This window comes from Rhipicephalus sanguineus, chromosome 1 (genome assembly GCF_013339695.2).
Source record: "Rhipicephalus sanguineus isolate Rsan-2018 chromosome 1, BIME_Rsan_1.4, whole genome shotgun sequence".
In the NCBI taxonomy this organism is placed as follows: Eukaryota; Metazoa; Arthropoda; class Arachnida; order Ixodida; family Ixodidae; genus Rhipicephalus; species Rhipicephalus sanguineus.
Genome location: NC_051176.1, coordinates 33,134,464 through 33,278,642, shown reverse-complemented (window position 1 = coordinate 33,278,642; position 144,179 = coordinate 33,134,464). Strand labels below are relative to the sequence as shown.

Sequence of the window (144,179 nt, the reverse complement as noted above, 5' to 3'; positions counted from 1 at the left end):
TACGACCTGAAGTGCCAGAATCACAGACAGAGGAACGATGTTTACAGCGGAGATTACCCAAGCGAGTAAACAGTACAGTCAGACTAGTCAAAGGAAAGTAACTGCCTAGCACCCGCAGACGAATGGTCTTGCGGAACGGCTAAAAGAGACCCTGGCCGGCATGCTAGCCACGTACGTCGACGTCAAGCATAAGACGCGGGACGCTATCCGCCTGTACGTAACCTTTGCTTACAACGTAGCTGTAAAGGAAACGACATAAATAACGCCTTTCAAGCTGCTTTACGGGAGGAACCCGGCAACGACGTTTGACGCCGTGCTACGACCAACGAAGAAAACCTTGACGTGGCCACATATCTGCAGAACGCCGAAGAAACCAGATGGCATGCCCACCTATATGTATCAAGACCCATCAGAAGACCGACAGCTGTCACTACGATCTTTGATGACGCCATATAGAATACCAACCCGGTGACCGGGAGGGGGTCTGTACGCCGATACGCCGGCGTGGACTCAGTGAAAAACTTCTATCACGATGCTTCGGGCCGTGAAAGATACTTCCACGACTCGGCGCATTAAGGCCGAACCACATGCAGCGTTTTTGCGGGCGCTTCTCCGGCGTTTCGTTCTTCGGCGTCCCTCGGCGTCGACGCTGCCGGTGACACGTCCCCTTCAGGACGTCCCAGACATCGGCAGCGTTGGCGTCGACGCCAGAAGCAGTTCGATTGGCTCAGAACCAATCAGCGCGTGGCTGGCAGCGACTGCCACCTACGTGATGGCGTCGTCGCTGCTGCCAAAATGGCTACCGCACGCCTCAGATCAACGTTCTATAAACGTTGTCAGATCTATTAAAGGAGCACTGACACAAAAATTTTGCACCTTGTTTTTTTTGTTGCAATAGGTAGCTTATGATCCACTTATCACGGCTGCAAACCTCGTTTGCGCGAGTGCGCGACGGTTATTTACTTAGAGACGTTTTTAGAGCGCCCAGTCGCAGTTTCGGTTTCAAAGCACCGAGCTGGGCAGCACTACTTCCGGAGGACGGGTAGCCACAGCTGGCCACGTGAACACGCAAAATTGTGACGTAGGCGACGCGCGAGCGTGAGTGCGGTGGGCGCCGAACCAGGTGAAGTGGCGCCAGCTATGGAGGATTAGAAACAACTAACAAACGCGTAATCTATGTCCTCCGAGCATTCGGAAGCGCCCATCTCGACTCACTAAGCTTACAGCATCGATTATTTGACTATGGCTCTCAAAAACGGCGCCGAATCGGGACGAATACATTGCTGTCGAAGCTTAAGGACATGAATCTAAAGCAAATGGAAGCATCAGTTCGGAACTTACACGTTACAGAGCGCACGGCGGCCACTTGATAGATTCGAAGTGGACGACAACCGCTTTTGGCAGTGCTGCCATGTTTTTCCGAAGCGCGAATGCCTCGCCGGCGAAGCTTGCAGTGCAAGTTGGACAGCTCTCGCGCGTGCGGCGACGGCCGACGTTCTGCGGCACCGTGCCGTTGCGGCAGGCTTGCCGCTAGCGTGAGCGGGCCATAGGCCTGACTGGCTGCCCAGGCGGCGCTGCGAAAACGGTGCTAAAAAGCGCCTCCTACGATAAGTTCTTTGGTTTCGAGTAGTCAGACTGGCGGCCGCATGCAGCCCTAAGCTCAGATGCGCAATGGAGCCGCCGCTGTCGGTTGTGCTGCGCTTTGGATCTCGGCCAATTTCTGGCGTGGCTGAGTTCTTCAGGCCAAGCAATCTGCGTAAACGCAAGAAGCTCGTCAACGTCAAGTATGTTTACGACGTGCAGGAGATTGAAGGAACCATTTCGGCGCGCTGCAACTCGCAAGTGCAGCGAATCTCATACGACGTTGAACTCGAGTTAAGTTTTACGAGGCATGCTCGCGCGATTAACGACAGTGCAATAAACGAAAATATTACTGTTAAGAAAGCCGAAATGATTTGCATTACACGACGACACGGAATCAAGAAAGGTCCAGTGACGAAGGCTAGCCGTCGGCGGCCCGAATGAGCGCATTCGCGCCGTCTGCCGTTTTCTGCCGCATTCAGTCGCAAACACACTTTTTTCCCATGCACGGTCGTAATTTTCAACATTTGCTTCTAGGGAATTCGCCAAATTCTGTCAGCGTGCGGTGGCGGTCGAGAAGCGACGGCGCGCAATGTTTACAGCCGGCCGCTGGAAGCAGCCGGCTGTAAGCTGCCGGAAAAATCGTAGGCACATAAGCAGGGTGACTCATGGCATCGTTTTTCTCGTTTCCCACGAAATGCCGGCTACATATCCTCGTGATCGCCGTCGGCAGCCACGGCGTGTCGTCTGGACTGCACACAAGGAATATATACATATATCCCGTACAAAAAGTAATCAGCACGTTGCGTTGCAAACCACGTTTTGCTCGCGTACTCACTTCACGCGTCGGACGGCACGTATCCAGCGGTTCCGTCGCTCCACTTCGTACGGCTTTCAGGGGAACCAGTAAAACCGCACATCAGGATCCTTACCCCCACAGTTTCGAGGCAATTAACCACGCAATAACAGCGGCGACCGCGCTTCGGGACCGCGCGCTGCTCAGAGCCGTCGCCCGGACCACCTGCTTTCGGCACGGTTTGTTGAAGCAGGGATCGCTCGTCAAACATGTCAGACCCTGCAGGCATAGCGGACAAGTTCCTGCGTACGTTTTAAGCTCTTTTCGAGCCTGAAAACTAGGCGCAAAATTAAGTAAAAGGCTCAAAGCAACTGAGAACTGCGTAACTCGCCGGTCGGCGTCCATTTTTGACTACCCAAGCAACTTCGGCGCACGCCACCAGGCTCCGCCACAGTACTCAAATCTCCAGCGCGTCAGCCCTATAACATCTGCCAACGGGCACGACGAGCGAACAGCGGAAGAGAACACAACTAGAACACGCCAAGCCGCAGGCACGGAGGAAGAAATGGCAGGTAGCACGGCACAAGCGCAAGGGCACAACCAGCCACCAGCCAACACAAACTCGTGACGTAGGTTTGCTTACACACCCCCCGCGTTGATGTCGGCGTCGCGAAGCGCTCGCATCTCGCTCAGTCGTGCGGCATGCACTTTAAAATTGATTTTAAATATGTTCTAGGCTATATTGGCCCTTGATATTTCGTAGACGTTGTGTACGGCTCCGCTTACATCTATTTAACTCATTATCTCGCCTTCGAAATTTTGTGTCAGTGCTCCTTTAAATCATCGCCGTGCACTTTGTGGCCCGCAAGTTCTCAATAGATGCTTGTATTTGACTTAGCTTGTTCCCTAGCTTCGACAGCAAATCACTCGCGATATCGTTGAACTGTTTGCGAGAGCCATGCGGAAGTTCATCGGTAGGCTTAGCAGGAATGTGTGAGCTCAGAGGCCATATATTACGAGTTTGTGGTTCTTCTTAATTTCAATAGCTGGCGCTACAAGTAAAATAAAGGAAGAAATAGACCTTTCGCCGGCACTGTGACTCGTTTCTAGCACTAGAAAACTTCAAATGAGACATAAAAGCTATAATCAGACATATTTCTTGTTGGTTCATTGACGGAAACTGCATACTGCTTTGCGAGGTTTCAGGTTCATTTCTTCTGGTCACAATGTGCAACGCTGGGCTGGCACTCTTGCGGCCGCCCTCTCTGGCGGCGTGTATGTGACGACGCCGAGAGACGCAACGGCAAAAAACGCCAGCAAAAACGGTGCATGTGGTTCGGCCTTTAGAGTGCGAGGTTATCCCCGACGGCATGAAGAACTCCCAAAGGCGCCGTGCACTACTTGAAGTTGTTCATGTCGTGCGCCTTTATTCGCGTTAACGAACCTGAGGACTGGATTTTTTTGCCATATAATGTCCCGATACTTTTCCAGAGGGGGGCACTGCCACGCATGCTTATTTCTTGATTGCCATGTTACCGTTACACATGCTACCGTAGCGTGTATAGGAAGCTTCCGGACTTTTGTAGAAGTGTGCTGGTAATATTGAGGGCACGAGGCAAGCAGTTGAGTTATTTTCTCGAAATAAAGGTCGCTGGAAGGTTCAATGACGTGTGTATAAAGCCGACGCGTTTCACGGACGATCTGATGACCGACGATTGTGCTCAACGCAGTCGTTGCACTGAGTATGTCCTTTCTTTTTCTGGGCAAAGTTCGCCCAATAAAGTGTTTCATCTTTGCCTGTTTGAGTTCGTGTTCCTCACGGTCGCTACCACGTGACACTATGTATACATGGCCTTCGCTTCGTGAATAAAGGTGCTAGAAGTCAGCGGTACGTGTCCTTAGTTCGCCGCTGTTTCTAGAACTGTTTTTAGTTTTAAATGCATTACGGGAACACACCCACGACTCAACGCTCGATAGCCGGAGTCAGTTGAGCACCAATAAACATGATTTAGCATGTGCCTCATGGCAAAATTTTCTAGGGCGTTCCACGTCTCTTAGCATCATATTTAGTTCTCTTAATTTGCTAAATTTACTAAGAAGAGCCTTGATCTACCTAATTTTTATGGAACTAGATTGTAGAAAACATTGTCGCCAGTAATCAAATCAACTACGCAGTCTGGAAGACACATCTCGCAAGTGAATGTTGAGATCTTTGAAGTACCAGGAGTGTATCAGAGAATCGATTTATTACAAAATATTTGGCGTGCCAAAACGTCCTGCGCTTGAGCTTTCTTGGGGCATGTAGACACCTTGCATTGGCTTTCAGGCCGTCATGGAACCGCATCGAGAGGTGCTGTCGTCGGACGTGTTGTCCTTTCCCTGCGTCAAATGGAAATAGCAACGCTATAGAAGTCCCCACACGTGTCAACAATATTTATAGAAAACAGGTAGTCTAGGGCACTTAGCTAATCGCCGACGCAAATGTTGCGTCAATTGGTATTCGCACATAAAAAAAAAACTCAATTCGCAATCTTATGTGGTAATTGTATAGGCGACGCAGAAGCGTAGTTCTATTGCAGGAAACTCATTGGTTGCGGGCTTCCCTAGTTGGGGTGGTTGAAAGCACTTATTGACAAAAGAGGGGTGCGGCGGCTCCTTAGAGGTCCCTACAGACTAGGTGGAGGGTCTATTCCGGGACTCCACTGGTTGAAGCCACCGCCTGGCTCTCTAGACCAAGGCCTGCTGGTCTTGAAGGTCGGAGCAGCCGAGCAGGCCCGCCTACCAGACCTCTCGGGTAGGGTTTGGGTGAGGAGTAAGGGCTCTGTCTTTTGAAAGGTTCACGCCATATGATAGCTGCCCCCCTCCCCCCCCAACGCCCCCACAGTGCTGCCACTGCCTTATGACCATAGGGTCAAAATGTTTTTATTATTGCAGGACGTGGCATCGTATTGGTTTGGAGTCCTAAAGCGACCGACAACTGGATAGAACGCATGATAAGATCCTGGAAAAGAGCACGAAATATAGTGACAGATTCCAGCATCCTTTTTGAGTTGTGAGTGAGATATATATTTTTTAATCGTGTTTAATAGTAACAATAAACCGGTATGGCGCGTAGCCTAGCGGAAGGGCCTTGAAGCTGAATTATGGAGCCGATCACCTTGATGTACGTAGTCACGTATAGTATGCTGTCATGCGCGCCATTATTAGTCCTCAAAATTAGCGTACGTATGTACGCTAATTTTGAGGACTAATCCATCCCCGCTATATTCTGTGCTGCTTACGAGGTAAAAGGAGTTGCACGGTGAGAAGCAGCGCTGCCTTCGCGGCAGCCAGTGGAACATGTCGAGCCGCGGCGCATGCGCGCAGAGTGCACGCATACGCAGTAAAGCGCCGCGCTGGAACACGAACCGCTCTCGCTCTCACTGTTTGCAGCATGTATTGTCACGTGTGTATAAGACTTCATATTCACCGCAGATAGAAAAATTGTGATTACAAACGTTTCACGGCGTTTTCCACGATACGATTCCGTGATTAGACGCTCTGACCGGTAAGCTTTCCGTTCCGCTAAAGAAAATAGGTACTCTAAAAATTGGTTGTCGGTCTCTTTATTATGATGCGCTCGTCTTCGCTAGGGGCGCAATTTAGTTTCAGAGTATGTATTGTGCCACATATTTCATCTTGACTGCATGGTGATAAAAATGAAGATTTGGAATATGCTTCCGTCATGAAATTCACAGGATTACTCGCGGTACGTGCAGTTAAAAAGTCACAGTTTCGCCGAAAGAGCGAAGCAATGAATGCGATAGCAAAAAATGAGATAATAATAATTGTTGGGGTTTAACGTCCCAAAACCACGATTTCATCATGAGGGACGCCGTAGTGGAGAGCTGCGGAAATTTCGACCACCCGGGGCTCTTTAACGTGCACCGAAATCTAAGTACACGGGCCTGCGAACACGGGCATGCGAACAAGCGTCATAATTAACGTCGGTACGGAAGCACCCACGGACATGGAAGACATTGTTGAGAACTACCAGAACATGCTGACTGACCTTGTAATCGGCGTCGCTAGGGGAACGTTGAAACTGTGCAGCCGAAAAGCATATGTAACTGCGGCTAACTTGTGCAATCAATATAGCTAGCTTAACAAGGGCACAAAAATCACATCCACAAACGAATTTGCCGCAATTAGCAATAAATTTCTCCTCTCGGATTCCAATGAACCAGCAACGACAACTCAACTTCCTGAAGTAGCCTTCCTTATTAACCCAAGTTGTCCCAGGCGTAAACAAGAGCAGCTCCGAGGTCTCCTTCAGCGATACAAGAATTGTTTTTCGTGTCCTTCAAGGTTCCGACAAACACTGATTGTTCAACATCGGGTAATAAAGGAAATTTGCGCCAAAGCAGTTCGTCAAAGCCCGTACCGAGTTTCAACACGAAAGCTAGAAGCTACAAAATAGCGAGTCGACGAAAGGCTGAGCGGCGATCTCATCAAGCCGTCCATGAGTCTGTGGGTGTCTCCACTAGCATTAGTAAAAAAAAAAAAACGACGGAAACAGACGGCGTCTAGGTCATGCCGTTCGGTCTTTGTTCGGCACCAGCGACGTTTCAACGCGTCATGGACACGCTGCTGGCTGGCTTGAAGCGCAAAACTTGTCTATTTTGATGACGTTAGCCTCAAACTTCGAGGAACACCTCCGATGCCTTGGAACGGCACTTCAGGGAATCAGGCCATCAGGGCTCATACTCAAGCCATAAAAGTGCCGTTTCGCTTACGAAGAGCTACTCTTCCTGGGACACACCATCTGCAAGTCTGGAGTTCACCCCCAACCCACAGAAGACAGCTGTCATCACAAACTTGCCCATACCGCTGACAAGAAAGCAGTATGTTGATTTCTCAGTCTGTGCGCCGATTACAGGCGGTTTGTCAAGGACTTTCGCGTATCGCCGGGTCACTGACTTGTCTAACTAAATCGGACGTCGCGTTCAAGTGGGACCACAGGTAAAGCACTTCAAGAACTTGAACAACGCTTGCAGACGCCGCCGATTCTGGCACACTTCAGCGAAGACGCCGCCACGAAGATCGACGCGAGCAGCGCGGGTATCGGCGCCATGCCCATGCAGACGACAGACTGAAAAGAAAGAAAGTTTGACAAAGTGGCTTTTGGACTAGTTGGTTAAATGCATCGAAAGGTATCATAGCCCTAGGAGACATGCATGGGAAAGACACAGCGGGACCAACGCTAACTTTCAAATGAATGTTATCAGAAACAATATATGTAGCTCCGCACACGAAAAAGGCCCAACAGACGCACGTGGGTGCGCGTCTAGCAAGGCGAATAGGGTATGGATGGATGGATGGATGCTGTGAGCGTCCCCTTTATAACGGGGCGGTGACAAGTGTGCCGCCAGGCTCGACAAAAAAATCTCTCTACTCTTCTTTTTCTTAGTGTTGGCCTAGTGTCTCTACTTCAATTAAATCTAGCTTACTGCAGAAAAAAAAAACTTAAATTCTCAGCCCAGCCCATTCAAAATGTACAGCGCCAAATGTCGACAAGCCCGTAAGATAGATCCGCCATGTACTGTACATAGCCCGCATGCCGCGTCTGCACTTCGCTTTACACGCCCTTACCCCCCCCCCCCCTTTATTTTTTTTATTTTGCTTTGTTCAGTCGGCGTGCGCTGCGAACACGCTGGAGCTCAGAGTTACGAAGCCCATACAGTCGATGGAACTGTTTGTTCGGTAGATCCGCCGATCGTGGGCCCTCGTATGCTGCCGCACACGGTAATGCAACGCCGCCGTGGGATGTCAAAGCAAAGAGTGCAATATTAAAAAAAAAAGATATGTCAAGGAAAGCAAACGTATATATAGCTTTCAAGAAAACCAGAACGACAATAATAAATCCGCGCGATAGATTATGACCACAACGCATTATAAACAACCAGTGTGCAGTAAAACGGCATAACGTATTCGGGCTGCTGTGTTTTTCGCGATGACTATTTTTGTTTGATTTGTGGCGCATCGTTCACGCTCATGTACATGCCTTGTTTATTTCGAAAGAACTACGAGACACGCTACTGTGGAGCGTGTAGAGATACTTGTGGCGAAAGAAATGGGCCGAGGAAAGCAGCACAGCGTTGCACAGGCTGCAGAAACAACGTGGTTTCTATATCTCACGCTTGTTTATGACGCGTGTATAAAATCACACACAGTGGGAAATACAGTGGATGTGTATTGCATTGCAAGGTTATCTTAGAAGCTTGACAGTCACATCTACTCTGCAATGAACACTTTTCTTGAACGCCTACCTCACATCGGAAGCGCACGAGAACAGCAGTTCGGCTTAGCGAAGCGGTGCGCCTCTTGCAAATGTCCTCCTGATGAGTTTTTAAGCGCGCAAAGCTCCGATATTGTGTTCTCGTCGATTTGTGGCGGCACAGTGAGGTCTTCTGACCGTTCGGCGCTGATAGTCGAAAGAAACAGCCGCATTTTCCTGGTCCGAAAGCTCCGCCAACGATTGCTGCTCAGCCTCTCCGTGGCCAGTGGCGTACCAACTTGTTCGCGAGTGGGGGGGGGGGCACGGGGCACGCCACCCTCATTCCGTCGCCTGCATATTTATTTTTATTTAATTTTTTTATGTCGTACAATACTGCAGTAACATTATAGAAAAAGTCCAGTCAGTATTACAAGCAAAATTCCGTACATTAACCACACAACTTCATCCATGAATACAATTGTCGATGGCGGCCTTCCCAGTAGTATAGATTTGTATCGTTTAATGAATAATTGTGTTTTTTTAATGCAGGTAGCAACGGCTGCACTTTTTCTTTTTCGTAATAAGTACTGCACTTTCTTGCCCATATTCAGGTTTGCGTACATTATATTTCGCCTTGTTTGCTCGTAGTCGAAATAGTGTTTCTAGCGCGTAGTTATTATTATTATTATTATTATTATTATTATTATTATTATTATTATTATTATTATTATTATTATTATTATTATTATTATTATTATTATTATTGCTAACTTGTAAACCCCAAGTTTTTTTTAATTAAGAATTTGTAGTGTTATAGGCGTATTACATTGCTTATACTCATTCATATTTACAACATTGCTTGGAGGACCCTGCGGCACCTCCAATTAGAGGTGTGCACGGGCTCCGGGTAGCCCGGAAGCCCGAGCCCGACCCGGCCCGCGGGCCGGGCTCGGGCGGCCCGACGTATTTTCACCTCGGGCCCGGGCCGGGCTCGGGCTACTTGGAGTTTTATCGGGCAGGGCTCGGGCCCGGCGCAAAGCCCGACTCAAGCCCGAAATATAGAGAATGAGCGGGAATTGTTTTCCAGCACGCATACAGCGCCTTTTCCACGACCGCCCTTTACCGCTTTTCCTTTCCATTCGCTACTTTAAACAAAATGGGAGCAGGTAAAGCACTGCCTCTGTTGCACTCCGACAAACAGAGAAGTAACACCACCTGAGCTAGTGACGGTGCCACGCGATATGAGTGAAAATGCACGCGACAGCGACGAGCGACCCGATGTAGATCGCATTCGTGCAAGCTGACGCTTGCATGGGCATACCCCATACACGTGACGGCTTTGGCGAGCGAACTCTATTGTTGCTGGCATGAGGCCGTCTACTTGTATAACAAAAGTGCCGCGAACGATCTCTATTAGAGACTGTTCGTCGTGTGTCGTTTGATCATATTCGATATGCTCAATAAAATGCCAAATTACCGGAAAACGATGCTTCGTTTTCGCAGCGAACCTTCAAAAAGCCGGGCCGGGCCGGGCCCGGGATTGCGTTTTCGTACATCGGGCCGGGCCGGGCGGGCTCGCAGCCCTTTGCCGTCGGGCTCGGGCGGTCCTTCGACAAAGACAGCGGGCCCGGGCCGGGCTCGGGCTCGGAAATACAGCCCGTGCACAACTCTACCTCCAATTAAATATGCCAATGTAAACGGTGTAACCACAAATATTTTCTGGGGGAAAAAATGTGGGCGATTATAACCCTCAACTACCACACATTGTTTCCTTCCGCATTGGTCTATAGCTGCTTATGATTGGTCGGGATTTTCTGAATCATGCACGCAGCACCCGTTTGAAACGCGACGCCAGAAATGACGCGAAAACGATCCATCGCGGAATGACCACTCATGCACGATTACGTAATACATAAGAGAATAAACGATCGTCAATGTGGCTTATATTGCTGGCCATTGGTTCTTCAGCATTCGTCACACATATTCCGTGTGCCATAAAATCGCCTGCTCTTACTCGACGTCACAAATCTGTGAAATCTCGTGGGGTTAAAGTGACTTGAGTGCACTAAACAGCGCATAACTATGCTGAAAAATATCTAAAAATTTTTGGAATAGTCCGGCAGTGTCTCATACTGAACGTAATTCAAGAAGGCTGTTCGCCGATCCCATTGGCGGCGGCTACTAGTAGCAGCTGGCGAGGAGGATTCATTTGAGTGTAATAAATATTTTCAATTGTAGTATAACGCTGTTGAGTTGTTTGTGCGCGTATACAGCTTTGAACTCACACTTGCTGAGAGAGAGGGAGAGAGAGAGAAATAAGCACCGCTGCGCATGTGTGCTTCTTTGGCATACGGGTTGTACTTTGCGCAGTAATCAATTCAAGATGAATCAAGACCAACTGGCCCGGCTGTTAATTCAGTCTCCTTAGTCCAGAAAACCGTGGACCTTGACCCCCACCCAGGGCGGGTAGATCAAGTTGCAGGGCAAGCTTGAAAGCTGGGCTTCCCAATGTGCTCCATTGCCTGCTTCGTCGTCTTGTTGCAAGCTGCCGCGATCGCTGCAAGCTATACACTCTTAGAAAAAGGTTACTAACTGATTAGTAAATGCTTGCATTTACTAGTTTCGAGCGTATTTTACTACCTTCGCGAAATCTGTTTACTAGCCAGCAGTTAGTAAAGGTCGTAAATTGTTGCCTTCACTAGCCAGAAAGTTTACTTGGTGTTTTTAACTAAGTAACTACTAGCCACCCACGTTGCCAGATCTTTCGTAGATGAGCAGTATACTTTGTCGTAATCGTGACGGTCTTGAGCAAAATTTAAACAAACTTTAATTTTATTGATTACCTTGGAATTAAAGTTTCGTGCTACGTGATGGCACGCATATAAGCAAATATAAGGGCACACGATAATGTGTAGAAATCATCAATTATTCTTCTAAATTCTATGGTTGCTAACCAGTACACGATGTGCTATCCCAAAGTAGGAGCATAAATAGTTGTCAAGCCGCTGCTAGAGTAGATATCGGCTACGTAAAAGTTTTGCTATTCTGTGTGTCCGCTTGCGTGTGTGTTCTCATTAGTAATCAATTCATGCATCTGTGTATGTTGCTGTGATGCGTACTTACCATGGTAATTACATGAATTAATCAGCGGCCATTAGTTAATGTACGAGGACAATGCCACTTCGTTTTTTTTTATTCTTTTAGTACTTTTGTAATAGAATCATCTTGATATGTCAATGCACACGCACATATACACAAAATAGGCGTAAACCTCTAATTGGCTAAATGTAGTAGAGTTAATACGGTTAGTAAGTTGCTAGAGCGGTTACTAACAACTTAGTAATGGACTAGACATTCCAGTTAGTACTATTCACTCACTAACTAGGTAGCAAGTTCCACTAACCTGCATTTTACTACCTTCACTTACTAAGAGGCTAGTGTATTTTGTGACAAGTAAACGGTTAGTATTTAGTTAGTGAATATGCCGACATATGCAAGGCTAAGCAGCTTGATCGCAGATTAAAGCGGATACCCTTTGAGCGCTTCCAGTTTGGCTAAAGCACTCAATACTTCTGCACACTTATCGGCTCTCAGCGCCTTGGACATGCAGTAGCGGAGATGCTATTCATTTTCGCTGAAAGATAATTAATTTCCTGAAAGAGGAAGAGGTTTGATCGGTCCACAAAGCGTTTACTGGTTCTCTCCCGTAATTGCGTCATCGATGATTGAAATGTCAGACCAGGCAGAGCAGAATAAAAGCACGAAAGAGTGATCTAACCTTATAGAGCCCCTGCTCAGCGGTAGCCTGCTCTACAATGCTGGATCGCAAGGCACGAAAGCGTCGCATATACGCCGCCTGCACCGCGCCTTGCGACGTAGTGAGACACGAAGGACAATCTTCACAGCAGAAGCGTAGGAGAAATTTCATTATATAATTACGTGATTGCTGTGTTGAAGGAAAAGGTCGCCTCAGTTGTTGGTTTCCCAACCTGCAGCCGACAGTGACCACTGTCGAAAGTGGGGGGCTCCGCCTTCCTAACATTTCTCAGTGGGGGGGCTAACGTCCCCTTTGCCCCACCTTCCCGGTAGATACGCCTATGTGCGTGGCTTCTCCATATGGAGCCGCTAGCAGACGATTCCGCAAGTGTACACAGCAAAAAAAAAATGGCGCACGTGCCAAGTGTTGCCGGAGCACCAAGCATTATGAATATGCGGAAAAGTTTACATTGGCCAGGTGCATAGGGAGAGAGAAAATAAGCAGAAAGTGAGCCGTTATCGGGATGGTCACGTGCCAGGGTTGCCAATGGTGGCTACTTTTCGCCAAATTGGCGAATTTGAGAGGCCCGTGGCGACCTAAAATTATGAATGGCGACATGGCGAATTTTTGGCGATTTTCAGCTTAGGTCTCCACTGAGTTATGTATCCTAAGCTCAGTGCCTTCCCAACGAATGAGCGGCACTATTCTCTGTATTTTTCTGGGTTTTGAGGTGCACGTTACGCGCCGTTCTGTATGTCCGTCCTGTAACTCGTGTGTATCTCCTCAATTCATCTAGATGCTTCTAACTCAATTCATCTAGATTCATCTATATGCTTCAGAGCTTCGCTAAAGTTTCGCTTCTGAAGGGGCTAGATGACGGGTTGGTCGTGTGTTCCGGCCATTTGTTCCACCAAAGCTCCAACTATTCTGAATAGCTTGGCGACCTATTCACCGCTGCAGTATCCCCTAATTGAGCTCGTATAGCGAAGATGGGCGGATACGCGGGTGTTCGTGCAATAAAAAATTATTTATTCAGGCATTTTCTACTGTTCTCGGTGAGCGTGTGCAATGAAAACAATTGCTATATAACATTTTACAATGTATACCTGTTCAATTATAACGCACTGGATTGACGCGGGTAGATATAAGTGATTATATATGAAAGGGACAGTGGCGTCCGGTATCATATTAGTTCATACTGAAAGGTATAAGACTCACTAATGAATGATACCTGTAAGAATTCTGTATTACTACTTTCAATAAACCTGTTAATCCTTTTTTTTCATATGAGGGGATGTAAAGCTGTCTACAAACAACGCCTTCGCGGCTTTCGCCCAAGGTTTACCACACTTTTACCTTTGAAACGAGCGGACAGGGATGGAAGGATATCATGAGCGTTTTATCCTTTCATACTTGCGCCTCCGCGCACATCATGCGGCTAGTCGGAGAACCGGGTGCACCATGGTGAAGGGGCGATGCGCCTGGCATTGAGAAATGTCAAGATACTTTAAGGGTTTTGAATGGCACTGTATTCTACGGGGCTATACATCAGTGAAAATTCCTATTACTAGGATACGCCGCACACATCTAGAATGGCGACTTTTTTGGCGAAATTTCTAAAAAAAAAGAATGGCGACTTTTGGCGACTTTCTGCTCGTCGTTTGGCGACATTTACTCGAAAGTCAGTGGCAACCCTGTCACGTGCCCTGTAGTGATTGTGGATGCGAAGATTTGTTTAAAGAGTGCACTGTTGTGCGCTCTAGTGCAGACCAAAATACTCGAGAGATTGTTGAAGCCGCCCTGATAGCGAGGGCTGCTGACAGCTGCTCTTCGGTGGCGCTGAATGCAAATGAATACGCCTTTCTGAACGCAGCAGGTTTTCATGTGCGCTGATTGGGCCTTTTTCGTGCACGAATTACATATACTGTTGTTTCTGATAATAACTACTTCTCGTACATGTCTGCTAGCGATATGATACCTTTTGGGACAAGAAAGTGTCGTCGCGTATGCTAGCCGATGGCTGTCGAAGGCTGAAGCTAATTATTCTACGACTGAACAGGAGCGTCTTGTGGTTAACTGGCAATGTCAAAGTTCGTCCCTCACCCATACATTCTGAAATAAATAAATAAGTACGCCGGGACCTTCAAAGCTGTCAGCAACCACTACGCCTTGTGGCTGGCCAAGTTGAAGTCTCAGACTATCAGTCTGAGACTCCATCAAGTCCCTGCTATAGAAGTCTCAGGTATAAAAATATAAGTCTCCAGTGTGGACGAAATCACTCTAATGCGGACTGCTTGTCCCGCACCCCCCTTGAACCGCCGCGACCGGACAACGGCAACGATGACACTTTCTTGGCAACGATAAGCACCGACGCGGCACTGGAACGGGCAGATACCGAACTCAGATGCCTTGTGGAAGGCTAGGCCGATGTTGTTTCTAAGCTATTTCGCCAGCGTCGTTCGTCGTCCTTTATGCATGACGAAACATAAATGACACGATAAACATGCACTGTATTTACTCGCCCGCCCAATACTAACACTGCAGTGTTTGGCCAAGCTGGTAATTGGGTAACCGTGTCTCGTGCGCGGTAATGTTGGCTAACGACTCGCTAGCACTAGCAGTGTGTCGCGAATTCACATCACATGAGCGTTAAAGAACACGCATCGCAGAAATTCCGGTGTCGGCGGCGCAGATGGCATTGTCCGTGAGGGAGAAATTCAGATGGATGCAAGCAAATAAACAATACCAACCTTCGGTTCGCGTGCAAATCGAACCCAAGCATTCTGCGCAGCAATCAGGTGTTTTACCATAAAGCCAGGCCAGTGCTACAAACTGCTTTGCAAAAAACCGTATGCAAGCGTCATGTAGTGAAGGTGTCGTGATATCGCGTGGCAGAAGCGTAGCATTCCACCATGTGAATTGCTCAACGAGTGGGTGGCTTAAGGGCCCACACATTACAATGCGCTCAGGTATAATTAATAATCATCACCAGCAACAGCATCAACGAAGTGTGCATACTGAGTGCATTGCCTTACGGACGCGTAGTGGGTATTTCGCCGATTCACAGTATGAATAATTGATTTATATGGATGGATGCTATGAGCGTCCCCTTTATAACGGGGCGGTGACATGTCTGCCACCAGGCTCGAAGAAAAAAAAAGAAAAACCTTCCTTGTTTCATGTTGGCCTAATACCTTATCTACATTATTAAATCTATGTTATTATACAAAACAAATATAAATTCACGGTCCATCTCTCTGCCTCTTAAGGCAGAATGACCTTATTTTTCCCCATTATTTATTTTTGTACTTTTGTCTCTACTTTTCTGCCACCAATACTCTAACCGTCTCTTACTTATTTCTACCGCGGACGTGTTCAGCTTTCCATTGTTGTCCCTAAAACCCAAGGCTTCATGTAGACTCGTGCACACACGTATACCTGGGTGAATATCGCCACATTCAATCAGTACATGTTCCATCGTTTCATTAGTTCCCCCGCAGCATGTACATTGTTCTTCTTAGTTACTGAATCTCGGTTTATAACTACGCGTTCTAAGGCAGCCCGACCTTGCTTCAAACAGTAAAGCGCTTCCCCTTGAATTATCATAAAACCTTTCCCTCATTATTTCGTTTTTCCCCTTTCGGTAGTTACTCAGCGCCGGCTTCTTTTCCATCGCTGTCATCCAATAAGTCCTCTCCGCCTCTCTGACCTTCCGCTTAATGCTGCTTGTTGCCACATCGCCCGCACTGCTAGCCGTATATTTACTGGTGAGCCTCCTAGTTCTTTTTTTTCCACTGCGTGTAAACGCTTTTTCTATACAAATACCTGAAAACCTTCTCTGCCCATCTACTCTTCTTCATTTTCCTCAGCCTCTCTTCGAATCTCATTTTGCTCTGAGCTTCCCTCACTTCAAAGCCTGTCCATCCCATATCACCCTTTACAGCCTGTCGTCTTCCCGTAAGCGCCCAACGCGAGGCGGCCCACCGTCCTTTGATTTACATCCATTCCTGATTGTACCTCTGACTTCATGCACACCGCTGAGTTCCCAAATGTAAGCCCCGGGACCATCACACCCTTCCACAGCCCTTGAAGCACCTCGTACCTATTGTATCCCCATAAAGCTCTGTGCTTCATAATTGCAGCATTCCTCTTTCCCTTTGCTACCGATGCTTTCTCTTGTACCTCCATATATCTATCCCCCTCATTTACCCATACTCCGAGGTACTTGTACTCGCTTACCCTCGGTATTTTTTTGGCCCTGTATTAAGACCACATGGTCTTCGTGATCATTGAATACCATCAATCCACATTTTGTTGCACTAAATCCTAGTCCTAGAGCCTCACATTCCCTTCCGCATATATCTGCCAGTCGCTGTGTATCATCTTGACTGTCCGCAAATAAGACAATATCATCAGCATAAAATAGACCTGGAAGCTTCTGCTCAACCATCGTGCCGACCTGTTTGTGTGACAAATTAAATCCAATGTTGCTACCTTTCTTGCGCTTTTTCCATCCTCACCATGTACAGCATGAATAACAGCGGGGACAAAGGACATCCCTGTCTCAGCCCCTTGCTAATTTCAACGCTTTCCTTGCTACTTATTCCTTCCCATTCTATACAAACTGTATTTTCTCGGTATATTTCCCTCAAAAGCTGTATACAGTCGTCACCTATGCCCACCTGTTTCAATATATCCCACAAAATTTCCTGATTAACGTTGTCATACGCCCCTGTGATATCTAGATAAGCTACGTATAAGGGCCTGTTTTCTATTTTCGATAGTTCTATACACTGGGTAAGGACAAACAGATTATCGTCTAACCGCCTGTCGATTCGAAATCCATTATGAAGTTCTCCCAAAATATCATTTTGTTCTACCCACGCTTCTATTTTTAATTTCACTGCCTGCATCGCCAACCTGTATAGACCAGAACACAGCGAGTTCCATGCGCATCGCCATATTTGCATCGCGCGTCGCGCCATCTATCGCACACGCGACGAAACAACATGCGCGGGCTGCCACGCCAGCAGACGCTACACAGAGCAAACGTGAAACTCCCGAAACTCAGCCCGTCGGAGAGCGTGTTTCGCGTCTTTTCTAGCCTGGACATTTTCGCTGTTTTTATTAGATCATCAAGAACATCCTGCTCATGCAAGTCCACAATGTATACAGTACGTGCTGAGTGGGCTGCGGAAGCAACCTCGTCAGATACGTACGCTGTTACATTTGTAAAAAAAAAAACGTTCTCGCTGTAGTGCGCGTGAATCGTAATTGCAGTGCAGCTGGCGAAAGAGTGAAACGATGTTTTGTTGCCCCATATTACAAGTGGTGCACAAAGTTTTGTGAAAGGTCATCATTTCAGCATGCATCGCGTAATAATTAGAGTACGCTTTACGAGTAGTTTCGCGGAACGTAATTTTTGTTTCACGAGCGCTCTTACAGTAATGCGTCTTGCTCACAAAAGCGTGCTATCAGAGAGTATAACCTGCAGTATCGTTCAGCGATCCCTTTTGGAAGCTACTTGCGCGATTTTATTCTTGTAACGATGGTGCTTTATAAGCGAAACTGTGCTACTCTTAGTTAAGCCGGTTAGCTACGCCTGCGACGTAAAGGACACTGGCGCAAGTACTGTTTACTTACGTGCCAATATATGTATTATGTGCAGCTGGATGCCTCGTGTCCAAATAAATTTGGGGACATCAAACACTGAAATGAAAGCACGAAATTGTGGCCAGCTGTTGAGGAGCACCGTGCCATTTATGACCTTTTGAAGACGAAATCTCGAAGGCGTGGATGCCATCAAAAGCACTAAAGCTTAATACTACGTTGAAAGTGGCAAAGCATGCTGAATGCTTGTGCTTGAAAGCACTACCTTGCGCTAGATTATCGTCAAAGGAAATGCTCAAAGGTATGAAGTGCACCCCCACGCAAAGCTCGCGCCTGCCTTCAACCCAGCTGCGTGTCACGCAAATTAGGTTCGCAAAATGAAATGGTGGGCATCACACTGCAGAATACCACGCAGTTAGTGTACTTACTCGCGCATTTTCACTCGGCTCCTAGTTTTTTTGCTTGAATCACAGTTATCCACTCGCGGCGAAGCTGAAAACACCCCACCGGCACTATTTCCGTGGCGCGTCGTAATCGTCGCAGACAACGCTATTATCCTCTTGTTGCGCTGCTTGTTTTGGCATCCAAAGACGACGCAGTAGTGCCCAGACGAGCTCTTATACGCTGAAGCGGCGTGAACGGGTACTTTTTTGCACTTTAAAGCTTCAGAACGGTCGCTTGCCCTGTTTACTTGGTGCAGCCCGCGCGCGCCTTGGCAGCCCGGTCAGCCGGGCGTCTGGGTGCGAGAGTATCCGCTCGGCTCGCCAGCAGCCTGGGTGCAAGGCGTGCTCTGGTGTATAGCACCGATGTAATGGTTAGCGGTCTATACGAGCGAATGTTATCCTTTTCTCCCTTGCCTTTATAGATTAAGTTCATTCTACTTTTTCGCCAACTGTCTGGTATTTCCCTCTCCTGTAAGCACTTTTCTACGGCTTTCAGCAGTGCTTCTTTAGTGTTATGTCCGAGTTCGTTAATGAGGCTGACGGGAACCCCATCTAAGCCCGGAGTAGTGCGCTTAGGAATTTTTCCTTCGGCCTTCTTCCAATTGAAATTCTCTAGTACTACATCTTCGTCGGTTGCACTCCTTTGCGTACTTTTACTCACCGGGGGAATCCCCTGGGGGACCTTTTTAAACGAATCGGCTGTTATCTTTCGGATGTAACCTAGCGCTTCATATCCTTCCAATTTATTTCCTCCTTCATCTACCATATGTTGTTTTATTGTGACAGACTTCCTACCCAGCGCTTTTAGATGGCTCCAAAATATCCTAGGCGCGGCCTTCTTTTTTTCGCGAATCTCTGTCATCCAGCGTTCACTTTCACCTTTAATTTTTGCCTCGACTAATTTCTGCACAATGGATTTTTGCTCTAAATATACTTCCCATATTTGGTTGACTTCGTCCTGTGGCCGCTTCTCCTTTTTTGCCTGTCTGTGCTCCCGTGATGCCTGACGTCGCATCTCGATCGCTTCCCGGATTTCTTTGTTCCACCAACTTTTTGGCTTTTTCTTTCCTTTCCAACAAATAGTTTTCTTCTCTATTTCCATTTCCTTCGTGATTACATATAGCAGCTCACTATACTTCCAGTCTTTGCCTCGTAGTTCGTCTACTTTTTCCTCGACTCTTGCGGCTATATTTGTTATTTGTTTGTCATTTAGATACGAGCTGCCAAACTGATTCTACGTTCTTATTTTCAGTTTTATATCCCATTTGTAATATTATGCGTTTATGATCACTACCCAAGCTGTTAATGCCTTCCTCGTCTATTCTCATCTCTCTAAGTTTGTCATATATTCCTTCTGTCATGAGACAATAATCAATGCTCGATTGCCTGTTTCCGACTTCCCACGTGATCTGCCCCTTACACTTAGGCCCCACGTTAACTATCTGAAGACTAGGTTGCTCGCAGAGATCTAGCAATAACTTGCCATTGGTGTCTGAATATCCGTCAAGGTCATGAATGTGAGCGTTCATGTCCCCTAGAAGGATTATTTCGGCATTATGACCAAATTCTTTAAAATCGGTGCTTATGCATTTCACTATCGCCAGATTCTTTTCTCTGCAGTTATTCCCCGTTCACAAGTAAGCTACACCTAGCCACGTTTTCTTTCCACCTACTGTGCCCGAAACCCATATGTTCTCTGAACACGTTTGTTTCACTCTATCCCATTTTGTTCTGCTATGAATTAGCATTCCAACACCCCACCCCTCCTTTCTGATGTGATCCTGTTACATCCTTCCCAAATATAGTTGTCAATATGTGGTGGCTCTTCCAAGTCTCTAAGGTGTGTTTCTGTAACCGCATAAACACCTATCTGTTCTTTGTTTAACTGTCCCGCAATCTCTAACCATTTTGCCTTTTTTCTGCCACCCTGCATGTTTATGTAACTAATTGCGACACGCGCCTTCTCCCTTCTTTTACCTTTTCTCTGGTTTTTCGCTATACTGCCTGTCAAAGAGTCCCCCTGGTTGTTTTCCTCATTACAAGCGACCCTGGGCACCGAAGGGCCCGCGTGCTCCCCAAAAAAGCTACTGCGCGTCCTGCAAGTCACCAACCCACCTCATGACCAAGCCTCCTATCGAAGTGTATTCCGTCTCTTTGAAAACCGCCCCACCTGCGCACCTCTCTGTTTATTTCCACTACCTCGAATTCTTTCTCTTGACTCATCTGCCATATCTCTTTGTTTGCGTCGACAACCGCTCTTTGCAGGTTGACGTCACGCACCGGTACCTCCGGTATTGTGCATACCACTATCTGCACCTGAGGGGAAATGGCGCGCATGTCATCGACCCCTTTCGCCAATGTGGTCGCTAGTTCGGCTGATTCTTCATTCAAGACGTCGTTTAGACCTCCCGCGATTATCACGAGGTTACGTCCATTAGCCTTAGTTGCGAGTTTTGCGCTAGCTTGTCTCATCACTGATCCCAGCCTATGTCCCGGGAACTTCCCTATTAAAGCTCGTTTGTCGCCTCTCACCCTTTCCTTGACTGCTTTCGCGCATCTAACTAAATTCGAGTCCCCGGCGATTATCACGTGCTCTGACTTTTCTGCTGGACTGTCCCGCACCTCGCCACTGCCTCGGTTACTAGCGCGTGCCACTGCTGCTGTTTTGTCCCCTCCCCTTCCCAAAACTACTTCGCGGAAGCTGGGTCCTGTGACCCTCGCACCTGTCTTTTCCAAACCTGTTTCTGCCTTCGCGTCTACCACTGTGGGGGTCGATGCCCCGCTGTTCCCGCTGTCGCTTGCTTCCTTGTTCATCATGACTACCTTTGCTAACCCCTCCTCGGCTGACTTAAGCCTTTCTCCCATAGCCATCGTTTTTTCCCGCTCTGTCGCCAACGCATTCTCCAGCTCGGCGATTCTTACCATGAGCTCATTCTGGGCAGCCATCATTATTTCCATTTTCGCCTCTAACCCGCATTGCTTACACTTGGCGTCAGCTCCCTCTGTCTTCTCATCCGTACAAACCTCTATTTTCCATCCCATTCCGCACCCTGAACACTTTACGGTCTTTTTGACCATGGCTAGATCGTTCACACGGCGGATTAGATACACGTAAAGCCAAATGGTATCACAAAACTCCGCAACTATGCTACACTTCAAAGCACATGTGTACCTTTCAGCCACGTGGTGGCCGAACAAACAAATAATAATAAAAACCCAGGTGACTGTCACACAGGAAACAGTACAAAGTTTTAAGCCCTATTAAGCTTCAATCTAGTGGCTTATGTACTCATATAACTAAAAAAACAAGCTCGAATCATGCAAAAAAAAAAAAAAACTTATCTGACGCTGTCATTCCGGAGCCCACGAAAAACACGTCCGCCCTCTAGCAGAACTCCATCGCCTCTTTCAGCTCGACTGCTGATTTAAGCGCAGGTTAAAGCACCCCTGGTGGTCAGAATTTCCGGAGCCATCAACTACGGCGTCTCTCATAACCATATCGTAGTTTTGACACATTAATCCCCAACATTTATTTGCAATGTGACTAATTATATAGTAGTGGGCAACTGCCCTCGCAGTATGCATGCATTCTATGAGAGCCCCACCGCGGTGGTCTAGTGGTTATGGTGCTCGACTGCTGACCCGAAGGTCGCGGGATCGAATCCTGGTCGCGGCGGCTGCATTTTCGATGGAGGGGAGAATGCTTGAGTCCTGTGTACTTGGATTTAGGTGCACGTTAAAGAACCCCAGGTGGTCGACATTTCCGGAGCCGTTACGGCGTCTCTCATAATCATATCGTGGTTTTGGGACCCCAGATGTTATTATTCTAGGAGAGTTTCAAAGGGCCAATATTACACGCACAGACGTTTCTTGCACACTCTTCGTCCCGTTTTTTGAGCTGTTCTGCCAGACGTTTCTTTCTTCCCGGCACGGTTGACGTGTCCACTAGGGAGTGAAGCCTGGAAAGCGAATAAGGAGATGGTGCGAACGGGATTCGATCACGCTGTGGCTTTGTGCTCTTCAAGGCGAAGTGTCCTCAATTTTTAACACGAAAGTGTTCTATGACAGGGTCCACCAAGACTTTAGTGACGTATTTCCGTCACGGATATGACGTTGATAAAATAGACGCTAACGAATGAGAAACAAAAACTAAGAAAAAGTTCTCCCTCCAAGAATGGAAGCTACAGCTTCTTGGCGCCAGATGCTGTACCGACAAATCTATTGAGGCAGATGCACACCATTCCACAAACGCGCCTTATATTTTTCACACGTTCTCTCTCGCACGGTGCTCTCTGTTGGCTGGGCTAGGCGGTGCGGGCTGGTGCGTAGCGGTGCCGCCGTCTGTGAGAGGGGAAGTGAAGTAATGCAGCATGACACTTACTAGCGCCGATGACAACGATTCGGCGACGGTGTAGGTAAAGCATGGCCTCGGAGATTGCGCGCTGGCGCGGAATCTCGAAGGCCAGGGTTAAAGCGTATCGATGCCAGCGAAAAATACTGGCCGTGATAGCATCGGGGAGTCGCCCAAGGCGCAGTTACATTCTTTGCCTTTCGCTTCGTGTTAGCGTGTGATGGCTCGTTGCCGGAGTAGTGCAGCTTCCACATGCACTAACGGTGTTCCTCCGCCACCGACTGCTTCGAGTGCGATAGCACCGACTAATAAAACTGCTGCAGTAAGCGCTGCAGAAACTCAACGATGTGGACAGTCGAATTTCGTGCATTTGTGGAGCGAGACAGAGGCCTGCGCGACGCGGAACGCCTGCGCGCGTTTGCGGCTCAAGGTACGAACCTCTGCCTCCCGTGTTGCTGAAGCGCAGTGTGGTAGTGTATGCGTGATCACAGGCGTAGGTTACCCTATTACTCGGGAGCGCACACCGCGCTGTTTCTCTCTTTTATTGCATTCTTGAAAACTTTTCAGCGCAAACTGGACGGAGCACAAAGAAGAGGACACAAGACGAGCGCTGTTCCAACTCGCCCACTTCTCTACTTTACTGCAGTTTGTTTCTCCTTTATTGACGACGCTTTGAAAAAGTGAATATCGAGGAGCAGTACTTATTATGTGCTTGCTGATGTCACCTTTGCGCGGGATTCACAATACGCTATGTCCAGGGGTGCTATGCAGGATGGCCCGAGCTTCTCGGGCACACGAGTTTGCTCCAAGCTTGCATTACGGTGGTCCTGACAGGAAGACAGTGCGGAGCACGCGATAGCAGCGTTGATAAAAACGGCTGCAAGAACGAGAATGGCGTCACAAGCGCATATGCGGCATTTGCGGCGGTTTTCAAAGGAACACCGCGTGCGAACGCGTCAGCGCCGCCACTCAGTCAACATTTTGACAGTGCAGCGACGTCAGTGTGATTGTCGCGCTATCTTTTTGCCAACTGATCATCGCGCCTCCCACGGGCGTGTTCGTGGGCGTTTGTCCTCTTTCGGAAAATTCTTTCGTTCCACCTGTAGCATGGAAATTTCCACTCTCGAAGGCAACAAGGGCGCACACGCAGCACTCTGGTGCAGCTCGTTTCGCTTCTCTGGAATATTACAGATAAATAAATGGACAGGTTACTGCTATACTTACATTACACGTCTGAAGATCTTTCTGTAGTAGCGAATCGGTAGAAACAATGTCTCCACAAACAACTAAATAGTAACATTTCTCGCCGCAAATCCCACCAGGGGCGCTTGCTTCATAGCTGTGAGTGGTAGGTCGTGAGAGCGGTGAAATTGAATGCGAGATAATCGTAGCCACGTGATGATATAACCTTTAGTTCTTCGTGCGTGTGTGCATACTCTGTGCGATTAAGCTCATATATGAATCGTGCCGCTCGCTGGCGTTGCGTCGTGAGCACTGTTCTTCGGCAAGAGGAAACGCGGTGGGCGGACCCGCTCTTCGCCGCGGGCGTCTGTCAATCAAACTGATTGACGCGCGAACTCGGGCACAAACTCGTTGATTCTGAAAAGACCCCAGTTCAACTCGTAACTGTCATAGTGCCGGTGTGCTTATCTAGTGTTTTATGCGGTGGACGCTACTCAGCAGCTTCTTTGCATATAAAATAAATTGGTCAGCTTGAACTAGTTGTGCAAGGCTGAGGCTATCGGAGGAGCTTGTGATCACCTCGTTTCTTTTAGCTTTTTACGTGGCTCGTCTACTCAGTATGCTTGGTCTGCTTCGGAGTAATGACCGTGTCAGTTCGGTTTCAATATTGGTGCTATTGATTAGGAAGGTCTTAACTAACATGATATTGAATGTCCTTTCTTAATCGTTAATGCTTTAATTACAACGACATTAATTACCCAGGTCTAATTCGCAAGGTCCTGAATAGCACGGAGGTAATTAGCATAATACTAAATAGCAAGATCCTAATTAACACGACCTCAGTAAGGTCTTCATTATCTTGGTTTTAAGTACACGCTCCTAATTAACGTCGTGTTAATTAGCACTAATTGACGATGTTTCAATTACAGCGGCATTAATGACTCAGGTTTATTTCGCAAGGTCCTGAATAGTACAGAGGTAATTAGCATAATTCTAATGAGCACGATCTTAATTAACACGCTCCTAATTAGCGTCGTGTTAGTTAACATTGATTTTTAGTGCGTTAATTACCACGACATTAATTACTCAGGTTTAATTCGCAAGGTCCTGAATAGTACAGATGTAATTTACATAAGCCTAATTAGCACGACCCTAATTAACACGGTCTCGTTGAGTAAGGCCTTGATTATCTTGGTTTTAATTACATGCTCCTAATAAGCGTCGTGTTAGTTAGCATGATCCTAATTACTTTGTTCCTAGCTTTACACGACTTTATTAGCATGGTCTTAGTAAGACGTGGCTTAGTTACCTCGGCCTTCGCATGATTTGGCCTAATCAGCTTCGTCATAGCACGCCCTCACTTAGCTAGATATACCACCCAGCCAATGAGCTAATCAGCCGGGCGCACGTGCTCTGGGAGCGAGCAGACGATGAAGAAGAGAACGACGAGGGCGCGCCCCGGCCGAGCAACGCGCTAGGATCTACAGGCCGACCATGGTGATTATACACGTGGCCTCGGCGATGAGCTCTAGCCGCCGTGTTATAAGGCGCTCGGTCGGAACTAATCTCAGAGGACACGGTGCTGATTATACTAAAGGATACTCAGTGCAGACATTAAACGCTTGAAAATGAATTCAAACGACCCGCGCACACATAAAAAATATAGTTAGTAGAGCTTTCTGCCACTTTTCTTGCATGGGTGCACTTCTGCACTCAGTGGAACGACAAACAAATGAAAGAAGCTTGACGACACCACCAACCTTCTCGACCGCCTTGATGTGACGGCACGTTCCATCGTAACCAATGGAACTGAGCGCGCACTGAGGGACGGATTTCACCTTCTCATACTATTAGCTCGTTCAAAAGGGGGTGTCGCCAGAGCTCGGAAAGATCCCGAGTTTCGCCAAACTCGGGCCATCCTGCATAGCACCCCAGGTATATGTTAAAAACTTCAGCTACCACAGCGGTTAAATCATGATCATGGGCGTTAGTCGTCGCGATGGAGACATGCCACTAGGCGTCAACGTGGGCGCATCAACGTCAAACGATGCTACAGCTGCCAAACACCAAGAGACGATGTACAAGCTCTCATTTATCTTGCAAGGAAAAAATCTATTCGCGCAAACTATAGACAAGGACGCAGAAGGCACGGACGAGTGCAAACTTTAAATTAACTTTATTTTTCGTCGTCGCAGTCAATATATATCTGCTCATTCACTCACGTGGTAACAACTGTGAACACACTGCCAAGCTCTGCAGATTACAACAGGTCACGCAAGAACCTCATAAACACGCCCGAGCAGTGGGAGGCTATGCCGCTTAGCGCGTGCCCGGATGACCAGTTCTGGGCAGTCCAGCTGGCCGAAGACGCCGCCAAGACCCAAGGTCTGGCCACCTCCTGAGGAAGGGGGGCTCCGGCATGGCTAGTCTTCCGACCCCGCCCCCCTTGAACCCAGCAAGGACAAGAATAAAGTTATATATCTCTCTCATTTCACTTTCCAACAAAGAAATTGAAGTTTGACTAACACAGGCGCCCCCTCTTGTCGAGATATAAAAGGCTTCGATCAGCTCCCGAGCAGTGCTATCATGCCTTTTGCCCAAAATTTTGATGCCTCGGAAGTTCGGAGCACACATGCAATGCTGGACGCGCGCAGGCAAATGCGTATTCTTTTTATTGATTATTGATTATTCATGCTCCCTTGCACGAACGTTGATGCACCGTCCGGTTTGCCCGACATGAGTCTTTCCACACGAAAGCGGAAGCTCATAGACAACGCCAACTGCGCAGGCTACATAAGGCAGCTCGTGCCTTTTTTCGCACCCTCCAGGTTCCTTTTAGCAGAAGATATTTTCGGGTAGAGCCTTGCCAGCTTGCGCGAGGCAGAAAAGACCATCGGCACATTGTTCCTGCTCGCAACCTTCTCAAATTATGAGAAGTGCGGTGCATGTAGGGCAACACTTCAGGGCGGCTCCTAGATTGCGGCCCGACTGTCTCACCGGAACGGGGTGCTTTTGTCTCACGCAGGAGAATCTTCGCGATCGCCGTAACAAACGTGCAAGGGTAGCCGGCTTCCCACACTCGCCGTACTTGACCATTAAAGCTACCCTGCATAGCATGTCGGCATGACTTCCTGAGAGCAGAACTCGAACAAAGCTTAACAATCACCCGCTTGACTAGTTTTGACTGCGCACAGTCATATGCCAACAGTGCCTTCTGCGCTCGGGGCCTGTGTGACCAACACACGTGATCGCTTAAACAAAGCCGTAAGTCTAAAAATAGCAGCGAGTCATTATAAGGAATTTCATGGGTGAAGGTCAATCCCTTCCCACACTGCTGAAACGTGTCAAGAATAAAATCAACAGACTTGTCTAGAGTAAAAACAGTGGGTTTCTTTAAAAGTATAAAAAAAATCGCCTACATATCTAAAAACTTTCATGACATCGGTTTTCTCTAGGATGCTCTACAAACAACGATCCACGTCCGCTAAAAATATGTTGCACAAAGCAGGTGCCACACAGGACCCAGTGCAAATCCCTTGTCGCTGCAGATAAAACCCATTCTCGAAGGCAACAAACGTGGAAGGTAAAATTAAAGTCATGAAATCATTGACCGACATACCAGCAGAATTTTGAAAATCAATGACCCCACCGGCTTCGATGCATTCACGTACAGCATCAAATAACTGCTCATGATGAACAGAATAAAATTAATCCTCAACATCCACAGAGAACATACATTCAATAGAATTCTCCTTCTGCAAAAATCGCAGAACATCGTCTGAACTCCTGGTATCAAAGGGGTCATTCACCTTTAACCCATTCAGTTTCTTTAGCAAGAATTGGCTTACAAGGTGCTGCCAAGATCCCTTTTCACTTATTATTGTACGGAGCGGGACTTCTGCCTTGTGCGTTTTCGCAGTGAAGAAAACACTGAGTGAATTACCTTTACAAACACTAATGCCTCTGGCCAACTTATCAAGCTCAAAATCTTTACACAAATTAGCTGCTTTTGTCTTCACGCAAATAGCACTACTTTTGACCTCATTGAAATTCTTACTGATGGCCTTCCAAGCCTTCTCATTGAAAGCTCCTGCGCTTAAAACCGCAAGCCCACCCTCTTTATCGGCTTGAAGCAGTCGGAGGTCATGCTCCCTAAAATGCTTTACGACTAGATCTGTCGGTGCCCGGCAGTGGCGCAAGTCTTTCTTGTGTACAGTCCTTGACAAGGCATCAACACCTTCAAGAAGGCACCGGATGCGTTGATCTTGAGGTGCTCTATTAGCAACACGCCTATTAAACGCCAACAATTCACGAGGTGGGACCACTGGTTCAAGGCTCAACTTCGGTCCCTTCTTGAGCAGACTGTAGACTTTATCCGGAATTTCCACGTACTCTCCCAGGACCAAAACCTGTGACACCCCTATCTCCTTCTCTTTCTTGTTCAACTGACTAAGAACGTTGGCCAGGTAGGCTGCCCACCAAACTTCCGCCGTACGAGCAGTGCAAGTCTTAATGAGCGGAGCTTCACTTTTACTTTCCAGGGAGGGTCACTATTATAGCACAGAACTCGTAAGTAATCCTAAAAAAGCCTAATCTGCCTCCAAAGTTCAGCACGTAGCAACCGACGCATGCGTCTTGCATGTCCCGGAGACGGCCACGCGAAACCGAACAGCCCAAGAACTTCTGCAGGTACCAGAGACCTTTCCGTAAACAGAAAGCGAGATATTTATTTATTTATTTTATTTATTTATTTATTTTCAATACTGCTGCTCTCAGCTGAGAGCGTAGCAGGAGGGCAATACAGATAGTCAGTACAATATACGAAATGTTTACAGGATAATAAACTATGCACACTAACGTAGAAAAAAAAAGGTTACAATAATATATTACAACAACAAACAGTGGTTACATAAATACATACGATCAACTTGCATACATTGCAGCAGCCCCGCAGGGCTATCGCAGGAGTTGACAAATACATACATAGAAGAGCATAACAAGTGCGCTCAACATAAATGGTTAGTAATATACAATAAGAAGTCATCGAGTGATAAAGATCGAACGTAACCAGGCAAAGCATTGCACAATTCAATAGAATGAACAAAAAAACTATATTTAAACGCCACCGTACGATGGATAAAAGTAGACGTGCTCAACTCATGGTAATCTTGCGCGGCATGTTGCCGTGAATATGTGGCTCACCAAAAGGTTGAAGGTTGACGACGAAGGGGAAGAACAAACACTGAAGAAAGGGCCCGCTGTAGTGGAAATGTGATTCAGTAAAACTTGCTGCTGGGCGAGTTGGTTCATACTTTCAAGGAAAGAATGGATGCGCGCAAACTATAGGCAAGGACGCAGAAGACACGGACGAGCGCGAACGTTCAACTAACGTTTATTTTTCGTCGTCGCAGTCAATATATATATGCTCATTCACTCACGTGGTAACAACGGTGAACACACTGTCACGCTCTGCAGATTACGACAGGTCACGCAAGAACCTCATTGCACTTTCCAATAAAGAAATTAAAGTTTGACTAACACAGGCGTCTCCTCTTGTCGAGATATAAAAGGCTTTTATCAGCTCCCGAGCAGTGCTGTCTTGGCTTTTGCCCAAAATTTTGATGCCTCGGAAATTCAGAGCACACATGCAATGCCAGACGTGCGCAGGCAAATGTGCAATCTCTTCATTGATTAATGATAATTCATGTTCCCTTGCACGAAAGTTGATGCACCGTCCGGTTTTCCTTGCAAGTATGAACCAATTCGCCCAGCAGCAAGTTTTACTGAATCTCATATAGATCACTACACAATAAGCACTGCTTCTGTGAAGTCACGTTTCACTTTCGAGGTATACCGATTTCTATGATGGAGGGATCATGTTTTAAATGCGAAGCATTTCTTAGCGAACCTCTGGCACTTTGAGCGTTTTTATCTACGTATCTATCTATCTATCTATCTATCTATCTATCTATCTATCTATCTATCTATCTAGCCGCCTACGTCTGGGTGCTCTCATGATCGCCTCCTTAACTAGGTGTAGACCAAAATTTGCATGGGAGGGTAAGAGGATTTCACGAATATGATTGCCGGGTCATGACATGAATAACGTTAAAACCCTGTCGCGTACGTCGTCAAACCCTTTCCACTAGACACATATGGCACATACCCGGTTACCATGGGCCGCGGTGTGCGGGTATGCGCCACAGGTGATTGACAGTTTATATCTACCAAGGAACGGCGAGAACAGACATTGGTAACTTAAATGCTAGAGCGTTAAGGAAAACCAACATCGGCAGCGTTGACTCAACGAATGGAAAGAATGAAAATTAGGATCCCAGCAGGAATCGAACCCAAGCATTCTCCGTGGCAATCAGGTATTCTACCACTGAGCCACGCCAGGTCTATAAATTGGTTTGGAAAAACAGCCTACGCAGGCGAAATATCGGTGCAACGTCAGTTGTGGTGCTGGTTAACTAATTTTACAAGAAAGCATTAAACACTACATGATACTCCTACGATGTGTACTCCTACGATACAGGCGTCATATCAGATTAACGTCTGTAGTTCCAGTGTTGGCTCCGCTTTTATAGCAGTCTAATATACATTACCTTTGTATTCCTATGATTCAGCAAGATATATTGAAGCATTGTTCGACCCCGGAAGAATACATTAACGAAAGTTAGATATGATATCCACATCATCGCACCGTAAAGTGCACTTCGTCCACTAGAACGACCCAGTGTCACCTTCATTTCTTACGAGGCTCGGCAATGGCCTCATGCTGACCGAGGACGATGCCAGATTGATAAACAGCCGCTTTGTAGACTAGGCTACGTAGGCCACATACGCCCAGGTAGTCTACGAATACGACAAGCGCCATCCACTGATGTTGGTCTACGTTGCACTATCTAGGCCTACCATCCTCGACGGTCTATACTTCACCAAGGGTGGCTTCAGGTTCCGACATGTCACCGGCTCTGTCGACAGACAATTTGTCGAGGAAATGACCGAGACATCCAAGAATTCCAACAGCTCTACTATACCACATACTTCACTACACACGGACCCCTCGTCACCACGATCACGACCGGATCCTATGACAAGTCCTGACCAGCTGCTGGTGCTCACTGATCTCGGTGATGATGCCCTTGTTCAAGAAGTGTCAAGAACTTCTTCGACACATGCACACAGGTTCGTGAAACGTGCGTGCGTTCTTGGGACACGTATAAGCACTACATATCAACTTACCGCTTCTGGTGTTGGTAATACCCACGTTGCCATTGGCGGCCTTACCCAACCGTAAACAACTGGTTATATAACACATATGCGTCTCTTCAACATATATAGGTGTGCGTATAAAATTTATACTAACATTTAGCGTCATATTGTAACGTGTCGGTCAGTAAAAAAAGTTACGCCGCAGTCACCTACCTGCCACATGCTTCGCATAACATCGACTCCCACGGTACGTGGGATCTGCCGAACTTTCTTGTATCTAGTCCTTCCTCGTAAACGTATCCCCTTTACCACATGAGGACTGTTATATATATATAAGTGTGTGTGTGTGTGTGTGTGTGTGTGTGTGTGTGTGTGTGTGTGTGTGTGTGTGTGTGTGTGTGTGTGTGTGTGTGTGTGTGTGTGTGTGTGTGTGTGTGTGTGTGTGTGTGTGTGTGTGTGTGTGTGTGCGCGCGCGCGTGTGATGAATTTTTTTTCTTATTTTCATTCTATTTTTTCCAGTTTGGTGTTGGTCCTGGCGTTTCCGAAATTTGAGTAGCTCTGTTTCACTTCGTGTCGTGAGGCGAATGTCGTATACGGCAGCGTGCATGGTGTTGATGGAGTGGTACGGGATTGTGGTATATCCCTATTCTATAACATTAGACACGGTCAAATAATGAGCATAGAAAATGTTGTCTTCCAACACAGATGAATGATTTCCACCTGCATATGCACCTGACGACAAGGACGCCACTTTACGTGCCCACCAGACTCGCGCAAACGTAGCTGTGCGGGGCACTTAGCGTCACTTGTATAGGAGTTCAGTGACGCGCTAATAATGCGCGCAGTTAGGGGAATACCCTCTCGTATCGATGTCCCGTCACAGGGCTGACCGATGAGCAATGTCACTGGCATGCAAGCACACACGGGTTGTTAGCGCTGTACTTTCACGCTCATCCACGAAAAATTTTCAAATAAGTTGCAGATGGGTCCCTTTCTCGGTGAAAAATGTGCGTGATTGCAAAGGCGAGCACTCTGGTATGCCAGTTCGGTGCTCTAGTACTGCGCCATCGCTTCTCGTAGCACGCTCCGTCCCTGTACGAACCTTAAAGGAAGTTTCCTGGCCATTTATAAGGTGCTGAAGGGCGTTATTTTATCTTTATTCAAAAAGGAAAACAATAGAACCAGATCACAGAGGAAAAAGGTTTGCCGCGCGTCGATGCAAAAGCAAAGCCTACGCTTTAGATACTAGCATTATTTATATTGACTGTTGTGTAAACTGCGCATCCTGCAGTTTAATTTGACGGAATAGTCTCATGCTGATAACGACAAAAGTAGAGGAGCTATACTATTTTTTTCCCTCTCTGCTATAGAGTTTCATACAATAACCTAGAGAGGAAACTGGCGCTGTGATCGTTGAGCCACCATGGGAGTGAAGGTACAGGCAGCGGCCGTGGTACAGGCTTCGGATCGGATCGCATTAGCTAGCGAACAGTGTACGGAACTTTTTATACATGCTTCTTGGATGTGGGCGCGAAAAGACAAGGACGAAGGGAAGAAGCACACACACACTGGCGCTCGCGCTCAGTGTGTGTGTCTTTCTTCCTTTCGTCCTTGTCTTTTCGCGCCTACATCCAAGAAGCATGACAAACCAACAAGCCCGCATCGCTGCCCTCTTTTTCGACAGTTTCAGTTTCGTTCCTCGCTCAGCATGGGCAGGGGGGTGCGTTTCAAAGCACTCAAGCAGTGCCTTTGTTGTTCAAAGAAGCTGAAGACCACTAGGTTTCTTGGTTTGCTGCCACATTGCAGCTTTACGGATTGTATTTGACAGTTTTGCGAAGCGTTATGCACCCACCACTGCGCATAGATGTAACGTCCCATGCCAGTGCAGGAAAGTGCATAGAGTTCAAGCTTTTTGATAAGCGCGTCTTGCCAAAACTCGTTCAAATCGGCTGCAAAACGACGGCGAAGCTAAGTAGACGCACCATCACGCTCCTCTGACTCGACTTCACAACAAAACGAGAGAGGCGTTGGGGGCAGGCCACATGGACAGACGCACCTGGCGCATCGCAGCAGACGATATGTTAAGCGTTTCTTACTGAATACAGTACTGTTATTTCCATAAATAGATAATGAGTACCTTCGAGGGAAAAAAAGCGTGTTTGTTTCAAGTGTTGTCAAAAACAAATAATTTTATCGTGGTGCCAAATCTGGAACACCATTGCAGAGCAGTGCATACCCTGGTGGTTGAATTTGTCCAGGTTTCACTTCCATCTTAAGGTCTAGCAAACTTTTTGCAATTAGTTTTACGTAGAAAAGAATGAAGCATCTTTTAATTGGACATAATTCGTATCACTTTGTTTTACACTCAGCAAACAAGCGTCGCGAATCTCAAGAACGAAAGCCATCCGAAGCAGATCCGAAGCCTGTACTTCCCATAATTCCTATGGTGGCTCAAGCGCCGCTGAAGGATCCCGCATAGACACTAGCTCCAGATTCCCCTGTAGGTATTATAATAAGAAACTCTATGCTTTCTGCACTTAAAGAAACGGGAGCATTTAGGGTGCTTTTGCGCCACATAACGATAATTGTCACCTGGATGCGCTGGTTACTTTCCAACAAGGAATGCTCTGCCACGCTGATAGCGCGCATGCCGTTCGTGACCTTGAAGTACCGGATGCATGACGATGACGTAAGAAAATGCACGCAAGTCAGATGACGATAATTGTTGTGTGGCACAAAGGTGCCTCGAACGAGCCCTTTCTTTTAGAGTGCGTGCTTCTATTTAGAAGCATGGTGCATGCGGGATGGTTCACCGGCCAGATGTTTACCGCCCTCCCCTTTGCAGAGCAGCATTGCCTTTGTATGTTCTTACGTCGTTGAACATGCGTTCTCCTTATTAGGATATTGTAGCTGCATAATCAGTTGTGGTTTAATTTTGCACACATTATACAATGCACCGCCACTGTGCTCACCCTGTTTATCTTCTCGTCCAGGACCCTAAAAAACTCGACCTGGCTTGATGACCTCTCCCTAGAAAGAGAAATGTACCGTACGGTTAGGACGACAGGTAGCTGGGCCGACATTTTTTTCTCTCTCTAAAAGAGCCAAGTCCACTTTAAATGAAACTGAGAAAAACCCAGTTTTTTGCTACTGACAATATGGTCGGGCCTGCTCCAATTTTTTGCCAGTGTGCTCACGTCACCAAAATATCTATATTTCGGCTGAAATCTATATAGCCCACTATCCTCGGTATTCAGGAGTTAAATTTGGATTTGGCTCTTATAGGTTGGAACATTTCATTTGGGCTTGTATTCGCTCGTAAAAGAAGTCGGAGAGCGCTGTGTGTCGGTGCTCTCTCGAATGCCACGACTGGCAATGAACTGACTATTTTTCAAGACATGCCAGACAGGTCGCAGCATTCCGTGAGAGATCTCTGGCCGTGACAACTGCGCCCGCGATGCTACCAATGAATAATTTCTCTATTGTGTTTCTTGGCTTCTGCACTGCCGTAGGGGTGGGATATTTCAGCAGCGTGCTGCTTCCGCAGCTTTTTTGTGGAGCCGGAGTGAAGCATAATGTTCGGGTACGAGCAAGATATTTTTGTGGTATTGTTAGCAGAGTTTCTTATGGGAAAACCACTAAGGTGTTTGCATGTTGCATACCCTCAAAGCAAAACTAAATAAATTAGAGAACGATAGGAGTGCGTGTAAAAACCGAATTGTTAATACTGATGCTGCAGGGTGCACTATCGGCAACCGCTTTTTCATTTCCGGCATTCAGTACTTTTGGGACAATTGGGAACATTGTAGCCACTTGCATGACAACCGTCGCATTTCATGGTGCAAAGAGCACGAAATGGGCGCAATCTCGAGATGATTGGGGCATCTTTATGTGAGGAATCCTTATTGGTTGTGGTGCGAACTACAATGTTCGAAATGAGTCATGAAATATGATCGCACCTTTGTAAACGTATTTTGCAAGGATATCTAAATATTTTAGGGGTGAAGCTCCTTAAAGCGGCACCCGTTCGTCCCTCGTAGTGCGTAACCAGTCGTAACCCTAGTACCAGATCTTGACCTCCGAGGTGGTGCCGGTGGGAGATTTCTCCTGTGCGTTGTTGAACAATAAAAAAATCGCAGCGTGCGCGTTAGCTAAAAGCTGACTTCTTCTGTCTCTCATTCCCATTAGCAGCCATTGTTTACCTCCAAGGTAGTGCCTGGTGAGATTTCTCCTGTGCGTGATTAAACAATAAAAATTTTGTTCAAAACGCCGTTGATTGATGAAATAAACGAACGAAAGACGCCAGATGTTTTCTAAAAGCAAAACGAAAAGACGCCAGATGTTTCTAAAGCAAAACGAAAAGACGCCAGCTGCTTAACGAAAGACGCCAAATGTTTTATAAAGCAATGGTTTTCTAAACAATGAAAATTCACAGCGTACATGTAAAATTAAAGTGAGCTGCAAGTCGTCATAACTCTCATCGAACCTTTAGTATAAACGCGCCTGATCTCACGTCGGTGATGATGTACTGGGCAGAATTCACGGAAGATTCACGGTTTACCGATGAACCTCCGCAGCTTCGCCCACTCATCATCATTCACTCCGTGGATATGCTGTGATTTTTTTAGAGTTTACAATCTCTCTTTTTACATACAGAGCCCGTAGACCGGACTAGAGTAGCCTTGGAGACTTCGCATGTATTCCTGATAATGGAACCTGACTTATCTTCTCTTTTTTTTTATTGAAATTGAAAATAAATGAAGGGGTTCTTGTCACCATTGCTTGGTGACGGCTACCCCTTTCCACATAGTTGTTAGGATAAAAAATAAGAAACGAAAATAATCTTATTATGTATTTGACCCGAAGGCCGCGGGATGGAATCCCGGCCGCGGCGGTCGTATTACGATGGAAGCAAAAGGCTAGAGGCCCGTGTGCTTAGATTTAAGTGCACGTTAAAGAGCTGCACGTAATTGAAATTTCCGGAGCCCTCCACTGCGGCATCTTTCATAACCATATCGTGCTTTTGCGACGTAAAACGCCAACAAATATTATTATTGTTATTATTATTATTACGTATTCACGGGGACACCAACGATCGTGTCTTAGCAGCTTTTAGTTTTAATGTTTCAATCTTGAAGTCTTCTAATAATGATAAATATACTTAGGACTGCTAAAAGTTAATTTTGAACATATAACGCGAGCACTAACGCAGTTATTCTCATACTGTTCGATAACAATAATTGTTGGGGTTTAACGTCCCAAAACCACGATTGCATTATGAGGGACGTCGTAGTGGAGGGCTGCTGAAATTTCGACCACCCGGGTTTCTCTAACGTGCACCGAAATCTAAGTACTACACGGGTCTCAAACATTCTCGCCTCCATCGAAAATGCCGCCGCTGCGGCCGGGATTCGATCCCGCGACTTTCGGGCCAGTAGCCGAGCCCCATTACCACTAGACCACCGTGGCGGGTAACAACAAATTGGAATGTTATGCGACGTAAGGCTTGCAGCATGCTTCGTGGCGTAGCTGAACGAAGCACTGGCGTAAGAAAACGCCGCTCCTGCAGCGAGCAAAGAGCTTCGTGCTGTCTATGACCCCAACGCAAACATCACGAGGAGAACACAACATGTGCAGGTGAAGCGTGTTCACATCATCCTGCTGTTGGCTCTTTACGCATGCGTGGCGGTGTTCTAGGGAATACCGTCTTTTAATAAACTTTAGTTGTATGTCCAGCCTTGTCCTGTGCGTCTCCTTTCTTCTTGTGCTCGTGTTTGAAACTTGCTGGAACCCTTCAGTTGTCATCATGCACCAAGTGGCCCAGAAAACCGCACTGCTACCATAACGGACAACGTCAGCACCGCATTAACTGCATACGGCCTTCATCACGACAGCAGTCTATTGCTGCTGTCCCAGGGTTGATATTGTCACGTGGTCGTGACATTGATGAAGACAGCAGCTGGCGTGTTGAAGATGAAGCTGTTTATTTGGCCGAACTTGTGGCCGGAAAACTGAAATCAATACACCGGTAGCGGCGAGCAGAGCGTCGACCGTCGATCAACTGACAAGCGGTGAAGCGCGTCGGCATTTATACTTGTGCCGTCGAACATTCCAGTGTTATCGCTGGTTGTCGCGCAAGTTCTAGAATAAGCTCGAGTGTTCGCGTCTTGCGCGCAACCTTAACAAAACGATCTACAATAATCGCGAAGCAACTCGAACAATGAGGCGCGGTTTGCGCTGAGCGTTGCTGACAGTCTTTGTGGGCGAAAAACGAATACAGCAAAAGTGATAATAAGAAACGCACGTGGCAATGCCCCCCTCTGAAAAAGCATCGTCCCGATGCTTAAAACAGAACACAGAACACAGCAAGAAAGTACAATAATAAAGCAAAATGACAGTCCTCAGATTCGCTAACGCGCGTAATATGGTTTGAGGCGCACGACATGGATGACTTCAGGTCGCGCACGGCGCCGCTGAGAGTTCGTAATGCCGTCAGGCACAACCTCGTAGTCGAGTGCGCCGAGGCGTCGAAGTACCCTGTACGGTCCGAAGTATCGTCGAAGAAGCTTCTCACTAAGTCCCCGTCGGCGTATTGGCGTCCATAAACATACACGGTCACCGGGTTGGTATTCCATGTGGCGTCGTCGAAGGTTGTAGCGGTGGCTGTCAGTCGTCTGCTGGTTCTTGATCCGTAGGCGGGCGAGCTGTCGTGCATCTTCGGCGCGCTGTAAGTAAGCGGCGGCGTCGATATTTTCTTCGTCGGTGACGTTGGGTAGCATGGCGTCGAGCGTCGTCGCCGGGCTCCTTCCGTAGACCAACTTGTACGGCGTCATCTGCGTCGTTTCTTGGACGGCCGTGTTGTAAGCGAAGGTCACGTACGGAAGGACGGCGTCCCACGTCTTGTGCTCAAAGTTGACGTACATGGCCAGCATGTCAACGATGGTCTTATTTAGACGCTCGGTGAGGCCATTGGTCTGTGGGTGGTAGGCGGTGGTGCGGCGGTGGCTCGTTTTGCTGTATTTGAAGATCTAGGTCCGCAGTAAAGGCGGTACCTCTGTCGGTGATGAGGACCTCTGGGGCGCCATGACGCAAGACGATGTTCTCCACGAAGAACTTGGCTACCTCGGCGGCACTGCCTTTGGGCAAGGCATTTGTCTCGGCGTAGCGGGTGAGGTAGTCAGTTGCTACGACGATCCGTTGCAAGAAGTTGACGTCGGGAACGGCCCCAGTAGGTCCATCCCGATTTGCTGTAACGGCCGGTGAGGTGGTTCGATTGGCTGCAGAAGTCCCGCTTGTCGTATGCTGGAGCACGAAAGAAAGCGACTCTCCACACGGCTTGCTGGTAACAAAAAGCGTTTATTTCAGAGGCGCCCGGACGCGCCTGCTCTCGGGGTGTAATCCGATCCGCGCACCGGGAGGGCACCGAGATCCATGCAGGCCACTCGGAGGCTTCATCAAACGTAAATGGCTGAGGAGGCTTTAAAGAGAAGCTTGTCGCGGCGTTCGTAGCTGCCGTAGCCGAGTCCGCCATCGTGGTCGTTGGAGACCGTTGAGGACGACGAGAGCAGAGGCTAGAAGAGACGACAGTAGGATCCCACTTCTGCCACCATGTCGTGTGCTCGAGGAGCACGAAAGAAAGCGACTCTCCACACGGCTTGCTGGTAACAAAAAGCGTTTATTTCAGAGGCGCCCGGACGCGCCTGCTCTCGGGGTACGTGTAATCCGATCCGCGCACCGGGAGGGCGCGCTGGGCTGTCCGTCGTTTACACTACGCGGCGCGTGCGTGTTACAGTAGGCGAGGCGCCCTGCCCCACCGCTGGCCTAGTCAGTGGTGTCTTCCGTCGCTGGCAATCTCGGCAAGTCTTAACGTAGTGGGCGATGTCGCCAGGAAGGCATGGCCAGTAGTATTTTTCCTGTATCCTCGCGAGCGTGCGAAAAAAGCCGAGGTGGCCAGCCGTCGGGTCGTCGTGCAGGGCCTGCAGAACTTCTGGTCGCAGTGCCGAAGGTACAACGATAAGGTAGTTGGCCCGGGCCGGAGAGAAGTTCTTCTTTACGAGGACGTTGTTTTTCAAAGAAAATGATGCCAGTCCTCGCCTGAATACTTTTGGGACAACGATGGTCCTGCCCTCCAGGTATTCCACAAGGCCCCTGAGTTCCGGGTCGGCTTGCTGTCGTTCAGTGAAGTCGTCGGCACTTATGGTTCCCAAGAAGCAGTCATCATCGTGGTCGTCCTGCGGCAGTGCGTCGACGGGGGCACGGCGTCGGCGTCGGAGTGTTTTCTTCCGGACTTGTAAACGACGGTAATGTCAAATTCTTCAAGTCTTAGGCTCCACCGTGCGAGGTGACCTGAAGGGTCCTTCAAGTTGGCTAGCCAACACAAGGCGTGGTGGTCACAACTTTGAAGGGCCTGCCGTACAGGTAGGGGCGAAACTTGGACGTCGCCCAGATGATGGCAAGACACTCCTTTTCCGTTGTGGAATAGTTACCTTCTGCTTTGGATAGGGACCGGCTAGCATAGCTGCTGTGTCGGCGGCTGGTGGTCCCAACGAGGAAGGCAGACGAAGACGACCGGCTCGACGAACGCGGCCGGCGGGGACGCCGTCCAGCCCCGAACACGCGGGTTGGCGCGAAGCGCCGAAGAAAAGAAGCACGTCCGCTCCCAACGAGTACTGCTCACACACTCATTTTATTTACAAGTGCGCCGGTAGAATAACGACACCAGAGCGGCGCCCCCTGGCATCTTAACAGGCATTTTCGAAACCGAAACTGAAACACCAACACAACAATAACTGATGACCCTTTCCAGTCCGTCGGTCTTCTGCACGAGGACGGCGCCGAGTCCTACGCTGCTTGTGTCCGTGTGGATTTCCGTATCGGCGTATTCGTCGAAATGTGCAAGTATCGGAGGCGTCTGCAGGCGTCGTTTCAGTTCTTGAAATGCCTCGACTTGCGCCGTTCCCCACTTGAACTCCACGTCGTTCTTCGTGAGGTGAGTCAGTGGCTCGGTGATCCGTGAAAATTCCTTGACGAAGCGTCTGTAATAGGCGCACAAGCCGAGAAATCGGCGCTCGGCCTTCTTGTCGGTGGATGGCGGGAAAGCGGCGATGACAGCTGTTTTCTGCGGGTCTGGGAGCACTCAAGTCTTGCTGATCACGTGAGCCAAAAACAAGAGATCTTCGTACGCGAAGCGGCACTTTTCTGGCTTCAGGGTGAGCCCGGAGTTCTTCATTGCTTGAAGTACGGATTCAAGTCTCCGGAGGTGTTCGTCGAAGTTCGAGGAAAACACAACGACGTCGTCCAAGTAAACAAGGCAAGTCTGCCACTTCAAGCCAGCTAATACAGCATCCATATGGCTCGTTGAAAAGTCGCAGGTGCCGAGCAAAGACCGAAGGGCATGACCTTGAAATCGAACAGGCCGTCCGGTGTTATGAAGGCAGTCTTTTCTCGGTCTCTCTCGTCGACTTCGATTTGCCAGTAGCCGGTCTTGAGGTCCATCGAAGAAAAGTACTTCGCGTTGTGGAGTCAATTCAGGGCGTCGTCTATCCGTGGGAGAGGGTACACGTCCTTGTTTGTGGTTTTGTTCAGGCGACGATAATCGACGCAGAAACGTAGGGTCCCATCCTTCTTCTTCACTGACACCACGGGGGCTGTTGGACGGCTGGATGATGTCGTCGCGTAGCATTTCGTCGACTTGTTTCTTAACGGCCTCCCGTTCCCGCGTCGAAACCCGGTAGGGACTCTGACGGAGTGGTCGTGCATTTTCTCCCGTTATGATACGATGTTTAGCAAGGGGCGTTTGCCGGACCCGCGATGACGACGAGAAACAGTCCTTGTCTTTCTTCAGAAGGCATCGGAGCTGTTGCTGTTGGCGAGCGGGAAGGCTTGGGTTTACGTCGAAGGATGGCTCAGGCATTGGGGTCGTCGTTGTAGTTTCATGAGAATCTAAAAAGGCAAACGCATCGCTGACTGCCAAGATTTCTTCGATGTGCGCAATCGTCGTGCCCCTGCTCAGGTGTCTGTATTCTTGGCTGAAGTTCGTTACCATCACGCTTCCTTTGCCTTCATGTAGCCGAGCAATGTTTCTGGCGAGTAGTTTCTCTCCGCCGGCGTTAACGAACGGCTCGCGAACGCAATCGGTCGGAGGGCACCTCCATGCTCCTGAAGCAAAATTGCTTTTAACCCCAAGTCGCTTGCGTCTGTTTGAATCACAAACTCCCTGTTCAAATCGGGTAGCTGCAGTTCAGCCGTGTTAGCCAGCAACTTAGTGAGGCGACGCAGTGCGGCCTCCTGCTCTTGACACCAAGCCCAACGCTCTCCGTTCCGCAAGAGCTTTGTCAAAGGCGCCTGCACTGCCGCGCAGTCTGGAATGAATTGGCGATAGAAGTTCGCCGTCCCCAGAAAGCGCCTCAGCTCGCCGATATCCTTCGGCGACGGATAGCTGACTATCGCTTCAAGCTTACCCTTATTCGGCAAAATGCGACCCTCGTCAAGCGTGAATCCCAACAATGTTATTCGGGTCGCCGCTATCCGAGCTTTGTTCGGGTTCAGAGTGATGCCCGCAGACCTCAGCCTTTCTAGAACGTCTCTTAAGTGGCGCAAGTGCTCATCGAACGTTTTCGAGTAAACCACTATGTCGTCTAGATATGCGAGTGCGTGCTGCCACTTTGCATCTCCCAGAACTTGGGCCTCTGATAAGTAGCGGGAGCCCCCACCAAGCCAAAAGAAATTCTCCTGAATTGGAAAAGTCCCCTGTGGCATGTGAAAGCTGACTTCGCTCTGTCCCGCTCGTCCATTTCGACCTGAAAATATCCACGACTAGCATCGAGCGTCGTAAAGTACTTCACCCCGCCTAGGTTGGATACCAACGATGAAATGGATGGAAGAGGGTATGCGTCCTTCTTCGTAACCTCATTCACCCTGCGGTAGTCTACACAAAGGCGATAAGTATCTTCCTTCTTTGGAACTAGAACCACCGGAAAATCCTTGGGCTGTTTGACCTTTCCACCACGCCTGTGTCGATGAGTTCGTCCAAGGCGGCGTCAAGTGATTTCCGCTTAGCCAAGCTAATCGGTCGGGGATTGCATTTCCAAGGTCGTGCGTCACCCGTGTCAATTGTGTGCTTGACCAGCGTAGTGAGGCCCGGGCAGTCAGTGAAAATCGTGTCGTACTCGTACAACAGCGACGACAGCTGCACCCTTTCCCTTTCTGGCATGCTGTGTGCCTCTGCCAAAAGCGGGTGCACTGCCCCTCCCTGTAGCGGCACATTGTTCTGGCGGGGTTACTCGCTTACTCCGCGCGCTTTCCTCCTCTCTCACTCGCGCTGCTCCCTGCGATTGGCACGCCGTTGTCAATGCGGGTGCTTTCGAGAAAAGCCTTAGCGAGTCTTCGTCGCGCTCTCGGTAACCCCCTCTTGCAATGTCAATGAGAATACCTGACTTTGCGAGAAAGTCTCGACCCAGGATTAGAGGCATTGACAAACCGGGAAGATGGACGAAGCGTTGTCGCCTCGCGCGTCTTTCCCAGCGGATCACAAGTCTAGCTGCTCCGCTCGATTGCGCTGTGCCCGAAGCAAGGCGGAAGGTGGTGTTGCTTTGTCTCAAGCGGATATTGTTCTCGCAGAGATGGTGCAACACCTCGTCCCCAAATAATGAAGCGCTTGCCCCAGTATCCAAAAGTGCTACAAACTTCTTTCGAGCTATCGTTAACTCGATTAACGGTGCGGGCGAGTCTACGGCATCACCTTCGCGACAGACTGTAGGTGCTAGTGATCCGAGCGCATCGGTAGGACTACTGATCGCCGCGAGGTGCTCGACGTGGTTCACCGGCGGCGTCGTCCGTTTCCCGAACCGCGTGTTTGCTCCTAAACCGGCGTGCGGCCGCATTTGCGGGCGATGTGCGCGTTACCCCTAAACGCCTCTGAACCGACCGCGCCACCGTTCCACGCGCAGCGAGGCTCGAGTGACTGCGCTGCGGGTGGAGGCGGGCGATACGCTCGCGCCGCGAGGATGTCCCCTTGTATGCGCGTCGCCTCGGCGGCGAGCTCTTCTAGGTCTGCGAACTTGCATCCCCTGAAGTGCGCCGCAAAAGTCGGGTGCGCTTGCCGTGTAACGCGCTCGACTTTCTCCGCGTTGGTGGCGAGAGGGTTAGCGAGGCGATAAAGTTCGTCCATCGCCCGTACGTACTCCAGCAAGGATTCGTCCGGATGCTGGGTGCGTAGCTCCAACTCCCTCCTCAAACGCCACTCATAATTCGCCGGAAGGAATTCGTCGCGGAAGCTCTCGCGGAACTCCTCTACCGTGCGGGCGCGATGTCCGGTCAGTCGGAACCATCGGGCCGCTTGCTCTGTCAGCGACACCGGGACCACACGCGCGAGAAGTTCGGCGTCGGGAAGCCCCATTGCCTGCTGATAGTAGAGCAATCGGTCGAGGTACTCATTTGCGCTCCTGCAATCGTGGTAGCCACTGTAGGCATGTCTACCTTGGCTGCGCTGTGTTTTGCAATGCGCTGGCTAAGCTCTGCATAACTGACAGCGCATTCTGCAAGAGTACCTCGCTCGAGGGCACACTACTGCCTGAAGACGCGACCACATCTGCGGCTTGTGCCGAAGCAGCATGTAGCGGCATCTCGCAGTTCGCGTCGCGAGGTGACGGGGCGCCAGGCGTGGCGCTCTCCGTCGTAGGCCTAATCCCTCCCAACGCGGTCGCTGCAACACCTTGGTTGTCCCGCGTGAAAGAACCAAAATTTACGCTGTCGGAAAGTCCAAACAATTCTCCCGCGTTAGCCATAGGATCGACATTCTGCGACGCGACATCAGACAACATGAACAAATCCTGGAATTCAGACATGCCCGTTGTCCTACGTTGACGGAGCGTCGGTAGTCGCTCGCGTCCACAAAACTAGCCGCGTTGCCAAATTCGTTAACGTTGGGCGCCAAACGAAGAGGTCCGCTCTATGTACGGCTGGTGCAGAAGCCTAGCTCCGGTCCCAGCCGCAAATAGTCGTACCGTGTCAACGTCCCCTTCCCGTAGCGCGCGTCATCGCAGCTACGACGGGTTCGGGCGAATAAGGCAACAGGCTAGAACAACAAACAACACTTTATTGCTACGCTAGCAATAACGCGTAAATGTCGCGTAGAGGGATAGTTCGCTCTAGTAGAAAACAAAGGGTAACGCTTACACCTTCAGTCGATGGTCAGCTCGCGGATCTTGGGGCGGCGAGGTGGTACCTGGCAGGTCAGCAGAGCACGAGAGACCGTCTCTCTGCCTGGTCGGCAGTTTTATCCACCTCCCTTCTCCCTCCCCACCGCGAGGGTTGCTTCCCTCACAGGGGCAAGTTCCCTTTCCCGCAAGCAGGGACGCGAGGATCGGCACGAGGAGCGGCGGGAAAGAAGGGGTTGCCCGGAAAGGGGCGACGGTGCTCCTCTCCTAGTAGCTCCTTGGCTCCCGCCGTCAGTTCGCGATCGCGCCAGCGTTAAGGAAAGGAAATGGGCGCGCGTGCTCTCCCACACAGCAAGCAGCAGCAGTTGTAGCAAGCAGCAGTTCCAGCAAGCAGCAGTTGCAGCAAGCAGCAAGCAGCAGCAGCAGCAGCAGCAGCAGCATTTATTTATTTATTTATTTATTTAATTAATTAATTTATTTATTTGCGTTTCGCTCCCATCTGAATATCACCGCCGCAACCGAGCATTGACCCGCCGCAGCGAATTTTTAATCATGCACTGGCTGCTACCATTCAAACATTCGCCATGCCTGGCATTCGCCTCGTATTGAAGAAAATTCGTTTGCAATATTGTTCTATTGCAATATTAGGCAATACTGTGCAACCAAATTTCCAGCCAAGTTTGTCTGCCATTTTATTTACTTAACGAATGAATCGCGAGTCTATTGTAAAACTGCTTTCCTTGTACGTGATTCTCATCAAATTGCGACTGTGCTGAGGTTTTTCACTTGCAGCCGACATTCGAAACAGAGCTTCACTTCAAAGTTTCATGGAGAAGTTCTTCAAGGTCAAAGTCATACTCGGTCAGATGTGCAATGCCCGCATGTATTTCGTGGAGATCGATTAGTATTTCTAAGGAAATCACGCTAAGCTTTCTCTCATAACTGTAGTAAGCTTTTGGTTAAAAGCACTATTAGAAAGCTTCATTAGCAACTTCTCAAAACACTTTCATATTTGTAACTTCTGTGACGCTGTCTACACAAAATTCGACAAGGTGTATAACAGATTGAAAACGTCCATTTACGAGGTAGAATCTTTTGTGTGATGGGCGAAAACACCAGGTGATCTAAGAACATAACGTCGAATGTGTCCTCTTACTTTATTTTCGTCAGGATGACATCAGTGCAACAGAATGAAGTGCAAGAGAATGTGAAACTTTGTGTTGACACGCTTCTAGAGAAAGCCCTTATTTTGTGCTTGACGATGTACTATATTAAGGTCCTCACATACCCAACTGTGTATGGTCAATACTTCGTCTTGTGCAGAGCACAATGAGCCCAGTTGTTTTCCAGGTTTTTTGCCGGCGGGAAGCTACGGAAGACACATTGAACAGATTATAGGTATTCGTTAGGCACCGGAATATATTTGTCCGAAAGACATCCGATAGCATGTTTATCGTTTCCCTCAGCGCTGAGCATTGCTTTTAGCGCTGTTTGTATTTTTTACAATAAATACTTATTTTTGCACGTGAGCAGTAGGTGTTTCTCGCATGCTTATACACGCTAGACACAGCAGGTACTGTTGAACTATGAAGCTGGTATGGTCCGTGTTGACATTCGCAACCAAAATCGTTTCGCTGAATGATACATTTAGGAGAAGCGCGGTGCGTCCATGCTTTAACCACCGCTACTAAAAAAAAGGATGCGCATTTTTATACGCATGTCTAGTCTCACTGCATGCTTATAGTTTCCAAGTTACAGATGATGGTTAATCCAGGTAACCATCATGGGGGAATTGAGCGCTAAGACGCTCCTATGCGATGTAATAGGTTAAAATTTTAAAAAATCCCAAGTGGTTAAAATGAGGCAGTTTTAGAATACGGTACCCTGAGCTTCGTGTGCACAATTTCTTGTGTTTGCTGCCACTGCGCATGTGTTAAAGACTAGACACTGGTACGCACGTTACTTTCCGAATAGAGTATGGCATACATGTCCAGCCAATGCACGTCTGCGTGCACAATTCTAAAAGTCAATTAGCCCACAATAAACCGCTAAACGGCGTGCCATTTCACGTCAAGGGAGTCTGCATTAGGGATGCCGCAACCTGACTGCTTTCGTGCTTCCTGTGTATGCCACACACACACAAATACACAAAAATAGTTATGAGGACTGCGATGCAGGTTTACGGTATTCTAAGTCGTTACTCTGAGACGGAGGCTCAGAGAAAAGAAATGACGAAGCCGGGTTAAAAGGAAAGAAGAAAAGTAAGAAACTTTAAGTAGGAATGGGAATGGAAATGAAGGAATAACAAACTAGAATATCTGTCTTAAAGTACAACCTAAAGCGATCCTTCCACCGTCCCGCTCTAACACTCATAAAGATAAAAAGTCACCGGTGGTGTTGATGGCGGCGATGGCTTGGTAGGCAGGCGTCTGATGAGGCGGCGATGCTGACGATGTCACAGTCGCTGACCGGCACGTCGGAGCTTGACCGAAGACGTGGTAGGCTGCTTGCTCTCGCCAGATCTGTGGCTGCTCCTAGGCTCCACTTGAAGTGTCGCACGGGCCGTTTCCGGCAGGGAACAACCACACAGGAGGTTCTGCCCTCCACGGGCAGTTTGGACCGGGAGTCGAGCTCGAGCACCAAGGACGCGACCTGGACCAGTCAAGGCCGGAACTCCTTGAGACCGCATACCTCCGAGTATACCGTGGGCAGCTGGAGCGTCATGGCCTTGTCGGACTTCTCGCGTCGGGTCCGGAACCCGACTCGCAGTCACGCGACACCAGTGATCCTCGCTCCAGATTGTTCCAACCCTTCTGCCTCGACCCGTCTTCGAACGTTTCTTCTTTTTTCTCCTCTTGCCCGTGCCCTCTTCTCATTGGTCTTCCCCAAGGGCCTTCACCGTGCTTTTTCCAGCGAACTTTCTCTTCGTTCGGCGGGCCTAATTTTCACACGTGAATTTCGCGCGGCCGTCGTCGTCTTCCGTTCGTTGCTTAGTCGTCGCTGCCGTTGCCTCCGAACACGTCTCCCAACACTACGGTGACACCACGTTTCAACACCGCCGCGTCAACGCGTCACTACATTTCACCACAAGGACGCTGGATAGGATCAATGAGGGATTAGTGAAGCGACTTTGTCCTGAAGTGGACATAAAATAGACCAGTAATGGTGAAAAACAAAAGGCTTCCTTGAACAAACGTGCGAATTATATCCGTGAAATGTACATATATAACCTAATGTTCTACTATCAGTAACGGCATGCTGCTGAAATCAAGCGCGGGCGGTAGAGCTTCCACGAGGTGTTCTAGATTCCGTAAAACCGTTCAGCCTTGGCCAGTGCGCCAGTGCCAAGAGCGCACGCCGGTGGATGCACCGCGTAATAACATCGCTGCATCGGCTTAAAAAGTTCAGAAATAGCTAAACACCCTCATGTTCGACAAATGGCCACTCTACGTAAGCTTCATTGCGATAATATGTCATAATTTAGCAGTTTAAATTCCTCGTGATGACTGCCGCACTGAGGTGCAGCCGCTTTGTATGTGCGCATTAAGAAGAAATCCAGCTTACACCAAAAGTTGCATCCTTCATAGACCATACGTTCTCTTTTAGCATCTGCGCATAGCTCTGCAACACTAGAACATATTACTCGATGGTGTCAAATTCATTTTACATTAATGCACCACTATACTACGTTCTGGATTTGTGCTGTACGCAACGCGTCTCAATAACCCTCACAAAACATTCAGGGAGTGTATACGTAAAAAACAGGAGAAGGCTATCCCATGCATTCAACCACAGCAATCTAACCTAACCTACCCTAGTCGCGTGCGCATGCAAATGCAGCTGTGTGGATGTAGCTAGCAAATCTTGCGTGTACAGCCGTATTAATCGCGGCGAACAGTGGCAAAAATTTATCAAAAGGTGAAGCTTGTGTATACAATTAGGCACTGCATGCCCATGAAGGTGCCTTTCGCACCAATACCACTAAGTATATTGCACGGACGCGCGCTTCTAGAAAATGTTCCAGTAAACCTACGTCAAAAATATTGCATCATCCAGTGTGACCTTAGCGCAATGTTGGCTTTGAGACGAGTATCAGGTGATTTAAATTGCGCGGCGGGACCACTATACCAGCGTGAATCGAGATGCTTTCAAAAATATGGCCAGATGGAGTCGTAACAGAACGTCGCAAATATTACTGCGATAAGTACTGCCAGATATAAGACCCAGTCTTTGTTAGCAGCAAATCCCTACCTGCCAGGCCCGTAGCCAGGGGGGGGGGGTGTGTAACTAGCCCCCCCCCCCCAAATTTTGGTGATGTAGGTGTTTTTACCGAAACTAAATACTGAAAATAGGTGTTCTTCTCAAATAGTCAAGGTTTTCAGCAAGTGACCCCCCCTCGCCCTAAAAGAATTCCTGGCTATGGGCCTGCCGCCTGCGCACTGCGTCCCTGAGAACGGCGAACAGCGTGCCGCCGTGTCTGTGCAGCGTGGACAGCCCGCTGCACAAGTAACGACTGTCGCGCGAATGGCGTCCAAAGTAAGCGGCATTTCTACCGGGGCGCTGCGCGCCGAGCGAACGCGAAGCTGCATGCAATCAGCGCCAGCTCCTCGCTTCCATGGTCAACGGAAACGTGGGTCACACTTTCTATTGAAGCAATAGTAATGTGTCCTGGAATAGTGTCAATCATCTGAGGGAAAGCGACGTGCAGTGTCCAACGTTTAGAACCAAGATGAGTTCCTTTACAAGTGAAATTCATCTGCAGTACGTGCACGGCGCACCGCATGTGCTCGGGCGTGTTCGCATATTATATATATGGCCGACAATACCGCGGTTATACGCGCATGCTCATCTTAGTGTGCAATTATTACGGGGAGAGGGTCGAGCCAACAACGGGCGCAACAAGTAAAACATCCTGGCATACGAGCGTGAGTGCTTTGTTCTGAGGCACCGTCGACAACGGCTTCGAAATAAACTGAATAGGCTTAGTCCCAGTAAACCACGAATGTCCATGGTACGTAGCGGTATAATCCAAACATCTAGCACGAAAGAAGATGTCTTATTTGCGTCTGAAAGATGTCCAATTTTTGCTTTGCGCAATGTGGACGTCTAAAAGATATACAAAGACTTATTGTAACGGACGTACAATGCACATGTACGCTGTGGGAACGATGGACGCATTTTGGACGTCAGTGACAGACGGTGCACATTTGTGCTTATTTTTCACAAAACGCCCACCTTCAAGGGATTAGAAATAATCAAAGAATGTTTCAACGACACTAGATCGGCGCATCCACTGAAGTCTGGCATTGATTCCTCGCGTTAGCTCGCAGAAACGGATGCAACAAAAGAGAAAGAAAAAGAACGGAATAAATTGGGCGTTTGCTGATGAAAACATCGCTGTCGTCTGCTCCTCAACGCTGCCAAAGGCACGCGCTGCGTGTTCCCCCACCTCTAAGCGGCTCGCGGTTTTTTTTTCCCCCGTCCCTTTTTGGTTTTCCTTTCTGCGTGGCCTCCGACATTAACCGGCGGTGCACGCGCCTGCTAATCTCGGAGGCCATGCTCCTTGCACCGTGGTTGCGGCTCTGCGCCGCAAGGCGCCGTGTCTGTCGGTACGGTATGAGTTGTGCACACTGTACCATCGGTGCATTTTATTTGTGTTATTTTTGTGATGTTATCTGGCCATCCATGGACGCCCGTTCTAACGGGAGAGTGATATTCGTTGATCCCGGCCCACATCTTGAAGCCTACATTTTAAGTCTCAAAGGCTATGCTTACTTCCGTTTGCAACGCAAAATACGTCATGGCCGCCATGATTTGTACAAAAAATTATTACTTTTGTAAAAACTTAGTACAGTTACTTTTAAATTAAAATGAGCGGCAATATAAAGCATAAATTTGTACATAATCTTTCACTAAGTTGTGACCATGGTTGTGACACGCGTCGACGTCGTCCCCATCACCGCCATCGCCATCACGTTTTCTTTCGCACATGCCCTAGCACATGTACGCACATGGCGCACATGTTTGGACCAGTTGTGGTTTGGTCTTGAGGTTTGGTCCTGCCGGGGCCAACGCTGCCAGCAGCGACGTTAGTCCGCCGCTTTTTATCTGACGTATGTGTACTTACGTTGACCGCTGTTGGGTGTTGTGTGGTAGATGTTCTCTGGCTGTGTCGCGTGCAACAAGAACGGTAGGAGAGTTTCTGAACTCCGGTCGCCTCGGCAGTGGGCCATTGGCCAGCAAAGGTACGTACTGTACATACGTTCTCTTATGCTTTCCTTTAGTGAATAAGGCCGTTTTGCAATGCGTGAATGAAGGTTTTTGTTTCTTTTCGCAGTCGCGTTTTCCTAAGCCCATAGTTCATACCGTGTCGTCTGGCGTGGACGTAGACCACTGTTGGGTGCTGTGTCGCGTACAACAAGAACCGTGGAAGAATTTCTGAACCCTGTCCGCCCCGGCAGTGGGCCATTGGCCAGCAAAGGTACGTTCTCTTATGGTTTCCTGGCGCAGTGATTTATCCACGTCAAGAATAATGGAAGTAGTCATGACGAAATTTCGTTGCCGCGTTAGCTCCCTCAACTTTTATTTACATAGAGCAGGTTTAGCGATTTCCCCACTGTGCCTCTTCTGCAATCAGGAGGAAAAAATCGATAATTTTTTTTTATCCTGTCGACGGTTCACGACATTGAGGAAAAAAATCACAGAACCACCTCTTCGAAAGCTGGGCCTGGAAGTATCGGAGTCGGTTATACTTTCTTTTGGGGCCACCACTCTGGGATACAGCCACAGGGATGTTTTCTTCGCCATTGAGGAATTCATTCGACAGCCTCAAAGAATATCTATCTAAATTCTGCCTGAGTAAATATTTCATTACCAATACTTGAAAGATCAATTCAGTATATTAGTTAATAATAGCTTCTACGAACGACACCCTGAAGATAATTTTAGCAAAATTCACCCTCTACTCGGCCAATCCCCTGCATTGGGTATGAGCTAAGCACAGAGGACAACAACAACAACAAGAAGGCCGTTGTGTAATGCGTGAATAAAGGTTTTTGTTTATTTTCGCAGTCGCGTTTTCCTAAACGCACAGGTCTGTATCGCCGTGCATGCCTCGGTGATATCGACATCATTACTTCTGCTTCGTTTCCTTGATGTAATGGTTTGTAGCTGCCAGAGTAGCCATGACAAGCTTAGTTTAGCGTGCCCTTTTGTAGTACTGTGCATTTGTTACCGTTGTTTTTCGTGGTATGTCGCAGCTGTCGTTCTGTTTTTATTTGTTTAGCTGTGTGCGCTTGCTTGTTGTCTCTTTCCCTAGCATGCCAAAGCTTAGTTGGAATAAGCGCCATGCTCAAATCAGCCAATGGTGGAACTGTGCACAAACACGCTATGATTTGTGGACTAACACATCATTTGTCGAGAGAAGAGGGAGCAATGTTTAGGTGACTTTGAGAATTTATTGTACAATCCAGGGCTCGTGCTGCGCTATAATATTTGGCTTGTGTTTTCTCGGGAGCCTCGACTACCTATTGGCAGCGCTTTCTGTCCCTGCTCAAAAAGTGTTGCGGGGCCCCTGTAAGGTAGTGATACCGGCTAGGTGAACTGAGTAGCTCCTACATTGAGAATTAGAAAAGGGGAAAAGTACAGTTTGCCTTCATAGAATGGGAAAATTCTCTTGCAGTTCATTGCAGTCATTGATCCAGTTCCTTAATTCGCTCCTGAATACTGCTTGATCGCATGCTTATTCAAAGGCTGTTACCTAAACAATCTACACGGACCTCATCGAGGTTGTGTGCAAGCTAGTATTTGGAAATCTGGATATATATATATATATATATATATATATATTGTCTCGCAGAGAAAACGAGCCCTAAAAGTAATCGTCTGTCCTATATATATATATAATACAGCGTTTGTAGCCGTATTTAGTGCATAACACACCTTTCCTTTCATGTTAGCAGTTTTAATAAAAGCAGCGCTTCATTGTTTGCACCTGATTGGGAACTAATGCATCACACACAAGGCTTAGTCGTGTCCAGTATGAATGTTCTCAAGCTTGCAAGAAATGTTCTCCGTCACCATTTAATGATGATGACATCATACTTGACACCCTTGATGGAAGGCTGTTTGTAGCAGGTTTCAGCTTTGTAATTGACTCTTCATTGCAGTTAATGCCCCGACTAATTTTATCCTGGAGAAAAGACATATTACATTGGGTAATAAACTTTCACCTCCTCCAGTTAATTACTTAGCTGTCATGTTTTTTTAAATAATTTAATCTACTTTTCTTGAAGCAGTGCGCCTTCATGTCACATTTTCTGGGGGAAAGACCGACAGTCTCTGCGTATCTTAATGCTTTTTCAATTTACGAGAGTTTTGGGCGCCCTCTCAAAGTCATAGAATTGGGGCTCCATTGATGTGTTTTGCAAGAGAGCCACTTTAAGGCATAAAATAGAAAGAGCAATGCGACAAGTTTCTCTGGTTCAAACAGTTTCACGAACTCTCGAGTCCTTTACTGCACCGGCTTTATTTTTTTTACCTTCCTTTCTACTTGAATCCAGGCACACAGCGATCGGACTGAGCATATCAAGTAGCCCCTCCTGTGACCCACAAGACCACACTAATTCGGCCGAGGAGCCTGTCTGGACTTATGTTGGGACTGCTGGCAGACAGTTTGTTTTTTCTGGACTTATATTGGGACTGCTGTTGGACAGTTTCTGTTTTTTATGGACTTATGCTGGGACTGCTGGCAGACAGTTTCGGTTTTAGTCTTCAGCTGGTGCACAGTTCTTTTATCATACCGCCTCATTTCTTTTGAGTGTATCTGCGTTCTCTAGTCATTTAGCCTGTGTTCTTACACGTTGAGAGTACTCTTAAGGTTTACAGCATTGCTTTGCTCATATAAACTTTTGTGATACTGCCTTGTTGCTTTCGACTCACTTCATTCTCTTGTCATTTCGCCAGTATTGAAACACTCTTATGATTGTATGTGCAGTATTCTTTCAGGGCAATGCATTGTACTCATTGTGTGTAACAAAACATTCCAATAGCCTGAGAAGAGTATTGCACATTTGATGTGTTATCAGATGTGTTATGTGCTATATACCTAAAAGGAACAATGTGAGGTATGCAGCGTGCTCTCCATAGAAGGCAGTACAATACAACTTTTCTTTTATGCCGAGACACCTACACCTACTTCCAAAATCATAAATACTAAAATTTACAAATAGTGATTCGCAACAGTTTCTTTCAGGTTACAACAGTACATATAGCGAGCACTCAAGCGAGCGAAAGGTATTGAGCCTACAGTCTGTCGAGCGTTCGTTTTTGAGAGCCATAATTAGTGCACCTCACAAGCCGCGAGACGTCATGTGGATGCGAGTTTAAGGAATGAACATCTTTTAATATGTACTGATGGGCTAGTTGGTGAGCCATGATTTTCGAATAGGCAGCGCACAAAAGGGCAACAAATACGCACACATAAGACTCAAGCACAAGCGCTGTCAGCGCTTGTGTTTGCGTCTTTTATGTGTGCGTATTTGTTGCCCTTTTGTGTGCTGCCTATTCGAAAAACATCTTTTAAATGTACAGAACATCCAGCCTTAATATCCATACAGCGTTCTGAGAGCGTGATCCGGGTGCATTTTAGATGATCTATAGTACATCCGTGAAATGTCATGTGGAGAATTGTAGATATCCAGAAGATGTACTGAATATCCCGAGACTAGCATTCTATGGATATCTAATGGACATTCATGGTTTACTGGGGTGACGATGATCGGCTACCGGCCCGGTAACCGTCGGCGGTGAAGCGGCCAGCGACGTTACTTAGAACAATGCGATTCTCCGTTGTTCATCGGTTACGTCGCTGTGCGGTTGGCGCGGATGGATTCCGAGCTCACGTTCCACGGCAAGCGAATCTTGACGTTGGAAACTCGTTCAATCAACGAAAGGCGACAGGCATGACGGCTAACATGAATAGAACTCGGGTATTATGCACGCCAGGATTCTTTAAACGTGACTGAGGCGCCAGTGTCAAATATGTGCGTAACAGTTTTATCGTTTGTACCAAGCACGCAAGTTCGCTTCAAGCATGCTCCCAGCAATAACTTGAGTGACCTCTTATATATTTTCACGAATGTCATAAAAAAATATCTCCCTACGTATGAGTGAACGCTGCATGCATAATAACGACCTCCACTGCACTAATACGCCAGAGCGTGTAGCGACCCATTGGTGCATATAAACCACCGTGCTCTTGCAGCCCTTTCCGCGGCGTGATGTGTAGTGGTTATCGTACGCGCTTGCTGATCGAGTGTTCGCGAGTTCGAATCCGCGTGTGTTTGTTGTGAATTTTTCTGTGGTTTACTTCTGAATGTACTATGTGTATATGGGTTATGTATGTGATAAACTATTTCTAAGCCTCCAAATCCCCGATTAGAGCTTGAAAGGTGACCTAAAATCAATTTTTGTTTCGCCGCTTCATACACCGCCTATAGCTAGGACGTGTCGTAGCTGCGACACACCGTAGCTAGGTTAACGCGGAACGGGGGGAGACCTCCATAGCCGGCCTTGTAACTAGCCGGGATTCGAGACAAAATATCTCCGGCTTATATTGAGTCCCGCCTGTGAGAATAGCCGCTCAGAAAACTACTTCGCCGCAGGACGGCTACAGGCGGCGCCGCCTACAGGTTGCACCGGATAAACAAACAGTCTATAGGCGTTAGATTTTTCGTCTCGTTTCCGGGCTATAGACTGCCACTTTAAGCAGGACATGATTAAGAGTGATATGTGTGCCAACTAGGCGTTTCTCGAACCCTCTTGGAACTGTTTGCTGCATAGTTTCTGCTGCATCAATTTTTATACATCTTCATGGGTGGCCGTGAACGACGATATATAAGAGCCCCTGAAAATGCGATGTCAAGGAAAAGTGCGGCGCATCACGATTTGGCACAGGACTGCAAGGACAAAAAGCTAATTTACGTAGCCCAGCCCATCGACAACACTATAACAACCCATGTTAGGTGATGTGGGCTGAAAAAGTGCCACAGCTCAGACAAATTCTGGACCATACATAAATAAAACAACGCGCTGCTGCTAAGCTCCTCGGTGCAAAGAATGCTGTTGTTGACGTGTCAAGACCCTATTGCTTCTCTCGGAGACACTCCACAAAAAGGTTTCAAAGTGTGCACATGTGCCAACTCCCAGCAGTCTCTCATTCCGCTTGGAAAACTGTAGATTATGTATCAGATGTGATGCTTCAGTGCCCAGCATGTATATCTTGCTGCTGGCCCCAGTTGCAAAGTTTGTCTGCACAAATGTGCAGAATCACAGTTTATAATGTGCCACTACAAAGTAATTATGCTTCAGGTGGATAAAACATGGACCACAATAAAAGAACTTAAGAACATTCACCTTGCACAGTTTACATAATGTTAAATACATTTTCATGGGGCTTTCACAGCTTATCTGAATATAGTAGTAATGGTAATCAGCAGATCGTTACTTCCACCTTCAAATGGGACCGGCGACATGGCAGTGGCCCTTATCTCTCTCTTACTGCTTACGCAGGCATGTGTCGTCATCAAACCCTTGAACAAGGATGCTGCAGCTCATTCCATCGACGGCAATGCGTGCGACGTTCAAGACATGGAAACAGTTTTGCGGCAGCTTCTTCCAGCTTCGATGGATCTACAAAAATGCGCGGCACTGACGGAATCGGACTTTTCATCGCTGTTCAACTGCCAACAATGGACGCTGGGCGGTGCCGGTGCGGCTGATGACATTCGGCTACAAATGGACCACGGCGGCACATCTTCGACGGGGCATGGGACCGGCGACATGGCAGTGGCCCTTATCTCTCTCTTACTGCTTACGCAGGCATGTGTCGTCATCAAACCCTTGAACAAGGATGCTGCAGCTCATTCCATCGACGGCAATGCGTGCGACGTTCAAGACATGGAAACAGTTTTGCGGCAGCTTCTTCCAGCTTCGATGGATCTACAAAAATGCGCGGCACTGACGGAATCGGACTTTTCATCGCTGTTCAACTGCCAACAATGGACGCTGGGCGGTGCCGGTGCGGCTGATGACATTCGGCTACAAATGGACCACGGCGGCACATCTTCGACGGGGCATGGGACCGGCGACATGGCAGTGGCCCTTATCTCTCTCTTACTGCTTACGCAGGTTGGTTCTTCAAACCATATTTCTAGTTGGTGTCACTCTGCTGTGCCGGTTCCGCCCCACTGTTCTGTTTTTTCGCCTTTGAAGTGCTCACGTCGCGAGGTGTGCAGAGTGATTCGCAGACGGCAGTTCATGATGTTCCGTAGCGCTGCCTTTTATTTGTTAATTTTATTGCTGTGTGGGGGCGACGTTGAGCGAAACCCGGGGCCGACACAGATGGAACGGCTCCTTGAAGGACAAGCTACGATTCTTCCTAAATTGTCGGCAATCGAGGATAACCAAAGACAGACTAATACTGATATAGCTGAACTGAAAACACGCCTAACTTCGCTAGAAAAAAATATTCCAAACATAGAGGAATTGCGACTAGCAATAGATAACATCAAGGACAAACAGAAAGAAGACCGAGAGGCTATGTCCCTTGTTCTCGGGAAATTAGATGACTTTGAAAATCGGGAAAGGCGTGTGAATTTGGTCTTCTACGGATTAGAGGACTCAGCGGCAAGCGAGACTAGCGCTCAGGTTGAGGAAGTGATTCTCAATTTGTGCCGCACTCAACTTGAACTCACTTCCGTGAATATAGAGCGTGCCCATAGAATAGGGTCATATCATGCAAAAAAAACACGGCCAGTAATCGTCAGATTTGCTTCTTTTAAGATGCGTCAGCAAGTGTTGACGAAAGCATATAAACTAAAAGGTACTGTGTACAGCATATCTGAGGATTTTTCACGTACAATCAGAGAAAAAAGAAAGAAGCTTTGGGCATTTGCAAAAGATAATAGAAAAGAGGGAGTGAAACCTGTCTTAAGATTTGATACTTTATACCTTGGTGATAAGCGATATCGAATTGAAAGTTCTACGGGTGACGTAATTCAAACGTGACCGTTGTCGAAATCAGTGGTGACGCATCAATTAAGATTACTGATCGTCAACTGTAGAAGCCTTAGAAATAAGGTTGATGACTTCCATTTACTATTAAGTTCTGTTGAACCTGCAGTGGTGTTAGGCACTGAGTCTTGGCTCGATGCTACAGTGCATGATAGAGAGTTGTTTCCTATTGGTTATCACTGTTTTAGGCTGGACCGTGAATCTAGGGGAGGAGGCGTATTTCTTCTTGTAAGATCAGACTTACCTTGTGTCCAAGTTGATCCTGGTTTGGAATGTGAATCGGTATTTTGCAAATTGCGTGCTGATAATGGGGAATGTTTTCTCATTGGATCTTTCTATCGACCACCTGGCGCCTCCTGTCAGCCGTTTACTCAAATGACTGCTTTTCTTGAGACTGTTAAAAGCGAACACATTATATTGGGAGGTGATTTCAACCTTCCCGGTATAAACTGGGGGTCGAGTAGCTTGCTGGCAGGCAGTCCAACAGGTGGTCTATACACAGCGTTTTTTGAGTTTATGCAAGAAAATAGCTTGCATCAGTTGGTAAGAGACCCTTCTCGTAATGACGACACTGGCAACGTTCTTGACTTGTTGTTATGCGATGCACCGGACATAATATCAAACATACGTTCTTTGCCTGGCATAAGCGATCATAACGTTATAGTTGCGGACGCTGCCTTTCGGAATGTAAAGGTAACGAAAAAGGCTCCTAGAACTCTGTATGCATATAACAGGGCCAACTATGCTGCACTAAATTTAGCACTTGAATCCTACTTTCCCACTTTTGACACATTGGCGGACGAATTAAACGCGGAGGAGTTGTGGGGGTTACTTAAAAACAAACTTTTTGAACTGCGAGATCGATTTGTTCCCCTTGTAACACTCTCTTCCAAAGTGCGAAAGATAAACCATGGTTTAACAGACAACTACGTTCGTTGTTGCGGAAAATCAGAAGAATCTATAGGCTCAGCAGAACTAAAAAATCGGGCAGTCACTGCATACAGCTAGTTGAGTTAAAACGTAGCTTTAGGGAGCTCGCCAAATCATCCAAGCGCACCTACTTCGCTAACTTGGGCCAGAAGTTGGTGAATGATCCTAAAGAATTTTGGAAATACGTTAAAAAAAACGGTAAAGATGACACTTCCGTACCACCCTTGCACTGGGCCGACAGGATTTTTAATGATGATCCAAGTAAGGTTGAAATTTTTGTTAATTATTTTTCTTCGGTATTCCAGTCTAATCTTACAAATACTAGTGGAGTTAGTGCTGTAAATTCTGTCCAGGTCGACGAAATGTGTCAGGTTGTATTTAGTGCGACGGGAATCAAGAAACTATTGCAAGTCCTGAAACCCACAAAAGCGAGTGGTCCAGATGACATCCCCGCATCGCTTCTTATAAACTGCTCAGGTGTCTTATGTTCTTATTTAAGTCGTTTGTTTCAGATTTCTTTAAATGATAGCACTGTTCCTAATGACTGGAAACTAGCGCGTGTGGTGCCAATTCATAAAAGTGGACAGAGGGATAGAGTTGAGAATTATAGGCCAGTATCTCTAACTAGCATTGTGTGTAAAGTTATGGAACACGTGATTTATAGCAGCATCATGGCTCACCTTGTTAGCAATAACCTTCTTCATCCTAGTCAGCATGGGTTCCGGCAGGGTTTTTCTTGTACGACACAACTGGTGGAATTCACTCATGAGCTTGCTTTAGCTGTCGACAAGAGCCAAATTGTTGACTGTATATTTCTGGATTTTAGAAAAGCCTTTGACGTTGTTACGCATAGTCTCCTGGTTGCTAAACTGCGACACTACAAGTTAGATACCAAGGTTATTGAGTGGATATCTGAGTATCTTCGATCAAGACAGATGTATGTGGCTCTGAACGGTTGTTCCTCTAAATATGTTTCTGTAACCTCTGGTGTACCACAGGGGTCAGTTTTAGGACCCCTTTTGTTTTTGTTATTCATTAACGACATCACTTCGGGTATCATATCATCATTTAGAATGTTTGCAGACGATTGTGTGGTATATAGGGTCATCAGTAGCGATTCGGACAAACAAGCATTGCAAAACGATTTGAATTTGATTGCCACATGGTGTGAAAGATGGAAAATGTCATTAAATGTGAAAAAAAGTGTCCACGTCACCTTTACTAGGAAGCCCTCACATTGCAGCAATCGTTACACAATTAATAATGCCACTCTTCAAGAAGTCATGGAATATAAATATTTAGGTGTATATTTCACTGCTGATCTGAGGTGGAACAGACACTGCACTCATGTCAGGAACAAGGCTATAGGAGCACTGAACTTTCTGAAACGTAACTTCAGTTGCTTGCCACAGAAACTCAGAGAGCAGTTGTATTTTACACATGTCCGCAGTATACTCGACTATGCGTGCGTCTGCTGGGACCCCTATACAAAGGAACTCATTACTAAACTTGAAAGAGTGCAGAATAGAGCAGTCCGTTTTGTCATTGGCAATTATGAAAAAATGCTTAGTATGACGGAAAGCAAAAAAATATTGAATTGGCCTCTTCTGGAACATCGTCGTCGTAACTTCAGATTAAAATTTTTCCATAGTATTTACCATTCTAAAACAGGGATAAACAGGCGATTGTATTTTCAGCCACCCAGCTATGTTTCTCAACGAAGAGACCATCAGCTTAAGATACGTGAGATACCTTTTAAGGGTGACACTTTTTGCTACTCTTTCTTTGTTCGTACGATACGAGACTGGAACACCCTGCCAACTGAAACTGTCTGTATTTATTCAAATGACGTTTTTTTCCATGCTTTATGAATGTATTGTTATGTGCTTATTTATATGTAATGTACCCTCCCTGCTGTAATGCCTCTTGGCGAAGCAGGTACTTAATAAAAAAAAAAAAAATGTGTTCGAAGTCGCCAGCTTCAAGATTAGAGCACACCAGCAGCCCCCTTTTGGCTAAACCATGGTACAGATGCATCAAAAGACACAACTGCACGGTATAGTTACCATACAACATGCAATAAATGCTTTCAGCAGTAATATGAGCCCCATGTAATTGAAGCCCCATGTAAGCTTTACCTACTGCAATATATATGTCCTGGTAAAGTATAGTGCTGCCACTGCAGTATTCTTCTATATAATTAATTCTGCAAAGTAAAGGGAATTCCGGAAAAAGTGCTACATGGCTCCTGGAAAATAAATTCGCATCAAATATTTTTCTCTCAACTATCAAGCGCGGTAAACAGACAGGCTCCTCTGAATAATAAGATAAAATCCTGCTTAAGTCAAATATGTAGTGGTAGTAGGACATTTTTCATACTGGAACTTGACATGATGTAAGATTACATCTGCAGGGCTGAAAAACTTAAAAATTTTTTAGCATTACACGAATAGCAGCAAAATTAGTTGCGCAAGTTCAACTCGCCGATCGCAAAACGATTAGCAGATGTCAGCGTCATCAGGAATCGAATGTGATCTGCGGCGAACAGGCAAAGGACGTCTGTGGACTAGTGCAAGCTGCCGTTGACGTAGAAATGCAAGGCTATCTAGACGTGTACAGGTGCCCAAAAATATTTCGGAGCGCCGGACCAGTGGCCGCTCATCGATGGAGCACACTCTAAGATAAAAAAAGAGTATGTGTGCCTCTTTTCGGAGAGTTCTGACTTGCCACGCATACGACTCACTTTAAAGAGACACGGTGACTCTCTTAGTCGGTCAGAGTCGGCGCGCTCTAGGAGAGTACCCTGACCCTCTAGGAAGAGTGGAAGGACTCTTATCCAAAAGATCACAATACCCCATATGAGGGAGTCAGACGACTCTTGCCGGTAACACTCCTACGGGGGTCAAATGACACACACCGAAGCGTCAAGCGACTCCATAACTATTTCAGGTTACTCAGTTGACCCATGCTCTACTTTTGCGCGACTACTGTTGAAAATAGTGGAGTATTCGATTTAAGCAAGTAGAATAATACTTGCCATTGTGTCCAGCGACTGCAAAAAAGAATAGTTCAATTTTAGCATTATTTTAATGAAAGTCGTCAAAACAACACACCTTTTCCAGCAGAGTAATCTAGAAAGCGCGAAAAGATGGTATGTTATTTCCAATTAAGCAGTTGAGGTATTCCTTATTTACATGCTTGTATGAGTATAGCCAACTAAAATTTGTGACTGTGGCGTGCATAGTGTCATATGGTGCAAAATAAACTGCAGAAATCGACATCATGTTTCCAATTTATTCCTTATGATTATGAGTAAATCAAAAAGTGATGACGGCTGGAGGCATCAGACTTGTGACTTGCTATATTGTCGCTCCTGTTCAGCGCGAGCAGCCATGAAAAATTATATCTGAAAAGCGGAACGTGATATTATGATGAGAAAACGGAACTGCAGTAAGAGTTTGCAAAACCATTCACAATAGGTGATTCACAAAGATATAATCAAGTCTCACAGCATAAAAAGTCACAGTTTCGCCGCAACGGCGAAGCAATGAATGCGATAGCAATAAATTGGAATGTAACGCAAAGAACGGAAAGCAGCTCGAAATTGCCAGCGCGTCGCTCGAGCCCAAAGGACGCACGAAAATGAATGCACACAGGACGAGCGCGAACTATCATGCGTCACAGCTCGACACTTGAAGCGCACTGCTCAAACATAAAGCAGGACGCACGAAACGAACGAACAGGTACACAAAGGACGAGCGCGAACTGTCACAGTTGTTACTTATTTCTGCTTGAACAGCGCGCTCCTTTCTCAAACGCGGCCGCTGCAGCGAGCGAAGTGACCTTCGTATGCTCTGTGAATTCAGCGTGGACATCGCGGGGAAAGCACAAGACATACAACCCCCACTCCCCCGGCCACCCCCTTCTTTCCTCGAGATAAGCGCACGAAGGCGACCACGCCCTGTAGGGCGAAGAGCAGCGGCGTTTGCAGGAGCGGGGCGACAATCTAAAGCGCGCCACGCGCGCACATCGCGCCATCTATGTGGTGACTTGGAAAGCATGCTGAAGTAAATGGTGTATATAAATAGCTCGCCGTTAGCAGGCTGAAAGACGGTACTGCTGGTGGCCTAACCGTCTAACGCCGCGCGCTGCAAAGCGAGAGGTCACCTGTTCGATTCCGCGCGTTGGAAAGCTTTCCTGAACTATTTTTCTTTGTGGCTTTATATATATATATATATATATATATATATATATATATATATATAGTGCGTGACGGCGGAGATGGCGACGGCAAAAATCAGCCGAGTCTGTCCATATAATTGCTAGTACAATAATAACAAATGCAAACAGGCATGGTAGGAACGAAGTTTTTCGCCGTTATCGTGCAAAACACAAATGGCAAAGAGTAGCTTTTGTAACATGTCACTTGGCGACAAACTTGCGGACAAGATGATGTGATCCTCCTTTAAAGAACAAACGAAATTGGTTTAGGCTCCTTTGCGTAGGTGCCACTCACCTCTTCCTACGTCGTGCTGTCCAACCAAAGGAAATGTAGGACCGACTGCCTCGTTGACAGGGTAAACGCCGCTGTTGATTTTCTCATCGCGAGTGGGGAGGCGCCAGACCATAGCGACACCTTCGTTTCCCCGAGTGTGGCTGTCAACTGGAGTGCAGAGGTTGGAGAAGCGATCCGGAATTCTGGGAATAACCAACACACACACACTGAATATTTTTTTAAAACCGACCTCTGTTCAACGCACCGTTACGGTACACTAATATGACACGTGAGTTTCGTTTTAAATAATTTCGTAACAAAAACAAATTTTCACGTAAAAGAAGGCGGGAACCTCGTGTGGCAATAAGCGCTGCCTGTGCACGAATGCAACCCCTTCTTTTCTGAGAAATCGTTTCAAAATTTGCTTTCAGAATGAGCACGGCTTTGCGCTGGCATATTCTGACATCCAAGCGCATCCCCCGGCAGTCAGAGGTACGTCGTGAGTGGTTACTGACCGCCTGTTTTACAAACGTAACCCATCCTTAAATGCTCAGATAAACACATTAGAGTACGAGAGCCCGAACGACATCCAGCGCGTGCGGACGCCGTCTACGTCGAGATTAGGCATGTCATATGCTGGAATTAACACACATAGCTCCCACAGTCACGTACACTCACTCGATTCTGTTATAATGTCAAACGTCATTGCAGAAGCAGGCAAACCACGAAAACAGCAAACAGAAACGAGGGAGAAGAGTGCACGGCGGCGGCCGCAACAACGCGCGCCGTCCAGAGTCTCCAGTTTTCCCCTTACCGGCGAGGCGTGTCCAACTTAAGTGGCTACCGCGTATGCGCTGGAAACATCGTACTATATCTGCATCTTAAACTACGGTCTTTATTTAAGCCAACAAAAAAACATTATATATAGCGCGCTTAAGTGTTCCGTACACAGACTTTTTTTTTTACCTTACCACGCGCGGAAGCATGCTGCACACTCAATGGCGATGGAAATGCTACAGTCGAACCCCGGTATATCGAACTCGCCAAAAAAAAAAAAAAACGTTTATTAGTTCGATATATGACATTATTCGACATAGGCACGCTATAGGATTTGATGACACAAAGGCACATACCAATAAGAAAAGTACTTTATTAATATGGTAGCTTATTTGCGTGCCCCACTTTGGAACAAAATAGTCCTGGATTTTCTTCTGTTTCAACGACTTCGCTGCCTGCGTCAGCACGCACGTCTCCACGTTGTCCAACGAGTCGGAGCAGCTGAGGCCGCAACCTTCCATATTCACGCAATAGCGCCGGACGAACGCAAGTGCACTAACCACTTCGGAGGATGTAGACAACGGGCCATTGTCAATTTCCTTATTGCTGTCGCTTTGGCTCGTGGTCGGCACGACGTCTGCAACGTAGTCCTCATCTTGTAGCTGGCCCATGATGGTGACATCATCGTTCGCACTGACGAACTCGTCGAATGTCGATCCGTCGATAGCACCCGGGAACTCTGCCAGCTCACTCCAAACTTCGGCGGAAACACCTGCGTTGTCTTCAGTGCTGTCATCGGAATTTGGGGTGTCATCACCAGGCATGCGGAAGCCGGCGTGCCTAAAGCAGTTCTGGATTGTCTCCTTCGTGACATCTGCCCACGATCTACTCAGCATAGAAAGGGCTCCGAGCAAGTCGATCTTAAACTCCCTGCCGACACGAAGGTGCAGCAGCCTCTCCACCAGGCGCTTCCGACCGGCTTTCAGTGCGCGTATAACGCCTTGATCCAGTGGTTGCAGGACAGACGTAGTGTTTGGGGCAAAAAACGCAGCTCGATGTTGCTGAAGGTCGTACTGCAGTGGTGCGATGAACAATTGTCCACAAGCAGGCACACCTTGCCATTTTCGCCTACCAAATCATCGTTCCACGACGATAGCCACCTGCCGAAAAGCTCCCCGGTCATCCACGCTTTTGAGTTTGCTCGGTAGGTAAATGGAAGCGACAGCGCATTTCGAAAACAACGCACTGCCGTGCTTTTCCGATGACTAGAGGTCGAAGCTTTTTGGATCCGTCTAAATTAGCTGCCAACAGCACGGACACACGGGCTTTGTTTGCCTTGCCGCCGCAAGTCTTGTCGCCCCGATATACAAGTGTCTTGTTTGGCAACATTTGCCAAAATAGAGCGGTTTCATCCGCATTGAAGATACCTTGGGCTTGATATCTTGCTGTGATATCTCGCCAGTTTTCCGCGAGCCATTTGTCTACGCTGTCCAGGTCCACCGCTCTGCTTTCACCCGTAACAGCTTTGCCAACGATGTCGTGCCGTTCTTTGAACCGTTGGGGCCAGCCGGAACCGCCTTGGAAATCGTTCCTGCCAAGCAGGAAAGCAAAGGCCTTGGCTTTCTGCTCGATCATACGGCCGGACACCGGGATGTTTCGCGATCGAACGTCCGCAAAGCATTTGTAAACGGCCGCTTCAACATCTTCATACACAGCAGTGCGCACGCTGCTGTGTACGGGCGCCATGGGTACCTGGCCTTTTGTCCGACTTGGCCCTGATGTCTGCCTTGTTCTTCAGGATAGTACTCAAATCTCAATGTGCTCCTTGGAATCTTATACGCGGCGGCGACATCGGATTTCTTCTCATCGCGCTCGACTCGATTTATGATTTCGAGTTTCGCGGCGAACGGCAAATTCTGCCTCTTTGCACAAGCCATGACGACAGCGCGCCAAGAAAGTTCACAGAGCGCCAACAGGCAACACCACCAGCACGGACCACGCTGAAGGAGGGCTCGAGGAAAAGAGGCAGCAGCAGGCACGCAAGCATAAAGAAAGAAAAAATGGCGCTCACTTGTACCGCCTCCGCGCCTCGGAGAAATCACGACGGCCTCTGATTGGCTGAAGAACGTGTTGTTGGGCGAGTTGGTGCTTGCTGAATGACATAATGCAGCGCTAAAAACACACACACCACAAAGTAAGGAACACAAACCGACGGGACAGGCGCTACTCACAACGTTAATGAAACTACAAGATTGTGGCACATATATACACATCCCAATGCGCAAACGCAACGTCACAAACCATAGGGGGCGTATCATATCAAAGATTTGAAAAAATTGTGTTCCGCATTGTACAGGAAGACTGACATCTCACTGACGCAGTCATCATTCTTCTCTTTGATGTAGAAAGCCTCGAGAAGTTCACGCGCCGTTTTATCATGGCTTCTGCCCAGAATCCTCACATCATTAAATCTTGGCACACAAGAGCAGGTCTTACAATGCGCCGAAAGGTGCGCAGTGAAATCCTTCTTTAGATTGTTTGCGTGTTCCCTCATGCGGTCATTAACACATCTGCCCGTTTGTCCCACATAGGACTTCCCACAAGTTAGTGTACTTCATACACCATCCCCGTCGCACACCGAGTGTATGGGGTGGCATGCTTGACTTGGCAGCCCGTCTTTGAGGTGCCGATGGTGTGTGTGTTTTTAGCGCTGCATTATGTCACTCTGAATGGCTGTAAGCGCTGCGAGCAGGCCAGGGTCATTTTTTGCAGGGGGGTGTTCGCCCGTGCACAGCCGGGTCTAAACGACTTTTTCTAGGGTGGCGCCGGCAGTTTTCCCCGCCCCCGCGAGGGAAAGCCAACTTGCTGGGGCACTTTTGAGGCACATGCTGTTTTCGCTCGATGTAACAGTAACGTTTGCTATATATTCTTAATGTAAATTTACCGTGTTTAGAAATTGTTTGATATACGGAATAATTTGATATCAACGGGTTCGATATCGTCGGGCTCGACTGTATTGTGAACTAGACTAAAGCGCATCTCAAAACGACATCTTGCACCTCCAGCAGTGCAGACATAATGTGCGATCAACAAACAATGAACCTTGATAATTGTTTGCATAGGTCATTTTATGGGAGCTTGTAGAACAACGCGCATAACGGTGTCAACTCGTTAACTTACAGTTTTAGTTAGGCATCCGCAACAGCCCCGCGAACGCAGGCTGCTGTTGGAAATGGCTGGCAGCTTACTTCCGCAGAGGTGCTGCAGACGCCCAGCTAAAGCTGTATAATTAGTAGCTACGAAAGCAGTACACTCACCCTTAACAGGCGCGCGTTGTCCGTGTTCGCAGCTCCATGAATACTCCGCCCTCCAAACGTCACTTCGAGCACGGAGCCTGGCGTCACCGCCACCGAAGATGCGCATGTTCGCTCGAACACAAAATTACAAGACAGGCAACCCGCGCAACCAACGCAATGCATCCCAAGAGACCGAGGAGTCTACGACAGGAGGCGGAGGCGACACGCCAGCCCGGCTGCGTCGGCGAGCGAGCCACGGGCCTTGATGCCACGACGGCGCCGACCGGCAAAAGCGCGATATGTACGGCGTATACAGCGGCGCCTTCATCACGGAAGCCGATCGAAACGCGCTTCCCGAGAGTCCAGTCACTCCTCCAGAAGTGCTAACTCTCTTTTTCTGCTTCTACATTCCAAATAGGGTCAATTGGGCACCCGATGAGAGTCACGGTGCCGTGACCCTGTTTTGACTTCTTTTCTTAGAGTGTATGATGTGGATAACTGCGCAAAAAAACCTTTAAAGGTATGCCATTAATTAGTGGGAAGAGAGGCCGTCCAGAGGGCCTCCAGAAGGCCTCTGATCAGGATAGGAAAGAGACGGTAGGTATTCACAGTAGAACCACGTCAGAAAAGGGGTGAAAGAATGATCGCGAAAACACTGCCGCCCGACACGCGACTGACACCCCGCGTACAGATCGTGCCAAACCTGCAGGTAATAGAAAGCACAGCGAGCCGGAGCAGACGAAGAGCCAAGTGCAGGAGCATCGAACGTCCGAACAGGTTAGCGCTTCAGAAAATGCTTGTGCTCTTCTTTTTAGCACATTTTATGCCGCGCCGTTTCGGGTGACTTCTTTCTCTTCAAGGAATAGATCGGTGCCAAATATTTTTATTTCAGTTGTCTTTTATTTCAAATATACTGTTTTGGAGCGAAAGAAGGAGCTATTACCGTACGCGAAACAGGAAAAGAAACACTAAGAGGCAGAAAAAAGTAGGAAAGTCGGCCTCTTACTTTTTCTATTCGAGTTTTGCTCTGTAACATCATGTCCTTCAGTTAGTACCAACTCGCCCAAGAAAAACTAATTGTGGAATGAAAGCACGATAGCAAAGCAACTAGGACAGAAATGAAATAGATTGGATGCTGCCATGCTCGTTGTTTTGGTCACGATTGTTGACGTAGCGCTGGTTTAACGGATCTGGCTCAGTTAAATTGAAAGAGCTGCAGGATTTGGCTCACCTTTGATACGAAACTGTTTTTTGAGTGCACGTTGAATCAGGGATTGCCACAGATTGGTTACAATTGTTTTAAAAGTGCAAGATACTTAGGCGCGCTATACGCACCCGTGAAATTTAGCCCAGTTCCGGTTTTTGGATATGACTCTTTTAGAAAAAAAAAAAGAAACTCCGCATATATTTTTAAACTTAGTGGGCTTTCTTTACTTCCTCAGACCTGAGAGCAATGTCGCACGTGACACCTAATTGTGGAGAGCGTCATGTTGCCTTCCCCAGGAAGCGAAAAAAACGCTATGCAGGGTGTTTCAAGAAATGTGTCCGAGAGTCCCCAAAAATCCGGAAAATACGACATTTTCTCGCTGCCTTCACAACTGCTTTTTCTGTAGCGGCAGGCAACTTAAGATGGTTGAAGACATGATTCGAGACAGTACTTAAGAAAGTTAAATTAACTTTTTAATTAGTGGAGGTAGGCGGTTTTATTGAATGGGAGAATGGAAGTTCTGCATGCGAAGAACCCATCACAGCTTTGAGATGTAGAAAAAGCAGCCCCTATTGTGGCGTAACGAAATTCAACGAACTTCAATGGTGAAACATAAACCGAAGCACCGATGAGCGCAACAAGCAGACGACCAGAATGACGTCACTATTCAAGACAACGATTACAGAGGTGTACTTATTCCGCGTTCGTTAACGTATGTGCGCCATGCTTGCAAGCGCATAGCGTACACACCCACAATGAAGTCGGTTGATGGTTGATATAACGATGCTCACGCATTCTGGACGTCTCAGCATAATATGGCAGTGGCGCTCTTCCGCGTTTCGATTTCACCGCTGAATCTGGCTGAATTTCATTACTTCGCACTTATTACAAGGGGCCGCCTTTTCAAAATCTTAAAACTGCATTGGGTTCTTCGCATGAAGAACTTCAATTCTCCTATTTGACATAACCACCTAACGTCACTAATGAAAATCTAATTATTTTAAATTTCTTAATTACTGTCTCAATTGATGTCTTTAGCCATCTTAAGATTCCTGCTGCTACAGAAAAAACAATTGAGAAGGCATCGAACAAATATCACATTTCCCTGACTTCTGAGGATTTTCGGACACATTTCTCGAGACACCCTGAATGTTATTTATCGTGGTCCCACAATACGTTTCCTCCAACAGGGACACCGGGCCTATCCTCTATGAAACTCAGTTTTCATTCAGAACCTCACCACCAATGCCCCTGTCGAGGGAGAATGAGTCTGAAGAGGTTAACACGCAGAGAACAGGCGTGCAAAATAACCAAGTTTCGAGCCACTGAAATATGTGCGTTTAAAATCGCTCTAGCGCGAAATGTCAGCACGTCTGTCGTAAATACAGCCATTAAAACGTTTATTATTTGCGAATTCAATATTAGCACGAACACAACAAAACTACACGCTTTGATTCAGCGTGGTTGGTACCCACCACACATCTGTAAGGTATCGTGTGCACTTTTTTTTGTGCTGTGGCTGATGACGATGATTTATGGCTGAGCCTTTTGTAATATGAGTTGGAAGCAATCAAAAACCCGGTCACTCGTTACGCAATTCGCATTGTGTGACTCCTGGTTGTTATTTTACTGTCCTACAACATTATATCACATATGTCAACACGATTGCTTGCCCGACATGACACCTGTATAGGGCATTTTAGCGAAGGAGTTTCAAGCACCAGCGTGGCTGTGTGGTAGAATACTCGACTGTCAAGCGGCGAGCCCGGGTTCAAGCCCCATGCAACCACCACGTATGCCTTGTAACGGACCATCGGCCAAGTCAAGCTGTTATTAAACAGCTTTTAGCCAATGGTAACCCCCAGAATGTGTATATTTCTGGAAATAAAGCTGTATTGTGTCCTTTCCTTATTTCGCCCAGGAGCGGTTACGGACACCGGCGGGAGCGGCGGCGGCAGCGGACAACTATGGCGCCAAAACCGGCTCTTGTGATCTCATAACATCTTTCGGCATTATATACGTGGTGTTCTTTTTAGACAATACAGATTTTTTATAAAAATTCTATGACAGTCAGGCTCCTGTTGTTTTCGCACATGAACTTTGTGTCGAGGCGGAAATACTTTCCCGCAGCGAAAATGACACTGACGCGACTAATTAACAAAAACTCGTTAATTAACTTCCTAATTATTGCCTTGAGAGCAGGTGTTTATATCAGAAAGTTGTAGTGCGTGCCAATTTACGGCATACCTCTTTTTTAGAAATCACAAAAGTTGCACGTAGTTCGAGATATTCATAATCGAATTTCAAGGCCGAAATCAAAACTAATCGCGCCTGGTGCGCACAAAGCGCGGCGGAACACCGGAACGACACGGGACAAGGAAGTGGTGAAATTTGAATGAAGGCGCGCCAAAGCAGAACCTAGTCAGAAAAATCTGCAAGCATTCTGAAATACACTAGTAGACAGCTTAACGTTTGCGCGCGATGGGTGGTGCCTATCTGTTTCTTTAGTTAAACTTTAAAGAGGCGCGAAAAACTATTTTGCCTGTCTGCAAGACGAAGCGCCGCAGTGGCCGCCCCTGAGTTTTATGATTCCCAGACAAAGAAAAGGTTGATATTGCGGTTTTCTTGTGCACAGTTCGGAAGAAACATATAAGCACCAAACAGCATAGAGTTTCCTACAATACTTACTAGAGGGAACTCTGGCGCTAGTGTCTATGGGAGCTGCAATGCATCGCGCTTCAGCCAGCATGGGAATCATGGGTAGTACACGGATTTGTCTAAACTTCGTTCTTTCGGCTCCGTTTGGCTCCGCGTCGCCTGCATCCGCTTTGTCGCAAAACGAAGTTCAGCAAAAATCAGCAGTTTCACTTCACCAGTTTAACTTCTTTAGGCTCATCGATTCAAATCTGGTCACGAAGTTCACAACGATCCATTCTTTTATCCGAAAGAAAACCAAAACATAGTAATAAACAAAGCCACAAGTGCGTTCGAAGCCCACAAGCACGACGACTAGGCAAATCCGTGTACTACCCATCATTCCCATGGTGGCTGAACGATCGCAGCGCCAGAGTTCCCTCTAGGTCATTTTAGGAAACTCTATGCCAAACACTACGCGCAAAAGTAATGTCATGCGCGGGCACAAGTGAGATGACTTGCAGCTTTTCACGGAAACATACGGCCGCGGCACGCCGTCATCCAAATTTCGTCACTCCCATATGACGAGTAGTTCCGATGTGACGTTGCAGAACAGTCGCGCTTCGTGCTCGCCGGCCGCGATCAGTTTCGATTTCGACCTTGAAATTCGATGATGAATATCTCGAACTACGTGCAACTTTCGTGATTTCTAAAAAATGGTTATGCCGCAAATTGGCACGCACTACAACTTCCTAATATGAACATCTGCCGTCGATTATAAAATGTTAATTAAATAAATTATGTTAATTAGTGAAACAGTGTCATTTTAACTGCGGCAAAGTTTTTCCGCCTCGACGTGGAATGCGTGTGCGAAAACGGCAGGAGCCTTACTGCCATAGGATTTTTATTAAAAATCTGTATTGTCTAAAAAACCCTTCATAAGGGCCCCAAACACCATCACTGTCACCAGAACCATAGCCGAGAGCACAGAGTGACTGCTTATAAATGGCCACGTAGGTGGTGGGTGGGAGCGAAGAATAACACGCAGCACCGGTAGTATCTGTCGCCCAGGTTGATGCCATCGCATGCTCTTGAAAAGTGAGGTCAAGAGCTTGGAGCCTTACCAGCTGTTATAGGTATTCATGCTTGGCTGATGGTGATAGTCAGTAAGAGTGGTCGACGTTCCTAGAAATGTTTTTCTCGTTTCATCTTATTTTGAGCGATAGCGGTTACGGGCCCCGCCACGGTGGTCTAGTGGTTATGGCACTCGACTGCTGACCCGAAGGTCGCGGGATCGAATCCGGGCCGCGGCGGCTGCATTTTCGGTGGAGGCGAAAATTTTTGAGGCCCGTGTACTTAGATTTAGGTCCACGTTAAAGAACCCCAGGTGGTCGAAATTTCCGGAGCCCTCCACTACGGCGTCTCTCATAATCATATGGTGGTTTTGGGACGTTAAACCCCAGATATTATTATGATAGCGGTTACGGATACCGGCAGCGGCGGTGGACAACTACCCCAGTGCCATTGTGACCTCATAACAGCTTTCGCTGTAAAACATGTTTAAGATCTCCTACATAGGAATCGGTATAACACGAAAGTCAACTGTGTCTTCACAGGAATAGTTGGGTGTTTATTGTGCATTGATATATGAGAGCTTTCACAATGTCTATTGGTGTTTGGCAGCTATAGTACCACTGGATGAGAATTGAAACTTGAGCTAGTTGGTACGGATTCATCATGATTTAAGTAGCGCACTGACGGACGAGGACAGAGGTAAAGAAGGAGCACAACACTTTACCTCTGTCCTCGTCCGTCAGTGCGCTACTTAAATCATGATGAAGTACCACTGGACGTGGATGCACCCACGTTGACTCCTAGTGGCACATCTCGATCCCGATGACTAGTGTCCATGATCTTGACTTAACTCTCGTGGTAGCTGAAGTAGTTAACATACATTTGGACAAAGCATAGGGTGAATCCCGCGCAAAGATGGCATCGACAAGCATGTAATCAGATGGCCAATCAGATGCCAATCAGATGGCGCAAAGATGGCATCAACAAACACTGGTACTGGATATGCACTGAATCAAAGCGTCGTCATTTGACGAGACTGCCACGGTGTACTGTAGTCACCGTAGCAGGTTATTGGACTGAATTACCTGTAAGTAATAAGGGCGAAGCAGGCTTTCTCCGTTGCGCACACACACACACACACACACATTTTATAAACCCACAAACAACTCGAGCTATACACAGACGAGACAACAAAGAGATTACACTATGTAGTCTACAGTTTGCTTACAAGAGGAGTAAAAAGTCAGGGTGCACACTTCACCGTTATCACCGATTGGAAATCAGGAGCGCCCCAGAAGCGATGCTACGGCGTAGTTTAGTCGGCCGTTGAACTGGGAGTCAGGTGGCCCGGTGCCATGTTACGAAAGAGTGCTTTGGTTTCACCGCAGGACGGCTGCAGTGCTTGACTGCCCAAGAACACGCGCCAACCGTTAAGAGCCATAGGCCAAAGGACATGAGGCAGGAGCCAGGATTGCTCGTAGTCTTCTTCCGCCGTTCCTCTCCTCCCGTGCCGCGAGATTCTCGCGTCGCTCTCCTTTCTTTTTTAAAATCTTCGCGCCACGAGGCGTTCCGGTGACTTCTCCGTTGTCTCAACGGAGAGTTCTCAAATACCGTACCTACTCAACACGTTGCGCTGAGCGAAGCGCGCTTTCCTGCAACGCTTCGTGCTTTCTCAGACGCTTTAAGTTTGCTTCACGGCAAAACACGCACGGCGCACTCCCACGCTTTTCAATCGAAACGAAGCCCTGCCTCCAAGCTCTTGTGCGCCTGTGTCGATCAGCTTCGATGCGCGGCCGCACCGAGAGCCCGAACCACACGTACGCTGGCCGAGCGCGCGCTGTACGCGCTCCGGAGGCCGCGCATGCGCAGACGAAGCAAGCGCGGCAAAACGCGCTAGGTACGCGAGTGTTCGCGGCGATCTGATGTCGACCTTGAAGCAATTGAAGGTAAACATTAGACAGAAGTCTGTCTGGTTGGGTAAGTAAACTGAGATAACTATTATTTATTCTCCAACTAAAGTTACGAAAACACGTAAGAACCCGACGTTTCGGAACCCGCTTGGTTCCTTCCTCAGGGGGGACTGCGGCGGCTTGGCAGCGGCGTATTTAAGGCACTCTCGCGGCGGTTAATGACCCCACGCATTACCGTGGAGCGTAGCCCATGCGCATACACTGGGGGGAGAGTTCCGAGGGAACGGTTGATGTCTTGAGAGGTTCGCTGAATGTGCCACGGCTCCAGTAGTAATCTCCTCCTCCACTTGGTTTCACTTTCAAGGATGGCTGTTCCGTTGAAGTCTGTTTTGTGGTCAAACGTCTCGGCGTGCTCGGCGACGGCGCTGCGCTCTTTGTTGAGTTTCCGGGCGTCGTTGACGTGTTGCCTAATTCGTTCGGGGAAGCTTTTGGTCTCGCCGATGTACGACGAAGGGCAATCGGCGCACGGTATTTTGTAAACGACGCCGGGCGCCCTGTCCTTTGTTGGTCCGTCATTCCGGCGGGGAAGCACGCGGCCCTGCGTGCATGAAGGCACGTGCGCGATGTGCACACCTTCTTTTCTGAAAATCCGGGTTAACACCTCGCTGGCTCCCTGGACGTATGGGACCGACACGCGTATTGGAGAGCTGTTCGTCAATGCTGGCTGGGAGTCGCGTAACCTCTTTTGCTCTGCGCGGCGGGCGACGGATCGAATGAAATATTTCGGATAACCGTTTTTTCTGAGGTACGCAATTACGCGAGCCTCTTCTTTCCGGCGTTCCGTGTCAGTGGAGCATATCTTTTTGGCTCTCTGAAATAATGTCGCCACAACGGAGGCCTTGTGGGTGGAGGGATGGGACGAATCATATTGAAGGTATCGGCCGGTGTGCGTCGGCTTCCTGTAAACGGAGAACTCCAAGTCACTGCGCCTTCTTGCCACCTGGACGTCGAGAAAGGGGAGGGTGCGGTCGCGTTCACACTCGACCGTGAACTGTATGGCTGGGTGAACGAAATTTAGGTGCTGTCTGAAGTTTTCAATTTCAGATGTCTTCACGACACAAAAGCAATCGTCCGTGTAGCGAAGAAAGAGCTTGGGTCGCGGCGAGAAGGAGCCAAGTGCTTTCCCTTCTATATGCTCCATGGTCAGGTTTGCCATTGTGACAGAGATGGAGGCTCCCATTGCGGTTCCACTGTTTTGCTTGAAAATCGTTCCTTTGTAGGAAAAATACGTGCTGGACAGGCAGAATTCCAGTAGGCGGCAGAGTTCGTCAACAGTGAGCAGGGTCCTTTGACTCAAGCTACCGTCACCCTCAAGAGCAGCACGGGCACAGGATGCAGATAAGGGCACCGGTACATTGGTGAACAAAGATACGACGACGAACGAGATCAGGCTCTCGTCTTCGTCGATGCTCAACTCTGATACTAGCTGCACGAAGTGGACGGAGTCGCGGACATGAGTTGGGGTCTTCCGGGTGAGAGGGGCAATGATTCGGTCTAGGAAACTTGAAAGGGCTCGGCATGGAGAGGAAGTGAAGTCGACGATCGGTCGGAGGGGGGCGCCAGGCTTGTGGATTTTTGGTAGTCCGTACAAACCCGGTGCGGAGCCGTTGCGGCAGATTTGACTTAGGCAGAGTACTTTTAGTTGTGGGTGGTGCTTGAGGATTTCGGAGAGTAGCTTGTTTAGCTGCGTCTGAGTTTGCTTCGTCGGATCCTTTTTTAGCTGCGTATATGCGTCACCCTCTAAAAGAGCCGAAATCTTCCGGTCATAGTCCCGGCTGTCCAACAGCACCGTTGAGTTGCCCTTGCCCTCGGGGAGGATAGTAATGCTCTGATCTTGTCGGAGTTTCCGAAGTGCCTGGCTCTCCTCTGCGGTCAAGTTCTTTTTCCCTTGTGACGGCAATTTTGAAAGGATTCCAATCGATTTTAGCTTAATTTCATCTCTGGCGCTTGGCCTCACACTCTGGACGGCTTCCTCTACAGCTGCGACGACTTTCGATAAACGGGGCGTCGTTGACAGGTTATACCCGTGTCCCTTTGCCAGAACAGAAGTTCCCCGATGAGTGAGTGGGCGGGATGACAAATTGGTGACAAACATGGGATTTCGGTTGCCTTGAGGGGAACCCCAATTCAACAGGTGAGAAAGTTTCTTATCCTGCGTGGTCCGATGCCTGTCCGCAGACGACGCCGCCACGGAGTCTGCGAATGCGTCGATCGGAGGCATCAATCCAGGGATGCGGTGCTCAAGTTGACGCTTGGCGAAGAACAGGTCCAATTCCTTTTTCCGTAGAGAGGCGTTGATTTCGTGCAGGCGGGCGTTGATCAGTCGTTGTTCTGCTCTCATGAAGATTTCCACACCTTCGGGGGTCGAAACAGGCCGTTTCAGGCGTAGGCTTTGAGGGACGACTTTCCTATCTTTGCAGGTGCGAGTGAAGTCCAGATGAGTTTTGAAGACTGAGATTCCTTCCGTGATGCGTATGTAGCGCTTGACTAGCTGCATGGTATCGCGGCCGAAGTCCTGGCTGATTGAATTGAAGGTAAACATTAGACAGAAGTCTGTCTGGTTGGGTAAGTAAATTGAGATAACTATTATTTATTCTCCAACCAACGTTACGAAAACACGTGAGAACCCGACGTTTCGTGATGACAAAACACACACAGCCAACGCTGTACAGCCACAAGACGCTGAGGATAGCGGCGGCGATATAGTTTTCAGAATACTGCCGCTGCGCGAACGCCGAAGACGTCAAGCTTATGCGAAACGCTCCTACGTATCTCAGAAGCGGTATATTGTAGTTTATGAAGGAAATAATGTATTGTCCATGTGTTTATTACTTCGTGTGGAAGCGTTCCAAACTTGTGATGCTTTAATGAAGTAGTCTTCAAATCTTGAGAATAAGGTTCACTGCGGTAAATATAGATAGAAAAATTCAAAGTAAATATAATCAGATAGCGAGTGCAGCGATTATGAAATCTTTCCTTAAACTACTTTAACTGATTAACCACCGCAAGACAGTAGTCTCGCTTTGTAGCCTACATATAGTACCACAATGAAGCTCTTGAATCTCTCTTTCCTCCAACGTTAATATCACGACACCTTGGTTCATCACACAATCTTTTTATCCCCAACGTAAAACTTTTCCAACTTATTCCATCCTAAAACTCGTTGAGAGTGGAACCAGCTCCCGCACAATATTGTCAGCGCCACGGATCAGACCCATTTCAAGCTTGTCATAATTAGACCCATTATGATACTAACTTTACCTGTGTATAACAGTTGTTTTGTTAACTGCGAAGCATTTGTTTGCGAACCAAAGGCCCTTTGACCGTTTCTATCTATCTGTCTATCTATACATCTAGCCGCCTACGTCTGGGTGTTCTCGAGGTCGCCTCGCTAACTTGGTATACACCAAAATTGGTTTAGGAGGGTATGAGTGTATGACAAACGTTACTGGCAGTTCATGACAATATAACATGAAGTGCCTCTCGCGTACGTCATGAAATCCTTTTCCTCCAGTCACGTGTTGCGCATACGTACGTTGCGCATGGCCCATGGAATGCGGGTAAGCGGCACACGTGATTCACAGGCTGAATGGTGACCGACAGAAGTTTTAAATGTGCCGGGTGATCGCCTGACGTTTAAAATGATTTGTTTCCTGCAATAAATTTTAGTTGCAAGTTCCAGCGTCGTCCCGTTACTTTCTTTTATTGCGATAGCAATTATATGGACACTCTCAACGGGTTTTTGCCGTCAACGTAGGCATCGCCGTGATGCTCCGTATAAAAGTCACAGTTTCGCCGCAAGGGCGAAGCAATGAATGCGATAGCAACAAATTGGAATATCACACAAAGAACGGAAAGCAGCTCGAAACTTACTGCGCGCTGCTCAAGCACAATGGACGAACGTAAAGAACACACACAGGGCGTGCGCAAACTAACCACTGTCACAGCTGCAGGCTTCTAGCGCGCTGATCAAACAAAACACAGGACGCATGAAAAGGACGCACAAGTATACACAGGAGGAGCGCGAACTAACTGTCGCACTTAATTCAACGAGCCCCTACTTTGGCTGTTCTGGTTAGCAGCTGACTCCTTTCGCAAATGCGGCCGCTGCAGCGAGCGAAGTGACCTTCTTGCCGTCTATAGCTTCAACGCAAACATTGCGGTGAAAACGCAAGATGTACAAACCTCCCGCGGCCCTCAAGAGATGAGCGCTACAGCACAGGTGACCACGCCCTGTACGTCAAAGTACAAGTTGGAGGCACACATCCCAACTACGGCGAAACACCAGGGAGTTTTAGAAGTGGGGACCCAAGCAGCTAGGGGACCCAATATATGTGCGAGTCGCCACGGCGCATGCGCAGAATCCAAGCCACTTTTGGGTACTTGCGCTCTCGTTGTCTAACGCCCCAAAAAACCAAAACTATACTCGGCGACAACATATCTTGGCAGTAGTGCGAAGGCTACGGAGGAGGGGCATCCACACATTTGTGTTACTACGCAATTATACCGGCAGCTTGCAGGCGATTTCAGTTCCAGTGTCGGTTTTCCTTGCTCGCAGCATCTGTCGACAGTTCATGCTGACGGCACTTACCCCAGCATAGATGGTGCAGATAACTTGGTGGGTCTGTTTTAACAGCCGCTTTCTGTCACATTTCGAATATATCTTTCTCGGAGAACGGAACGGCGAGTTTGCGGCCGCACATGGTCCAGCCGGCATCGGGGAAGCCATGTTTACTGCGAGAACAGGCGTGCGGAAAACGTAGTGCTGCCTAAGAAATGAGAAAATAAAAAAAAAATAAAGCGCACAATATTTCTTTTTCCACCCACGGCTTCCCATACTTGTTCTATTTTTATAATGAAGAAAGCTTTATTTACTCGAACAAGGCAACTCTGCAAATTGGAAAATAAAAAGAGGTACTATTTCCTGGCACGTGCGCAATGAAACGTTTCGATTCCGTACCTTCCAAAGTACTGCCAAGGACAGTTGTCGCCGAGTATAATGTGGGTCGCCAGCGAGACGACGCAAACGCAACGCGGGCAACGACACAGCATGGCCCGCATCTCACACAATTTTAATTTCTCCACGTGCGGCGTCTTGTGTGTTGTTTGACCCAACGCCGCCTACGACTCCTCCGAACACAAGAGCAGCCTACCCAACGCAGCAACTAGCGCGGCGATGGCCTTTAAAGCGCGCGCGCTTCGCGCCATCTCGCGGATGATAATGAACGCGCTGGAGCACCTCCGACCTCTGGGTACCGCCAGCGGTAACTGGTGTATATAATTAGCTCACCGTTAGTACACTGGAGGATGTATACTGCGTGGCGCAATAGACCCTTTTCGTAAAAGGACGCCCCAAGCGCCCTTCACGCGAACTACTCCAAACCGCCATGTTTAGGGCGCCGCAGCAGACGACACTGTCTGCGACTAGGGTGGCTACCTACTACGATTGCCGGTGCGCCACGTTTCGCTAGCGTGGCAGCCAGCCCGCGCGATTTGTGAATTGTGCCGGAAACGTGTCGCTAAAGATGGTTGGAAGGTTCTTTACACCACTGTGTCACCAACGAGGCTACCGCGACGAGAACGGAAAGGTATGTGCGACAGACCGCTGTAAACAAACACAGGTGTCGCATACCTGCGCACAGTGCATGTGTCAATGTCATTATGGTCGTAGAAGCGCTAGGCCGTGTAGGCGTGCTGTGGATTTGTATGTAAAATGCTCGTCCGCCCGATGGACTAGGGATGGTAAAATCGATGAACGATTAATCGATTAATGGATTAAAGGTCCACAATTAATCGATTAACCGTAATCGATTTCCGCCGCTCGAATAATCGAATTAATCGATTAAAACTATTCGATTAATCGATTACGATACCCCCCAATCCCGCCCCCAACCTCGCCCCTTGGCCGGAGCGCATGACTGCGAGGCGCGCTATCCTGAGACGCAAATCCGTGCACATCGTCTCTCTTTCACTGATTTCACTACAGCGCATATTCCTGCGCTAGCAGAACGAGCCCGGAGGTGGCGGCGGCCATACCCCATAGAGAAAGATATGATGTCGCCATGATCTCCGTCGCGTACGGCGTCCCACTCCAAGCACTCCCCAATGCTTCAAGCTCGGGCAGGAGGCGGCTCCACCCCATCGAGGCAGAAATGAACTTGCCCGCTTCTCTTCGGCTCACAGTCTACTGCTGCTCGCACCACGCACACTTCTACGCAACTGCGTTGCACCAGTTGCACTGGAGGACGATCCGATGAACCAAATGCCTTCTCAGTTTAAGACATACTATAGTAACCCTGTAGTCGATCGCCGCACCAATCCGAATTCACTTGAGACTTGGCACATCATGCGAACTGGCCTAGATCGTGTGTTTGTCGTTGCAATGGAGTATTTGCCAATTCCTGCTACGTCAGTAGCAATTGAGCGCCTTTTTTCGCATGCTGGATGTGCGGCGACCCAAAGGAGGTGTCGGTTGTCGCCCGAGCATCTCGGGCAACTGACATTTCTTCGCTCAGTAGCAAAATGCATGTGGTTCGGAGCAGCAACCCCATGAAACAAAACAAAAGGGGACTGTTGAGAAAGTTAGCAGCGCGACTATTCGCCTACTTTCAACACAGAAGTTTATTCTTTTCTGTAAATTTCACACGTGCCAGCACATCGTCTTGTTGCTTATTTTGTTCGTGTTCGTTTTTCGCCGCGCTGTTTCATCGTGTTGCTGCATCAACGCATCTCTCCTTACATTTGATAAACGAGAAGTTTTCATCGCCTGTAGTGTCAATCGCAACTTTCTTTGTATTTTATTCAACCCTCAGATTTTACTCGTTTTTTGTGTAAGTGCGGCATTGCAATATGCGCTGCTTATTTCCTGACTGGTTCTTAGTGCCGTTCTGTTTTACTTTTTAGCAAATAAAATATTGTTTACAATGAAAGAGAGAGAAAAAATATATTACAAGGCAGAGAGGGTGGCCTGAGCTAGTACGCCCCTGCCTGCTACTATGCACCGGGGAAAACGCAACGGGGGCAAAAGAGTAATGAAGTACGATGATGAGGAGAGGAGTAGGTAATCCGTATATACATAATAAGACGCGTTTGCTAGCGTAAAGAAGACAAGGACGCTAGTAACCATTTTTTATTATGCTGTACGCCAACTAGCCCAACTGTCCGTCTTATAGAGTTTATACCATTTTCATAATTGTTCAGCTAGCTTTCTTGCGATGCAGTTACTCCAATTAATGGCAGCTAGTGACTTCTTCAAACAGAGTGTTCAAGCGCGGTTTGCTTGCGCTTGGACGCGGAAAATGTAGACTCGGCTCTCTTGACACGAATACGCATAATAGACAAACGCCAGCACGTGCAACTACGACGTCGTCTGCACTTGAAGCACGAAAGTTGCTGCCATTAGTTGAGAGAAAGTGTAGCGCAGGAATGCGCACTCGCGAATTGTGAAAAGGGTCTTATAGAACCTTTATGTAATTTATGTAACTTTACACGTCGGTTTACCGAACGTCTAGCATCCAGTGCATTACTATTGAAGGAGTGACCTTGTAGCACTTAGTAATACTGTATGGTCGCATACTTAGGGAGAAATACAGCTTTCAGCTAGAGGCCCCCGTCTTCTGCTGTGACAAGAAAGAAGGACAGTCACGAAATTTATATTGTAATGTCTGAAACATGAGATAGCGCTCACAGTTCAGGCTGTACCCACGATTGAAAAGGTGCGAGTGGCGCCGTGTTAAGGCAACGATCAGATGAAACCTGTGAAGTATACTGGCGCAGCTGCTGTTTATTCTAGCCGGGAGGCAGAAACTCATGTCACACTATTTCCCGCAGTTGCCTGTACCGATGGTCTGTTTGAGGCCAGTATGTTTCTGTGTAATCTCTGCATGGGTGACCTCAAGGAAAAGATCGCGTCAGTCCACAATTACAGTATTATGTAGGGCTTCAACAATATCTAACCGACAAACCGAGAAAACATGCCGTGCTTACGAGAGCGAGCGTCTTATTTAATTCCTCTTCCTCCTCGCCTCTCTTTTACCTTTCTCGGGATTTCCTCACCTTCCGCCACACTGCATGTTTCAGCTGCGACTTTCCAACCAGTGTGGTCCCAGAACGCGCCTCCGGTTTCGATGAGCTCGAGTAGGCAGGCTTCGAGAAAATACGACCTGCTGCCAAATAGTCCAGGGATGATGGCCACAGATGCTTGAATCAGCGACGTCAACCAACGACGACGGGCCCCTTGTGCCCAGTGTGCGAAAGTGGGAATTTGCGTACACTGTAGACAAGGGGCCCGTCGTCGACACTTTCGAAAGTGGGAATTTTCGATCCTCAGCGCGTCTGATAAAAAGATTTCGGTCCATATCCAACACGAACGATGCCTCTCAAACAAAGAGATATCGGTTTTAAAGCACCCATTAAAAATATCGATTAATCGATTAAATCATTCCACCGGAAACAATTAATCGATTAAAGGCTAAATCGATTAACGATTAACGATTAATCGATTAAAATGTTTAATCGACCATCCCTACGATGGACGACACGGTATACACCATCGTAAGCGCGTTGCAGTGGCTTCCGTACTCGATGCTGGCAACGTGGAATTCCGACATCGCCAGCTTTGCGGGAAAATGGAAAGTACGTTGCTGGCAGCGCGGTTCAGGGCCACGGAACGTGCGGAATGGAACTCGCAGTTTGTTGGTGTAGCCGGTAGAGTCAGGACATGGTAGCAAGGGCAGCGATGACGCCAAGCCACCGTAGTAGGTGCGTATACAGTGTACTTTGCCAAACAGAAGGCCGCTGCTGGCAGACAAGTTGTTGTGGTGCCTCGGCGGACCTGACTACACTTAGTTTCACACATCAAGCGCACCGCTGTTGAAGCTGTGCAAGATATTCGGCCAGCAAAATGTACAAATCCGCGCGCCTACATTCTTTGGTTTTCGCGGTTGTGAATGCACCTGTGAGCCGAGCACGAGCCTGCGCTTGAGGCGTCGCGACCGGCTACAAATGAAATACTGACACAACGAAACGTCAGGTGATGTGAAACAGCACATTAAAAGCCGCATAACGGAATTTATTTCTAATTAAGGCACAAATCATGTAGTACTCAGCCTGAAAAAAAAACGTTATAACAGTCTGGCGGTAAAAACATTGAACTATTTGTTAGCGCAAGCGCATTTTTTTCTAAGTCTCGCTAGCCTCTACAGCCTTGCACCTGTTGTAGGGAACACAGTACGCGAAAGCGCTCGGCACTGGCCGCTCGAGACTTTTAGTCTCGCGCGTCGACCTCGTTTCGCAGGCCGGCCACTGTTGTATTCTTCATAGGCGATGCTGCTACAGTTACGTGGACGTAACTTCCCGTCAGCAGCTTTTAGCTCTGACGAGCGATATTCCTCGTTACTGGCTACTGAATTCCGAGTTGGAGGGGTTATGCGTCCGCCTCGGCGCGGCAGCCGCGTCAAGTCGTTCGTCCACCCGGTCGACGGGTCACTCGTTACGACGCCGAAGTCATTTGCACTACTTTTGCAAATGAAAGCACGAGTGCATTCATTCTAAAAAAGACAGGGCGTGCAAACACGGACACAAGAAAGAAGTCAGGACACCACAAACGCCTCGGCGTTTGTGGTGTCCTGACTTCTTTTTTGTGTCCGTGTTTGCACGCCCTGTCTTTTTTAGAATGAATACTTACCAACCAGCTCAGCTCTCTGTTATTCTAAGATGCATTCATTCGCAAGAGATTTCGGAGGCGGTGAGATGCAGCCGTCTGGCACCACGCACGGACACATTGCACGGGCGCACGTACGCAGTCACGCCACCTCACCTTAAACATGGCGAATTCTATCCCAGAACTTTTTGCAAAATCGAAACTGACCAAAAGCCCACCGTCAGGTGGCGTATTTATGAAAAGGGTCTATTGTCTCAAGCAGTACACTGCGGAGCGCGGGGTCGCAGGTTGCCCTGCGGAAAGTTTTCTTTCTGAATTACTTTTATTTGTTCTTGATATATATATATATATATATATATATATATGACTCATTCTGACGAAGGCCGTGCCACGGCCGAAACGTAAATGAGTAAAAATATGCAATTTTCGTAAGTGTGCTCCTTCATTTCTTCAACTATATATATATATATATATATATATATATATATATATATATATATATATATATATATATATATATATATATATATATATATATATATATATATATATATATGTACCCTTCTACGTGCTGTGCCCTGGCAGCTTCGACGGCAGACTGCACGAACACCGTTATCTCCCTGGAGCGGCCGTATTTCCTTGCACCAGCGTTTTGTAGTGTTACGCGAGATCGGGTGCAAGAGTTAGCTGCTAGCCTTACTTAGTTTAACATTAGGTTGTGTTGCTGTCGCATTCATTGCTTCGCCCACGCGGCGATACTGTGATTTGTTCTGTCTGCGTTGTCCCTTGCTGGTGTGTGATCTAGAATACCGCCGTATCTTCGCCTTTGCTCTCCTACCCAGCTTCACCCTCTCCACGTCGCTACCCTTTCTCTACGAGGCTCTGCGCTAGATTTCCCTCTCACCCACTTACCTTTACCCATGCTCTCCCTCTCCCAGCTGGGCTAGAAAATGCGGACGATGGATCCCAAGGGATTTAAACTGCTCTGCTGTTAAATAAGCACGTGAGCGCGCCAACTGCGCGTCGACCTCGTCTTTGAGCCGTTGGCGTAAGCAGCCGCGCAGCGGGTGCGTGAAGAAGGGGGAGACGCGCGCTCCACACCAGTCCTGTGGCGATGGCCCTTCGATGCCCGCTTGCTAGGCTGCGAGTTCAGCGCTGCTGTCGCATTTCGAAAATTTCGTTGAACGCGGCCTATACACTGGGCGTGGGCTCAGAGCTTCATTACACATTGGCATGCGTCAAACTAAGCTTTCGACTTGACATACTTAGATCCCCCGTAATTTCAATGTAGCGCACAAACGCTGCGAAACGTGCTGTAACGGCCCTTAACCAACTACCACGTGAATAAATGCATTACATCAACGGTTGCCTAACATCAGTTTTGGTGGTAGTGCTTGTCCAACATCAGTTGCGGCTGAAATGTTGGCTCTCCGATTGATAACAATATAAACTGTTCGGGTTTAACGCAGCAAAACCACGATATGAATATGTGGGACGCCGTAGTGGAGGGCTGTGTAAATTTCGACCACCTGGAGTTCTTTAACGTGCACCTAAATCTAAGTACACGGGCCTGAAGAATTTTCCCCTCAATCGAAAATGCAGCCGCCGCGGCCGCGATTCCATCCCGTGGCCTTCGCGTCAGCAGTCGAGAACCATAACCACTGGACAACCTTGGCGTGTTGCCCCGCTTGGTTACAATGTCGTGAGCTTGACTCATGTACCCCTATGGCTCAACAAGCCATAGCCTATCGTTGCTCGTTTCCGCAAGAATACGTCAACGAACGCTGCATACACTTTCAATAAAACTGACATCTCTAAGCTGGCTCCTCTACGCGAGATGCTGAACCAACTAGCCCAACAACTCATTATCTTGAAGCATATTTTGTACACAAAAATGTCGATCCACGTCTGATGTGAAGTGGCTCAAAGTGCGGAAGCTACTCGCTGACTGCTTCGCATGAAATCGATTCCTACAGTGTGCCGGAGTTTTTTACTGCGATAGCAATGATATGGACAGTCCAGCTGCATTGTCGCCGTCATGTTCGGTATAAAGGCCGAATTGATAGCATCGCCCTGCGCGTCGTATGTTCGATTTGTGAGTGAAAGCGTACGAGGGATGCCGCCGATCGCAGCTCAAGGACACAGGAAACGCGTCGGCCGTCTCCGTCGCGCCAAAGGCACGTGGAGGGGTGCCGATGGGTGGGGCTGCGTGGCTTCGGTAGGAAACGGTTACTTTGACCAGCCGGGCGTGATCGTGCGCGCCGTATCTTTAGAGAGGATCATTAGACGGCTCATAGGTGCTGTATTCTCACCGCTTAGTTTGCGTTGAAGTGGCAGACAGCACAAAGGTCCCGTCTTCTTACGCCAGCGTTTTCTGATTTACGCCAGAGGTCGGATGCTGAAGGAATTTCCTTAATCACTTCGTATAACATTCCCATTCGTTGCTATCTTATTCATTATTTCACCTTTGCGGTGAAACTGATTTTTTCCCAACATTCGATTAGCATAACATTTTTGAGCTGGGCGTATTATCTTGTGTTGAATAATATGGTTTCGTGACTGCGCGGTAACTGATACGCACCTATGAATCCGAAGTGGTGTTGCGGACGGCGGCCATCTCTGGAATCCTACCACGTGTTTGTCTGATGCGTTGCTTGCGAAGTGGGTCTGCAAAGAGAGTCACTTAAGTAATGAGAATAATACAATTCAACACTAAAGTGGAAGGGGTCAGTAAAAAAGTTATGGTTGATCCCTCTGACACGAATCAGCATAACACGAAAGCGAAACGCCTCTTCACAAAAGCAGGTAGACGCGATTTTCACGTCACGAAACAACAATTATAAGAGCACAGGTTTGCACTATGGCTATTGGTATCGGGTCGGCATGGCCTGATTAGAAGTAGATGCACCCTTTTTGACGCCTATTCAGGTAACAAAAAAGGGAGAAATTACGCCTTTTTCACCGTTTATCCGAGACAATAAAATTGTCTAAACGAAGACATGGAAGATCAGCTCATAGTCTAGGGTACGTCGTATATCAAGTCTGATGTCCGGCTTGAATTCGTTTTTAAGACAATGTAGAAACCGTATTGAAGAGGTTGCAAAAAATCCCATTCCAGAAAAAGGAAATTGCTGGATACCCAAAATATCCTACTGCATTGTTTTTCAAAAGCATTTTTCGAGACGTCTTTAAGGGTCATGCAGCATCTCTATTTTTTTTTTTTGCAGAGCTTGATTTTTTGTGCATTGAATTAGTGCACTTTGACATGAAGCCCTTTGTAACAGTCAATACAGTTACATTATTCTGTAACCACTATTACACTTCTCACCACTTCGAACCGACTACCTTCTTGTCGTGCCCTCATCATTGCGACCAGAAGCCCTCCAGGCCCTACACGACGACCCGACGGCTGGACACCTCGGCGACCGTGTCTGGGTCTGGACGCCAATACGACGACGCGGACTGAGCGAGAAGCCTGTTCGACGATGCTTCGCACCATACAGAGTACTTCGATGTCTCGGCGCGCTCGACTACGAGGTTGTCCCCGACGGCATCACAAACTCTCAGAGGCGCCGAGCTCGACCCGAGGTCGTGCATGTGGTGCGCCTTAAACCATACTATGCTCGTTAACGCACTTGAGGACTCTAATGTTTGCTTGCTTTATTAGTTTTCTTTAGTATTGCATGTATTCATGGTTCTGTTTTTAAGCGTCGGGACGTGCTTTTTTTCAGAGGGGGGCATTGCCGCGGGTCTTATTTCTCATGAGTTGAAGCTTCACCCACAAAGACTGTAGGCAACGCGCTGCGCAGGCCGAGGCGCGATGTGTAAGAAGCTTCGCGATTGTTTTAGACCGTTCCGTTAAGATTGCGCGCCGCACGCGAATGTTCCAGCTTTGTCAAGTGATAACGCCGCCACCAGCGATATCCTGGAAAGTTCGATAGCGCCTGTATAAAAGCCGACGCGCTTGACCGCTTGTCAGTTTTTTTTCGACGGCCGACGCCCAGTTCGCCGCTATCAGTGCACAGCGTGTATTGCTGTAGTTTTGAGTTTTCATTTCCCGGCCACAAGTTCGGACAAATAAAGAGTTCCATCTTGACCACACGCCAGCTGTTGTCTTCGTCGGCGTCACGACCCCGTGACATCTGGTGGAGGTGCTGTTCGTTCATGTTCAGGACGCCCACGTCAAGCCGTGAACCCAGCCCACAGCGCGGAGAAGACATCGACGCCAACCACGACCAGTGAGCTAGCCGTCGGGTAGAGGCCCGTACTCTACCACCGGAGTACGGGCCTCTACCCGACAAGGCTCGGAAGACCAAGGCCAGGACCACGACTGCGACAACGATGACAGCCACTGCACCACCGCCCGCGATCGTGATACAGCAGCCAAGGGAGCCGCCGATCTTTCGGGGATCATCATGTGAGGACCCAGAGATGTGGCTCGAATCCTACGAGAGGACTGCGGCCTTCAACTACTGGGACATCAGCGACAAGTTACGCTATGTGTACTTCGCTTTGGAAGACAGCGCCAGGACGTGGTTCGAGAATAGGGAGTCTAACCTGACAACGTGGGACACCTTTCGGTCCAGCTTCTTCGCAGCGTTCACAAGCGTCGTGCGAAAGGAAGGGCCGCCGCATTACTGGAGACAGGGGTCCAGCTCCCGAATGGAAAAGTGACAATCTTCGCGGAAGAAATGACCAGACTCTTCCGCCACACCGACCTTAACATGACCGAGGAGAAGATGGTCCGTTTCCTCATGCGAGGAGTAAGGCAAGAGCTCTTCGCTGGGCTCATGCGGACCCCCCCCCCCCAAAGCAGTCCAGGAATTTGTCTCCGAGGCCACAACAATCGAGAGCACGTTGGAAATGCGTACCCGGGAATACAACCGCTTCTTGATCCAAGACAGCGCAGCGGTTCAAGCTATCGGCTCCAACGATATGCACGAGACCATAAGGGCCGTAGTGCGTGAAGAACTTTGTCGAATGTTCCCGTCGTGCTAGCCTCAAGATGCCTCGACCGCGGACATCGTCCGACATGAACTCCAGCAGTCGCTGGGCGTCCCTGAGTCAGCGCAGCCGCAGCTGCAAGCAATGAGCTATGCTGCTGCAGCCCGACGCAACGCCCCCCCCCCCTCCTCGCCCACGTCAAGACGCCGCGCCGACCCAGCAGTTCCGCAGCGAGGCACCACCGCCACCACCCCCGACCTCATATCGCCCGCCAGCCGGCCAGCGATACACGCCGAGGAAGACCGACGTGTGGCGCGCCCCTGACAACCGCCCGCTCTGCTACCACTGCGGGGAGGCCGGCCACACGTACCGCCGCTGCCAGTACCGACAGATGGGGCTACGCGGATTCGCCGACAACGCGCCACGCCCGCAGCGAGGCGAACGGCCTCGCGACATCGACGACTACCTCACCGCAACACAGTGGCAAGAACGACGACCGTCCCGCTCGCCGTCGCCCGGCCGCTACACGTCGTCACCGCACCGCCGGCAGTACACTGGCCCAAACCGGGGCCGGTCGCCTAGCCCGTATCCGGGAAACTAAGGGCAGCAACCGATGGAGGTGCGATTGCTGTACGACGAAATGCCGAAGATCCTCCGCGGCCGCCGACGACGACAACGCGACGAGACCTGCAGGACACGACGCGAAGCAGACGAAGCCCTGCCGACGAAACCTCGCGGACCAGAGAAGACCTGACGACGCAGCATAGAAGCACCGCAACAAATCGACGCAGCCGTGATCCGACGCCGCGACCAAACCGCAACGCAAGACGGCGGACTAGCGACGTCGACGTACTATTCGACGGACACAACGTTACCGCTCTCGTCGACACTAGGGCCGATTATTCCGTCGTCAGTGGGTCATTCGCCGCGAAGTTGAAGAAAGTTAAGACTGCTTGGGAAGGACCTGAAATCCGCACCGCTGGAGGTCATTTGATAACGCCGGCTGGAGTCTGCACAGCAAGAGTCACCATCAGTGGCCGAACTTATCCTGCGAGCTTTCTTATCGTGCAGCGCTGTTCCAGGGACGTGATACTTGGGATGGACTTCCTAAGTGAACACGGTGCTGTAATACACCTGAGATCTGAGTCCATAACGCTATCCTCAGAAGAAGCTCTGCCACCCCCGACGACGCCAAGAAACCACGCCTTAAGTGTGCTCGAGCAGGTCACCATAACACCTCTCTCCAGCGTCATTATTTCCGTCTGCACCGAAAGAGCCACCGATTTGGAAGGCGTCATCGAGGGTAACCAGCACCTGTTGGTCAATCAAGACGCTTGCGTCGCAAGAGGAATAGCCGAGCTTCGTGGAGGAAAAACAAAGGTGATGCTCACGATCTTCAGCTACGAATACAAGCACGTGAACAAGGGTATGACAGTCGCCTTCATTGAAGAAATTGTGGAAGCCAGCAATGCCTTCACCCTCACAGATTTAACCGAAGCTTCCGCGAAAACGCCAGGGCCTGAACCTGCTCTTGACGTCAACCCAAGTCTTCCTCAGCGCAAGCAAGAACAGATCAAATCCCTGCTCCAACGATACAAAGACTGCTTCTCGTCGTCATCACGAATTCAACAAAGTCCGGTGGCGAAACACTGAATTATAACGGACGAAAGTGCGAGGCCCCTCCGTCAGAGTCCCTACAGAGTTTCGACTCGGGAGCGCGACGCGATAAAGAAACAAGTCGACGAGGTGCTACGCGACATCATCCAGCCGTCCAAGAGTCCGTGGGCGTCACCCGTGATGTTAGTGAAGAAGGACAGGACACTGCGCTTCTGCGTTGATTATCGGCGCCTGAACAAAATCACGAAGAAGGATGTTTACCCCCTCCCACGGATAGACGACACCCTTGATCGACTTCACAGCGCGACGTACTTTTCATCGATGGACCTCAAGACCGGCTCTTGGCAGACCGAAGTAGACGAAAGAGACCGAGAAAAGACCGCTTTTATAACACCCGACGGCCTCTTTGAGTTCAAGGCCATGCCTTTCGGACGCCACCCATCCTTGCGCATTTCGACGATTGCGCCGATACGGAAATACACACCGACGCAAGCAGCGTAGAACTCGGTGCTTCCTTGTGCAAAAGACTGACGGGCTTGAAAGGGTTATCAGTTATGCTAGCGGGTCACTATCCAAGGCGGAAGCCAACTATTCCACAACAAAAAAGGAATGCCTTGCCATCATCTGGGCTACGTCAAAGTTTCGCCCCTACCTCTATGGCAGGCCCTTCAAAGTTGTCAGTGACCATCACGCCTTACGTTGGCTAGCTAACTTTAAGGACCCTTCAGGTCGTCTCGCACGATGGAGTCTGAGGCTTCAAGAATTCGACATCACCGTCGTGTACAAGTCCGGATGAAAACACTCTGACGCCGACTGCCTCTCTCGTGCCCCCGTCGAAGTGCCGCTGCAAGACGACGACGATGACTGCTTCCTCGGAACTATAAGTGCCGGAGACTTCGCCGAAAGGCAACGAGCCGACGCAGAACTGGGGGGCCTTATGGAGTACCTCGAGTGCAAGACCGCCGTTGTTCCGAAGGTATTGAAGCGAGGACTGCCGTCGTTTTTCTTACGGAACGGCGTTCTCCTGAAGAAGAACTTCTCACCACTTCGAACCGACTACCTTCTTGTCGTGGCCTCATCATTGCGACCAGAAGCCCTCCAGGCCCTACACGACGACCCGACGGCTGGACACCTCGGCGACCGTGTCTGGGTCTGGACGCCAATACGACGACGCGGACTGAGCGAGAAGCCTGTTCGACGATACTTCGCACCGTACAGAGTACTTCGATGTCTCGGCGCGCTCGACTACGAGGTTGTCCCCGACGGCATCACAAACTCTCAGAGGCGCCGAGCTCGACCCGAGGTCGTGCATGTGGTGCGCCTTAAACCATACTATGCTCGTTAACGCACCTGAGGACTCTAATGTTTGCTTGCTTTATTAGTTTTCTTTACTATTGCATGTATTCATGGTTCTGTTTTTAAGCGTCGGGACATGCTTTTTTTCAGAGGGGGGCATTGCCGCGGGTCTTATTTCTCATGAGTTGAAGCTTCACCCACAAAGACTGTAGGCAACGCGCTGCGCAGGCCGAGGCGCGATGTGTAAGAAGCTTCGCGATTGTTTTAGACCGTTCCGTTAAGATTGCGCGCCGCACGCGAATGTTCCAGCTTTGTCAAGAGATAACGCCGCCACCAGCGATATCCTGGAAAGTTCGATAGCGCCTGTATAAAAGCCGACGCGCTTGACCGCTTGTTAGTTTTTTTTCGACGGCCGACGCCCAGTTCGCCGCTATCAGTGTACAGCGTGTATTGCTGTGGTTTGAGTTTTCATTTCCCGGCCACAAGTTCGGCCAAATAAAGAGTTCCATGTTGACCACGCCAGCTGTTGTCTTCGTCGACGTCACGACCCCGTGACAATATCACGATAGCTAAAATGAAGCTGTATAGTATCCAACCTTTAGGAACACTTTATGTTGCACGATTCATCGCAAGCAAAATTGTCAAACAACTAATGATGAAAAAATCTAACATCTGGCACAGCCTGTATGTAAGCATGGCCTTAAGCATGAAACATGAAGGGATGAGAAATGGTCGAACAGGGATTGTAGACAAGGAGACTTTCTTTTGTCAGGGTCCTGACAAAGATAAGCCGCTTCAGCGACATTTCCTGTTCGACGATTTCTCTTCACTTCAAGCCACCGTCTTCCGCTCATCTTTTTACTTGTAAGAACAAAGGAAGCCATGTATCAAGGGCCTTGTGTCGATCTCCCTTCGTTCCAAGATAACAATTCAACAGCGCTGCTTAAGACTTCGCTTAGTGGAAATCGACTAGCCTAATTTTCCATTCTATCTAGAGAAAGTAATATAACAGCACGTAAATGGCTCCGAAAATCACTTTAGGGAAAATATATTGTTTACAAAATGGAACACTCGGCAGCTTTCTCATAGCCCTTTTCTGTTGGAAGATCTTCTCCCTCCAAAAAAGTTACCAAAGCATTGACAACACTATCAGAAAACAAAACCGCAAAATAATATTTGGTCCGGTCAGTCTAGTATACGTAATATATAAAGGGCTTGCAAAATCACTGTAGCTGAAGTATATTGCCAGAAATTGGACCAGTTAAGAACTTTCTCACAACATTCTTCTGTTGGAAGATTTCTCACTGAAAAAATTGGCCGCGTATCTGCGTGCTTTGCTGCAAATGTCGCTGCCGGCCGTATTACATGGGTCCTGGTCTCATCCGCAGTAACCCACGATACTGCTCCCAGGGCCACTGCCAGGTGGCAGCACCATATTGTCGGCAGAGGGCATTTTTGTGCATAGCGTCGCATTTTCAGCTCAGCCTAAGAAACACTGGGAGTCAGTCTCAGAGAGTGTAAGCCCCTCAGAATATGTGATCGGGCTGCTGCTCGTTGTTTGCGAGCTGTTAGGTCGCCAAGGAATGCGGATCCGTGGTGCCGACAGAGTACCTTCTCTTTGAGCTCTCCATAAAAGAGTGTACCACTCACCGACTGGCCGATCACGGACGTCCTCATCGCGTCGCTCAGGAAAGGCAGTATCAGAGCACCCTGCATTTCCTCGGGAATCCTATGGCCACTCAACGATGCGTCAGCGTTTTAGGGGCGAAGCTCCTTATAGCGAGACCTGGTAGATTGGCGACCGTCGATCCATCCGGTGTACCCCGTAGTGTTCCCTTATCGTACAATAGAGGGCGCTGTTCCATAGAAATGCATGCAAACTGCAGTTGGGTGATGATATACTAGATGGCGCTGTACGCATTCTGTGTCGTCATCTCTATTTCTCGTCTCGTTTCCGAGAGGGCGCTGTCCCATAGACATGCGTACAATATGGCGGTTGGGTGAAGGTACGCTAGATGGCGTTGGCGGTGCAGCTGCTCTCCGATTGGCTGCTGCGCGGGCCGCGCGGGGATCTCTCATTCCCCGGATCGTCGCCGTACGAGTGTGCTTGCCGGATCGTGCTGCTTGGCGGACCAAGGACGACGAGGAGCGCCGGGTGCGGAAGGCCGCTGCGGCTCGTGCTCGTCGGCAGGATCCCCAGGTGCGAGCCCGAGAGGCCGCCGCGAAGCGAGCGCGGCGTCAGGCGAATCCCGCGACGGTGCGCGCCAAGGAGGCCGCTGCGAAACGTGCGCAGCGAGAAGCGGACCCGGAGACGTTAAGGGCTCGTGCTACGGCTGCAAAACGTGCGCAGCGAGAAGCGGACCCGGGACTGCGAGAGCGGGAAGCGGCTGCGAAACGTGCGCAGCGAGATTACTGCTGCGCGAAACCACCGAAGATTCCACGGTGTAACCATGATTGCTTCAGGAGCTTCGCCCTAAAATCTTCATCATTCACCCCGTGGATATGCTATGATTTTTTAAAACCATGCCGGAATCATGGTATCGTTCGCCGGCATGGGAGCGAGAACAGCTCTTAACTCTTTCGCGTACCTGCCTATCCCGCTAGTCTCACTCCGTGAAGGCGCCGCATCTTGCGATGCGCGCGAGAACTTCAACTTCTCTATTTCGAGTTCAAGCTTAAGGGCCTCAATCTTGAGTTTTAACTCGTCGGTACGACTGGATTCATTTGCGCCGACGCCAGCATCCGAGCTGTTATCCGTGTCGTCCATCTTGCCAAGCTACCAGAGAGTGCCGGAACGTAAATGCATTCACACCAGAATCATTACCGGAGAGCTCGAAATGATTCTCACCATATGAAGCGATGCTTTCTTGCCGACTGCTCCTGTCGCTGCTTGGCTCGACGTCCTCAGAAATCTCGGTTTCGCGAGCGTCCACACTTGCGATGGCGCGGAAGGTCGATGTGGTGATGAAATAAAATATCAGATAAAAAAAAATTAACGCACCACACTATTGCCACACCGCAGCAATGTTCCGCTGTCTTCTGTGCTGCACGCCGTCGGATCGTTCCCGACGCCAAGCCACTTCCGTGCTGCCGCTGTCGTCCTGGCAAGGCCTCCCTCCTTGAAGCGGTGATCCCGTGACGGTCGGCACCTGCCGCTTGCAGACGCCTCTTTTCCGTGTTCCCTCAACATGCTGCACACCCGCAACTCTCGCCGTAGGCTTCCTCAGACTCGCCCCGAACGTTCCAACCTCTTCCAACGGGTCTCGGAAGCCAGCCACTTTCCGCGCCTACTTTCGACAGCGCCCAAACGCCTTCGAAGTCAGCCCAGTCGCGGTGATGACATAACAGCTCACCTCCACCAAGGCTCCGGCGTCTTCCTCGCTGTGGGCTCCATCAATCCTGTCGACTGCGCCAGTTAAGTTTGGTTTCGTATCGACAACCCCTCGATGATCCGAGTGCACGTTGGCGACGCGAAGGAAGAGACCGAGTCTGGTTTAAGGCAGCGTTTATTCACGACGATCGTCCGCACAGGCCGCGCCCAGCGAACTCCCCCAGTTCCCGTCTTCCAACCGGCATTCCCGATCATTTGAAAAAAAATCATACAAACACTGTACGTTTCCCCTCTCAGTTGAAAAACCATTATACAAACAGTGTACGTCCCCCCTCTCCTTGTTCTCAGCTAGGAGAAAAGGAATCCGCGCGACGCTCTCCTTCCTCAGAACCACCCGCATTGGCCATTACTGCCGACGGACGTAACCCGATATCACGCTTCGGACATCGCTTGTCCTTTTCTGTCGCTGCGGCCACGTGGCCTGGGCCGAGGCGACCGCCTGACCTGCCCGAGAATCCTCTGCGGCGTTTCGCTTCCCCGACGCAAACTCTCCAAGCAATAATTCCGGGAACCCGCCACCGCTTTCGAGCCATGCATCTCTCCAGACGACCCCCTGTGGTGTCGGCGCCATGGATCCGCATCCCCTGCGACCTAACAGCTCGCAAACAACGAGCAGCAGCCCGCTCACATATTCTGAGGCGCTCACCCTCTGAGACTGACTCTGGGGTCTTTAGAATTACGTATCTATGTATTTTCCAGTAAAGGAACACACCACCTAATATTTACGTATTGATGTTGCGCTTCAGATATGCGTATTATTTGCTTTTTTGATCGACAATGTTCACAAGTATGAACACAGCTACCAGTTCAAGATGGCTTGGCGTTCAGCAAGTGCTTAAACTTTGGCCGGGTGGCTGAATCGTGTGACAGACAGACAGACAGACAGACAGACAGACAGACAGACAGACCAAAATTTCTGCGTTCAATTATTCCAAGAAAGACGATCGTCCTTAAAAAAAGGTGGCGAAGGACTCTGGCCACATGACAGAAGTAAAACTCGACGTTCGGACACAAGGTGCCATCAAATGACAGGAAAGGAACTAAAGTGGATGAAAAATCAACTTGCCGCAGGTAGGGAAGGAGTGTACAACCTTCGAATAACGCGTCCGATGCTCTACCTATTCAGCTACAGCGGCGGGCTTTTCCCCATCCACTTTATTTGGTACTTTATGTTTTATGCAACCCTGGGAGTGTTAGACAGCGCCGCTCTTAGCCATGATGGCGAGTGTGGAACACTTTTTTGCTGCCAGCTAGCACCACGTAGCACGTTATCTTTATTACGAGCTGGAAGCTGACCAAAAAATACGGCGATCCCACGCACTGTGGGAATCGATGTAATGCGAAGCAGCCGGCAGAGAGCTGCTACATCGCCTTGTTCGTCTTGGAAACAAGTGAAGTCAACCATGTCATGGCATCTAGTTCACTATATATCGCATGTTTGACATGCGTGCATGCATGTATGTACAATCCGGTATATGCCATGCTAATGAAACGTATGTTCTGGAATATACAATGCATGGCCTGTCATTTATGTTCATAACGCACTAGTGTCACGCCATACCAATTTTGGTATATATCCAGTTAACAAAGCGGCCGGAAGCGCACCATGACAGTGTTATGTAAATTGTGTCGTACATGACTGCATGTCATGATATTCATGTTCGAGCACTGCACGGGCCCGGCCCGCGGGCCGGGCCGTGCGAAGCGTTTTTCGGCGGGCCCGGGCTGGGCTCGGGCTTGAAAGTGCGGGCCCGGACCGGGCCGGACTCGGGCCCACTCATAAGGCCTAAGTCGGACCTTCGAGCACAAGCGAACGTTGTGCACTGCATGGTCTTAGGCATTCTGTGCCAAGCTGAAGTGACACGTGCAAAGATCTGGCTCTTAGTAGAGCTTAGAAGGCTGAAACCTTTTATCTGGAATAGTATCAAGTATGGTGTGTAGGAGCTTGATTATATAATTATATTGTACATAGCAATTACGTTTCCGTGACGAAGTTACAATATGAAAGATTTATATTTCATCTGCTTTTGGTGGCTGTTCTTCATATATAACGTTAACGTTTTTTTATCTTGCTGCAACAAATTATTAATCAGGAGCCTCTTTTAAAAAATTGTGTAAATAATGCTTCGAACGCGAGTGTACGAAATAGCATTAAAGAAAATGTCCCGGTTTTGCTTCTCTCCGCTTTTTCATGTTAGTTGTACACTTCTCTTAAATACATTTTGTTGCGATGCTTCATTTTCACTAAACTGTTATTGTAATGACTTGCCATGTGCCATATAGGCAACATTTCATTTATATTCCTTGATATTACGTGCCAAAACCATGATATGATTACGAGGCACGCCGTAGTGGGCACCGGATTAATTTCGACCAGCTGGAGTTCTTTAATGTGCACCTAAAGATAAGTACACGGGTGTTTTTGCATTTTGCCCCCATCAAAATGCGGCCGCCGTGGTCGCGGGAATCGCACCTGCATCCTAGGACTTAAAGGGACACTAAAGGCAAATAAAAATTTATGTCAGAGTGAAAGCTCAATGTATGACAACTTCTAAAACAGCAATATTATCAACACCAGCGCCCTACTTACCGAGAAATTAAGCTAAATGTATCACATGATGAGCGCCACGACTGGGACATTTTCGAAGTGATCCCGATGACGTATGAGTCTGCCTAAAATAAATCACTAGTAATCAAACTAGCAGCAATAAAAAAGAACCTTCCGTGCATCAAAAGACGTAATAAAATGCTGTTTGTTCGTTTCCGTTTGATTCATGGAAAAAAAAACTCTTGGCATTGCCATGGGGAACGGCGCGCGTGGTTAAAAGGTTCCGTTTTTGCCGAACTGCGCTTCGCCCGGCGCCCTGCTTCGCTCACGCGGCCGCGTCTAAGTGGTAGTTTCGGGATCGCGTACTGCCGCGTGTGTTTTGCGCGCTCGTGAAAGTCGCTCTGACAGAAAGTTCGACAAAATGCCGCATGCAACGACGCCGGCACTACGAACCCTCAGCAGCATACCACGTTCATCGGGGCTCAAGTCGCTGAATTGGAGCCCAGCGTCGCGAGCCAATGTCTCGTTGTCAAGTTCTCCGTCCACATCCATTGCGGTGATTGCGGCAAGCTTCGATAGCTTCGATGGCCGTTGTTGCTGCTGTGGGTCCCGCTACTTTCGCTTTGCTGCTACTAGTGTCGGCGGCCGCGCAGTAAAGGCGGGCAACGTTGGGCACGGCAACAGTGACGTACGAAAGTCGGATTTCAGGCGGGTGATTTGAAGTGCGCTAACGCGATGCGGACCACTAAAACGTGATTTTATTTCAAAATAAGCACTTCCTTGGTATAAAAGTAGCACTACGAGGTTTCTGGACCGCTATTGAACAATCAACGTCGACTTAATATTTGCCTTTAGTGTCCCTTTAACAGCGAAACAGCTTAACCGCTGAGCTACCACCGCGGGCAAAGTAACATTTCGATGCATGTACACACCGGATTTTCCCTGCGATCGCCCGCTAAAAAGCGCAAGGCATCATTAATAATCATGATCAACAACTAATATCCTCTAGCGGTCCCGGGCCGGGCCTGGTCATGAACACGCGCGCCCTGGATGAGTTTAGTAATGAATGCCCGGGCCCGGGCTTGGAACCACGGGCCCGGGCCGGGCTCGGGTTGGGTTCGGTCATGTACTCCCGGGCCCGGGCCGGGCTTGGAACAACGGGCTCGGGCTTCATAAAGCGGGCCCGGGCCGGGCCCGGGCCGAAAAATCAGGCCCGTGCAGTGCTCTAACTCATGTTACCACCTCTCATTTATGTTCTCCATAGTCTCGTCGCGCAATACCAATTTTGCTGTATATCAAGAGCAAAATGGCCGCGAGGGCACCATGAGCGTGGCATGTTATTTACGTCATACATGACTTGCCTCTCATGATTTTCAAGTTTCCACCTCTCATTTATGTTCATCATATAGTCGCGTCGCGCAATACCAATTTTGATGCATATCACGCTAGCAAAACGGCAACGGTCGGACAATGAGCGTGGCATGTAAATCAGGTCGTACATAACTTGCGAAGATCACGAAGCCAACGCGATGGTGTGCCGGTCTGGTGGTGGTGCAAAAGAACTCTGGCAGCTATAGTTTGTGCGTGGACTTGACGAAACTGAACAAGTACGTCCTCCGGGAGTGACACGTCTTACCGACCGTAGAACACGTACTCAGACTCCTCGGAAAGGGGAAGGTCTTTTCTAAGTTGGACGCGACGTCAAGTTTTCACCAGGTCAAGCTGACAGAAGACAGCCAGGAGTTACAACTTTCGGCAAGTACTGTTTTGGCCGCCTACCTTTCGGCATTTTTGGCAGCGGTGACAGCGGCGGAACAACAGGCGTTAATTCTTGACGGTTGGACATTGCAGATCTGCGTCTCCTTCAAGGCGTCACTGTGACCGTGCTGACAGCGATATTCGACGGAAACGTGGGACTGCGCAGCAATACAGCGCAAGTGTACAACAGAAAGCGGCAGCGCACAGGCTTCGTTCATCGGGTCCTGACTGCGCAGGCTGGACGACAGAGCACGTAACCACCACCCGACTATAAAGCTATCACTGTTGCACGGACCCATCATTTGGCAGCGGTGACAGCGGCGGAGCACCAGGCGTCATTCTTGACTGTTGCACATTGAAGGTTAGCAAATTTTTCTAATATTTCTAAAAGTCTAACTAGGATATTATCGATGTCACCGCTGCCACAAAGTGTGACGCTTTCTGTTCGTTGTTGTGACCATTAGAAATGACCAAGGATGGTTCAAAACAGCTTGAACAGTTCAAAGATTAACTACGGAATGAATTTAAGAATTTGAAAGAATATCTCGAAAGAATCCCTTGAAAGAATCTCTCGAAAGAAGAGAGAAAGCTCCGGACTTGAGATCGACGACATGAAGCGCAGCATGGATTTCATTAGTAAAAACCTGGATGATGCTAACCTGCAGCTTGATGCTACTTTGACGTAGAACAAGTTTCTTAAGAAAGAAAATGAAGCACTCCCAGCATAACGTTCGATCATTAGAGAGGGAAGTGGTACAATGTCGAACCAGTCTTGTGAAAACTGAGCAGTACTCGCGCAACAAAATCCTTGAGATCAAAAGTGTTACGGAAACACCGAATGGCGGATGTTCTTGGTAGAATTGGAACGACCATCAGTAAACCTGTCTCCGCGAGTGATGTAGATTAATTCACAGTGGCAACCAAAGACGACACAAAGAAGAACATTATTGTTCAGTTTGTGAAGCGCGAAAAGTGGGACAAAGTTCTAAAGAAAGCTCAGAAAACAAAACTTACGAGCGGAAGCCTGGGTCTATCACTGGAAGCGTCCAAAAATGAGGCAACTCATCCTATCTTTATAAATGAACATCTTTGTCAGTATCTATAGCGACTACTTGGTATGGCAATAGCGCGCAAGCGCAAACATGATTGGAACATGGTTGAAACATAGTTGGAAGCGACTTTGCCAAGGAGAGCAAAGATTCCTGAATATTCCGGGGCGTTCTTTAATCTTGCAGGAGCACCTGTTGCGGAAAACCGTCTCGAAGTCCTGAAGTTCGGTCCAAACTTGCGTGGAACCCAAGCTGAAACCGGTTGACACCTTAGTGATGGCAAGGTACGCTGCAAGGATGACGCCGGAATGAGAGAAAAAACGATGCATATCAGAATGTGTGGAAGAGCTAATTCGATGCAATCCACAGAGCGACAAAGCAGTCGCCAGGATGAAACCCATTGGTAGGGACTTGAGGGACATGAACTTGAAGCATCTGACGGCTGACAAAGGAGGCTTTTTTGTGCTGTTGACGGATTGTCAATACAAGGAGAAGACGTCGGCTGCAATAGCCAAGAATTTCAAGCAAGCAAATTTAAAGACCCAGTAAATAAAGGAGCAAGCAAAGAAGCTTTTGGAAGCTAAAAACCTGACGCACCTCGTGAAACAAATGGGAAAGGCAAAAGAAGCTAGGCTGCAAGCTTTCTTCACCATCAAACCCACAAGCCGGAGCAACCGTTCCGCACGATAGTCTCTGAAACGGTAAGTTGGCAGCATGTGGTCTCCGGTTTCTTGCAACGCATGCTTGAAACATTGGACGTCAAAGACCCTTTCAAGGTAAACAATTCTGAGTCAATAACACAGGAATTGTGTTCAGGAAGCTTTGATGGCTGCTATGCCGTTCGTACTGATGTTGTTGATTTGTTTTACTCGTTTCCGCATCCAGACCTTCTAAAATGTCCCAAAGAATACATCACTGAAGACAACGACAAGCTTCAATTCATTGAAAACAGTGGGCTTTCAGTCGAGTCTTTTATCGAATTGCTCACATTCTATTTCAATTCAACCTGTATTACCTGGAAAGGGAAGGTTCTTCAAAAAACGGGCGTATGTGTCGGGTCAAGAGTGATCTCCATATCAGGTGATATTTTTCTCGCAAAACTCGATACGGCACATCGAGATAGACTGGCCAATAAGCTGAATGGCGTGTTTCGATTCGTCTATGATTATTTAAATGTTCTTCCATAATCAGATGGACCTGATTGCATCACTGAAGTCTTGAGCGCGTTTCAAGAAGAATGCAGGGGAGTATGCTTCACCGAACAGCTGCCCTCAGACAAGCAGATTCGGTTTCTCGGCTTACAGCTCGACTTTTAGGGGTACCATATGTGCTTGTTTTATAAGCGAAGGTCTACAAAACATCTCTTGAATTTTAATTTCGGGCATTCCAAGTTAGTGAAGCGAAGCATTGCTGCATCGACGCTAGGATCAGCACTGAAGAGGCCTTATGACTACCGGGTTAAAGAGAGCTTTTCCATTCAAGTGCGAAGATTGCAGGACGCAGGATTCCCTGTTTCCGTTGTTTCATGTTTCAGGTCCCGCTGCTGTGCCCAAGGGTAAGTGCACCTAGAGATAGTAAATTTGAGGTCGTCAACTCTAATACCATGATGCGTAACGGCGTTTCTAGAGATGTCTTTCGTAATGTAGAAAGTAATGTAGAAAACTTTTGACAAGAGATCAGAGCGCAGGAGCGGCCAGCAGGTTGAATATGCCAGCGTCGTCGTCTTCATTCTAGGTGCCTCGGAGCGGCAAGCACGTTCACCGGCCATCGTTTTCTTTGTCCATATGCGCAACATTCCTATCATCGCAGACGAAGCCCGCCGGGCGAGTCAGTCGGTGAAATCTGTCCTATCTGTCTTCTTTTCTGAAACGTTTTGCGCACAAAGAGCGTATTTTTCGTTTTAGAGTCAGTCGGGTTGTCGCGGCGTTAACAATTTCAAGCGGGCGACATGGATCACTTGGGTCTTGGCAGCTCGTCTACCACTCGCCGTAAGGCGGGCTATGGTATAGGTGACCTCTGTGAGTCTGGTGATAATAACAAATGGTCCATCGTATGTGGCTAAAAACCTTTAGCCCGCGTTTCCATGTAGGAGTCCACTGCCAGACTAAATCATTCGGGTCGATAGGTTACAGGTCGGCGGTGAATGTCTTACCGTGCCTTCGCTCTGTCTTGAGATGCCAAGGTGCGTAATCGAGCTATACGACGCGCCTCTTCAGCAAGGCAGAGGGTCTCGGCGACTGTGACGTTTTCGTGATTACAGAAAGGGAAAATAGTGTCGATTGTGTGCCGGGGTGGACGTGCGTACAGCAAAAAGAAAGGGCTATAGCCGGTAGTCTCGTGCTTGGCGGTGTTGAATGCGTACGTGATGAAAGGTGGCACGTCATCCCAGTCTTATGGTCGGATGAGACATACATAGATAACATGTTGTTAATTGTCCTCTTGGTTCACCTCGTAAGCCCATTCGTTTGTGGGTGGTAGGGTGTCGAGTGACGCAAGCGGGATTCACACAAACGAAGCTCCTCCACGGCATACGCTGTGAATTGTCCTCCACGGTCGCTGATGAGCTGGGTCATATCGGAGAATGACGTGTTACAGCAGGAACAATGAGACGTCACTGGCTGTTGCGGAGAGGACGGCCGCCGTCTCGCAATAACGTGTCAGGTAATCGACGCAAACTATTATCCAACGGTTGTCCTTAGCCGTTTTTGAAAAAGGGCCCAGGAAGTCAATGCCCACTTGTTGGAAAGCTGTGCTTGGAGGTGGCATCGGCTGGAGGAATGCGATGAGCTTAGTGCAACTGTGCGGTGTTGTCGGTGTGGTGTTCTCGGTGCGGTGTTGTGATGGTGTCGCGACTGGTGCGAACACGGTGATGTGACGCGACGACGGCCCCAGACAACGGACACGTGCATCACAAAAAGAAGGACGATGTTGGCGGGGCACATCACATGGAGAGCGGACGAAGGAAATCGGACGAGAGCCAACGAGAAGGCGGCACGGAGACGGGGAAGGAGACGACGACGGGCTGGAATGCGAGGAAGTGAGACTCGGAGAAGCCAGAGGGACATGACGCTGGTGTCAGGGTGCGTGCTTTCGGCTACGGAGTCGAGTACGAAGGGCCCGACAGCGTCGAAGGGTCTTCGGAGCCAGCTACTAGTGGTTCCTGCTGCCGGTTGCTTACCCCGACCTGAGTCCAAGGGCCTGCTGCGAGGCTCCATGCGACGTACGTGGTCAAGAAGGTCGCCGGCCTGCTGTACCTAAAGACGCCTCCGTCAGCGACTTCTGAGCCTTCCTGCATCCTCGTCCGCCCCACAAGTGCCAGTGCTGCCAACGTCTCAACGTGTCAGCGATGACTCCGTCGCCCCAGCCACCACAAGCGATGCTACAACCGGTGACTGTTTTCTTTCTTTGGAACGTTCCATGGAACTTTCATGAGTCTTATTGCACCGGTCGCAAAAACGTTAGCGTAGGCTTAGCTTGACTCAGTTTATGTCGGGTGCTTGTATTTTTCCTCCTCTTTTTCCGTGTGTGATAAAGTTACATTTATGTGTGTGTGTGTGTGTGTGTGTGTGTGTGTGTGTGTGTGTGTGTGTGTGTGTGTGTGTGTGTGTGTGTGTGTGTGTGTGTGTGTGTGTGTGTGTGTGTGTGTGTGTGTGTGTGTGTGTGTGTGTGTGTGTGTGTGTGTGTGTGTGTGTGTGTGTGTGTTTGAAAATGGCTCCTTCGTTTCCCGGTCAGAGGCCTTGCCTCAATTGAAACGAACCACAAAATACTAAACCTGCGCAACAAATTGGCGTCCGCTACGACAGGACCGGACAGCACGAAGCCATTTTTTCCCTATTTGTATGACTAGAGAGTCACCGCGATAAGTGTAGCGGAGTTTATAGCATTGGGCGAGCGCATGGGTTTAGAGGGCGCGGAACTCAAAAAATGGGTAGATGAGAAATTGGAAAGGGCTCAGGTGGAGGGTAACGAAGCGCTTGAGGAACGGGTCGCAGCGCGCGAGGCAACAAAGCAGCGATTGGAGCTTGAACAGAAAGCACTGGAGCTACGCCTTAAGGTAGTTGAAGCTGGAGGTTCCGCCGAGTCATTCACTCGAGTCCGTGAACCGGAGGGATCACGCCCATCGATCGTAAACCCTCACAGTTTGATTCCCGTGTTCAACGAGAATCGGGATGACTTGGACGCTTACTTAAAGCGATTTGAGCTTGTTTGTAATGGTCAGCAATGGCCTAAAGGAGAAATGGGCCACTGCCCTGAGCTTGTGCCTGGATGGTGAGGCATTAAAGGTGCTTGGCCGTTTGTCGCCTGGGGACTAGCTAAAATATGAGGGTGCGAAAAAGGCTTTGCTCCAGCGTTTTCGTTGTACCTCTGACCGCCTTCGGAAGAAATTTCGTCGCAGTAGGCCCCTCAACAATGACACAGCTAAGCAGTACCCTACTAGGCTGTTTAGTTTTTTCGATCGATGGTTAGAGATGGCCGAACACGGTAAAACTTTTGAAGCAATGCGATATTTGATAGTCGCAGAACAGCTTCTGAACAACTGCCATAGCCGTCTTTGTCAGATTGTCGCACCAAATTCCACAATCCTTTGATCCACATCCAGTCCTGATTGTACCTTTGACTTCATGCACACCACTGAGTTCCCAAATGTTAGCACCGGAACCATCACACCTTTCCACGGACCTCGAAGCACCTCGTACCTGTTGTAACCCCATAACGCTCTGTGCTTCATTAATGCAGTCTTCCTCTTTCACTTTCTGGCCGACGCTTTTTCCTTTACAGTCTCAACGGAAAAAGATTAGCTCAAGTGACCGGTGGCCGGAGCCGCGAAATCGAGGCACGCGGCGCTGTTGTTCACGAGCACGCCGATGGTGAGATTTCCAAGCACATTCCACTTTCCAAAACAAGGGTGGCCGGAAGTCCGGCAGAATGCAGGGCCCGTATTCTCAAACGATCGCAAAAGGCGATAGTATCGCGTTTGGTGACGTAGAATTTGATGCGTTCAATAAATAAAAAAAAGACTTGCCTGTGACGTCATTGTTGCAACTGGCCGTTGGTAGTGCGAATGTCTCACAACACGGGAGTGAGCGCACTGTACGAGCGCAGAGCAACCCGAGTACGGCGTTTTCGAGCGTGTGCTGCTGCTTCTACGCAGTGGCCAGGCTTGGCCGGCTTGGCTGTGGCTACTTGAAGTGTAAGACGTGTTGAAAGTGCTTTCAACGTTTTTTTGTTCGATTATTTAATGCACAGTATAATATTTAAAGACTGCAACTTTGCGTGAAACGTATTTTCGTTGAGAGTTTAACGCGGCGTGCTCGGAGAGTTCAGCTGTAGCGTGCAGCCGCAGCGACATCGTCTCAAGATCTCAACATGGGCCCGTATTCCCAAAAGGCGACAATCGCAAAAGTATCGCCTTTGGTGCGCGCTGATTGGCTATTGAGCAAACCGGAAAAGTTAGGGCGCCACCTGGTAATTCCGCCGACGTCAATTTTGCGTCATGGTGCTCGACGGTGCTCTCGACATATTTGCAATAAGCGAAGGCACCGTTAACCGTCGGTTCGTGGTGAAGTCTAGCATTTCAGTGACGTAGGCGGTAGCTTCTAGTATTTAATCCTCGCGTGGATATACGCAGCATTTTTTACGCTGAAGCTTTCATCGAGCATTACCTTGGGGTGTTATCAGCACTCGTTCTTTGCCAGCGCGTGTTTTTTCGTGGTTTGAACGTCCCAGGAGCATGAACCGTGCGTTGCTCGCGTGGCTTATCGCGAGCCGGCAACATGTTGAGATCTTGAGACGATGTCGCTGCGGCGGCACGCTACAGCTGAACTCTCCGAGTACGCCGTGTTAAACTCTCAACGAAAATACGTTTCACGCAAAGTTGCATTCTTTAAATATTATACTGTGCATTAAATAATCGAACAAAAAAACGTTGAAAGCGCTTTCAACACGTCTTACACTTCAAGTAGCCACAGCCAAGCCGGCCAAGCCTGGCCACTGCGTAGAAGCAGCAGCACACGCTCGAAAACGCCGTACTCGGGTTGCTCTGCGCTCGTACAGTGCGCTCACTCCCGTGTTGTGAGACATTCGTACTACCAACGGCCAGTTGCAACAATGACGTCACAGGCAAGTCTTTTTTTTACTTATCGAACGCATCAAATTCTACGTCACCAAACGCGATACTATCGCCTTTGGCGATCGTTTGAGAATACGGGCCATGTTGCCGGCTCGCGATAAGCCACGCGAGAAACGCACGGTTCATGCTCCTGGGACGTTCAAACCACGAAAAAACACGCGCTGGCAAAGAACGAGTGCTGATAACACCCCAAGGTAATGCTCGATGAAGGCTTCAGAGTAAAAAATGCTGCGTATATCCACCGGGGATTGAATACTAGAAGCTACCGCCTACGTCACTGAAATGCTAGACTTCACCACGAACCGACGGTTAACGGTGCCTTCGCTTATTGCAAATATGTCGAGAGCACCGTCGAGCACCGTGACGCAAAATTGACGTCGGCGGAATTATCAGATGGCGCCCTAACTTTTCCGGTTTGCTCAATAGCCAATCAGCGCGCACCAAAGGCGATACTTTTGCGATTGTCGCCTTTTGGGAATACGGGCCCAGCCCATCTTGGGCCGTATTCTCAAACTATCGCAAAGTATTGCTTTTGGCGCGCGCCGATTGGCTATTGAGCAAAACCGGAAAAGTGAGGGCGCCTTCTAGTATTTCCGTCGACGTGATGGTGCTCTACGGTCCTACTGACATGCCTGGAATAAACGAACACACCTTATCACCGTCGGTTGGTGGTGAAGTCTAGCATTTCAGTGACATAGACGGCAGCTTTTGGTATTCATTCCTCGGTGGATGTGCGCAGCATTTTTTACGCTGAAGCGTTGAGCTAGCATTAGTACCTTGGGGTGTTTTCAGTACTCGTTGTTTGCCAGCGCGTGTTTTTTCGTTGTTTGAAAGTTCCAGGAACATGAACCGTGCCTTGCTCGCGTGTTTTATCGCGCGCCGGCAACGTGTTGAGATGTTGATGTCACTACGGCGGCACACTACAGCTAAACTCTGCAAGTACGCATTGTTAAACTCTGAACGAAAATACATTTCACGCAAAGTTACATTTTTTAGATATTATACTCTCCATTAAACAATTGCACAAAAAAACGTTTAAAGAACTTTCAACACGTCTTATATTTCAAGTAGCCACAGCCAAGCCTGGCCATTGCGTAGAAGACAGCATGCGTTCGAAAACGCCGCTCTCGGGTCGCCCTGCGCTCGTACGATACATCACTCCTGTGTTGTGAGACATTCTTAACACCAACGGCCAGTACAACAATGACGTCACAGGCAGCTGTTTCTTCAGTTATTGAACGCATCAGATTCTACGTCACCAAACGCGATACTATCGCCTTTCGCCATCGTTTGAGAATATGGGACCTTGCTGTTGGCCCATCCGAAAGCCCATATCTTAAAGAAACTCTTGTTCGTGGCTTATGAGGCAGGTGTGGCTACGCGCATGATTTCTTTTTTTTTCTTTTTTCGCTGTAGTTGCGAGCAACCGCATATCTTCATCGCAGTTGCCCCGAAAAAGCTGTTTCTTGGAGTTCTTTCTGCCGGCCACCCCTGCTTTGGAAAATGGAATGTGCTTGGCACCAGGGTTGCCACTGACTTTCGAGTAAATGTCGCCAAACGACGAGCAGAAAGTCGCCAAAAGTCGCCATTTTTTTACGAATTTCGCCAAAAAAGTCGCCATTCTAGATATGTACGGCATATCCTAGTAATAAGAATTTCCACTGATGTATAGCCCCGTAGACTACAGTGCCATTCAAAGCCCTTAAAGTATATTGACATTTCTCATGCCAGGCGCATCGCCCCTTCACCATGGGAGTGCTTGGTGCACCTGGTTCTCCGACTAGCCGCAAGATGTGCGCGGAGGCGCAAGTATGAAAGGATAAAACGCTCATGATATCCTTCCATCCCTGTCCGCTCGTCTCAAAGGTAAAAGTGTGGTAAACCTTAGGCGAAAGCCGCGAAGGCATTGTTTGTAGACAGATTTACATCCCCTCATATGAAAAAAAGGATTAACAGGTTTATTGAAAGTAGCAAGACAGAATTCTTACAGTATCGTTCATTAGTGAGTCTTATGCCTTTCAGTGTGAACTAATGTGATACCGGACGCCACTGTCCCTTTCATATATAATCACTTATATGTACCCGCGTCAATCCAGTGCGTTATAATTGAACAGGTAGACGTTGTAAAATGTTATATAGCAATTGTTTTCATTGCACACGCTCACCGAGAACAGTAGAAATGCCTGAATAAATAATTTTTTATTGCACGAACACCCGCGTATCCGCCAATCTTCGCTAGACGAGCTCGGTTAGGGATACTGCAGCAGTGAATAAGTCGCCAAACTATTCAGAACAGTTGGAGCTTTGGCGGAACAAATGGCCGGAACACACGACCAACCCGTCATCTAGCCCCTTCAGAAGCGAAATTTTAGCGAAGCTCTGAAGCATCGATCTAGATGAATCTAGATGAATTGAGTTAGAAGCATCTAGATGAATTGAGGAGATACACACGAGTTACAGGACGTACATACAGAACGGCGCGCAATGTGCACCTCAAAGTCCAGAAAAATACAGAGAATAGAGCCGCTCATTCGTTGGGAAGGCACTGAGCTTAGGATGCATAACTCAGTGGAGACCTAAGCTGAAAATCGCCAAAAATTCGCCATGTCGCCATTCATAATTTTAGGTCGCCACGGGCCTCTCAAATTCGCCAATTTGGCGAAAAGTAGCCACCATTGGCAACCCTGCTTGGCACTCTTGATACCGGCGTGCTCGGGAAAAACAGCGCCGCGTGTTGCGTTCTTGCCGCTCCTCCAACCAGTCACTTGCACCAATCTTTTAACCCGAAAGTGTTTTATGCCGGGGTCCACCATGTACATTCGTTCATAAAATGGACGCCAACGGGTGAGAAAGAAAAAACCTACAAAAAGATCAGCCGCTGGGAATTGAACCCACGACGTTGCGGCCGCGACGGTTAACGCCCGACTCTAAACCAATTAAAGTACCGTGGCAGATGTTGGACACTTCACGAACGCGTCTTATATCTTTGCTAAAACTGCTGCTTGGGCGAGTTGGTTCATGATTAAGATAGATTTACCAGCGCAAGGAAAGACGGAACATTTAGGAAGGATACACACACATCGCTGATGTGTGTTTGTGTCCTTTTTAAATGTTCCGTCTTTTTTGCGATGGTAAATCTATCTTACATCTTTCACACATTCTCTCTCGCACGGTGCTCTCTGTTGGCGCTGTAGGTAGGCGGGGCGGGGAGGGGCGGGGCGGTGCCGCCGTCTGTGAGAAATAAAAAGAAGTAATGCACGATCGACACTTACTAGCGCTTACTCCGAGATTGCGCGCGATATCGGAGGTCATGGATAAAGCGTCTCCATACCAGCGAGGGACACTGGCCGCGCTGGCGTCGCCGAGGCACCCTACACGCAGTTACGTCCTTTGCCTTTCGCTTCGTGTTAGCGTGCGCCGGTTCATCGGAGTAGTGCAGCTTCCACATGCACCAACGGGATTTCTCCGCCGCCGACTACTTCGATTGCGAGAGCACCGACTAACAAAACTGCTGCAATACGCGTTGCAGAAAGGACATGATTTCGACGGGCGAATGTCGTGCCTTGGTGGAGCGAGACAGAGGCCAGCGGGACGCACGCGTTTGCGGCTCAAGCTACGAACCTCTACGAACTAGGCATCGCGTCAGCATGTGTGCATCCACTCCAAATGGTGCTATAGCTGCCAAACCCAAATAGACATTGCACAAGCTCCCATATATAACTACACAATAAGCACTACTTCTGTGAAGACACGTTTCACTTTCGTGTTAAGGAAAGCGTTTACCCCCCCCCCCTTTTTTTTTGTTGTCTACCATATAGCTGTCAAAAGCGACCCACCTTAACTTTGTCCCTGTGAGTGGCTCTCAACGTGTGTGTTGTCTGCCATGTGTATTTGTTTGAAATGAAATCTTGTCGTCACCCACCAGCCGCATTTCTGCACATTTTTGGCTCCGCATGTTTTGCTGAGGTAAGCTTGAGTCTGTGCCCCGTTACGTAATTGACCACAGACAGCCCAGCTCTTTATGAAAGGGATGCACGTGCTTTTCACGGCAACCAACATCAGTACCACATGGCAATGATGGCATTGCGGGGCAACGCACGCCACCGCAACGCGACAGCGTTCGGAAACAACCGGAACCGATGACAAAGGGGTCGCGGGCTGAAATGTGGGAACTAGAAAAATGAGAGATAAGAGAAAACGGGAAGGCGGTGTCACGGCCGCTGGATGCAACAACGTTTGCAACCAGCCACCGTTTGCAGCCAGCAGGGATGAGCCCCTGAATTGATAATAAATAAAACAACTTCTCAGATCTTGTCCAGATCCAATGTTCACTGTTGCATTTGTTACATTATCATGAAAACGGCGTGACGGAAAGAGGCAAAAATACTGAAAAGTACAGGAATGCAAGCGGTTGTGTTTGTGTGTTTTTCAGCATTTTCATAGCTCTTTCCGTCTCACCGTTTTCATAATAATTAATCCGTAACAGCTCGCCCAATTGTCAGTATTGATGCTACAGTCACTGAAATTTCGAAGCGGCTCGAACCTCCTTCTATGAGATGGTCGCACACGTGCTAAGCATTATTTCATGGCAGTTGCATGCGATACCGTAGCGTATGTGTACTATAAACATGTTTGGAGGAAGAAAAATTTTATCTTATTTTATGTAAAATAAACAGCGGCTGCTGCAATTTTTTAGATCATTTTTTCGAAATGAAATTATTAAATCTGAAGCAACATACTCAGAGCCAAAATAAAGAATTTAGATGCATAAAAAAGGTGTAGCGCATCCAGGTTGGTTAGTTATAGTGTTCTAGGATACCAGAAAAATATGCCCCCGATTACTTCTTCCGCAAACAGCGATCGGTGCGCGAAGTTGCATCTTGGGCAAGGCGAGACCGAAAATTCCCAAGAGTTGCAAGTATGTACAAGAAACGTCGGTAATTAACTCATATGTACACGCTAAATTGATTTAAAAAAAAAGATTTCGGGCGTCATATGAAGACGCACGCGCTCAAGCATAACTGCCGCATTCGCGCCGCGCATGTGATCCAGCGGGCGTCGGCAAAACCGTCCCCTCCCCCCCCCCCCCCCCCCCCCCCCCCCCAGTGGCGCCGCGGCGGTGGTCCAGGAAACTGGCCAAGACACGCCGGTTTCGGAGCTCGCGGCAGGCCGTACCCGTGCGCTTTTTCATCCAGCGGCCGTGCCAATACTATAGATACATCGCGCGCGCGTGTGTGTGTCTGTGTGCGTGTGTGTGTAACAATACACATTGATAAGTATGCACTTAGTGGTTGAAGTGCGCACTAGGGGCCGGATTTCGCTATCGCGTTGAACTCTTAAAGGCGAAGCTTAAGGATCCCCCAATTTTTTAACATGAATACCTACCAACTAACTCAGCTAGTCTAAGTTTTCATTGTCTTTACTTCTATATTTATTTATCAATTTACTTGAGTAAAAATTAAGGCAAAAAGTGTACTAACGCATAGATACATATTACTTCTCTATTCTATTTATGTACGCGCAGTGTGCTAGGTTCAAGACTCCAAGAATATGCAATGCAGCGAGTTGTTTACGCCACAGCGTTGAGGTCAGGCAATACTAGTGGGACTTCTGGAGGAGGGAAAGATACAAGAACTTCCGGGGAGCTATTCTCCACATGTCCATCTGAAGGTGATGTACACAGTCCATTTCGGCAGAACGCATCCAGTTGCTCGAAAAATAGGTGAGCCGTGATGTCACCTCGTCCACGCAGCGAACCCTCCAGCACATTCCCAGCGTAAGAGAAAGTGGACGAAATCTACAGCAACAGGAACTTGTCAAGTCTGAACTTGCGTATGAATGTGTCCCAGATGTTTGAGAACGATGCAGGGTTAGCGTACCGGCCTTCAAAGCTGCATTATACCGGCGGCCGCATTTTACCGACGGCCTCAGAGATGTGCACCCAAAAGCGGATCTCTGGGGGCTGCGTTTGTTGCGCTGACGTGCATTCCGTCCCTCTCATTTTTGTTCAGAGTTGTGAAAGCTTCGTGACGCCAAAATGTCGTTGCGGAACAAGAATCCGAAACAGGAGGAGCGCTGCTCGCCGAACTCCAGCTAATCAGGGGAGGCCGAAATGGACAGTCCACTAGTGGGACCACAGCATAGCACACGAGGGGGGAGTGGCGTCGGAGGAGGTTGGCTTGCGGACGCTAGGCGCGCGCGCTCGTCAATTTTAGGGGCGAAGCTCCTTAAGGCGGCACCCGTTCGTCCCTCGTAGTCGTAGTCGTAGTGCGTAACCAGTCTTACGCTTTGACCTCCAAGGTGGTGCCGGTGGGAGATTTTTCCTGTGCGTTGTTGAACAATAAAAAATTCGCAGCGTGCGCGTTAACTAAAAGCCGAATTCTTGTGTCTCTCATTCCCCATTAGCAGCCATTGGCATGTTCCAGTAGGAAACGTTAGTAGAAGTAGAAGTGTAAGTGTTAGCTAAAAGCCGACTTCTTCTGTCTCTCATTCCCATTAGCAGCCATTGTTTACCTCCAAGGTAGTGCCTGGTGAGATTTCTCCTGTGCGTGATTAAACAATAAAAATTTTGTTCAAAGCGCCGTTGATTGATGAAATAAACCAACGAAAGACGCGAGATGTTTTGTAAAAGCAAAACGAAAGAACGCCAGATGTTTCTAAAGCAAAACGAAAAGACGCCAGCTGCTTAACGAAAGACGCCAGATGTTTTCTAAAGCAATGGTTTTCTAAACAATAAAAATTCACAGCGTACATGTAAAATTAAAGTAAGCTGCAAGTCGTCATAACTCATCGAACCTTTAGTATAAACTCGCCCGATCTCACGTCGGTGATGATGTACTGGGCAGAATTCACGGAAGATTCACGGTTTACCGATGAACCTCCGCAGCTTCGCCCACTCATCATCATTCACTCCGTGGATATGCTGCGTTTTTTTGTTATTTATTTCGGAGGCTTCAAAGATTTTACGTTCAATCTTCTTTCTTCCTTTGCCAATGACACTCACTGATTTGAAATCAGGGGCGCCTGCCCCACAGGCACAGTTTCCACCAGTGCCTGTGGGGCAGGGGCGTAGCAAAGGGGGGGGGGAGGTTCAACGCCCCCCCCCCCGCCGAAATTTTTTTTTATGAGGCCACCAAAAAAAGGAAATGAAACAGAAGTATGATGGAAATTCTGGCACGAACCCGAGGAGGTAGCGGCTTCAAAGGAGGTGGGCTTATAGACGCTATGCGTGCTCCCTCCTAATTTTTTTCTCCGTGGTTGAAGCGCACTTCCGTCCCGCTCACTTGTCTTGAGAGTTGTGCAAGCTTCGTGACATCAAAACGACGTTGAAGAACTGGAAGCAGAGGGCTCGCCGAGCTCCCGCCAACCAGTGGCGGCTGAAATGGAGAGACCATTACGTAGGCACACCGAGAAGAGCTCCCCCAGTAAAGTGATTTATTTTATGTCCAGATTCCCCGTTCGGGTTCAAACAAAAGACTAACGGCGGCGCGGCGGCGGCGTGAGCTAAATAGGCCGGCGGCGGCGGCGCGGCGCGGTGGCGCACATGTCTACTTGTACCTGAATTGGATATCACTGCACTGCGTTCAGGTCACATAAATATCCTGGTAATGATGAATTGGCGTCATCCCTGCATTAAGGGGTAGCATTTCTGAGAACGGTATAACTCGATGGCTGCTATAGCATTTAGCCCTCTAGAGTTAAGCAGCGGCCTCATAACGTGAGTAAAGTTGGTTCTTCACCCGCGATCCGAGGATCCGCAATTCATCCAGAGGCTGACCACCAGGCTGGTGATTCTTCAGGTGCCCCGTCAGAGACGGTCCTTGCGGCAACCTCCCTCCTGAAGTGTTACACACTTTAAGGCGGCATCCGAGAAGCTGTCTTTTATCTGGTTTGCGGTAAATAGTTCGAACAACTCTTCAAAGATACTCACTCCTCTCGCCTCTACGTAAAAACGCAAGTAGCTGTGAAGTCTGGTCGCGAACGCCCGCCACCCTTCTGCCACTCGTTTCTTCGCCCCTTGGAACCGGCGGAAGTATTCCCCGGCGGACAGTTTCATTTCCTTGAGCACCGCGCCCTTGCGTACCTCATAATCCCTATGCTGAGGTGGTGCCAAGCGCGACGACAAAAATGGGATTTCTTTTCCGCGACCAATGGAAAAATAATGTGGCCCAACCAAGCTTTTGGCACTTTGTACCCATCCAGCGTGCTCTCGGTAGCCTCAAACCATACCGGGACCTCCGATTCCGTAGGGAACGTTGGCACCACACTGCTAATCAGCTTTGAGAAGTGTCGCAGCTCAATTAGGTTCTCCTGCCCCCTGTCAATGCGCGAACTTGGCCCGGAGCCTCGCTGTTCTCTTGCGATTTCTAGTTCCAACTGCTTTAGTTTAATTTTCATCCCGAGCAATTCCATTTCCGAATGGCTCCCTGACCCCTCCGGAACGGTGGACTCGTTCCCAACCTCCTCATTATCACTAGAGTCGCCCATACCACTCATCGTGTGTCTATGTGGATTTAGATAGGTGAACCGCGTTTCCATTTAAACACCTACCTAGCCTAATCCGAACACAGTGCACAGGCCCAGGCGGAAGAAGAAGAGCACTCACCCTTCGAGACGTGCACTGCGTAGCTACCGTCCTCCTCCCGCGCTGGCTTTGCTGGAGCACTCCGCTTTGATCCGCCGGCGCCCGGTAGATGACTTGTAGATGCTGGCCAGCCGACTCCTACGGCTGTGTCCTGGCGTCCTTAGGACCCTGGTTCTCTTGCCGTGCTGTTTTGCTGATACTGCTGCTTTCTATCCGCCCGTGCCGAGTACTCGACACTCAGTCCTGACTCGCTGCCAAAGCGTCGCCTCTTCTTCACCACCTGTTCAATTCCTTCGTCGTCACGAGATGGTTGAAGGGATCCCACCGCTGCCACCAGTGAAGCTGGTTCTTAACCCGCGATCCGAGGATCCGCGATTCAGCCAGAGGCTGACCACCAGGCTGGTGATTCTTTCGCACTCGAGGTGCCCCGTCAGAGACGGTCCTTGCGGCGACTAGCGAGCAGAGGCTTGGAGATCGTGAAGCAAGTAGTTTTATATACAGAAGGAGTGGTTACAAGAAGAACATATTTACAAGGTGTTTACAAGTTCTGGCCGGCTGCTTTGGACATCGTCCAACCTCGGGCGACCCGAGCACTGCCTACCAGTAACACTGCTCAGACCAGACCTGTGCGCCGCCGCGCCGCGCCGCCGCCTGTTTTTGCTCACGCCGCTCGCGCCGCCCCGGAAGTCTCGAGAGTGATGGCGCCGCCGCCGCCGCCACCGCGCAATAATTGCGGCGCGCCGCCGTTTGTCTTTTCTTTTAACATGAACGGGAAATCTGGACATAAAATACACCGCTACACCCGGAAGTTATTCTCGATGTGTCCCCCTAGAGAGGACTTCCATTCCGGCTGCCGCTGATTGGCTGGAGTTCGGCGAGTAACGCACCCCCTGTTTCCGGTTCTTCTTCCGCAACCTAATTTTGACGTCGCGAAGCTTTCACAACTCTGCGGAATGCGGAATGCGCTCCAATGCAACGAAAGCAGCCCCCAGAGATCCGCTTTTGGGCGTACATCTCGGAGGCCGGGCATATACTCTGATCGCATTAGCCAAATATTTAGGTTTAATGCGGCCGTCCGTCTAACGCACGTGTGAAGGTCGGTGCATATTCCCTGCATCGTTCTCAAACATCTGGGACACATTCATATGCAAGTTCTGACTTGACAAGTTCCTGTTTCTCTACATTTCGTTCACATTCTTCTTATGATGGGAATGTGTTGGCGGGTTCGGTGCGTCGACGTGGTCAGGAGCAAAGTGACATCACGGCTCACAGCTTTTTCGAAAAAATAAAGATCACAGCATATGCACGAAGTGAATGATGACGAGTGGGCACAGCTCCGGGGGATCATTAACCGCGAATCCCCCCGTACATTCCCTACTCGATCATGCAAAGACGTGAAAACACGTGTGTACAGTATATACAAAGTTGTTTATTATTCACACTGCGTATATGGTGCTGAGATGTGGGCGGCGTTTTCCCTTCATTATGACCGCCTTATGATAGGTGAAATGTAAGCCAAAGGTTCTTGTATAAGATCTAACCTAACATTTGAGATGACGGGGTCAATGCAAGTCCCTCTGATCGAGCCTGAAGGGAGTGCGGAGCTGGCCAGCCTTCATTGTTTCTCTTCCGTTTTCTCTTTCTTTCTTCCCCTCTTTTTCTCTTTTCGTTTTTTCTCTTTATTTATCTTTATTTCTATTTTTCCTGTTTTTTATTTCTTTCTCTCTATTTCTCGCTTTCTTCCTCTTTTGCAATTCTTATATGTGGTTTTGCCTGCGCCCACTCGTCATCATTGACTTCGTGGATATGCTGTGATTCTGAAAGTTTCCTTATCGGCATCATCATCATAAAGGCGCTCGAAGAACAAGAGGAAGAAGACTTCTCTTTGACGCTAGCAGCGAGTACTAGCGTGGCTACATCGGCGCGACAACGGACAAGCCTCGACCCTAGGAAGCTTCGCCCCTAAAACTGAATTCGCTCTGCCTAATTGGAGTGTGGACATCTCCTTTAGATATACACATCGAGAATAGCTCCCCGGAAGTTGTATCTTTCTCTCCTCCAGACGTCCCACGAGTATTGCCTGCCCTTAATGCTGCGGCGTCCTCCAGCCTTAAAGGGCGACGAAGCTACTCGCTGGATACCATATTCGTGGAGTATTTGACGTACACTCTAAGCCAAAATCGAGTATTTTGGGAGTGTTTCTGCCACACAACAATAATCGTCATCTGGCTTGCTCGCGTTTCCTTTCTTGAAAACCCAGCGCTCGTCACTTTCCTGTCAAGAATGCTATGTCACGCTGATAACGTGCGCGCCGTTCGTGACCGGGAAGTGCCGCGACCGCGGTGATAACGCGAGGAAAGCACGCGAGGTGGATGACGATTGTTGTTGTGTGGCAAAAACACTCCCAAAATACTCGATTTTGGCTTAGAGTGTAGTACACTGAGCATAGATAAATAAAATAGATAAGTAACATATAACGATGCGTTAGTATACTCTTTTCCTTTCATTTTTACTCGAGCGAATCAACAAATAAGTATAGAAGTAAAGGCAATGAAAAACTTAGAATAACAGAGAGCTGAGCTAGTTGGTAAGTATTAATGGTAAAAAGATGCGACGTGCAAACACGGACGCAAGAGAGAAGTCAATAGAGCGAAGAGTTATCTCTCACGTAGACTACCACGCGCACCTGATTGATAGGTATCGCCTCTTTCCAGGGAATGCGCAGATAAGTATTTGTATCTAACTTCATTTCCGCCGCTGTACGATTTTTCAGTTGTTAGTGGCGTTGTGCTGTCTTGACTACTCTCTTGTGTCCGTGTCTGCATGCCGTCTTTTTAGAGGCTCCCAAAACATACTCTGAAAATACAAAATCGAGCGCATTATTCTCTCTTGGGGTTTATTGTCCTTGTGGCGCACTTCGTGACGCCAGAACGGTGATCTATGTGACATCATTAGAGCTCATACTCTCGACTGATTCATATACGAGAAATATCAGTTGTGCATTGTCTCCCACCCTGCTTTTCCATGCAGTCACCTATCCGTTCTTCCTTGTCTCGCGTGACTAATGTACGCAATCAAATGATTTCGCTCCATTTTGTGCGTCTGCGACTGTGCAAGCGGAGTGTAGCCATGCTACAAATCGTGCTAGGCTGAACGCTTAATGCTGACATTGTACGCGTACTTTGTGAAGAAATATCTGACGAAGAGATATCGCCTGCAAGAAGGGTAGTGAAGGCGAGAACGAAACCAATGGAAAAGGCGTGGGATTATTTGATTCTTCTAACGGACGAACTCTTTACAGTAGAGACGATGAAACTCCCCAGAAAAAAGGCGAGCCCGCTCCTCAGTTTTTGTGCATTTTTCACTGCGATAGCAATTATATTGACACTGGACAGGTCTTCACCGTCGCCGTCATGTTCCGTATAAAGTCCGAATCGATAACATCGCTCCGCGCATCGCATGTTGTACCCGCGAGTAAAAGCATGCGAGCGCTGCCGAGGAACACGGCTGAAACACAGGTGAAACAAGCTGGCCATCTCCGTCGCACGGGGGGCGCATTCGATAACATCACCTCGCGTGCGATTCCTGCCGTCGATTGCTCCTCAACCAGAAAGGAAACGCCCCGGCCGTCTTTCGCTGGGTGAAGGAGCGTGAAGGGACGCCGGGGTAGGGGGGCTGCGTGGCTGGAGCAACTGCGAACTTTGACTATAGGGCGCGGTCGCGAGCGCTGGCACGCGCGCTATGTCGGCGAAAGTCAGCAAACGGCTCATATACCCTTCTACGCGCTGTGATCTCATCGTTTCGTGCTGTAACCACTGATACGACAAACTGCACGAAAACCACCTCTCTCCCTGGAGCGGCCGTATTCCCATACACCAGCGTATTGTAGAGTTCTGCGAGATCGGATCAAGAAGAGTTGGCTGCTAGCCTTCGTTCTTATGACATTACTACATGTTGCTATCGCAATCACTACTGCGCCTTTTCGGAGAAACAGATTTGTTCCAAAATTCAAGGGACAAATTTCTCTCCCCACCAACTCTTGCATATACAACCCCACTCCCCCCTTCCCCCCGCGCCGCGCCGCCGCCGATCCGATGGACCCCGCGCCGTTCACGCGCCGCCGCCGGCGGTTTTGGAACCAGCGCACAGGTCTAGCTCAGACCAGACTGCCCTTCTTCTCACGATCAAGCCTTTTTAGGGGCGAAGCTCCTTAGGGTATGGGTCGTTCCCTCCTCTGTAGTATGTATGTAGCCAGCTCTAGTTTAATGAATTGCTCACTAGATGAGCAATTCACTAGATATTATAATTTACAAGACATCGTAGTGTTCCTTGATTTAATCACACTAAAAGACATACTTTGCGGGCGATATACTCTAGTGAGCTTTCAACTTTTCGTCTTAATGTACATGATAAAGAAATTATTTCTACGAAAAACGCAAAGCACACCTTGAGCAAGATGTTTGGTTTTGGGACGCTTTATGCGCAGTAAACGCGCCGTGCATTGTTCGCGAAGCCGGAGCACTTGCACGATCGCGTTCCGTTGGCTTGCGTTGGGCATGCTACCGACCTCGCGTCGTGGAACGCGAAGAGGAACGCTTCGCGCGTCGTGTCTTCCCTCTAGCCTTGCCGTTAATTCTCACAGGGCGAGCAGGGAGCGAGCGGTCGCTCTTGGCGTGCTTTCTCTTTCGCTCGGGAGCGGACACTTTTTCCTGCATTTCACCGATCACAAAGCGATGATAATGAAGGGACCACGTAAACCAACAGTACAATAAAAGTTTGATAATTAATATATACAAGGTGTTTCACACTCTTTATATGATGTACTGGGCGAATTTCACGGAAGGGTCCCTCCGTAGCTTCGCCCCACTCATCGTCATTCACCCCGTGGATATGCTGTGATTTTTTTATCTCTTCCGGAACACACACTTTCCCCACTTGTAGTCACGTGGTCTCGCTGGCCTTTTGCACGCCTATTCCTAGCGTCCATGCAGCTGCACCTACAGGGAAAGGGTCTACCGAAGGGCAGGGGTGACCTTCCGAGTTCTTCCGCGGTAGCGCACACTCCTCAGCGTCAACTTGCCTCCGGTGACTGACCTTGCAGTCCAGTAATGGTGGCATTGTTCATTGCCCCGGTGGCCGCCGTCAGCAACCCCCGCGCCTTCTCTCTGTTTGCGCGGGCGACGCTCCGGGCATACAGGCGCCAACGGCCTCCCCCCGGCTCGCTGGTTTCTCCGAACCTTACAACGTGCATAAATGCGTTCGTACAAATTTATATCAGACACTCTGTCAGATACTTTAAGACATATCAGACACTCCTTATACACGAAATAATAACCGGTGCTCTTCATAGCGCCTTATCTTAGGCGTTTATTGCTTATTTTCCCGATTATATGTCGTCTAAAAAAGTGTCATATGCCAAGCGTGTTGTGGTCTTTATTTGAAGTACGCAAACATACGAATCTCGCCACTTGACCAAGTTTTCGGCTGCAAGTAGAACTTGATCAAATCGAGGTGCGCCAGTAGCCAAAATTTATGCGTTGGGGAAAACACACAAGGACCGAGTGACACTCGGTGCTTGTGTGCGCTAGATGCTGAAATGGAATGCCAACATGCCCTAACTTACGTGATGTCAAGCAGAAATGAAGATACACAAGCCCTCCAAGCTGGCTACGCCCTGGCGACGGCAAAGCATGTCGCCTCGCGGGAATTCGAGGAAATATGTGCGATGATGATTTTGTGACGTCCGTGCGTGGATAGACTTACATCGAAAACCTTGCAATAAGCAAATGAATGCTCTCGTGTCAAACATTTTTGTGATGTGTGTCATGGAAGACGGGTAAATGTAGCTTGCACCACTCTTTTTGGGCCCTGTAACGCGGGAATCGTCTTTCTGGGGTGGCAGAGCTTCCTACGCGCTGGCTGTTCCGCATGGTTGTGTCCGTCTTGCCGAGTATGTACCTTCTACAAGTGGTGTGTCCCCTTCAGAGACATTGGAGCCCGCTAGCGTCGATGGGTGAGTTTCGGCAGAGTGGAGACTAGCGCTGGTTTCGAAGAGAAGGACTGCGTTGTCGCGGGCTCAATGTGCTTGGGAGAACTGCCGCTAGAGAGAGCTGTGGCAATAGGCACCGGTATTCTGGCACTGCAGATATTAGGCAGTGTTGCCACGGCTGCTGATTTATCAGTAGATCTACTGATTTTTAAAATTTTCTGCTGATTGAGTGATAAGGTGTCCGAATCTACTGACTTTCTGTCTTTTCTACAGAAACGATCGCAAAAGCTACTACTTTTTCAGCATCGAGTTTGATTTGACGTGGTGACATGTGGCGACGGACAAAAGAAGAGGGAAAGCAACCAGCTCTCTCAAAGGACAAATGCTTGCTAGGAATGTGCGAGCAAGTGTATTTTCCAAACGAACAGCTTGGACAACGGAATAGCAGAAAAAAAAAACATTTTTTCCATCAACACGTGTCCCTGCATTTCCTTTTGCTTTGTACGATCCCGCAGTGATCCCACAATCATTAATTAGTCATGAATTATCCATAGAACCCGAGTTATATGTGTCCCCCCTGTCCACGAGGCGTACACGTCATGATCACACACATGCATTAACCCCTCATTTCGCTAGGACAGATACTTACAAATATTCCTTCTTCCCTAGAACAGTGTCGGAGTGGAACTCCACGAATAAACCTTCCTAAATCAGCTTGTTACCCATGTCTTATGTTGTGTTTGAAAATGTGTATATTCTTTGTATCACCGTATTCATGTTTTGGCATTATGTTGCTTTTCTTGTACGCATATTAGGGTCATTTCTGCGTTATGTTTGAGGTTTTATATATTGTTTGAACTAACTGTATTGATATTTTTCTAATGTACTTCCTGTTTGGATGCAAAATGAGTGCCCTTCCTGCAAGGACCGAATTGTGGTCTGCAGTATTTTATAAATAAATAAAATAAAAAAAAAACTTTGGACCACCTGGGGTTCTTTAACGTGCATCTAAATCGAAGCGCCGGCAACGCAAAACACTCTTGCAGGTGTGGGTGCAGATCCCGAGGGCGAGTAAAGATGTGCAGAACCCCCTCGTCCCCGCTTAATTTTTGTTGTGTACTTCCCAGAAGGGGATCTGTTAGGGCTTCCCATTGCTCACCATGCACTTCCCGTGAGCTGATCTCTCGGAAAAATCCTGTACGTGCCCGCCATTTCTTGCAAATGACACGGCCAAACTCTCAATCCGCCCGTCTTCTTCAGAAGGTGGCTGGGTTCGCTCAATGCACACAGCAAGAGTATTTGCCGCATGTGACTAGGTGGAATCATTCAGTGTGACATCGATCTGGACAGCATCGGAGACGGAGGGTTACATTTAGAGCTCACCAGGTATGTATATTCTATATATCTGAATTTCTGAATTTTTTGCAACAATCTGGTGTTTCAAGCATTGTGGTTGATATTAGTGGCTTTCTCAACTTTCGTGTTAAAAATTTGCTGTTTCACGCATTGTGATTAATTAGTGGCTATAGCGTTCAAAGCGCGAGGTCTCGGGCCCTAACCCCCGCCGCGCAGCTGCATTTCGACGGGGGCGAAATGCTACTGCTCATTTGGTACCTAAGGTTACCGAAGTGAAGCTGGCGTCCGTCACTGCGAACTGCCTTATGACAATATATTGTGGTTTGGAGATATCCGCACTGATAGAAAGTTGGTGTGCACACCGAACCCACTTTGTCATTTTGTTCCATTTCATATCGACCTGTTTGCCTGCTATCATGCTATCAAAAATACATGACAGTGCGGTGACATAGCTTGTAGCAGTAGGAAGTCATGCATGCGTCAATTAGCAGTTGCTCATAAAACGCATTCATCCCTTCATTACAGTTTTACTGGCAGCTTCAGCAGAATGGCAAGTGGCAGCGACACCAGTTCAGAGTCTACAGACCGAAATGAAGGCCGTCCGAAACCCCCAAAAAGAAAATATAAGCAAAAGTACAAGCAAGCATGGGAGCGTGAGGAAGAATTTCAAAACTGGCTTCAACCAAGCAAGAAGGGAAACAATTATGCATACTGCAAGGCATGCGATATGAACCTGATTGCCAGCAAAATACTGTTGAAGCGGCACATGAAATCAGCAAAACACGAAGACAACACTAGAAAGCTTAAGTCCCAGCCAACACTGATGGAAACAATGCCTCGAACTGCCATCTCTTCACAAGCAAAAGGAGCTGAAGTAAGAATGGCTCTGTTTGTAGCATAGCATGACCTGCCTGTTACAGTAATGGACCATCTGTCAAAGCTCGTTAAAAAGCTTTGCCCGGACTCCGACATTGCAAAGAAGGTCGCTTGCAGCAGAACAAAGACATCAATGATCACAAAGGTTGTGACAGGTCAGGAGAGCCAGTCGCGGCTGTGGAGTCTACTTCGAGAAAAAAAATTTTCAATCATGGTAGACGAATCAACTGACGTCAGTTGCAACAAGCACTTGTGTGTTGTAACGCGGGTTTTCGAAAATGGTAAAGTGACTGATGCTTTCTTCGATCTCATACTTGTGATGGATGCGTCTGCCAATGGACTTTATAGTGCACTCACTAGTGCCTTTCAGAAAGCGAGTGTTCCGTACAAAGACAATCTCGTTGGATTTGCTGCAGACGGCGCAAGTGTCATGATGGGTAACAAGCACTCTCTGATGACACTGCTCAAGAAGGATATTCCGAGCTTGTTTATTCTTAAATACGCCTGTTCAAAACTTCCTCGTGTGGTTGAAGATCTCGTGCGAGACGTCTACGGCTATTTCAGCTCAAGTCCTAAAAGAGTGGACACGTTGAAGAAATTTCAGAATCTTCTTGAACTGAAGCCACACAAGCTGCTTCATCCAAGTCAAACAAGATGGCTCTCCCTACTTGCTGCAGTCGACCGCTTTCTAGAGCAGTACGATGCACTGGAGGCATATTTCGCATCTGCGACTTCCGCAGACAGGCTTCTGGCATCTGAGACAATTCACAAGAGGCTGCAAGGTCCTGTGAACAAGCTGTTTTTACTGTTCCTCAGCTTCGTTCTGCCTGTCTTTAACAACTTAAATAAGCAAATGCAAAGTGATGCCCCACAATTCCACAAGCTCTTGAGAAGTGCAGAAGCTTGTGTGAGGACAATTATGGATTGTTATCTCAAGCGATCCTACACACAGGGAGTAGAGGTGTCTAAAGTAGAATTCAGAAACCCCAAGTGCTTTCTACCTATGGAAGACGTGTACGTCAGTGGGCAAGCAACTGCACTCTTGTCATCCAGAGAATGTGCCCTTACTGCAGAACAATCTCAGTTCTTTCGTTTGAGATGCCTCGATTTTTATGTTGAGAGCGTCGACCAAATTCTGAAGCGGATCCCTTTTCAAGAATCTGTTTTGAGACATTTGGAACTGCTTGATCCAGCTGTGTGCATGAATGGATCAGCAGCGTCTATTGCACCACTGGCACAGGCCTTCCCGAATTTAGTCTCGGGCAAAACCATGCAGGCTTTGGACACTGAGTGGCGATATTTAAGGAATGCTGACATCCCTGTAAGCAAAGAATCTTCGTTGCACGAATTCTGGGGAACAGTGTTTACTCAGAAACACTGTGATGGAAGCACCGCCTTTCCTGCATTGACAGAGTTCGTGTCCGCTGTACTGTGTTTGCCACATTCCAGTGCAGCTGTGCCGTCAACAACATGAAAACAAAGCTGCGGAATAAGTTGAGCACTGAGACTATTTGTGGCCTTTTTCATACAAAACGCCTCATGACATCTTCAGCATGCCATAATTTCAACATTGACAGAGAGCTGATGATGAGGACGCACAATTTGCACAAAGAGCAGGTCATGTCCACCTGAGACATGTTCACACACAATAAAGCTTCTTTGCGCAAGCTCGAAGGGGCTCATCGTGTCTGTTTTCATGCCTGAAACACTAAAGCTTCAATGCGCTAAGTGCCATCAGAAATCAGTCTTGAATCGTGCTGTGTTGACCATAGAGTTATATGGCGTTGACACCTTCGGGACGCCCGGGTTCTTCTAACTCGCCACCAGTAATCTCGCAGTCATCATTTTTGCAACTTCATGAAAGCTATAGTACTCTACGGTAGATTACTAATATTAGCGCTGAATTTACGATGCAAAAACTAAGCGCAAAGACTAAAATTTAAAATCTACTGATTTCTACTGATATTGCTTGAAAAAATCTGCTATCATATTTTTGTGTGTCGTGGCAGCACTAATATTAGGCCTTCTGCAGTAATAGCAAACGGGTGTTCCTATGACTGCCAGTATTAATAACTGTACATGTAACGTTTACCAGGGCATCCGCGATGCGCAGGCATTTAAAATGTAGGCGTGAAATGATCTCCGAAGAACATTATGTAATATCCAAAGGACAAATTATATACATATACAGAACTACTAGAAGAGGCTGTAAAGTCAGGTCAAAAGACAGCAGGCTTTACCTACTTTGAAAACCCGGCGTGGACAAATGGCGCTCCCTGTTGCTTACCGTCTTTCTCGAGGAGGTGAGACTGGGCGCGTGTAAGCTGGCACCCTGTTTGCCAACTGCTGTGCTGCCGTCGCTGTTGCCATGTGTATCTGCGATGAAAGCGCACTCGCTTACAACTCTGCAGGTCCTGCTCCCTGCTACGCCACAGCGTGTTCAGTTTGCATATATATAATTCAGCTGAAATTTAATAGAAGAGGGGCACAAATTAAAACATACATTCCTAAACAGAACAGAACACTATTTAAACATTCGTCCTCTAGGTTGTATGCATGCACATGCAAAATAAAGATGCCATATTTACACAGCGCTATTCCGCATGCTTTGAACCGCTGACAATTAATTCTTCTAATGGCAAGCAAGTGTCAGTTGAAACCTTTCTTCCGGCTTTCTAATATATAAGTTTCTGTGACACTATGACAGCAGCTCACCATCTCTTTAAGTCACCATGCACGGTTCAACAGCAGCTAGGGTCTATGGCTAAAAGGCGACCGATTTGAATTTTGTGGTGTATGAATGGGTTTCTATCAAATGCGAATCGAACAACGCCAGAAGCGAATAATTTAGTGCCAGAACCTAACCAAACCGACCATTCACGAATAGTGAAACAGTAGTCGCATGTTGGGTGCTTGTAGCAAACTTGAGACGGACGGAAGAAAGACACCTGTGCACACTGCTGACTTGAAACTGACGTTGTTTGACACCTCTGCAGAATATATGTATAGAATATATGTATGATCGGAAAGATTAAAATAATAAAAAACAATATTAAAATGATTTGAACACTTGTCCTGAAGCATAGAGTTTCATACTTTAAAAACTGCAGGGCAATCTAGCGCTACGATGGTTCAGCCAGTGTGGGAATCTTGGGAAGTATAGGCTTCGGATCGGACTGCGTTAGCTAGCGAACACACACATATATACCGGGTGTCCCAGCTAACTCGGCTTAAGATTTTTAAAAAACAATGCTCTCTAGGAACGCTCTACCGGTTGTATATTAATGGTAGCGGTATGTACATACAAGCTGTATTTTTTCATGAATAAGCACTAATTAAATAATTACCTTTAATTGGCCAACTTCTTATTCTTGCTCGAATCAGTAAACTATTCGCTGTATGTTGTAGGTCGCCCCAAATCACCCTAGAACCAAGTATGTCTTTCGTGCTGAAGTCTGCCTGGTTGTTTATTTTCCGAAAACAAAAGCGCGCGAGACACGCCAAATATAAAAAGTCACAGTTTCGCCGCAACGGCGAAGCAATGAATGCGATAGCAACAAATTGGAATGTAACGCGAACAACGGAAAGCAGCTCGAAATTGCCAGCGCGTCGCTCGAGCCCAAAGGACGCACGAAAAGAACGCGCACAGGACGAGCGCGAACTATCATGCATCACAGCTCGATACTTGAAGCGCACTGCTAAACGAAACGAACGAACAGGTACACACAGGACGAGGTCGAACTAAATGTCGCAGTTGTTACTTATTTCTGTTTGAACAGCGCGCTCCTTTCGCAAACGCTGCCGCTGCAGCGAGCGAAAGACCTTCGTTTGCCTTCGTTGCGCTCCTCGCGCCATCTCGCTGGCAATGAAGAAACGCTTATAAGCGCCTGCCGTGTCTGAGTCCGGCCAGCGGTAAAGGGTGTGTATATAACTCTCGCCGTTAGCTTCCTAGAGGATCGGCGTTTCGTGGCGTAGTGGCTAGCGCCACGGGCTGCGGAGCGAAAGGTCCCTGGTTCGCTTCGGGAGCATTTTTTCTAAATTATTTTTCTTTGGGACTTTCATATATATACACATAATTATACATATACGGTGAATGACGGCGACGGGGACGGACAAAAACCAGTCGAGACTGTCCATATAATTGCTATCGCAATAATATAGACGCGCGTTCGCGCCCCTCTACACGAGCGCTACACGAGCGTTCCTTAGTTCATACACAGCTGCGTTCGTTCATTGCTGCATTGAACAAGGCTTCACGATCGACGATGGACGCGTCAGCGGCGTATTTTGATGCGCGTTTCTCAAATAGCGTGAAGCCATGTACAGTGAACGAACGCCTCGTGTATCAATCAATGAACGCTTGTAAGCGCTTGAATAGCGGCGCGCGAGCGCTCGTCTGTTTCATATTTGGCGTGTTTCGCGCGCTTTTCTTTTTTCTCAGAAAAAACAACCAGGCAGATTTCAGCACAAAACAAATGCTTGATTGTGGGGCTATTTGAGGCGACGTGCAACATAATGTTATTATTTTACCGATTCGAGCAAGAATAACAAAGCCAACCAATTACAGTTAATTATTTCATTAGTGGTTAGTCATGAAGAAAAAGTACAGGTTGTGTGTACATACAACTATCACTAATGTACGACAGGTGGAAATTTCCAGAGCACATGTTTTTTTCGTTTTTTTTTAAATCTTGGGCCGAGTTAGCTGGGATACCCGGTGTTATGTAGTATCATGCACACCCACCAGAACCATGTCTCCAGGCATATTATATTATATTATATTATATTATATTATATTATATTATATTATATTATATTATATTATATTATATTATATTATCCGGCATCTTTGACATGTGTCGTTTATCGAAGTTTTTGTTCATGTTACACCGGTACTTCTTCCGCTGTTTTGTTGACGAGGCCGTTTCTCGAAGGGGCACTTTACCAACGATGTCCATCATAGAGCAGGTAGCGCAAAAAATACGGGGGACACAAGAAAGCATACAAGATATAGGCACAAGATATAAACACAAGATATAGGCGTGGATTCTGAGAATAAATTTTAGTTTGAAGTTAGCGCCTGTCTAGTGTTATGTTGCTTTCTTGTGTCGCGTATTTTTTGCTGTACCTGCTCTATGACGTATTCTTATAAACTCGCCCACATTTGCGTTCTCGTAAACGATGTCCAGCTCTATATAAGCCGCAAGCCATGCGCTCGTTCCAAAAGCCGCAAAATGTGGACTGCATCCTATTCCAGCTGTTTAAGAGCGATCATGATGTCACACTGCTGCCTCGAGTGAGCATTTCCAACCTCTCTTAAGTAGACCCCTTTCATAAATACGCCACCTGGCGGTGGGCTTTTTGTCAGTTTCGATTTTGCAAGACATTCTGCCATCTTTAGGGCACGGGGGTGTGTCCGTATACATACGCCCGTGTAGACTGTCCGTGCGAGGTGCCTGCCGGCTGAATCTGTCTCCGATATCCCTGCGAAAGAATGCCACCGTGCCGTGCAAAGTCTGTACACCTAACTTCGGCGTCGTAAGAACGGTCCGTAGACCGGATGGACGAAAGATTTGGAGCGTCTGTTGAACTCCGAGCCATGGATCGGCTGGCGTCCACCTCGGGGGCAAGGAACAATGCTCGTTGAAGCTACAAGCTGCCGACGGAGTTAGGGCGACGTTGTAGCAGCATCGCTGACGAAGAAGAGAACGGTGTCCGCCCGAGAAACCTGGCTGGTGCGCGACGCAGGAAGTCTCGAGCGGCCAGTGCCGACCACTTGGAGTAAACAGATAGTTGAACTTTTTACGGCCCGGGCCCGAATGTGATTTCTTTTCCTTTTTAGGCTGAGTAATACATGGATACAAGAAGGAAAGGAGATGATTTTCAAGGGCTCGTTTTATCTTTGTTAGACACAATATTAAGGAGAACTAACAGACAATAACGCCAAGGAAAGTATAGGGGGTGTGATCTGTAGTATTTAGAATATAAATGTGAAGAAAGTAAAGTGGACGAAAAGATGACTTGCCGCCGGCAGGGACAGAACCTGCGACCTTCGAATAACGCGTCCGATGCTCTACCACTGAGCTACGGCGGCGGTCATCCTCCCGTCCACTTTGTGGGGTATATATGTTGATTTAAACCTAGGAGCGTTAGTCAGCGCCAATCGCAGCCATGGCGGCGAGTGTGGAACACTCTTTTTTGCCTATTGGCGTCACGTAGCACGTGATCTTTTTACGAGCTGGCAGCTGGCCAATAATCCCACGCATACTACCTGAAGGCATTAAGTCTGCCAGGACGAGACCCATGGATACAAGGACATGGATATGGATATGGATATGGATCCATGGACATGGATACAAGGCAGTCGCGATGCCTCAGGCGCAGGCTAGACCCGCACGTACATTTACAACGACGAAAACCGATGAAAACAGACGCGCGGAGTTATACTTTTTTTTTCAGTTGTTAGTAGCGCCGTGTCCTCGTCCCTTCTTGCTCGTGTTTGTGCCTCCTTGCGCTGAAACTTGCAGTATCAACTAGCCCACCAGTCGGTTTTACTGAGCGGAGTTATACATTTTGCTGACCGCACTACTTGCACAGATTCAACAGCGTTGCACTCGATGCGCGAAACAGAGTATAGTCAGGTCCTCCGAGACTTCACGACAACTGGAATGCCAGCCTCGTCCTTCTGTTCGGCAAAATATATTTGTTACAGTGGCTTGGCGTCATTACCGCCCTACCGCTTCATCACCATGCCCTGACCCCACTGACTACACCGACAGACTGCGAGCTTCATCCCGCACATTTCGTATCCCTGAACCACGCTGTCAGCAAACGTACTACATCCCATATTCCCGCAGAGCTGGCGATGTCGGAAGCCACCGCATCGCGCTTACGATGGTCTATACCGCGTCATCCGTCGGACAGCGGACAAGCATTTTACGTACAAATCCACAACATGCCTACGTATATGGTCTAGCGCTTCCACGACCATAATGGCACTGGCATTATATTGTGCCGAGATGCAGTACGTGTATTTGTTTACATCGGTAATTTTAAAATGTCCGTCGCTTACGTTTTTGTTCTCGTCGCGGTAGCCTCGTTGGTGACACAAAGGAACACATCTTTTGCACCATCTTAGCAACACGTTTCCAGCGCGATTCACAACACGCGAGCTGTATGCCGCGCTAGCGAAACGTCACGCACCAGCAGCTGCAGTCTCGCAGAGTGTCGTCTGCTGCGACAACCTAAACATGTCGGCTTGTGGTATTTCGATCGCGTGAAGGGCGCTTGGGGCGCCCTTTTACGAAAAGGGCCTATTGTGGGTAGAGTGCAAGGAATGTCTTCAGGTCACGAATCACCCTTTCAGCGAGAGTTGGCTTCGGGGTGATAAGGAGCAGAAAAGCGAAGCTCTACACACCTATTTGCTATGCCCAAATTCGGCGCTTGTAACTTCTGAAAGCTGGTCTATTGTCAGCCACTACAACTTTCACGTTTTTCAAGATGTCTCTTTCAAGAAGCTGAACAACGGAGTTCGCGTCCTCTCTTCCTGGCTTGGGAGCAACAAACCGTGTTCATTCGTCTACTGCCACTAGAAAAGTCTGCGTCTTTCGGACTAACTCGCTCTTCTTTTTTATCTCGGCGAAGTCGAGGTGCAACACTTCAAAGGGAACGCTTGAAGGTGTTGGCATGACCATCTGATTCCCTCTTGGCTTGAACTTGGCTTTGTGTGCCTGACATTCGTGGCATGTTTTGATGTAGCAAGCAACATCGGCTGTCATGTTTTTTCACGTGAATCTGTGCATAAGCTTCCGGTACGTCCTCCAGAAACCATCATGACCACCTGATTCCGGGCTATTATGCAAAGACTAAGAAGTAATGGCACGCTTGTTTCAGGCACTCCTATTCGGCCATTCTTAAATTTTAAGCCCTGTGTGCCTTCCCAGAGCGTCGTCATGTTTACGCTCTCGCAGATGGCCTCCCTTGGCACGTGAAATCTTGAAAGCGCATCAGCGTCTCGATACCCGTGTCCCGGGCGATGCGCAATTTGGGAACTATACTGTTGAATTTCACTTATCCACCGAGCCAGCCTTCCTTTAGGCTGGGCCAGCTGAAGCATGTGCGTAAGAGCTTGATTATCAGTGAAAAGATTGAAATTTCTGCCTTCGAGGTAACTCTTGAAGTATAAGCCATCACAACAGCAAGTGTCTCCTTTTCAGTAGTTGCGTAGCTTCTGAAAATGAGCAGGAGTAGTATCCAATTACTTGTGGCTGCCTTCAAGTGTGCTTCTGAATGTCATGTTGATAGAGTACGGCTCCGGTTCCGTAGTGAGAAGATTCCGTACATTGTTCGAAGGGTAGTGAAAAATCCGGTAATGTCAGCACTGGGTCCATAGGCGTATCTACCGGGAGGGGCAAGGGGGGCGCAACCCCCCCCCCCCCCGAGAAATATTAGGGGGGCGGAGCCCCCCCACTTTCGACAGTGGTTATTATCGGCTGCAGACTGGGAAACTAACAAGCCAGGCAAAGTTTTACTTGAACGCAGCAATAACTTAATTATGTTATAAAATTTGTCCTACGATTCGTCTGTGACGACTGTCCTCCGTGTGTCATGACCACGCACTGTAGGCTACCTGCAGTACGGGCTGCCTATTCCACGCTTGCGCGCCTTGCGCTCGAGCATTGCAGAGGAGGCTATCGCTTAGCAGGGGCTCTATAACATTACAGCAATCTGTCATGATTTTATTTTGTTCTGCCTGGCCTGGAATTTAAGTAATTAATCGGTGACGCAAATATGGGCGGGAACCAGAAAACGTTTTATAGTCCGATCAAACGCTCTCCTTTTTCAAGAAATTCAGCTTCTTTCTTTGAAAATGAATGGCATCGCCACTGCTCCATATCCAAGCTGCTATGAGTTGATGAGTGTCTAGAAATGTCCTGTATCTTAGTTGTGCCTAGCCAGGACAGCTAAAATAGATTCCCACTTTAGTCTCCGATTAGCCTGCTTCACTTGGCTTATCATATGGTAGCCTGCAGCGATCGCGGCGGCTTGTAACAAGGCAGTGGACTCGAGCACATTAAGAAGCCCAGCTTTCAAGTTTGCCCCGTTACTTGATCTACCTGACCAGGGAGGTCAGTGTCCAAGGTTTTCCAGACTAAGAAGGCTGCCCACCTGCAAAGGATTGTGTCTCTTCCTAATAATGTTTATTTCTCTCTCTACCTCTTTGTCAGCAATGATGAGTTCACAAAGCGTTGTACACGCGCAAAGGCAGCTCAACATCGTTGTACTACAACGGAAAGTATCTATTATACACAATTACACATATGAATCCATCTCACCCACCGCTATAAACAGCCGCTGCCAATGTGATTGGCGGGCAGCCTTATTAAATTACTTTGAGAAAGAGACACTGTCTGGCTATTCCAAAAAAAAAAATTAGTTATTGTTCAGCACAGTAATGTGCTGCTTATTGTGCACACTTCATTTTAACGCCGCGAGTTTCGGCAGACTTGTGACGTCGCGTAACAAGGAGGCGATTTTATGGCGCATTGAAAATTTTTGACGAATAGCGAAGAAGCAATGATAAACAATACGCCGTATTGAAAATAGTTCATTATTATTATCTTTTTACGCAGTCATGTGTAAGTGGTAATTACGCGGTTGATCACTTACGCGTCATTTGTTGCGCCGTTTTACGAGCAGGTGCTGTGAGCATGACCCAGAAAATTTCAACCAATCATTAACAGCTAACGACCCACACAGGAGGAAACAATGCGCGGTAGTTTGACGTTATAATCGCACGTTTTGCTAGGATAATTTGAGCTTACACAGTTTACGTAGGCTATTTACTCGGAGGAACTGGAGGGGAGGAGTAAAGGGCTACTTCACCGGTTTCCCGTCCACCCCTCACCCAAGGTGAGGAAAAGTAGGAGGGCAAGGAACGACACCTAGCACATAAATTCGTAGTCATTTATAATCTTATAACTATACACAACCAGCTCAATGTGGTTTCCTTAAGTATTAATCGACTGAACTTGGTCTTCTTCGTAAGAAAGACCTTATAAGAGGGCTCTAACAGTAAAGAAATTGGCACTCGGCTTATCCTGAAGACTTCTGCGAAGTACCTTGCTTTGTCAGCCACATATTTTGTTTAATAAGTGAAAATTTAATGTACATACTAGAGTCGTAGCAGGTTCTTCATACTCATCGTATCTACGACGCCAATCTAAGACTGGGAAGTTTGCTGATGCAATGCTGAGATGATCGGGTTAAATTTGGGTGTACGTTTTAAAATTCACGGTAATATTTCCAAAATCTTATTAAACACTGCTGTGTTGTTGCAGTATATAGGGCGGCCCAGCCTGCACAATCTGTTTGTGCAGATTCTTGCTTGATTTAAAATAAACAGTTTTGAAAAGCAAGTCATCTGATCAGCTCTATGGATATAAAAAATCACCTCAAATCATATACTATATATATATATATAGGGTGTTTCAAGAAATGTGTGCAACCTTCTCAAAAAATCAGGAAAATGCGATATTTGATTGCTGCCTTCAGAATTGGTTTTTCTGTAGTGGCAGGGATATTAAGATGGTTAAAGAAATTATTTGGAGCTGTAATTAAAAAAGTTAAATAATTAACTTTTTAATTAGTGGAGTTAGGTGGTTGTGTGAAATTGGAGAACTCTTCATGCCAGAAAACTAACCCAACTTTGAGATTTCGAAAAAGTGGCATCTAGTAATAATTACGAAGTAATGACATTCAATCAAATTTAATGGCGAAACCTAAACAGAAGCATGGAAGAACACAACTGCCATATTCTTTGAGACGTCCAAAATGAGCGAATGACTTTTTGTGTAGCGCTAGGCATCTTAAGATGGTTAGAGACATGACTTGAGACAGTAATTAAGAAAGGTAAATTAGTTGACTTTTTTATTAGTGCAGTTAGGTGACTGTTTCCAATTGGGGAACTGAAGTTCTTCGTGCCAGAAACCCATCCCAACATTGAGATTTCGAAAAAGCGGCCTCTAGTAGTAATAATTACTAAGTAATGAAATTCAGCCAAATTCGATGGCTTTCGCTGTTGAAAGCCGTTGCATTTGGTTGAATTTCATTACGCCACAACAATTACTAGAGGACGCTTTTTCGAAATCTCAAAGCTCGGATGGGTTCCTCGCATGAAAAACTTCAATTCTCCTGTTCGAAACAATCACCTCACTCCACTAATAAAAAGTTTTTTAACGTAACTTTCTTAATTACTGTCCTAAATGATGTCCTTAAGTACCTTAAGATTTCTGCCGCTACAAAAAAGCAATTCTGAAAGCCCCGAGCAAATATCGCATTTTCCTGATTTTTTGAGAAGGTTGGACACATTTCTTGAAACACCATATATATATATATATATTATATATATATATATATATATATATATATATATATATATATATATATATATATATATATATATATATATATATATATGCATACATAAGGCGGACAGAGTGAGCGACGCCAGCCCCCACACTGGCAAACGAGTTGGTACGCCACTGACTGGGTCAGATGAAATAATCTTGACAAGAGTGCGTTCACACTGCTCGGTCCATATTGGCGGCGAGGAGTTACGGAGCCGCCCTCTATCGGACGCGCCTCGATTGCGTGCTAGGTAGGATACCGCCTGCGCGCTCCCCATAGGTTTTGCTGTCGGCGCTCTAGAAAACCACCTCGCGGAAACCCTCAAGGGCATTTCTGTAAGTACTTTCGAAAGGAACTGTGTTCTTTGCTGTCAAAATAATCATTTTCGACGAACTGAAAGCACAAGATAGCCTATGGTCGCTGTCTCCTTGCAGAAAAGCGAGCAGCCGCTATGTGAAATATTTCGTTAGAGTAGACTGCCTGTATAACCATACGGAGCATAACAGAAAGAAGCCTCAAGCCAGCGATCGCACGGGTTCGCGACGACTGACGGTGCCTCTGCATGTATGCTCGTACTGATGGCTCCGCTTTTGCTACGAGCGCGTTTTGGCAGCGCGCTGTGAACTTTAGGCCGCAAAATATGAGAATTTGTGAGTACATAAACAACTACTGTTGCGCGGACGCTATCAGAGCAGTTCAAAAAAAAAATTCGGCAGATCCCACGTACCGTGGGAACCTATGTTATGCGAAGCATGCGGCTGGAAGGTGACTGTGACGTCGAAACGTTACAAAATGACGCTAAAGATCTGTAAATTTAATAGCCACAGATATATGCTGAAGAGCAGCATATATGCATATATATTTAACCAGTTGTTTACAGTTGGGTAACGCTGCCAACGGCAACGTGGGTATACCAACACTGGAAGTGGTAAGCTAATATGTAGTGCTTATACTTGTCCCTAATGATGGAGAAGGCACGCACGTTTCACGAACCCGTGTGCATGTGTGGAAGAGGTTCTTGACAGTTCCTGAACAAGGTCATCATCACCGTGGTCCGTGAGCACCAGCAGCTGGTCATGACTTGTTAATGGATACGGTCATGATAGCGGTGACGAGGGGTCCATATGCAGTGAAGTATGAGGTATAGTACAGTTGTTGGAAATCGCGGATACCTCGGTCATTTCGTCGACAAATTGTACGTCGACAGAGCCGGCGACATGTCGAAACCTGAAATCGCCCTTCGCGTTGGTAAGGTATAGGCTGTCGAGGCTGGTAGGCCTGCATAGTGCTACGTAGACCAACATCAGTGGATGGCGCTTGTCGTATTCGTAGACTCCATGGGTGTATGTGGCCTATGTAGCCTAGTCTACAAAGCGGCTGTCAATCAATTTGGTATCATCATCGGTCAGCATGAGGCCATCGTCCAGCCTCGTAAGAAATGAAGAGGACACTGCGTCGTTCTGTCGGACTAAGTGCACCTCACGGTGCGATGATGTGAATATCATACGTAACTTTCGTTAATATATTCCTCCGGGGTCGAGCAATGCTTCGATATAGCTTGCTGAATCATAGGAATACAAATGTAATGTTTATTAGACTGCTGTGAAAGCGGAGCCAACACTGGAACCACAGACGTTAATCTGATATGACGCCTGTATCGTAGGAGTACACATCGTAGGAGTATCATGTAGTGTTTATTGCTTTCTTGCAAGATTAAATCGCCAGCACCATAACCACAATACCACAACTGACGTTGCACCGACATTACGCCTGCATAGGCTGTTTTTTCAAACCAGTTTATAGACCTGGCGTGGCTCTGTGGTAGAATACCTGATGTCCACGCAGAATTGTTGGGTTCGATTCCTGCTGGGATCCTAATTTTCATTCTTTCCATTCGTCGGGTCAGCGCTGTCGATGTCGGTTTTTCTTAACGCTCACATTTAAGTTACCAATGTCTGTCCTCACCCTTCCTGGGTAGACATAAACTGTCAATCAATCGCCTGTGGCGCATACCCGTACACCGCGGCCCGTGGTAAACGGGTACGTGCCACACGTGTCTGGAGGAAAGTGTTTGATGACGTAGGCGACAGGATTTTCACGTTATTCATGTTATGGCCCGACAGTCACATTCGTCAAATCCTCTTACCCTCCCATGCCAATATTGGTCTACACCAAGTTAAGGAGGCGATCATGAGAGCACCCCGACATAGATAGATAGATAGATAGATAGATAGATAGATAGATAGATAGATAGATAGATAGATAGATAGATAGATAGATAGATAGATAGATAGATAGATAGATGACGCTCAAGGTGCCAAAGGTTCGCTAAGAAATATTTCGCATTTAATATAAAACACGTATAAGCGCAAACCCTTTATACTAGTCGGCGACTTCACCATAGACTAGCTGATTGCTTCCTGCATAGTTCGCAAAAAAAAAAAAAAAAACGCCACAGTTTCGCCGCAACGGCGAAGCAATGAATGCGATAGCAACAAATTGGAATGTAACGCGAAGAACGGAAAGCAGCTCGAAATTTCCAGCGCGTCGCTAAAGCGCAAAGGACGCACGAAAAGAACACACGCAGGACGAACGCGAACTATCGAGTGTCACAGCTCGACACTTAGAGGGACACTAAAGGCAAATATCAAGTCGTCGTTGATTGCTGAAATAGCGTTCCAGAAACCTCGTAGTGCTTGTAAAGCACTACGAGGTAAAGCAAGCCATTGAAATCTAAAGAAAGCTGTCATACGTGCTTCCGATGTCGAACAACTCAAACTGCAGCTGTTCTCCATCTTGTGCAACACTTGTGTTAGCCGCCTGTGAAAAGAAGTGCGTCCAAGAACTCTGCTTCATTAAACCACCGCTTTTACAATACTGTATTGTTGTGCGTCTGCAGATATAATATTCAACGCCAGCCGAACTTTTATCACGTTATTTTGCGGCTGCGGGCATAACAGCAGGGAAAAATAAAATACATGCGTGGTGTATTGAAGGCGCTCACTGCGAACGTTCCCGGCAGAGTTTTCGTTGCATATTATCACGTTTGGGGGCATTTAAGAGCCTTTAACTTTCACAGAGATGCATTCCTTCTCTCGTTCGTCCTCTGAGCGTAGTTTGGCGCGCAAGCGGAGCTCATCCGCAGTGGAAGCGGCACTCATGTAATATGAGCGCCCGCAGCATCGAGCGGCCGCTGCTGCGGGTTTGTCAAGCCGCTGATCACAAGACAAAGCTTGCTGAACCATGACACCTGGCTGCGCATTTGTTGGTGTGGAGCTGCTAATTTGTGATTATGTCACGTACAAGTATTTTCGACAATTTATATCCGACTTTCAGCACATAATGAACGACGCGACCGCTAGGCTGACTTGGTCACATTTGACGCATTATAACTTGTTAGCAACCAAAATAATGCAACGCTTTTTTTTATGCAGAATGGTAGATGACGTCCTTGACTTCAATCAGAGAAATTTAAAAAAAATTAAAAAGGGACCTTTTGAGAAAACAATTTTCAAATTTCGGCGTCTTTGGTAAATCACTTACGTTTCAGCCCAATTATCGAGTGAAACAGAGCGCGATAAAACCACGAGAATTATTTTAAAAGAGAGCAAAGGTATCAAAGTTAATACGTACTGATTTTTATTATCCTCATTTTTACTTATTTGCAGCAATAAATTTCTGAAATACAGGTATTTTGTGCGATCTGCCAAGTTTGTGTTTTTTTTTTCTTCAGAAGTGCTTCGACAAGCAAGGAAAATAATAGACTCATAAGATTGTATTTCACTTGTTCTTTAATTAAGGGGAATAAATATTGTGACGAAGAAGTGCACCGTTTTTTCCCTGGGCGTGCTCAAAGTTCAGAAATAGCGAAATTGGCGGAAAAGTGTTTTTTGCGGCTAAAAAATATATATTTTTTTTCAGGCGAACAAAATTTTTTTCGCGAAAGTAACTTCGAAATCATTGTTCTCGATGTAATGCCTAGACCTACAGTAAATTTCATCAAAATCGGGAATGGTGGCCGGGACCTCATGTTCGATCTTATCTGGACACACCCTGCAGCAACCAGCAGCCGCAAAACAGGAAAGTAGTTATTTGGCGAGCACCCCAGCAATTTCGGCAGCAGTGTCGTGTCTAACGCCAACAGGGTGGCATATCTTTCCCACGAAAATAAATGAGGCTCCAAGAAAATACACGGGGTTGGAGAGGCGCAACTTGGGTTTGAGAGAGGCACAAATAAATTTGGGCTTTTTAGCACACAGTGTTTGCGTCAGGGGAACGCAAGCTTGACTGAACAAATGTTATTGCCAACATAAATGCAGCACACAGCCGCAGCATTTGACTCTTTCGTTATGTACGTCCACCAGCAAACGTCGCGTAGCTTATGAAGGCGAAAGCCTTAGATGCCTCTTCACACGGGTAGATTGACCGTCGGCGGCGTCAACACGAGTGACGCAAAAAAATAATCGTCACGTGATGACGTCACGATATGAAGTCACAGATCTCCTAAATTTGTAACTTCATTATGACATCACCATGACGTGACATAACGTGATGTCACATGATGACGTATTTACACGACATGGTTCCTTTGCATTGCCTCCGTGATCGGTGGGCCGATCACGGGGGCAATGAAAAACGTCGTGTAGCTATGAAGGCGAAAACCCTAGATGCCTCATCAAATGGGAAGATTGCCCGTCGGCGTCCCGCGTCGGCGGCGTCAACACGAGTGATGCAAAAAATAATCGTCACGTGAAGGCGTGAACATATGACGACATAATGACGTCACAGGTCACCAAAACGTAGCGTCATTATGACTTCACATGATGACGTATTCACACGTCATGGTCGCTTTGCATTGCCTCCGTGATCGGTCACGGAGGCCGTGCAAAACCGCGTTAGGTGCAGAGCGCTTTTGGAGGGAGGCGCGGAAGAATCAATACATCGACTGACAAGAAGAGGAAGATGGCTTTCGCCTTCTAGTCATCTTTGGCGAATGCATAAAGGACCCTGTGAGTTTTTTAATTCAACGTATCCAAACAATGACTTGCGCATCTGCAGCCGATTTTGTGGACGCCGAGCACGGGGCCGACGATCAAGAGGTCGCACGGGAGGGTTCTGAGATGGTATCGCACGTGGTAAAAGGTAGCGCCTTTTCCATCCTGTGGCAGATAAGCATCATTTGCCGGCGGGAATCGAAGCGCGCGTGAGCCATCGTCTCAGTGTGCGCTGTCTGCTACTCACCGAATATCGCAGACCCGACGCAGTAACGAAAGTCTTCGTCGGGGAAGTGCTTGTTGCACACAAGATTCGTAGCCGATGGCTATTTGCCGGTTCTTAGCTTTACAACCCATGCTTCACGCAGTTTCTTGTCCCGCGGTTACCGGTGTAGTCTGACACTTGGCTCCGTTGCGTAAGCCCGGCACTGCGGCACCGAGCGGTAAAGCCCCATGTTCGTCGCCTTCGGAGGCAGCCACTCTATTACAATAGTTTCAATTGAGCAGAAATTACGAGAAAACTTCCGCATTTGAACAGACCGCAGCGCATGTGGGGCTTGAAACTCGTTTTCAAAGCACGCGGCAGCGCTCCACAAGCAGCCGACGCGGCCGCTGAAACCACGTGATCCTGCCAAGCACGTCACGCCGACGGTGGCGCCGGCGTTTCCAGTGGTGGGCCTCGAGGCCAATAAACGGAACATCTTTTTGTGTCAGTGCTGTTAAGCATTTCGTTCTTGATAAGTATCCTGAAGTGACCCACCAGACCGAAGAAAACTCTTGGGGAATGCAGACCTTGACGAGATTTGAAATTGTCTGCCCAATTTCTTTTTTGGTGCTCTTCGTTTTTACCTTGAAGACCCCGCCACTAGTTTGACAAAAAAAATCACTTCACGTTTATCTTGAGTCTTGCTCAGCTCTTTGCCTCTAGTACATCAGATAAGTGGTGAATGTGGTACTTCTTTGTCCTCGAGTAAACAATAATGTCATCAACGTACACGTTGCAGTACATGCCAATGTAATTTTTCACAAGATTATTCATCAGATTTTGAAACCACGCCCCTGAGTTCTTCCATCCGAATGGGAGGCGGTTGTATTCATAGATTTCAAAGAGTGTGACAAATGCTGTAAAGTAAATTTCTTTGTTTCTTCTTTGAGTGGCACTTGCCAATATCACTTCCACAAATAAATTCTTGAAAATCATTTATATCCGCCAGTTTCATCCATGATTTCATCTATCCGGGACATTGGGAAAGGGAACAATTCAGTCTGGTTGCTAATTAGTCGATAATCCGTGCATAGTCGGAGGGCGCCATCGTCCTTGGATACAACAATAATTGGCGACGCAAATGCGGATGTCAACGGCCTGATGATGCCAGCATACCTTGGAGCTCTTGCTTCAACCAAACTTACTTTCTTTTCATGACTCAAGGCGTGCGGCTTTCTCCGGACTATAGTTGTATCGTTCATCCAAACGGTACCTCTTTTGCTCCTGTCGGCGGTGGATATGTGCCAACGCATATTAATTCTGGGAACTTGGCTGCGATGTCATCAGGGCACATAGCTATTCTCTTTGTCTTGGGGTACTATGCAGGATGGCCCGAGTTTGGCGAAACGCGGAATCTTTCTTAGCTCTGGCGACACCCTCTTTTGAACGAGCTAAATGAACGAAAAGGCCAAATCCATCTCTCGGCGCCCGCTGCGCTCCATTTGTTACGATGGAACGAGGCGTCACGTCAAGGGCGGTCGACGAAATTGGGTGGTGTCTTGAAACCAGAGGCATCTTCTTTCATTTGAATGTCGTTCCACTGGGTGCAGTAGTGCACCCATGAAAAAAAAGTGTCAGAATCTTTTACTAACGACATTTTTTAGGGATACGGACTGTTTAAGTTTCTTTTCAAGCGTTTAATGCCTCCACTAAGTATCCTTTAGAATAATCAGCACCGCGGCCTCTGAGATTAGCTCCGGCCGAGCACCTTACAACACCACGGCCGAAGCTAATCGCCGAGGCTAGGTGTGAATCATCATGGTCAGCCTGTACATTCTAGCTCGTTGGTCGGCCGGCGCGTGCCCTCTTCGTCTTCTTATTCATTGTCAGCTCGCTCCCCGAGTGGGTGCGCCCGACTTATCAGCTAATTGGCTGGGTGGTACATCTAACTAGTTAAGTCAGGACATGCTATGACCAAGCTAAATAAGCGAAGTCATGCTAAGGCTATTTAAGCCACATCTTACTAAGACCATGCTAACGAGGCATGTAAAGGTAATACCGAGCTAATTAAGGACATGCTAATTAACATGGCTGTAAATAGGATCGCGCTAATGAAAACCGTGTTAATTAGCAACATACTCATTAATACCAACCTAATTAAGATCGCACTAATTGTTATACCGTTAATTAGATTCATACTAATTAATATATTGCTAATAAATCATCAGTAATTAATGTTGCGTTAATTAAAATTGTAGCAATTAAAGGAGTACTGACATGAATTTTAAAATTTTTCGGGTTGTTGCTCTAAATGAAAGCACGGGTGTCGAGAACCCTAAAAAGAGTGTCGTGGTGCCTGGGGATGCATTGCATATATTTTTAATACCGCCTCTTTCAACCAGCAGTTTCGGTTTCGGTTTCGAGAGGGCGGCTTCATAGTGACGTGTCAAGTCTGCCCGTGACGTCACGGGCAGACTGCAACCCACGAAATATGCACCTGCTGTCCTTTGCTGTCAGTCGAACGTGGTTCATGATGAGTGAACTGTCGTCCAGTGCCTCCGACAGCGATTTCTGTGATTTAGGCTGCATGCAGAACCCAGTCTTCGCAAACCAAGTGAGCTGACTTGAAACGTCATAGGGCTCTCCATGCGGTGAAGCTGCCTCGCAGATGCTGGGAGATGAAAACTTTAAAATCAAACTTAAATATTTATACGTGTTTCCCGGATGCGGTGTGGGGACAGCGTTAACACTACATGGCAAGGCAACCAAAAACGTCCGTTTTTCTGCACTTCAAAATCGTGTCAGTACTCCTTTAAGACGGAACTGTTCAATATCACGTAAATTAAGCCCTAGCTAACACCATCGAAATCGAGACCGAACTGACGTGATCTTCACTCCGAAGCAGACCAAGCAGACTGAGTAGACGAGCCACGTAAAAAGCTGAAGAATCTAGGTGATCACAAAATCCACCGATCGCTCCGGCCTTGCAGAAGTAGTGCAAGCTGACCAAATTATTTTATATGCAAAGGAGCTACTGCTTAGCATCCACCGCATGGAGCACTTGACAGGCACACTGGCAGGATGACAGTCACGAGTTAAACTGGGACCTTTTTCGGAATCAACGAGTTTGTGCCCGAGTTCGCGCGTCAATCATTTGACTGACAGACGCCCGCGGCGAATATCGGGTCCGCCAATCGCGTTTGCTCTTGCCGAGGAGCAGTGCTCACGCCGCAACGCCAGCGAGCGGCACGATTCATCTCTGAGCTTAATCGCACAGACTATGCACACACGCACGAAGAACTAAAGGTTATATCATCACGTGGCTGCGATGTTTCGCACGTTTGGCTCATACCCGTTTACCACAGGCCGAGGAACGGCGAGAACAGACATTGGTAATTTAAGTGCGAGAACGTTAAGAAAAACCGAAATCGGCAACGTTGACCGGACCCCCCCCCAAATGGAAAGAATAAAAATAAGGATCCCAGCAGGAACCTAACCCAAGCATTCTGAGTGGCAATCAGGTATTCTACCACAGAGCCACGCCGTGTTTAAACTGGTTTGGAAAAACAGTTTATGCAGGCGTAATGTCGGTGCAACGTCAATTGTGGTTGTGGTGCTTGCTATCTAATTTTACAAGAAAGCAATAAACACTACATATGTACCCCTACGATACAGGCGTCATATCAGAAAAACGGCTGTAGTTCCAGTGCTGGCTCCGCTTTTATAGCAGTGCAATAGACATTACATTTGTATTTCTATGATTCAGCAAGCTATATTCAAGCGTTACTCGACCCCGGAGGAATACATTAACGAAAATTACGTATGATATTCACATCACTGCACCGTAAAGTGCACTTCGTTTCGATAATACTGACGTATGTGCTCTAACGTGAGTGCTGACGTTACGGGGTCGTGACATCAGCACTCACGTTAGAGTGCAGACGTCAGGACCCCAACTGCTGCCTTCGTTGACGTCACGACCCCGTAACGTCGACGAAGGCAGCAGTCGGCGTGCAAAAGATAAAACTCCTTATTTGGCCGAACTTGTGGCCGGGAAACGGAACATCAAACTGCAGCAATGCACACTATGCACTGATAACGGCGATCAGAGCGTCGGCCATCGATAAAATTGAACCGCGGCAATGCACGCCGGCATTTTATACATGCGGCATCGAACATTCGAGGCTTATCGCTGGTGGCCGCGTTAGTTCGAGAATAATCTCGGCTGTACGTCGCACCATAAGTTACCCTTTAAATGCCAGTGTTGTCGACGTGCCTGGTAAGCCCAGGATGTGCACACAGCTACGCTTGGCTCAAAGCCATAAAATACAGCATAGAAGTACTCGCTGTCTGCTTCGCATAAAACCGATTCCCGCAACGCGTGGGATCTGCCGAATGTTTTTATCAAAGCTGCTATCGCGCGCTCAGCACTGCCTTCCTATCGTGACTGCAGTAGCGCGGGCTCGGAGCAAACTCGTGTTCCCGAGAAGCTCAGGCCATCCTGCATAGCACCCCTGGTCACAACATTATTCATGGGTTCTATCGCATTGTGCATCTCCTTGCC

The 144,179-nt window shown here is 48.0% G+C and overlaps 1 protein-coding gene across 1 annotated transcript; it reads left to right on the top strand.

Annotated features, from left to right (window-relative positions):
• The first annotated feature begins 123,440 nt into the window (after positions 1-123,440).
• LOC119379780 (uncharacterized) lies at positions 123,441-124,481 on the top strand. The gene has a single exon (XM_049412508.1). It carries the CDS (start codon positions 123,441-123,443, stop codon positions 124,479-124,481), a length of 1,041 nt encoding a protein of 346 aa, XP_049268465.1.
• The last annotated feature ends 19,698 nt before the right edge of the window (positions 124,482-144,179 follow it).

What these genes read in the sequence shown, in the direction of transcription:
- LOC119379780 (XM_049412508.1), top strand. Translation starts at nt 123,441, where the DNA reads ATGGGTAACAAGCACTCTCTGATGACACTGCTCAAGAAGGATATTCCG.